Here is a 144,179-nt window from a genome sequence, read left to right on the forward strand (position 1 = left end):
TGCTACACCATGTCGATCAAAATGTTTGCCTAGCTGGTCATAATGGACAGGGTTAATACCAAAGATATGATTCAACGAAGGCATTGGAGGATTAATGAGGGGCCTAAATGTGTGCTCTGTCCAACTGGGGCACTTAAGGACAGAAACCACCTCTTTTTCCAGTATAATTTCAATGTACGTGTGTGGAATTATCTGCATATAGTTTGGAAGGATTGCAATGACATGGTGGAAATTGCTATGCATGCCCGAAAGGATTTCAATAAGCCTTTCTTCGTGGAAGTAGTCTTTCTAGCTTGGTGGAATGTTTGGAAAGTCAGGAATGACAAAGCTTTTTGGAATATTCGGCCTACTTTCAGGGCATGGAGAAATGGATTCATCAATGACATCATGCTCCTCTCCCATGAATCAAAAAAAGATATTGGGATGCCTTGCTTAAGTGGATTGCCTTCCTACCTCCTTGATGAGGTCTCTTATTTTTTCAGTTTTGTAATTTTTAGTTATAGCCCCTTATCTCTTTTGAATAGCCTTCTGTAGCTTTCTTTCTTTTTTCCTTTCTTCCTCATCTTGAGGAACCCTTTGTATATGTGTTCTTTTTTCAATAAAATGGTGTGGGATGTAAGCCCTGCAGTCTTCAAGGTCAAAAAAAGTCATGTTACAGACTCGCCTCCGCATGCGACGTCGCGTCATCGCCTGCTACGGCTCGTTCCTGGCCCAACCTTGTCGGAATGGGGGAGGGGTCCCTCCCCCTACCCCCCCCCCCAGCTCGGCCTTGCGCTAATGCAGTAGTGTGCTTGTTTGACAGGCGCAGTGCTGTTATTCTGTTCACCCCACCCACGCACCCACACCCCCCTAAGATAGATAATGGGGGCAAGTCCATACAAGGAAGATGTGTTAGTACAACTATGCCCCTCGGTGCAGTGCTGGTTTTCCCCATAAAAAGATAGATAATGGGGGCAAGTCCATATAAAGAAGATGTGTCAGTACAACTATGCCCCTTGGTGTGGTGCTGGTTTTCCCCTAAAAACGTAGATAATGGGGCAAGTCATGTTACGGACTCGCCTCTGCATGCCACGCCACGTCGTCGCCTGCTACGGCTCATTCCTGGCACGACCTCGCTGGGATGGGGGAGGGGGGACCCGACACCCCCTCCCCCCTAGCTCAGCCTCGCGCTAACGCGGAAGTGTACTCATTTTACACGCGCAGTGCGGTTATTCTGTCCCCCCCATGCACCCACACCCCCCTAAGATAGATAATGGGGGCAAGTCCATAAAAGGAAGATGTGTCAGTACAACTATGCCCCTCGGTGCGGTGCTGGTTTTTCCCTAAAAAGATAGATAATGGGTGATGAGGACATGACTACCTTGGATACGACCAAAAATATTGCATACATGCATATTTGTGAGGTGATTTCTAGTGCAAACTATTCAATAATCTATTTATGTTATCCAGAACAAAAATACTTCACACACTTTCGTGTTTGGTCTAATTGCAGGTGTATGGCACATTTGTACAATCCACATATGAAGATAAGGGAAAAGGAGAAGTTTAGGTTCTGTTCAAAAAGTCCTCTCACGTCACTTTTGGGCCAAGAGAAGATAGAGTCCAAGTCTCTCACGTTTTGGATTCAGATTCGGACTGCATAGACATACCTGACTCAAAACACCAACAACTTTTCCATACGGACTCTGAATTGGGTGATTCATTTTTTGTTCGAAAGTAAATTTCGTTATCTTTCCAACCCAATTGGATTCACCTTCAAATTCGTTCGGAGCATTGAGATATTGACGAAATAATTTGACGCTGTAGCAGAATCTGAGGCAAACAACAAGTCCAAAGGTGTTGCATCACCTCCACTTGGGCCCATGAGCCTTGTACGACGTGCGCAAGGGGAACAAGAACGGAGTTACAAGTGATGATTCCAGGACTTTAAAGCCACCATAATGAGTGCATGAAGCGTTGGACGAAATATACAAGATGTCACTTCATAAATTTTGTCCAGGGGCTATCCTAGGTGCTGCATCACCTTATTTTTGGGCCAGGCCCATGTAATTTCAAAATACTTGATTATAGGCTGTTTTTAGAGTCCGTATGTGTGGGGAAACAAGAGTTAGGGTTGGTTTCGGACCCCTCCTCCAAGGGCCACGAAATTCCCCCCTCTCTCCTCCATATATACAGCCCTTAGGGCATCGTTTAGAATTTGGGTTTTGTTTAGATTAAAAGTTCGCCATAGCTGCAACTTCACGTACTTCGTTTGTGTCCAACAACCAGACCAAGACGTCACAGAACCCCACCTTCATTAATAAAGCTTTCCTCTTTTATTCGCAATATCCCGATTGCAATCTTCGTTTCTTGATTGTTCTTCGTTTGCCTGGAGGAAACAGACCTTCGTGGTCTGGTTGATCATGCTCTGGCATGGTCAATAACCTCTCGGAGTTGGTTTAGGGATTGCTAAGGCGTGACGTCCTCGCACGTTCGTAGTCGGATCGTCAAAGTTGACTTCCTCCAAAACGAGGAACGTCAAAGTTGGAAAGTACGAACGTGCGAGGACGTCGCGCCTTAGCAATCCCTAAACCAACTCCGAGAGGTTATTGACCATGCCAGAGCATGATCAACCAGACCACGAAGGTCTGTTTCCTCCAGGCAAACAAAGAACAAGCAAGAAACTAAGATTGCAATCTGGATATTGCGAATATAAGATGAAAGCTTTATTGATCAAGGTGGGGTTCTGTGACGCCTTTGTCTAGTCGTTGAACACAAACGAAGTACGCGAAGTTGCAGTTATGGCGAACTTTAATCTAAACAAAACCCAAAGTCTAAACGACGCCCTAAGGGCTGTATATATGAAGGAAGAGGGGGAAATTTCATGGCCCTTGGAGGAGGGGTCTGAAACCAACCCTAACTCTTGTTTCCCCACACATACGGACTCTAAAAATAGCCTATACTTAAGTATTTCGAAAATACATGGGCCTGGCCCAATAATAAGGTGACACAGCACCTAGAATAGCCTCTGGATGAAATTTATGAAGTGGCATCTTGTATATTTCGTCCAAGGCTTCATGCACTCCTTATGGTGGCTTCAAAGTCCCGAAATCATCACTTGTAACTCCGTTCTTGACCCCCTTGCGCATGCCATCATCTCCATGCTTGAACTTGCTCCATGGTTCATCTTTCTTGTCCAAACTAGGCCCTTCATTTGTAAGCAAAACAAATGTATCCAATTTAGGCAGCATCATATTCTCATGAACATTAGAATCATTACCAAGAAACGAAAGTACCTGATAATTCAATTGGCGTGCGCGAGCTCTAGTAATTGGTCCAGTATGTATAGCAATGGGGGTTGTGGGTGTAACAATGGTATTGATGTCCTCATCAGTATCAGATGATGAAAAAGACAGATAATTTTGTCTGGAGTGATGCTGCTAATACAGTGTTTGAGGATTTGAAGAAGCAGTTGGCTGAGCCGCTCATGCTTGCCGCCCTATTGATAAAGAGCCTTTGTTGTTTTATGTGGCTGCTAATAGTCGGGCTGTCAGTGTAGCTATTGTGGTGTAAAGGAAGGAAGCAGGCAAGGAGTATCTGGTTCAAAGGCCGGTTTATTATATCAGTGAGGTGCTTATTGAGTCCAAGCAGAGATATCCGCACTAGCAGAAGCTTGTATATGGAGCGTTCTTGGCCAGCCGGAAGCTTAAACACTATTTTCTGGGTCATCCCATCACTATGGTTAGCTCTGCTCCTTTGGGAGATATCATCCAAAACAAGGAGGCAACTGGCCGGGTTGCTAAGTGGGCTATTGAGCTTGGACCTCACGGGTTAAAATATGTGCCTCGCACGGCCATCAAGTCTCAAGCGCTGGTGGATTTCATCAATGATTGGACAGAGCTGCAGATGCTTGAGGAAAATCCAGATAGCATGTATTGGACTATTCACTTTGATGGGTCTAGGCAATTGGAGGGCTCGGGGCTGGAGTTATTCTTGCTTCCCTTCGAGGTGATAAATTTTGTTATGTTCTCTGTTTGATGTTTCCTTGTACTAACAATGTAGCTGAGTATGAGGCCTTACTCCACGGTCTTCGGATGGCTAAGGAGATGAATTTAAGACGGGTTAGGTGCTTTGGCGACTCAGACTTGGTGGCTTAGCAAGTCTCTGGTACTTGGGATTCTAAGGATCCACTCATGGCGGCTTATCGACAAGAGGTGGACGTTATTGTTGGTCATTTCAAGGGCTATCAAGTTGAGCACGTTGATCGGAGGAAAAATGAAGCGGCGGACGCTTTAAGCCGGTTGGGTTCTCAATGTAAACCGGTGCATCCTAATCTCTTTCTTGACGTTTTGCATAACCCGTCGGTCAAGTTACCCACAGAGGAGGATTTGGCTATTCCTGATGTGACGCCCCCGATTCAATCATACACTAATCAAACACGCAAACATGTACGATCAAGATCAGGGACTCACGGGAAGATATCACAACACAACTCTACAAATAAAATAAGTCATACAAGCACCATATTACAAGCCAGGGGCCTCGAAGGCTTGAATACAAGAGCTCGATCATAGACGAGTCAGCGGAAGCAACAATATCTGAGTACAGACATAAGTTAAACAAGTTTGCCTTAAGAAGGCTAGCATAAACTGGGATACATATCGAAAGAGGCGCATGCCTCCTGCCTGGGATCCTCCTAAACTACTCCTGATCGTCGTCAGCGGGCTGCACGTAGTAGTAGGCACCTCCAGTGTAGTAGGAGTCATCGTCGACGGTGGCGTCTGGCTCCTAGGCTCCATCATCTGGTCGCAGCAATCGGGTATAGAAAGGTGGAAAATAGGGAGCAAAGCAACCATGAGTACTCATCCAAAGTACTCGCAAGCAAGGAGCTACACTACATATGTATGCATTCGTATCAAATGAAAAAGGGGTGTCATATGTGGACTGAACTGCAGAATGCCGGAATAAGAGGGGGATAGCTAGTCCTATCGAAGTCTATGCTTCTGGCCACCTCCATCTTGCAGCATGTAGGAGAGAGCAGAAGGTAAGTTCACCAAGTAGCATCGTGTGGCATAATCCTAACCGATGATCCTCCCCTCGTCGCCCTGTTAGAGAGCGATCACCGGGTTGTATCTGGCACTTGAAAGAGTGTGTTTTATTAAGTAACCGGTTCTAGTTGTTATAAGGTCAAGGTACAACTCCAAGTCGTCCTGTTACCGAAGATCACAGCTATTCGAATAGATTAACTTCCCTGCAGGGGTGCACCACATTTCCCAACACGCTCGATCCCCTTTGTCCGGACACACTTTTCTGGGTCATGCCCTGCCTCGGAAGATCAACACGTCGCAGCCCTACCTAGGCACAACAGAGAGGTCAGCACGTCGGTCTAAATCCTATGGCACAGGGGTCTGGGCCCATCACCCATTGCACACCTGCACGTTGCGTACGCGGCTGGAAGCAGACCTAGCCCCCTTAATACAAGCGCGAGCTTACGATCCAATGCGGCGCGCGGCGCTCGGTCACTGACGTCACGAAGGCTTCGGCTGATACCACGACGTCGAGTGCCCATAACTGTTCCCGCGTAGTTGGTTAGTGCGTATAGGCCAGTGGCCAGACTCAGATCAAATACCAAGATCTCGTTAAGCGTGTTATTTTGAAGTAACAGCGGACGCCGACCAGGGCCAGGCCCACCTCTCTCCTAGGTGGTCTCAACCTGCCCTGTCGCTCCGCCATAGTGTAACAGTAGGGGCCTTCGGGAACCCAGGCCCACCTCTACCGGGATGGAGCCACCTGCCCCTTTAGCCCCCAACATCGGAATGACTTGCAGGTACTCAACGAGCCGACCCAACTTTTTAGTCACCACCTGTATAGTATGTATATACCCGTGATCACCTCCCGAGTGATCATGGCCCGATAGTATAGCATGGCAGACGGACTAGAATGTAGGGCCATTGATGAAGTACTAGCAACCTATACTAAGCATGTAGGATTGCATGTAAGGTATCAACAGTTGTAGCTACAATGATAGACTATGCAACAGAATAGGATTAACGGAAAGCAGTAACATGCTACACTACTCTAATGCAAGCAGTAGAGAAGAAAAGGCGATATCTGGTGATCAAGGCGGGGCTTGCCTGGTTGCTCTGGCAAGTAGGGGTCGTCAACAACGTAGTCGATCAGGGCACCAGCAGCGGTGTCAGTCTCATAGTCTACCGGAGAGAAGAGGGGGAAGAAACAATGAATACAATGCAAACAGATGCATATTGATGCATGACATGACAAGTAACGGTGCTAGGTGTGCCCCAACGCAGTAGGAGGTGATACCGGCGAAGGGGGAAAACAACCGGGAAAGTATCCCTCATGTTTCATGTTTTCGGACAAATGAACTGGAGGGGGAAAGTTGTGTGTTCGCTAGGGATGTGTGGCGGACGAACGGGCTGCGTATTCGGATTCATCTCGTCGTTCTGAGCAATTTTCATGTACAGAGTTTTTTCATCCGAGTTACGTATTATTTTATATTATTTTTCTAAAGTTTTAACAATATTCTAGAATTATTATATTTAGCTTAAACCGAATTGACCAAGTCAATTTGACTAGTCAAAAGGATAGGTGTGGCCCACATGTCATAGACTCTAAACCTAACTTATTTTTTTAAATGGCCTACATGTCATCTACTACTAGAGTAACTTAGCACTAATAAAACTAGCTAAGGAGCAAAAATAATCCTAAAACTAATCCATCTAATTAAATTAGACCTAAACTAATTTGGGGGCAGCCCCACACACATGGCACATCGGCCACACACACTCACACGCTGCACAAATATCACACACACACACACACACCTACAGAATACACACAGAGAACACGTAGCTAGGAGTTACTTCTGTGCCCTTTTAACAAAACAAAGCATTTTGCGATTTTGATAGGATTTAATCCAGGCATCGAAAGGATTTGGTCCAGTGGGATAAAATGGAGTTTGTCATGTATACTTTCTATTCATATTAATTTTGCCCAAGTTAGTAGTTGGTTAGCCACCGTTTAGGGACTGTCTAGAGTGTTAGTCATTGTCAAACTAGAAAAGCTAACTAGTAACTACAAAATACACTAAGCAGCGGCAGTAGTAGGATATAGCAGCAGCAGCGCCATGCGTGGGAGGGGAGGAGGAGCAGGGGCACGCTGGGGCGAGTGCAGCAGCAGAGCAAGCGGGCGGACACGGGCAGGGCGCCGATGAGCGCGAGCACGTGTGGGCGAGCAGGCGAGCGCAGCGAGGCGAGGCAGAGGAGGGGTCTAGGGACGACGCAGGTCGCGGCGCTCGCGACGCGTAGGCGGGCAACCACGACGGAGCAGCGGCAGTAGAGGGAGGCTTGAGTAGACGCAGTGGCTAAGCAGAGCAGCACAAGGAGGACGAGCAGCGACAGGGGACGGCGACGCGAGTAAAGGCGCAGCGGCCGGCCAAAGCTTGGGCGTCGCAGGCGCGGGGCGCGGCTAAGGCACAACCAGGGGCACGGGCGCGTGGGCGGCGCGCGGACGGGTCGCGCATGGGGCGGCCAAGGGCGTGACGGGAGCACGGGCGGCACTGTGGGGCCGAGATGAGCGAAGCCGACAGTGGGGCCACAGTGCGGGAAAGCGCGCGGCGCTGCAAGGGCGTGGCCGAGCGAGGCAGGGACTCGCGAGCGCGACCAAAAGGTCAGCCGGAAGCACGACCACGACGAACTCGTGGTCAAGGCGGACGATGGCTTCGGCCTCGAGCAGGGAACGACTACGGTGGTGGATACGCGCGGGAGAGAGAGGGGAAGGAAGTAGATGCTCACGGTGAGCCTGTAGACGTGAAAATCTGGCCCGGGGGAGGCTCGGTGGTGTCCGGGAGCAGCAGACGATGCCAGAATTAACGGGGAGGTCCGGCAGCCGAAGAGGAAGAAGAGTTTGATCCGCTCGACTTGGCGCATTCCAGCTCGAAGTAGTGGTCGTGGAGGAGGAAGAGGAGGCTGATGGAGTCCGAGGACAGGGCTTCAGGCACCGGGGAGGACGGTGGTCGTGGAATCGACGACATGCACGGTGACGGCAGTGTCGGCTCTTCTCGGTCGAGTTCCCGAGCGAGAGGAAGAATGAGAGGGGGAGTGAGGTTCTAGGGTTCGTCTGTGGGGCGATGGGGATGGCTAAGTAGGCATCCAAGGGGGCGGATGGACGGCACTTTGCCAGGCGCGGCCACGGCGCCATGGATGGCCGCCACGCCTCTGTTCAATGAACAGAGGAAGGGGATAAGGAGGAGATGGGCTGGGCCTGCACTGTTGACTTAAGGCCCAGCCCAATAGCCAAACTTCCACTTACTTCTCATTTTATAATTTTCTGTTTTTATTTATTTTTAGCCACTGTTTTATAATTCAAAGAGTGTGCAAACGATTTTTACAAAATATAAAACTTGGTACATAAATTCTTTGGAATATTCTGAGGTTGCTCGAAAAGTTTGAGGCCAACTGGAAAAGTTTATATTTACGTTAGCATTTAATTGGACCACTTTAAATGTTGTTGGAGCATTCTATGATTAGATAGGGGCATTTTAGAAATTCTCTCAAGTGGGTTTTATTCATGAAAAATACCAATGGATTATTTTAAATAGTAAGAACATTTTAGTTCGATTGGTTGAAGAAATAATTTATTTGACTTTCTTTTTAAATTTGAAAAATGCTTTGATTTTTCTCTAGTGGTAATTTGGCTTGGATAACTTGATGGCATGGCACCATTGGTGGGAGATCACCGTAGCTTAATTATCCGGGCGTCACACCTGACCCGGAAGCTCAGTTGGTGGCGGCTCTTCATGTAATCCCAGATTGGACAGTACCTTACTTGGCTTATATGACCCGGGGCGAGTTACCTGAGGATGAAATCTTAGCCAGGCAGATAACCTGGCGGTCTAAATCAATGACAATTGTTAATGGAGAGTTACATCATCGCAGTGTCACAGGGGCGTTTCAACGTTGTGTTTCTTCAGAAGAGGGCTGTGAGATCTTACAAGAGATTCATGAAGGAGATTGTGGTCATCATGTCGGCTCAAAATCCCTCCTGGCCAAAGCTTTCCGTCATGGGTTTTATTGGTTAACAGCTCATGCTGATGTAGAGGACCTCATCAGCAGGTGTGATGGATGTCAGAAATTTGCACAACGAGCCCATGTGTCGGCTCAAGAATTGAGGATGATTCCAATTACTTGGCCGTTTGCAGTTTGGGGGCTTGATATGGTTGGACCTTTCAAAAGATCCAAGGACAAGAAGACTCACCTTTTGGTGGCGGTTGATAAGTTCACTAAATGGGTAGAGGCAGAGCCAGTCAGTAAGTGTGTTGCAGCAACGGCGGTTTAATTCATGAAAAAGGTGATCTTGCGTTTTGGCTTTCCACACAGCATTATAACAGACAATGGTACTAATCTCTCTAAGGGTGCTATGGAAGAATTTTGTCAACGTGACCATATCCGGCTCGATGTATCATTAGTGGCTCACCCCCAATCCAATGGTCAAGATGAGAGAGCAAACCAAGAGATCTTGAAAAGCATCAAACCCCGACTTATGGTTCCCCTGCAGAGGACGCCGGGTTGTTGGGTGGAGGAGTTACCTTCCGTGTTGTGGAGCATCAATACCACCCCAAATAGGTCTACGGGATATACACCTTTCTTTATGGTTTACGGAGCAGAGGCAGTTCTCCCTAGTGACATCCGTCATGACTCACCTCGTGTGGCGGCTTATGTTGAAGCTGACAATGAAAGAGCACGTCAAGAAGCACTTGACCTGTTGGATGAGGAGCGTGACATCGCAGCGGGTCTTTCGACGATTTACCAGCAGGATCTGCGCCGTTATCACAGCCGTCGGGTTAAAACCAAAACTTTCCAAGAAGGCGATCTGGTGCTCCGGCTTATCCAAGATCAGACTGATATGCACAAGTTATCCCCACCTTGGGAAGGACCCTTAGTGGTCAGCAAGAATCTAAACAACGGGTCATATTACCTTATCGATGTTCGAGACCACAAGGACTCACGCACGTCGGAAGAAGAGACCCGCCGGCCCTGGAATATTGCTCACCTTAGGCCTTACTACACTTGAGCCACCGGCTCTTCCAATGTACATATTTTGACAATGTATATATTATGATCGATATAATAAAGTCAGCATCCCTGATAAAGCAGGGCCTCTGTCATTTTCTCCTCCTTAAATAATGAGTTTTTGGTCACATGGGGGCTTCTGCTTTATATAGCAAAGTTATGATTACCCTTTGATCCGGCTTATAGACCACATAAAAAACTTGGGGGCTTACTACCCAGGTTAAAGGGACCAAAGAGAGTATGTTGCAAAAGCACAACTCAAACATAAGTACTACTTGAGCACAGATCAAAATATTGCTTGAGGGCTCTTTTGTTCTAAAGAACAAAGAGTTCATAACCTTCTGATAGGCTACAAAAGCCAGGCTTGGAAGCCAGGTGTATTCACCTAAAACCCCGGGTTATCCTGCCTGTATGCCAGATGCTTCTCCATCAAGTAATCCTGATTGACCCGTTGAACTCTTAACTGTCAATCTTTTAAACAAGACCCTGAACTCGTTAAGGTTAAAATGTCAGTTTTTCCTGAGAGGGCACGGTTTATGGAAAGCAAGGAGAAGCTCAGGCTGATAAAGCCGCCTTCCTTGAAACTTGGATAAATCGGCCTGTGATGCACGATGCTACTCTGACCCCGCGTACTCCTGATAAGTCTATATTTAAATAAGAACTGAACTTATCTGGGTTAAAATGTCGATTGGGTAATGTGAGTGCCGGCTCACGAAAAGCGCGTACCTTCCAATGGCTAATGCTAGTTTCATTGAATAAGATATTTTGGCTAGGAGGCCTATGAAAGCCTTGGATTTTCTGTTGTTTGTTGCTTTGAACGTATTTTTGAGATCTTTTCTTTTGTGACATAATAATATATGGTTGAAAACCAATAAGGCTTATAATACCTTCTCGGTCATATATGACATTAACCGGTGTTCATTAACCCGGCCTGGTTTTTGACTATAAGTCGCCAGTATGAAATAAAGATAATATCCTGTGTTTATTAACCCGGGCCGCCTTAGTTCATAAGACGGCAATCTCGGATAATTACCAATGTCCAAAGTCTTGGGTTATCGCCCTTACTGCACTGGCCTGGTAAACCAACAGGGGTGATCAAATATCACAGGTATGACATATTTTAATCGTATATGATTATTATTCAGTCTAGTCTTGATTATAAATCATGATAAGATTATATTGGGGCCTTATAACCCGTCCAGCGGTAAACCGCCAGGATATTTTTCAACTGTTGTATGCAGGAACAGATTCAAAATTGATAATATCATCAAGCACATATAGCATATCTTCGCATAGCGGATGAATAGTATCATGAACACCACAATATGCACGATGGCGTAGGAGAACAAGAAGTTTTACATCTAGCCTATTACAAGGCGCTTGGTGCCCAAAAAGATGATTGTTTTTAACATCGCAACGAGCAGATGATAAACCGGCCCCGGTTCATGAATCTTGGCTCGGCTGACTTGAAGGTTGCGATTCATCCCTTGCCGATCCGTCCTCCTCCACCGTCTAGAAGTTGGGTTTGGACCAGCCAATGCCACGTAGGGCGACAAATTCAGCCTCGTCATCAATCAGGTCAGATGGATCAATATTAGGGGCAAAAGTGTGCTTATGAATCGGCGGGATTAAGTCCATCACTTTATATGAAGGAGTCGCCATCTTCTAATTATCTGCGTCATAACCCGGCTGATACTTGGTGAGGTTGGTCTCTTCGGCACTGATTGTGGCATGAGGGCGAATCTCCTTGACACAAGCAGCAAAGTCTTGTTGATCAAAAAGAGTTCCATCTTCCTTGAGACTGGGATACCCACTGGCTACGTCTGCCGGGTCTAACTCCGGTACCCAGGCTTTGGCACGGATCAAAGTTGTCACGGCTCCGGCTCTAGCACAAGATCGCTTGATTTCTTGGAACCTAGTGGGCAAGATGGACAGCTCCTTCAAGACATCACTTAACAGATTTGGTCCTTGATTTGCTGGAGAGATAGTGGCAAGAGTCCGCTAAGCTCCAGTGTATAATTGATCAACAAGCGTGTAAACCGCCTTGAGCTTGACCAATGTGTCTCGGCTCAGATTGCTACTCCTGGGACTTGCAAAGTTTACACAATTGGTTAAGTGGCGGCTTATATTATGATGACAGATACTCACTTTGAGTAGATAACAAGGTGACTTGCCGAAGATTGCAGAAATCATCTGAGACACATGGTTCTTTAAAACAGTGAGTTTAATGGTAACCTCTTCCAGAGCCACCTCGGCTTTCTCAGCACGCTGCGTCAAGATAGTCTTCTCATTGGCCCAAGCCTCTTTCTCCGCAGTAAAGCTGGTCTTCAATTTTTCTACTTCACACACACTCAACTAGAATTTTGATTCAGCCTTTTTGGTCTCAATCTCCTGAGCCGCCAGCCGGATCTTGGCCTCAGACAATTGAGCTTCCAGTTCTGTGGTCGCAGCCTCTATACATCATAAGTTCGTTAAGTTTCATGGAAGGTTACAAAAAACAAGTCCCAAGTGCTTTGCAAGCAACAACACTTGGCACTTGGGTCTAATGTCTATCAACGAAATTTTTCAAAGGAACTGGTTCTTTCCAAAATGTCCCAAGTGCTTTGCAGGCAATAACACTTGGCACTTGGGGGCTAATGCATATTGCTTGTTTTTCTTGTTAAGGATGGGCCGGGTGTGCTATTGACAAACCCAGCCGACTCATGAGGGATATGAAGTTAAGTTTTGGTCTCTTACATAATGACTAATAGGACCGGCTCATTCATACTGATTAAGCCGGCCCTAGGGGACTATAGATGCAAAATTGTGCTATCATCAGAATCCGGTTTAAAGTTTTTTAACCGGATTTGGAGGAACTCTAGAACAAAAGCTTATAAACATCTCAAGTCTACAGATCATTCAAGTTTATCATAATCAGAAGACTTGGGGGCTGGCAGGATATATAACTTATATAAGCCGGAGAACGTACCTCATACTTTTGGTGCATCTGTTTGACCATATCAATTTCTAAATCACAGCTGGAGTGCACTTGACTGAGATAACCAGACAGCACTTCACTATTACTCAATTGAGCATAGTGGGAGACATCGAACCTCACTTTCCGTCTTTCCATGACCTCCTATTTGGCAGAGTGACTCGCTAATACAGTTGTATTCCCTGGTTTAATGAATCTGGTGCCAGTGATTAAAACATCATCGCCGTGAGTCTTTGGCGGGTTAGCTGAGCTTGACGGTTCAACAGTTGATGGATTAAGAATGGTTTTGTTAACAGACGGCTCAGGTAAATCCGGTCGAGCATTGACATCAGGATCTTCCGGTGCTTCAGAGTTTTCTGGTACAAGGGTTGGATGCACCGGTTCAGCAGCTTTCGGATCCTCGGCCAACTTTGTCACCTTTGCTTTTTTGGGCTTTGCTTGACCGCTAAAAATAATTTGGACAAGTCAGCATAATGATGAGGATATAAAGGTACAGAGGAAAGATAATTATCTTTACCCGGGGCGGTCTTGAAAGCCGGCAGTTGAGTTTGTGATAAGTCGCCAGAAGAAGAACGAGAAATCTCCTGCAAGGATGGAGTCAAAATTGAGTGATTAATAAAAGTAACTTGTTGGTAAATACAAGGGTTAAGGTTAAAAAGAACCTCATTCTCGCGTTTTCGAGGAGTGTTCGGTAAGCCGGAGGATAAATCATCATCTCCACCGGTCCGGGTCTGGCGGCGGCTCTCATGTTGTTGTCGTTTCAAAAGAAAATAAGGATCTAAATAAGCCAAGGGGTGTGAAAACCTTGCTTTCCGGGTAACCCGCCGAAGTTTCTGCCTTGGTAAAGGTTCTGGGTCAGAGGAAATAATAGTTACCTCTTCTTCGACTGCCTAGCTGGCCCCGTTGTCATCCTGGCAATAGTCAGTGTCAATAAGGTTGTTAAAAAATAGGCCAAGAGAGTCAAGGGCTACCTCCGAATCAGAGGTATCATCCAGCTTAAGTAATTCAGAGGTAGTTGGTTTCTTCTTAGACTTCCTGACAGTCTTTTTGGCGGCTCTCGCAGCAGCTTTAGTCTTTTTGGCAGCCTCATGGTCATATTTGGCCTTCCAGAAGTCAGATTTAGCATGTAGAAGGATAACATGTTGAAGTTCATGCAATGTTTAAACTGCTAAAGGAAAAAGAAGTCAAAAGATTTACCTCTGTCGACGGATTAAGCTTGCAGAAAGGGTTCAACCCCACGTGGCTGCAGTCTTCATATTTGCTATTTACAAGCTTGGTTGCCATCTCAACGATACCCTCTTCAGTCAGACATAGATTGCTATGACATAAGGGATCATATGTTCCTCCGGTGTATGTACACATTAAGCCAGGTCGGCAGCTTAAAGGTATGATCCGCCATGTGACCCAGCAGCGGATTAAGCCGACTCCGGTCAAACCATTTCCTAGCAAGGCTTGAACTCTTCTGATTGTGAGGACAAGTTTCTTGCGTTCGGCAGGTGTAAGTTTATCAGGAAGTTGGTACTTTGCATCGAGATGATCAGCACGATAACCCAGCATCGGATTTTCATCAGATGGTGAGATATCTTTGCAGTAGAACCATGTTTGATTCCAGTCCTTGGGATGGCTTGGCAGGACTACTTGAGGGAAGATGGCATCTCGTCTGCGTTGAATTGAAATCCTGCCAAGTTCCAAGCTGGGACCATTGGTGTACTCATTCTGGCGGTTCAGGTAGAAGTATTCTCTGAAAAGCTCGACGCTAGGTTCTTCTTGAAGGTATACTTCACAAAAAACATGGAAGTTACAGATGTTCGATACGGAATTGGGTCTAATATCTTGCGGATGGAGTTTGAAAAAGTGCAGGACATCCCTAAAGAATTTTGAACCGAGCGGTGAGAAGCCCCGGTTCATATGGTCAGTAAAGACAATGACTTCACCATCTTTTGGCTGAGGTCTCCCTTCAGTCGGGTCAGGAGCACGATAATGCATGACACTTTTCTCTGGTAAATATCCAACAGTGACAAAATCCTTCAAAGTGCTCTCGGTGACTGTGGAAGGAACCCAGTTGCAAGTTGTCATCGTCTTCGGCGGCAGGGTGAAAGGACAATCTAAAAGGAAATAATTTGCCAGCTCAAGTAAGTTAGTGGAATTGCAAGTTAACAATTACAATACATGTTTATAATGGCAGCTTCAGCGAGGGCTAATGATATATGAAGTAAAGATAAGTTGGCAGAGTAAGCCGCCATGACTAAGATATTCAAGAGTTGCCGAAAGCAAAATTTGCTAAGTATTGGGACAAACAGATTCCGTAGATTGAGGTTACAAATTTGGATCTACCGTTCTTCAGAAAAAAGGAAATAAATTTGTGAAAGTGGAAAAGCAGAGGTGCCCTAGTGGAGATCTGTTGCGGTGGGGATATATATTGTAGTATTAAAACAAGTACTAAAACTACTACCGCGCAAGTTTCCTATGGTTTTTGGATCTAGCCTATGGATCTAAATAAAGAGAAGGAAGGACAACGACGAACACTGATGAACACCAACGAACACCAACAAACCCTAATGACGGATCCATGACGAGGGATAGAAGGCTTGATGATGCTGTTAGGACAGCGAAGTAGCGCCACAGTTTTCTGGTCTACTCAGGGTGATGCAGTGGCCGGAGTTGAGGTCGAGGACGGAGGTCGACGGTGGCGAGGTTCTTACGGGACGACGCGTTGCAAGGAAGAAGAAAGGAGAAGGAGAAGAGTGGAAGGTGGCTCTATGGTCCTATTTATAAGGAGACAGGGAAACAGGCAGGCGCGAAAGACGAGGAGGCCAAATGATGGTTATCCAGCTAATTGGATGCCTCGGTTTTTGGAAAGACATTAAGATAAAGATCCGTTAAAGATGACGTCGTGGCGGGTTTCCGAAATTTTTGGAGACGACGTCATGACGGATTACAAGGTTTTCGCAGCGGATATGGAAGGATTTTTCTAAGTCTTGGAGATTGACATGAACAAGTTCAAATCAACCTGGGGCCTAATGTTGGGGATATAACTATTAGGTATGACCCGCCCAGGAGGGGCCGGGTCATCCCTATGACGATCCGTCTTAGTGAAAGCCCAAGATCGTATGGCGGTTCATAGATAGGCTTGGTAGAGGGCCCAGACCCGGAGGCGGCTTAAGGCCCATGATTATAAACCGCTATGTATGTAAACTTGTATTGTAAGGCATATGAGAAAGTTCACCGAGCCGGATACGTTGTATAAACCGGTCGAGACTCTGTAGGCCACAGGGCGTCAACCCGTGTATATAAGGGGACGACCCGGCAGTGGTTTAGGACAAGAAACAACAGATCGAGAGCCGGGTCAAGCGTATTCGCTCCCTGCTCATCGAAACCCTAGCAATACTAAGTACAAACTGGACTAGGCTTTTACCTTCATCATAAGGGGCCGAACCAGTATAAAATCCTCGTGTCCTTTGTCCTGATTAACCCCTTTAAGCTAACCTCAACGCGATGGCTCCATGACTAAGTCCTCACACTAGGACATCTACCGTGACAATTCCACGACATCGATCTTGTAGGCGTTGTTGTTGTAGCGTTCAAGTACCTCGTGATAGAGGCAAAGGTGTCCCATCTTTCGGTGAGATGATAGATATCGCTTTAGTGGAAGTTGACTTTGACGATCTGACTACGAACGTGCAAGGACGTCGTGCCTTAGCAATTGCTAAACCAACTCCGAGAGGTTATTGACCACGCTGAAGCACGATCAACCTGACCACGAAGGTCTATTTCCTGCAAGCAAACGAAGAACAAGCAAGAAACTAAGATTGCAATCTAGATATTGCGAATATAAGATGAAACCTTTATTGATCAAGGTGGGGTTCTGTGACGCCTTTGTCTGGTCGTTGAACACAAACGAAGTACGCAAAGTTGCAGCTATGGTGAACTTTTAATCTAAACAAAACCCGAAGTCTAAACGATGCCCTAAGGGCTGTATATATGGAGGAGAGAGGGGGAATTTCGTGGCCCTTAGAGGAGGGGTCCGAAACCAACCCTAACTCTTGTTTCCCCACACATACGGACTCTAAAAACTGCCTATAATCAAGTATTTCAAAATTACATGGGCTTGGCCCAAAAATAAGGTGACGCGGCACCTAGAATAGCCTCTAGACGAAATTTATGAACTAGCATCTTGTATATTTCGTCCAAGGCTTCATGCACTCATTATGGTGGCTTCAAAGTCATAGAATCATCACTTGTAACTCTGTTCTTGTTCCCCTTGCGCATGCCATCATCTCCATGCTTGAACTTGCTCCAGGTTCATCTTTCTTGTCCAAGCTAGGCCCTTCATTTGTAAACAAAACAAATGTATCCAATTTAGGCAGCATCATATTCTCATGAACATTAGAATCATTACCAAGAAACGAAAGTACCTGATAATTCAATTGGTGTGCGCGAGCTCTAGTAATTTGTCCAGTATGTGTAGCAGCAGGGGTTGTGGGTGTAAAAATGGTATTGATGTCCTCATCATCCTCCCCTTCTTGAAATGAAGTCGTCCTCGACGAAAGCTCATCTTCCTCACCCAAATAAGGCTTCAAATCTGCAATGTTAAAAGTGGGACTAGCCCCAAAATCTGCAAGCAGCTCAAGTTTGTATGCATTATCATTTATTTTCTCTAACACCTTAAAAGGACCATCAGCACGTGGCATTAGCTTTGATTTGCGCAAATTAGGAAATCTATCCTTACGCAAATGTAACCAAACAAGATCTCCAGGTGCAAACACAACATGTTTTTTACCCTTATCTCCAGCAAGTTTATATTTAGCATTCATACGCTCAATGTTTTCCTTAGTTAACTCATGCATTTTTAAAATCAATTCAGCATGTTCTTTGGCATCAAAATTAACTTTCTCCGAAGATGGAAGAGGCAACAAATCAATAGGTGCACGAGGTAGGAAACCATACACAATTTCAAAAGGGCACATCTTAGTAGTAGAATGCAATGAACGATTATAAGCAAATTCAATATGAGGCAAGCATTCTTCCCATATTTTCTTATTATTCTTCAAAATAGTCCTAAGCATAGTAGACAATGTTCTATTGACTACTTCAGTTTGTCCAGCAGTTTGGGGGTGACAGGTAATACTAAAAAGCAGTTTAGTCCCCAACTTAGCCCATAAGCATCTCCAAAAGTGGCTACGAAATTTAGTATCACGATCTGAAACAATAGTATTTGGCACACCATGCAAGCGAATAATTTCACGAAAGAACAAATCAGCAACATTACAACATCATCGCTTTTATGACATGGTATAAAGTGTGCCATTTTCGAGAACCTATCCACGACAAAAAATATGCTATCCCTCCCCTTCTTTGTTCGAGGTAAACCTAAAACAAAGTCCATAGATATATCCTCCCAAGGAACACTAGGTACAGGCAAAGGCATATATAAACCATGAGGATTGAGTCGTGACTTAGCTTTTTGACATGTATGCAGTGAGCAACAAAACGCTCAACATCCCATCTCATCTTTGGCCAAAAGAAATGTGTAGCAAGTACATCCTCCGTCTTCTTCACGCCAAAGTGTCCCATTAGTCCTCCTCCATGCGCCTCCTGCAACAACAAAAGACGAACGGAGCTAGCTGGAATTCATAGCTTGTTAGTACGGAACACAAATCCATCATTAACGACGAACTTATTCCACGTTCTTCCTTCTTTACAATTCTGCATTACATCTTTAAAATCAGCATCATGCACATATTGATCTTTGATGGTCTCCAAACCAAATATTTTGAAGTCAAGTTGTGAAAGCATAGTATAGCGACGAGACAATGCATCAGCAAAAACATTTTCTTAACCCTTCTTGTGTTTAATAACATAAGGGAAAGTCTTAATGAATTCAACCCATTTAGCATGTCTACGATTCAGTTTAGCTTGACTTTTAATATGTTTCAAAGATTCATGATCAGAATGTATAACAAAGTCTTTGGGCCATAAATAATGTTGCCATGTCTCTAAAGTCCGAACAAGAGCATATAATTATTTATCATAGGTAGAATAATTCAGACTAGGCCCACTCAATTTTTCAGAAAAGTATGCAATAGGTTTTCCATCTTGTAATAACACACCTCCCAATCCAATTCCACTAGCATCACATTCAAGCTCAAAAGTCTTATTAAAATCAGGAAGTTGGAGTAAAGGAGCATGTGTCAACTTATCTTTCAATACCGTGAAGGCTTCTTCCTGTGCGGTACCCCAAACAAAAGGCACATCCTTCTTTGTAAGCTCATTGAGAGGTGCAACAATGGTGCTGAAATCTCTCACAAAACGCCTATAGAATCCAGCGAGGCCAAGAAAACTCCTCACTTGTGTGACCGTTTTGGGCTGCGACCAACTCTCAATAGCTTCAATTTTGGCTTTATCAACTTCAATTCTCTATGGAGTAACAACATAGCCAAGAAAAGAAACTCGGTCGGTGCAAAAGGTGCACTTCCCAAGGTTACCAAACACATGTGCATCCCATAGGGCAATAAAACAGCATGTAAATGTTCCAAATGTTCTTCCAAAGATTTGCTATAAATCAGTATATCATCAAATAGACTATCACAAATCGTCCAATGAAAGCACGTAAAACTTCATTCATTAGTCTCATGAAAGTACTAGGTGCATTAGTTAACCCAAAAGGAATGACTAACCACTCATATAATCCAAACTTAGTTTTAAATGCTGTTTTCCATTCATCTCCCAATTTCATACGAATTTGATGGTATCCACTACGCAAATCAACTTTGGATAATATTGTAGAGCCACTCAATTCATCAAGCATATCATCTAGCCTAGGAATAGGACGATGATAACGAATAGTAATATTATTAATGCCTCTACAATCAACACACATACACGACGTACCATCCTTTTTAGGCACTAATATAATAGGAACAGCACAAGGACTAAGAGATTCGTGTATATAACCTTTGTCGAGCAGCTCCTGTACTTAACGCATAATCTCCTTCGTCTCCTCTGGATTGGTACGGTATGGTGCATGGTTGGGTAGCGATGCACCGGGAATTAAGTCAATTTGATGCTCAATCCCTCGAATAGGTGGTAATCCCGGTGGCACGTCTTGTAGAAAGACATCAGCAAACTCCTGCAAAATGTGTGTGACAGCAGGGGGCAAAGAGGAAGGCACGTCCTCGAATGAAAATAATGCCTCTTTGCACACAAAATCATAGCAAACAGATTTGCTGAAATCTAGCTCATCAATATCAGATTTTGTGGCAAGTAAACATGCACTTTTCAATTTAATTCAGAAGCAACACTAGATGGTTTATTATTAGGTCTCATTTGTTACTCAAATTCTTTTGCCACAATCTGATTTTCACTCTTATTTTTCTCTTGATTTGCTTTATTAGCTCTATTAACATCATCTTTCAAAATGAACCAGGAGTCATAGGAGGCAAAGTAATATTTTTTTCCTTATGAACAAGAGTATACTGATTGTTTCTACCATGGTGTACAGAATTTTTATCAAATTGCCATGGTCTACCAAGTAATAAGGAACATTCTTGCATGGGTACCAAATCACAATCAACATAATCAGCATATGTAGAGATACTAAAATGCACACGAAGAGTACGTGTTACCTTAACCTTGCCGCTGTTGTTGAACCATTGGATGTAGTAAGGATGTGGATGTGGTCTTGTGGTGAGAGATAGCTTCTCCACCATCTCCATGCTAGCCAAGTTGTTGCAGCTCCCTCCATCTATGATGACACGAACAGAACGTTCCTTCACAACTCCCTTTGTATGGAACAAATTATGCCTCTGATTTTGCTCAGCTTGTGTAATCTGCACACTCAAAACATGTTGAGCAACTAAACATTCATACCTGTCAGCATCTTCAGCGGCTATGCATTGCGTCTCATGATCAGAATCATCTCCACCGTGTTCCTCATGTGTAATAAGAGCCAAAGTCTCCTCATCATAGTCACTAGCGGACTCATACCCACCATCCTCAGTAGCAATCATCACACGTTGAGATTTGCATTCTCTCGCAAAATGTCCTCTTCCCTTACAACGACGACAAATAATATCACTTGTGTGCCCTGTTGATGCCATGGAAGAAGAAGAGCTCTCCGCAGGCCCGACATGTGTGCTCTTGACAGATAGTGGTGGTTGTGCCTACTTTCTTGTATCACGGCTGGAGGTGGCACCTGATGGAGGTGCTAGTGTAGTGGAAGTAGAGGATGCACGTGGTGTCCATGATGTAGATCGACCTGCAGAAAAGTTAGTTCGCGCCAATGCATGTCAATCCTGCACTTCATGTTCAGCTTTACAAGCAAGATGGAATAAACGAGTGATATTATTATACTCCTTATACTCTAGAATGGGCTGAATCTCTCTATTTAATCCACCCATAAAGCGTGCAGGCATAGCTTCATTCTCCTCAACAATACCACATCTAATCATGCCAGTTTGTAATTCCTGATAATATTCTTCTACAGAATTTTTTTCCTTGTCTTAAATGCTGCAATTTTTGAAGTAATTCACGTGATAATATTGTGGAACCCAACGAGTACGCATAGCAGTTTTCAAAGCATCCCAAGTAGCTGGAATATGATATAATCTACAATGTACAGACCACCAAACACATGCAAAGCTAGTGAAAGCACAAATAGCAGTAGGAACACGTCTCTCCTCAGGATATTGTAAATATGTAAATCGTTGTTCAGTTTCTAACTCCCTAGTAAGATATATATCAGGAACATATCTACCCTCAAATGGTGGAATATTCAATTTCAGTTTAGGGAGATGGTCATGATCTCGTACCTGAGGGGGAGCCCTACCATTGCCATTATTTGCATGTGGACTACCGGGTGGTTGCACGTAGTTCTGATTTTGATCAATCTCATCCTCGTAATCTCCCGCATAATCATCCTCCTCCGCATCAGCAGCAGGAGCCACAGAAGTATGAACAGTAGCACCAACAGTTTGGCCAGGCTCAAGAGGGACACAGCTCGCTCGGCGGAGGGATGTTCATGACGTGGAGGTAGTCATTGTTATTGTTGTTGTTGTTGTTGTCGCAGAGGTGCGGCAAGTGCAGCCGGTGGTGGTTGTGGAAGACGCGCAAGCACTTCATTAAATTTGTTATCGAGCTTTGTTTCGAACGTCTTCTCAAAGCCAGTTATATTATCCATGGCATCTTCAAAATTGTTCAGCACATCTTGCACCTGTTCAGTCATCATTTGCTGAAATTTATCATGCAACTCCTTATTCGTCATGTTCTCCCGGTTAGCCTCATCGACTTGTGATCCTGCCATGGTTAGCAGCAATAGAAACACACAAGAATATGATCCTACAGACTACTAGAAAATGGTGGTGGTGGGTGTCACAAATCCGTCAAGCGAATCACAAATTCTTACCAGTTCTTACCCAGCAGCAGGCGGTGATCGGCAACCGATGTAGTCAAAACTCTCAAAGCTTGGATAGAGCGATTACCAGGGAGAGTCAAACGCACGATGTAGATTTATGTGGAGCTAGGAAGGCTTAGAATATCGTAGCAAAAAGATTAGCAATAATCAATTCAGAGATGAAAAGTTGAATAAACGCTCAACGACGGTATTGTGCTGGTCCTAGGCTAGACCGTGCTAGAGACGCGAGCCTAGAACACTCACAAAATCACGGCGCTGCATGTAAACAAGGGAAAAGCACACTCTGCAATTTTAATTTTTTTCGCTCGGTTTTTTTGGCGCTCCTCTTTTTTTGTGCGCTCCTCTTTTTTTGCGAAAAATCACTATAATGGCGAGTGTCTCAAAACTCTTCCCGGGTCAAACTGACAGGATGGGCATGAATTTTTTTTGACTTTTTTCGAAAATCAGGGCAGCGACGACAGAAAAGTGCGACAAAAAATCACTATGATGGCACGTGGCTCAAAAGACTCGGAAAACCCTAAAAATAGGATAGGGAAAAAATATTTTTGCCTGCAAAAATTTTGGCCTAAAAACTGCCCAGGGGTCTCCAGACTCCCTTTTTTTCAAAACCTAATCAAGCAAGGAAACATGAATCGGAAATTAGACGGATCTCGAAAACAAATCTAATATTGAAGGACTCAGATTGGCGGTGGATATATGGTGGTAGGATATGGCAGCGGTGGTGGTATATGGATACGGATTGGTGGTGGTATATGGATACAGATTGGTGGTGGTATATGGATACGATTGGTGATGGTATATGGAGACGGATCGGTGGCGGATAAGCGGTGGTGGTAGATGGCAGGGGCGATGATGATGGTGCGGCGGCGGCGGCGTGACAACTTATGACCAGAACTTGAAACTCTAAAAGACTAGACTCTAAGACCAGCAACTAGACACGACGATGCAACCGCAAATTCAACAAAGCAAATTACTGAAAAGACTATGCAAAGGCTCAGACTGGTTCGGATATGATGAACTAACCCTAATTTTTTTGGCTTTTTCGTGGCCTGTAGGTATGAAGAACAGACTCAATCTAAACTATGAAAAACTACAAAATCTCACCGAGCAACCTGGAAATCTGATACTACTTGATAGAGGCAAAGGTGTACCATCTTTCTATGAGATGATGGATATCGCTTTGGTGGAAGTTGACTTTGATGATCTGACTACGAACGTGCGAGGACATTGCGCCTTAGCAATCGCTAAACCAACTCCGAGAGGTTATTGACCATGCCGGAGCACGATCAACCTGACCACGAAGGTCTATTTCCTACAAGCAAACAAAGAACAAGCAAGAAACTAAGATTGCAATCTAGATATTGCGAATATAAGATGAAACCTTTATAGATCAAGGTGGGGTTTTGTGACGCCTTTGTCTAGTCGTTGAACACAAACGAAGTACGCGAAGTTGCAGCTATGGTGAACTTTTAATCTAAACAAAATCCAAAGTCTAAACGATGCCCTAAGGGTTGTATATATGGAGGAGAGTGGGGGGAATTTCGTGGCCCTTGGAGGAGGGGTCTGAAATCAACCCTAACTCTTGTTTCCCCACACATACGGACTCTAAAAACTGCCTATAATCAGGTATTGTAAAATTACATGGGCCTGGCCCAAAAATAAGGTGACGCAGCACCTAGAATAGCCTCTAGACGAAATTTATAAACTGGCATCTTGTATATTTCGTCCAAGGCTTCATGCACTCATTATGGTGGCTTCAAAGTCCTGGAATCATCACTTGTAACTCTGTTCTTGTTTCCCTTGCGCATGCCATCATCTCCATGCTTGAACTTGCTCCAAGGTTCATCTTTCTTGTCCAAGCTAGGCCCTTCATTTCTAAGCAAAACAAATGTATCCAATTTAGGCAGCATCATATTCTCATGAACATTAGAATCGTTACCAAGAAACGAAAGTACCTGATAATTCAACTGGCGTGTGCGGGCTCTAGTAATTGGTCCAGTATGTATAGCAGCAGGGGTTGTGGGTGTAACAATGGTATTGATGTCCTCATCACCTTGAAGGGTCCATCCGCTCGTGGTAGAAGTTTTGACTTGCGTTCGTGGGGGAAGCGGTCCTTACGAAGGTGTAGCCACACAAGATCTCCAATGTTGAACACCATGGGGTGCTTGTTGATGTTGAGCTTGGTCGTGAGTCGTTGTACTTGGCGCTCAATGGTGTGCCTTCTATCTTCATGCATCTTCTTAAGATAGTTTACTCGGGCACTCGCGTCCATATTTGTGCGCTCTTGTTGTGGTAGAGGAAGAATATCCAATGGGGACAATGGGTTGAAACCGTAGATGACCTCGAAGGGGGACTTGCCGGTAGTCGAATGTCTTGATCGGTTGTCGGCGTACTTGGTGATAGGTAGGCACTCCTCCCACTTCTTGATGTTCTTCTTGATTAGCACGCGAAGTAGAGTGGAGAGTGTGCGGTTGGTCACCTCCGTTTGGTCGTCGGTTTGTGGATAGTATGCCGTGGAGAAGAGTAGCTTGATTCCGAGCTTGGCCTATATGGTTTTACAAAAGTAGCTTAGGAACTTGACATCACGGTCCGTGACTATCGTCTTTGGTACTCCACGGAGGCACAATATTTCCCTACAAAAGAGATTGGAAACATGTGAAGCATCGTCCACCTTGTTGCAAGGAATGAAATGAGCCATCTTAGAGAATCGGTCCACAACAACAAATACCGAATCCTTCCCATTTCTAGTTCTAGGCAAACCAAGCACAAAATCCATGCTAATATCTTCCCATGGTTGATACAGAATTGGAAGAGGCATATAGAGACCATGGGATTGAGCTTTAGACTTAGATTTGCGACAAGTAGAGCATCGGTTGGTGAAGCGGTTGATGTTGCGGAACATATTGGGCCAAAAATAGTTCTTGGAGAGCGTACTGAATGCCTTGTCGCATCCAAAGTGTCCCATTAGTCCTCCGCCATGAGATTCTTGCAGAAGTAGCAAACGAAGAGAAGACTCGGGGATGCAAAGTTTGTTATCTCTCATAAGATAATCAACTTTGATGTAATAGCATTCCCAAGATGTATGCGTCAAACATTTGGCATAAGGAATGGCAAAAGTAGGATCATGCGCATACAAGTCTTGTATGTGCTCAAAGCCAATGACATCCAATTCAAGTTTAGTAACAAGCATGCATATGCGAGAAAGTGCATCCGCCACAATATTTTCCTTACCTTTAATGTACTTGATGACATAAGGAAAATACTCAATGAATTCACTCCATTTGGCATGACGCTTGTTCAACTTAGTTTGACCCTTAAGGTATTTAAGTGTTTCATGGTCGGTATGGATGATAAATTCATGAGGGCGAAGATAATGTTCCCATTCATGCAAAACTTGCACTAAAGCATATAGCTCTTTGTCATAGATGGGGTAATTGAGTTGCGCTTCGGAAAGTTTCTCACTAAAGTAAGCTATGGGGAGCTTCTCTTGCGTTAACACACCTCCTATGCCATTACCACTAGCATCGCAATGAATCTCAAAGGGTTTGTCAAAGTTGGATAATGCAAGCACGAGAGCATGAGTAAGCAAATTCTTAAGCTCATTGAATGCGGTATCTTGGGATGGTCCCCAAACAAATGGTGCATTCTTCTTACTCAAAGCATGCAAAGGTGAAGCAATGGTGCTAAAGTCCTTCACAAATCTACGGTAGAAACCGGCTAAACCAAGGAAACTACGCACTTGTTGCAAGTTGGTTGGTTGTGGCCAAGTTTTAATACATTGATCTTAGATTCATCAACATGAACACCCTTAGAAGATACAACGAAACCCAAGAAAACAAGCTTGTCAACACCGAAAAGGCATTTGTCCATATTAGCAAAAAGGTGCTCTTTTCTAAGAGTTTGAAGCATGGTCCTAAGGTGTGTGACATGATCTTTGAGAGATTTGCTAAACACAAGAATATCATCAAAGTAGACCACAACAAATACACCAATATAGGGTCAAAAACAAAATGCATGAGGCACATGAAGGTACCGAGTGCTTCGGATAAACCCGTTGGCATAACAAGCCATTCATATAAGCCAAACTTGGTCTTAAATGCAGTTTTCCATTCATCGCCTTCTTGGATGTGTATTTGATAGTAGCCACTTTTAAAGTCAACTTTAGAGAAAATTGTGGCTCCGCTAAGCTCATCAAGCATATCATCTAGGCGTGGAATAGGGTAACGATAAGGCACGGTAATAGAATTGATAGGACGGCAATCAGAACACATGAGAAATGTACCATCTTTCTTGGGAACAAGGATTACCGGGACAGCACAAGGGCTCAAACTTTCTCGTACATGGTCGTTGTTGATGAGTTGTGGTACTTGCCATTGGATCTCCTTAGTTTCCTCGGGATTGACGCGGTAGGGAGCCTTGTTAGGAAGGGGAGCTCCGGGGATGAGGTCGATTCGGTGCTCGATGCCTCATAGTGGAGGTAGACCCCGAGGTAGCTCATCGGGAAAAACATCTTGGAATTCCTGCAATAGAGAAGACAACAGTAAAGGTAGATTGTGAGAGGTGTTGGCTTTTGTTGCCTCGTCCTTGCACAAAAGGACATAGTGCATGACACTTGATGGGTTCTCACACACTTCTCTTATCTCACTTTTGGTGGCAAATAGAACTAAGTTCTTCTTGTCGCTCATCGTGGAGGCACTCAATTTGGTCTTGTGGCGCTCACTCTCTTTTCGGTGGTTCGCTCTCTCACTATTCTCTCCATGATGGGTGGCTTGCTTGTCGGTGATCACTTGGCTTGGAGACATAGGGCAAAGTACGTACTCCTTTCCTTTCATCTTCAAGATATAGTGATTCGTTCGGCCATTGTGGATGACACCTCTATCAAATTGCCATGGTCGCCCGAGAAGAAGGTGGAAAACGGTCATTGGAACGACATCACACTCCAAAGTGTCTTCGTAAGCTCCGATTTTGAAGGATACTTGCACCCTATGCTCCACTTGGATGGTGCCGGAGTCGCTTAGCCATTAAACTTTGTATGGATGTGGATGCTTCATCTTGGCCAATTGGAGCTTGGAGCATAGTTCTTCACTTGCTAAGTTATGGCAACTCCCTCCATCGATGATGACCTTAACGGACCTTCCATTGATGTCGACCTTGGTATGAAAGATATGGCATCTTTGGTCTTCTTCTTGTTGATGTTCAAGAGTCAAGACCTTGGAGACAGCAAGAGCTGGGCTTGAATCTTCATCGCAAAAGACTTGATCCGCTTCATCTTTGTTCACTTGCCGGTGCATGGCCACTTGCTCAAGTGCTTCCGTTTCTCCTTCACTCATGGAGTCGTATGTACCATTGTCGTTGAGGATCATGGTGCGCTTGTTGGTACACTCAAAGGACTTGTGGCCTCGGCCTCCGCATGTGAAGCATTTGAAGGAACTTGTCTTGATGGTCTCATTGGTTGGGGTAGATGATGAAGAAGCTCTTTGCTTGAAGTTGCTTGTTGTAGGATGATGACTTGGAGTTGTCGAAGTTTTCTTGTAACTCGACTTGTCGGTGTTGCTTGTAGAAGGTTTGGTTGATGTAGAAGGTGTTGGAGTCGCTGAAGCTTGGGTGTTGAATAATCCATAGGACTTGGATGAGAACTTGGCATACTTGAAGTCATCTTGCACTTGACGTTCCGCTTTGGTAGCTTGATGCACTAGCTCGATGAGGTTCGAGTAAGGTTGGAAGTCGGCGATCTTCTTGATAGGATGATTGAGTCCATTCAAGAAACGTGTCATAGTTTGCTCATCATCTTCCGTGACATTGGCTCGTATCATCGCAATCTCCATTTCCTTGTAGTATTCTTCAACGCTCTTGGTTCCTTGCTTGAGTTGGAGTTTCTTGAAAAGGTCGTGGTTGTAGTAGGTTGGCACGAAGAGTGCTCTCATGACATCCTTCATTCGCGCCCAAGTAGTGATGGGTGGTTCACCTCTTGCCTCTCGACGCTCAATGACTTGTTCCCACCAAATGAGGACGTAGTCTTGGAACTTAAGGGATGCCATAGCGATCTTCTTCTCTTTGATGCGAAGCATCCCAAGGTCATTCCCATGGGCCTACCATCGCCTTACCAAGTGCCTAGCGGACCCATGACACGAGCACGTGCAAGAGCTCTCGAAACCGAGGTGACATCTCTCCTCTCACACTTCCACTTCGATACACATGAGACATGGCTACTACCTCAAATGGAGACATTCTGCATACTCAGGTATCTAGGAGTTGGCCAAGAAGAAGCTAAGGAGCAAGGATAAGAAGAAGAGGAAGATGGACATGAAGACGGAGAAGAAGGAGAGCTGGAGAAGAAGTCCCAGCCACCGGACGACCGGTCGGGACCGGACATCCGGAGCCTGAAGCTCCAGCCGAACACCAGCGGTCGGACGTCCGGCCCGGACCGGACGACCGGTGCCCCGGCACCCGAGCCAAATGAGAGGACGACCGGCCTCCTCCGGAAATCCACTACGCTAGCATCTGAGCTAGAATAAGCGGACGACCGGTAGCCACCGGATGTCCGGCCGCCCATGAGACACCAGACGACCGGTCCCTAACGGACGTCTGGTACCTGCATGTGTCCAGTTTCGGGCCCGAAGCCCATGTACCCCCTCCTTTCGCCCCCATTTGCACTAAGACTATAAATATACCTCCTATTCATCCTAGCTAGGGTTAGCATTGGTTTAGCTCATATTTAGAGATAGAGCATTGCTCATCCACATTGGATCTACTCCACGAGAGAGACCGCGGCCCCTCTTCAGATAAGATCCCTTTGGATTCAAGACCTCCTTGCGGAGAAGATCCCCTCGTGGATTCAAGACCTCCTCACGGAGAAGACCGGTTACCTCTTGTATCGTCCATTGTTGACTTTGGATCTTGTATCTCCCTTTGTGTTCGTGGATCTAGCGCATGTGTGATCATACTTGTTGGTTTGAGTGTTCTCTTGATTTTCCCCTTGTTTCCCTCCTCGTGTTCTTCGTGTTCATCGCGGGATCCGCTCCTTTCGTGAAAGATCGGCCGATTAGGGTTCGTACCCTACATCATCTTGGTATCATGAGCCACGTTGATCACGATTTCGAACTCTCCCCGTTGTGTTGCTAGCCTAGTTTTTGTTGATTTTGTCCCAAATTCGAAAATTCCCCACAAAAATAGCCCCACAAAGTTTTTGTGATTTTTGGTGTGTTGAAATTTTGTTGGATTTGATCCGTGGATTTGCTTTGTTTTGAGTGGATCTAGCTTTTCCCCCCATTTCCCCACCCTTTCCATCCACGAAATTGCCAGGATTCGACGATTTTAACCTCATCCACCTCGTACACGTGCAGTTAATCCCGTGCCCGAATAGTGCCCAGGCACCGGACGTCCACTCAACACCGGACGTCCGACGACCGGACGACCGCTCACCACCGGACGTCCGGAGTTACCTGACGAAACTGAATTTTTTTTAGTTTAGTCACCACCACCGCCCCACATTTCCGCATACGCACTCCTACCACTTATAAACCATCACCACTTCCACATACCATCACCTTTGCTTACCCGTTTCACACTCCGACACGTGTTGCCACTTCGAACTTTGAGAATTTGAGTTGTGGTTCCGTATCCTTTTGTGTTTCGGCTATCTAGGTACGGTTCGACATCGACATCACCGCCGCTCATCTTTGCCACGGACGCGTCATCAACAACGACCACCTCGACTACATCTTGGTATTCGTGCCACCATTTTGACACCATACCGTAAGCAAGAACGGTAACCACACCTTGGTATTGGACATATAATTCTTGCCATTACTTTGATAGCCATCATAGCCTTACTCCTTTGCGTAGCTTACCCATCGAGACTAGCTTTTGAGTATTGCCTACAACGAGACTTGTGCACATTAGTGATCATACTTCCCATAGCATACATACATCATTGTTGCATATCTTGGTATCATCTCTTGTGTCACAAGGTTGTCATCGCATACACAATTGCTATCTTGGTTCGTGAAGCATTGCATGAGAAAGGAGCTCAAACATCAAAGAGCGAAACAAGCTTTTAAGCAAAAGGGAAAGATAAGCCAAGAGCTTTTAAGCAAGAACCATAGCATCATACAACATTAAGATTGTCATATTAGATCATCTTTGATCATATCATAGAAACACCTTGCATAGAGCATACTTGGTATAGAAGTCGTTGCATTTTTGCTTAGTAGGTTGTGCACAAGTCTTTGTATCCGCCTATTGTGCAATCGTGCTAGCATCTCTCTAGTGTTGTGCAACAAGAGCATTTTTGTGGATTCCACATTTTGGCTCACCCTTAGTTGCACGACCCCACTTATCCTTTTGCATGTGTGTTTTCGTGTACATTATATTGCTTGGTCTACTTTTGCATTACAATCTTGTGAATCTTTTCCAACATTATTGAAGTCCACTTACAATTGCATCAAATTTTGTGCCACCATCCTCACTAAGCTCCACCATAAGCTTTTACTTGTGTAGGTGTGAGAAACCGACAAGAATTGGTACCAATTGTGCTATTTCCTTGTCCACATTGGAGTGATCATTGATCCACTTTCAAATTCGGTCAAGGTACATTTGGTATCTCTTTCTACCACTCACATTTTTCTCTTGGAATGATGGATAGGCCAAGTACTTCTACCAACCCACTCTTCATTGAGCACGACGACATGAACTCCTACGTCACCAAGAGCCACCTCGTTGGTGCACACCGTGCTTTGCATCAAGAGCAACAAGCAATGAGTGAACGCATCGACGACCTCGCCGCCGACTTGTGACTCTCCGAGCAACGTACAAGGGATTACTTCGACCACAAGCTCGACGATCACAAGCAAGAGAACGACGCAAGAATGGATGAGATTCGCGCTTTGTTGCTCAACCGCTCTGCTTCCACTTCGTCTTCATCAAGAAGGAGGCGCTCAAGTCGACACTCCGACTTCACCCTCTCCGGCTCAAGTACACCGACATCAAACACTCTTCGATGTGCCACGTGCAACGATCGTCACGCAAGCCTCAATCCTCTATGCGACACCAACTCTCAAGAGCACCGACAATGTCAAACCCAAGAGGCTTTTGCGCTAGCACGAGAAAGGCAACGACAATGCCAACATGAAGCGGAAGAGCGAGCGCGTCTACACCAAGAAGCACAAGATGCCGAGGCACAACGTCAAGAGCAACAATTGTGAGATGCTCAAGCACTTGAGGCGCAACAAGCCCTCCAAGATTCATGTCGCGCCATAGCCAACCGAGGCCGACAAGCTCGTGAACATGAAGAAGCACTTCGCGAAGAAGCTCACGAGCAAAGATTTCAAGCTCGCGTGCATCGTCAAGTTCCTCAAGTTCCTCCTCGAGCTCGACAAGCTCCCCCACAAGCTCGCCAAGAACATCAAGTTCATCAAGAGCATGAAGACTGTGTGAATCCTCCACGACAAGAGCAACATGAGTTCTACAACCCTCTTCTTCAAGAGCAACACGAGCTTAACAATCATCAACATCATGGACGTCATCATCCTCGAACCCAACACAATGAAGAGCAACGCTACGGTAAGCTCAAGTTCACCGTGCCCAAGTTCAATGGAAGCAACGATCCCGAAGAGTATCTTCCATGGGCATTGAAGGTCGACAAAATCTTCCGTTTGCACAACTATGATGAAGAGAAGAAGATCGCGATGGCATCCCGAGTTCCAAGACTATGTCCTCATTTGGTGGGAACAAGTTATCGAGCGCCAAGAGGCAAGAGGTGAACCACCCATCACTACTTGGGCGCAAATGAAGGATGTCATGAGAGCACGCTTTGTGCCTACCTACTACAACCGCGACCTCTTCAAGAATCTCCTACTCAAGCAAGGAACCAAGAGCGTTGAAGCGTACTACAAGGAGATGGAGATTGCCATGATAAGAGCCAATGTCACGGAAGATGATGAGCAAACTATGGCACGTTTCTTGAATGGACTCAACCATCCTATCAAGAAGATCGCCGACTTCCAACCATACTCGACCCTCATCGAGCTAGTGCATCAAGCTACAAAAGCGGAACGTCAAGTGCAAGACGATTACAAGTATGCCAAGTTCTCACCCAAGTCATACGGTTTCTCCAACACCCAAGCTTCAACGACTCCAACACCGTCTACCAAGCCTTCTACAAGCAACATCGACAAGTCGAGTTCGAAGAAAGCTTCGTCAACTCCAAATCATCCTCCTACAACAATCAACTTTAAGCCGAGAGCTTCATCATCATCAACCCCAACCGATGAGACCGTCGAGACAAGTTCCTTCAAATGCTTCACATGCGGAGGCCGAGGCCACAAGTCCTATGAATGCACCAACAAGCGGACCATGATCCTCAACGACGACGGCACCTACGACTCGATGAGTCAAGGAGAAATGGACGCTCTTGAGCAAGTCGCCATGCACCGGAAAGTGAACCATGAAGAGGAACAAGTCTTTTGTGATGAAGATTCAAGTCCCACTCTTGTTGTCTCCAAGGTCTTGACCCTCCAACGTCACCAAGACGAAGACCAAAGATGCCACATATTCCACACCAAGGCCGACATCAATGGAAGATCCGTCAAGGTCATCATTGATGGAGGGAGTTGTCATAACCTCGCAAGTGAAGGACTTTGCTCCAAGCTCCAATTGCCCAAGACGAAGCACACATCCATACAAAGTTCAATGGCTTAGTGACTCCGGCACTATCCAAGTCGAGCATCGAGTACAAGTCTCCTTCAAAATTGGCGCCTACGAAGACACTTTGGAGTGCGATGTCATTCCAATGACCGTTTCCACCTTCTCCTTGGACGCCCATGGCAATTTGATAGAGGAGTCATCCACAACGGCCGAACGAACCACTACATCTTCAAGATGAAGGGAAAGGATTATGTACTTCGTCCCATGTCTCCTAGACAAGTGGTCACTGACAAGAAAGCCACCCATCGTGGAGAGCATAGTGAGAGAGCGAGCCTCCAAAAAGAGAGTGAGCGCCACAAGCCAAAACCGAGCGCCTCCACGATGAGCGAAAAGAAGGACTTAGTACTATTTGCCACCAAAAGTGAGATAAGAGGAGTGTGTGAGAACCCATCTAGTGTGATACACTATGTCCTTTTGTGCAAGTACAATGAAACACAAGCTAACACCTCTCACACTCTACCTTTAGTGTTATCTTCTCTTTTGCAGGAATTTCACGATGTTTTCCCCGACGAGCTACCTCCGGGACTACCTCCACTACGAGGCATCGAGCACCACATCGACCTCATCTCTGGAGCACCTCTTCTAAACAAAGCTCCCTACTGCGTCAACCCCGGAGAAACCAAAGAAATACAAAGGCAAGTAAAGCATCTCATTGACCATGGACATGTGCGTGGAAGTTTGAGCCCTTGTGCTGTCCCAGTCATTCTTGTGCCAAAACGAGACAGTAGCTTTCACATGTGGTCTGATTGTAGACCTATCAATGCTATCACCGTTCGTTATAGGTACCCCATTCCATGCCTTGATGATATGCTTGATGAACTTAGTGGTGCCACTATCTTTTCAAAAATTGATCTTAAGAGTGGTTACTATCAAATCCGCATATAAGAGGGTGATGAATGGAAAATCGCTTTCGAAACCAAGTTTGGCTTGTATGAGTGGTTAGTCATGCCTATGGGTCTATCGGAAGCACCAGGTACTTTTATGCGTCTCATGAATGTAACATCCCAAAATTCTAAATTTTGGAATGTTATATTAAATAAGTAATTATGATTGTTTGTTTGTTTGTTGTGTGATTTATTGTGTGAAACTGAGTGGAAATTGAAACTTTTTGAAAGTTGAATGAGAGGGACTAAAAGGACTTTCCCAAAACTTTCATCTTGCATTTCTAATCTCCATGAATTCAAATTCATTTCATCTCCAAAACCCTAGAGTGAAGATAATATGACTTCTTCCATTTAAAGAAAAAAAAGGGATTTGAAAATGATTTGAATTCCATTTGAAATATTTCAAATTTAGAAACTTTAAGCAACTCAATGAGTTCATGAGAGAAGATAAAATGACGTCTTCAAATTTAAATAAAGAGAGTTGTAAGTTTCAAAGAAATAATTTGGAAGTCACTTTGAAGTTATTTGAAACTCATTTTCCATTTGAAGTTGTTCGAAATTCCAAACTCAAATCCATTTGGGAGTTATTTGGGTTTATTTTCAAATTATTTTTCTCCTAAAAATAAATAAATATAAATAAGGGTAAAATGATTACCTTCAATAGAAAATTATGAGAAAATAAATTTGAAATCATTTTGCTATTTTAAAATGATTTTTATTGATTTTAAATGCAACAGTAACACTGTTTGACTTTTATGATTTTTTATAGAATTTAGTTGAACTTGAAAAATAGTTCATCTTATTTGGGATATTTTTCTGAGTACTTTGGTATATATTATGCCTATGTATATTTTCTTGTTTATTACTCTTTGTGTAGTTTTTCTATCTATTAAAAAAACTTGCACCGGCCCAGCAGCGACCAGGCCGCCCGAGCGTTTTCCCTCACACGCCTGCGCCCATCTCTCTCCCGCTTGCTCTTTCCTCTGACACTGACCGATGGGGCCCGTAGCGCTATCGTCCCTAACCTCCCGCAGACTCCGCTGGATGAGCACGCGCACACCCGAACCCGCCGGCCGAAGCTCAAGGGATAGAGCTTATCACGCAGCCCCGCACGCCCTCCCCTCGCCTATAAATGCCCCCCGACTCCCCTCTGTCGATCTCACTGTCCCGCTTCTTTCCACGCCGCCCCTACCGCTCGCTATCGTCGTTCGCATCTCGCCGGAGCCGCGTCACTCCACTGAGCATTCCGTCGCCAGTAAACCACCACGGCCTCCACCTTCTTTGTCAAACGATTTCCCACGGCAAGGCGCCTCTTTTTGACACCTTATTTGACCCTAGGACTCGCCGGAGCACCCGCCCCGACGACACCCGACCTCGCCGGAGCCCGCGGAGCGCCACCGTCTTCGCCTCGCTGACCCCGATGCCACCATCCGGACGCCCAAGCCGCACCGCACCTCCATGTCTTCTTCCCCGACACCGAGGACCGCCATAGCAGCTGCCCCGCCATCACCCGACGTCGCGCCGCCGTCCTTTGCTCGTCGCCGACGTCGCCAGCCGCTGTAAGCCGCCGCACCTCCTCTTGTTCGTTAGATCAAAGATCAACGGCTTAAATTAGATTAGTTTAGTTGTTTTTTTTAGTTGAACCGGTACGCGGTTAACCGCAGTTTTTATTTTAAAAACTACCGGTCGGTTCTCGTTAGACCGTGCGCTTTTATTTAAATCAAACGTCGGTTTTTCTTTAGCTAGCCGCCGTCGTTGTTTTTTCTTATTTAGCAGATGTTCGCTGTATAGCCTTCGCGGCGGATGCTACTCAGCCACCCGCAATCCGCCACGTGGCCAGGGACTTGTTTGCGATAGTTTTCTTCTTTGTTTAGTCCCTGTAATTAGCAGATTAGTCCCTGAACTTCGAGTAGCCACAACTTTTTAACCGTAGATCCAAACTCGATGAAACCAATGGCAAATTCTTCTTCATGTTTAGATCTGTCCAGTGGTATCCTTTTTGCAAACTTTTGTGAGATTCAAATTTGAATTTATTCATATTCGAATTCGAACTTCAAATGGCCATATCTCCCAAACCGAAGCTCTGATTAAGTTGTTTCTTTTTGCATTCTGTCACTGTAGCCAAACCCTATCACCTAGACCTTTCTCAAAATATTTTCACACACCTAGGATCTGTCTATGATAGTTTCACTTATATGCCTTGTATGCACTATAGTTCACATCACAATTTTGAACCGGATGTCACATGTTGTTTTGCACTTAGTATTTTTTTATAGTTAAGTGTGTCGTGTTTTCATTTGGATTTTCTGAGTCTTTTCATGTCGCATGTTATTTGGTTCTCCGAAATGATTGCTTGTGTGAATGCAATGTTTGACTTTATAGATTTTCATCGGAGAGTGACGAATAGTTCTATTAAGTAAATTTCTGAGAGCGATATAATCTTCGTTAACTATTACCAGGCAAGTCCACATTTGACCATTCTTCCAATTACCTATGTTTTAATTATGCATTTAGTCCTTTGAGGTAGGATTGCATGGTAGGATTTATTGTTGCCAAATGGCTATACCGTTACCTAGTAGTTCATTTGAGGTAGGTCTGACCTATACATCCTTGTCACCATCGTGTAAGTTTATTTTTGCCTTGCTAAATGTAGACGTGGTTTGGGAAGCGAACATGGTGAGACATGAGTGACAAAGTAGTAATCAGGACCAAGACTTGTAAATGAACTACCTGGGCGGTATTTGGTTTGAATGGTGGCGAAGTACAGTGGGAGCATGCATGGTTAATCCATGGTGGTGCACCACTAGTGGTCAGCCGCCCAGGCTCAAAGAGATCAATCGTATTCTCATGTCTAGAAGCTTCCGTGTGCAGCCACAAGCCAATATGGGCTATGGCTTAGTTGAGTAGATAGTGCGACCTCTTCCGGGATAGGCTAGCAGATGTAGAATGAGTAGGTGTACCGTCCTATCCGTGGGTTAAGGGGGAATACTTTCGAAAGACTATGTCTCGGTCATCCTGTTCTCAAACGCCATGCAGTGCGAGAACTTCAAGGGAGGCAATCGAGTCTTGTGGGGAAAAGTGTGTAGACCTCTACAGAGTGTTAAAACCTAATCGATTAGCCGTGTCCCCGGTTACGGATAACTTGAGCATCTAGTAGTGGAAATGCTGGGAGATCTCATCACTCTTAATTAAACAGTTGGGTTTTAAATGAAACTTTGGGAATGGATTGAGTTGGGTTTGTCAACTCATCCTATGATATACTGTAGTGGTAGAATAATATCTTTTATTCTAGGGAAAAACTAGCTTTATGCAAAAACTAAACTTAGAGCTTTCCACCAGCCAAATTGCATGTACAAAGAGATTCATTATTCTTATGATGTGACTTGCCAGTACATTCAATGTAGTGACCTACAGGGCTGCAGTGTCTTATGTTGCAGGAATTTCTACGACGAGTAAGAGTTACGTTTAGGGTTACGGTCTACACTCAACTTGCCATTGGCGTTGATGGGACTCCACACCCTTATGTTTGTTTCCGCCGAGACTTATGAGGTATATATCAGTTTTACGTTATTTATACATGTGATTGCACTTCGATATATACATTGATGTACTGTGTGTGCGAGCATACCGATCCAGGGATGGCACGGATACACAGAGGCTTGACCGTTTGAGGTCGGGTCGCTACAGTGAATCATGTTTTTCGCCCTTACATTGGTGTGTTTGTTGTGGTCTACTTCGATGATATCCTTGTTTTTAGCAAGTCTCTCAAAGAGCATGTCACTCATGTCCGAACCGTTTTACAAACTCTTCAAAAAGAGCATCTCTATGCTAATATGGAGAAATGCCTTTTTGGTGTTGATAAGCTCGTTTTCTTGGGTTTTGTTGTATCTTCTAAGGGTGTTCATGTTGATGAATCCAAGATCAATGCTATTAAGACTTGGCCATAACCAACCAATTTGCAACAAGTGCGTAGCTTTCTTGGCCTTGCGGGTTTCTATTATCGCTTTGTGAAAGATTTTAGCACCATTGCTTCGCCTTTGCATGCTTTGAGCAAGAAGAATGTGCCTTTGGTTTGGGGTCCATCCCAAGATACCGCTTTCAATGAGCTTAAGAATTTTCTTACTCATGCTCCCGTGCTTGCATTACCCAACTTTGACAAACCCTTTGAGATTCATTGTGATGCTAGCGGTAATGGCATAGGAGGTGTGTTAACGCAAGAGAAGCGCCCCATAGCTTACTTTAGTGAGAAACTTTCCGGGGCGCAACTCAATTACCCCATATATGACAAAGAGCTATGTGCTTTAGTCTGCGTTTTGCATGAATGGGAACACTATCTTCGCCCTCATGAATTTATCATTCATAACGATCATGAAACGCTGAAGTATCTTAAGGGCCAAACCAAGTTAAACAAGCGTCATGCTAAATGGAGTGAATTTATCGAATCTTTTTCTTATGTCATCAAGTACATTAAAGGTAAGGAAAACATTGTGGCAGATGCCCTTTCGCGCATATGCATGCTTGTTACTCAAGTTGAATTGGATGTCATTGGTTCTGAGCATATAAAAGACTTGTATGAGCATGATCCTACTTTTGCTACTCCTTATGCCAAGTGTTTGACGCACACCTCTTGGGAACGCTATTACATCAAAGATGGATATCTTATGAGAGCTAACAAGCTTTGCATCCCCGAGTCTTCTCTTTGTTTGTTGCTTTTGCAGGAATCTCATGGAGGAGGCTTAATGGGACATTTTGGATGCGACAAGACTTTCGCCATGCTCTCCAAGAACTATTTTTGGCCCAAGATGTTTCACGACGTCAACCGCTTCACCAACCGATGCTCTACATGTTGCAAAGCTAAGTCCAAAGCTTAATCCCATGGCCTTTACATGCCTCTCCCAATTCCATATCAACCATGGGAAGACATTAGCATGGATTTCATACTTGGATTGCCTAGGACTAGAAATGGAAAGGATTTGGTATTTGTCGTTGTGGACCGTTTCTCTAAGATGGCACATTTTATTCCTTACAACAAGATAGATGATGCTTCACATGATGCTAATATATTTTGTAGGGAAATATTGCGTCTACATGGAGTGCCAAAGACTATCGTCTCGGACCGTGACATCAAATTCTTTAGCTACTTTTGGAAGATCCTATGCGCCAAGCTTGGAATCAAGCTACTCTTCTCCACGGTGTTTTATCCACAAACCGATGGCGAAACGGAGGTGACCAACCGCACACTCTCCGCTCTACTTCGAGTACTCATCAAGAAGAACATCAAGGAGTGGGAGGAGTGCCTACCTATCGCCGAGTTCACCTACAACCGAGCAACACACTCCACAACCGGCAAGTCCCCCTTCGAGGTCGTCTACGGATTCAACCCTTTGTCCCCATTGGACATTCTCCCTCTACTACTCCAAGAGCGCATCAATTTGGACGCAAGTGCATGTGTGACTCATCTCAAGAAGGTGCATGAAGATACAAGACATACTATCAAGCGCCAAGTACATTGCAACCAAGCTCAACATCAACAAGCACCCCATGGTATTCAACATTGGTGATCTCGTATGGCTACACCTTCGCAAGGGCCACTTTGCCCAAGAACGCAAGTCCAAACTTCGACCACGAGCGAATGGACCCTTCAAGGTGCTTGCACGCTACAACAACAACGTTTACAAGATCGACCTCCCGCGCGACAAGTACAACGTGAGCGACATCTTCAACTTCAAAGATCTCTCTCCCTATCATGGTGATGAAGAATTTGATCCGAGGACGGATGTTCCCCAAGGGAGGGGAGATGATGCGGATCATCCCAAGGTCATCCCCATGGGCCTACCATAGCCTCACCAAGTGCCTAGCGGACCCATGACACGAGCACGTGCAAGAGCTCTCGGAACCGAGGTGACATCTCTCCTCTCACACTTCCACTTCGATACACATGAGACATGGCTACTACCTCAAACGGAGACATTGTGCATACTCAGGTATCTAGGAGTTGGCCATGAAGAAGCTAAGGAGCAAGGAGAAGAAGAAGAGGAAGATGGACGTGAAGACGAAGAAGAAGGAGAGCTGGAGAAGAAGTCCCAGCCAGTCGGGACCGGACGTCCGAAGCCTGAAGCTCCAGCCGAACCCCAGCGAGCGGACATCCAGCCCGGACCGGAAGACCGGTGCCCCGGCACCCGAGCCAAACGAGCGGACGACCGGCGCCACCGGACGTCTGGCGACCGGACGACCGGCCTCCTCCGGAAATTCGCTATGCCAGCATCCGAGCTAGAATGAGCGGACGACCGGCAGCCACCGGATGTCCGATCGGCCATGAGACACCGGACGACCGGTCCCCAGCGGATGCCCGGTACCTGGCTGTGTCCAGTTTCGGGCCCGAAGCCCATGTACCCCCTCCTTTTGCCCCCATTTGCACTAAGACTATAAATAGATCTCCTATTCATCCTAGCTAGGGTTAGCATTGGTTTAGCTCATATTTAGAGATAGAGCATTGCTCATCCACATCGGATCTACTCCACGAGAGAGATCGCGGCCCCTCTTCGGAGAAGATCCCTTTGGATTCAAGACCTCCTTGCAGAGAAGATCCCCTCGTGGATTCAAGACCTCCTCATAGAGAAGACCGGTTACCTCTTGTATCGTCCATTGTTGACTTTGGATCTTGTATCTCCCTTTGTGTTCGTGGATCTAGTGCATGTGTGATCATACTTGTTGGTTTGAGTGTTCTCTTGATTTTCCCCTCATTTCCCTCCTCGTGTTCTTCATGTTCATCACGGGATCCGCTCCTTTCGTGAAAGATCGGCCGATTAGGGTTCCTACCCTACATCACTCTTCCTCATAGTTGTGTAAGTGGAAGATTTTGTCAACCTTCAATGCCCATGAAAGGTACTCTTTGGGATCATTGCTTCCGGAAAACTTGGGCATGGTGAACTTTAGCTTGTCGTAGCGTTGCTCTTCATTGTGTCGGGTCGAGGGTGATGACGTCCTTGACGAGGAGGATTGTCTCCCTCAACTTGCTCTTGTCGTGGATGATTTCCATTGTCTTCTTGCTCTTGTTGAACTTGAGGTTCTTGGTGAGGAGGTTGTGGAACTTGACAATGCACTCGAGCTTGATAGTTCCTCTCTTGAACTTCTTCGCCAAGCGCTTCTTGTTGCTCATGAGCTTGTCGGTTGCACGTGGCTACGGCCCGACTTGAGTCTCGGAGGGCTTGTTGCACCTCAAGTGCTTGGGCTTCTTGCAATTGTTGTTCTTGACGTTGTGCATCGGCATCTTGTGCATCTTGATGTAGTCATGCTCTCTCTTCCTCTTCTTGTTAGCGTTGGTGTTGCCGTTCTCGTGCTTGCGCAAAAGTAGCTTGATTTTGATGATGTCGTTGTTCTTGAGAGTTGTTGTCGTGTAGAGGGTTGCGGTTTGCTTGACGATCTTGGCGCGCGGTAGGTCGAAGATTATTCGATGTCGGTGTACTTGAGCCGGAGATGGTGTAGTCAGAATGTCGACTTGAGCGGCTCCGTCTTGAGGACGAAGTGGAAGAAGAGTGGTTGAGCAACAAAGCACGAATCTCGTCCATTCTTGCGTCATTCTCTTGCTTGTGGTCATCGAGCTTGTTGTCGAAATAGTCTCTTGTACGTTGCTCGGAGAGTCGCAAGTCGGCGGCGAGGTTGTCGATGTGTTCACTCATTGCTTGTTGCTGCAAAGCACGTTGTGCACCAAAAAGGTGGCTCTTTGTGACGTAGGAGGACATGTCATCGTCTTGCTCGATGAAGAGTGGGTTGGTAGAAGTACTTGGACTATCCATCATTCCAAGCAAAAATATGTGAGTGGGAGAAAGAGAAGAACTTACACCAAATGTACCTTGACCGATGTTGAAGATGGATCAATGATCACTCCAATGTGGAACAAGAAAATAGCACAATTGGTACCAATTCCTATCGGTTCTCACACCTACACAAGTAAAATCTTATGGTGGAGCTTGGTTAGGATGGTGGAACAAAATTTGATGCAATTGTTAGTGAGCGTCAATAATGTTGGAAAAGATTCACAAGTTTGCAGTGCAACAAGTAGACCAATAGCAAAATATGGTACACAAAAACACACACGCAAAGAAATAAATGGGGTCACGCAACCAAGGATGAGCCAAAATGTGGAATCCACGAAAATGCTCTTGTTGCACAACACTAGAGTGACTCTAGCACAATTGCACAATAGGTGGACAAGAAGACTTGTGCACAACCTACTAAGCAAAAATGCAACGACTTCTATCCCAAGTATGCTCTATGTATGGTATTCCGATGATATGATCCAAGATGATCTAGTATGACAATCTTAATGTTGTATGATGCTATGGTTCTTTCTTAAAAGCTCTTTGCATATCTTTCCCTTTTGCTTAAAATCTTGTTTGGCTCTTTCTCTTTTGAGCTCTTTTCTGATGCAGTGTTTCCCGAACCAAGATAGCAATTGTGTATGCGATGAAAACTTTGTGACACAAAAGATGAAACCAAGATATGGACCAATGATATGATATGTATGCAATGGGAAGTATGATCACTAATGTGCACAAGTGACGTTGTCGGCAATACTCAAAGGCTAGTCTCGATGGGTAAGATACGCAAAATTGGGCTATGTGGTTATCAATGTAATGCAAGAATGATATATCACGATACCAAGATGAGGTTACCATTCTTGCTTACAGTATGGTGTCAAAATGGTGAAGTGGTTGTTGTCATTGACGAATCCGTGGCAAAGATGAGCGGCAGTGATGTTGATGTTGAACCGTACCTAAATAGCCGAAACACAATAGGACACGGAACCGCAACTCAAATTCTCAAAGCAAAACGTGACAAAATTGTCGGAGTTGGTAGTGGTAAGCGATGGTGGTATATGTGGGAAATGGTGGTGCTATGCGGAAGTGGTGGTGTTATGTGGAAGTGGATGTGGGCACCGGAACAAAATTTTGGCGAAATTTGAACGAAAAACGGGGCGGTCGATGGAAGTGATGCTGCGAGGGGCCGGATGTCCGGGCTTGATGGCCGGATGTCCCAGGTGGCCGGATGTCCGGGCTTGATGGCCGGATGCCCCAGGTGGCCGGATGTCCGGGGGTTCGGCCGGATGTCCAGGCTCTGTATCTGTGGATGAACTTGATGAACTCCGCATGGAAGAGGCAAATCGGGGCAAAATTCGGGGGATTTTGTGGATGGAAATTGGGGAAAAGATGGGGGAAAGCTAGATCTACCTACAACACATGAAATCCGCGGATCAAATCCAACAAAATATCATCACACCAACAAATCACAAAAAAATGGGGGGGGGGCTATTTTTGTGGGGAATTTTCAAATTAGGGACAAAATCAACAAAACTAGGCTAGAAAACACAACGGGGAGGCTCCGAAATCATGATCAACCTGGCTCTAGATACCAAGATGATGTAGGGTGGAACCCTAGATGGCCGATCTTTCACGAAAGGAGCGGATCCCAATGCGGAACACGAAGAACACGAGGGGAAACACGAGAGAATCACTGAAACCAACAAGAACGATCACACATATGCTAGATCCAAGTACACATAGAGATCACACGATCCAAAGTCAACACGGGACGATACATAGGGTAACCGGTTCTTCTCCGTGAGGAGGTCTTGATGGGGGTCTTCTCCGTGAAGGAGGTCTTGAATCCTTCTCCGAAGAGGGGTTGCGGTCTCTCTCAAGGAGTAGATCCGTATGGATGAGCAAAGCTCTATCTCAAGTATGAGCTAAACCAATGCTAACCCTAGAAAGATGGAGGAGGAGGAGTATATATAGTCTAGGTGGGCAAAGGGATACACGGGCCACGGCCCTTACATTGTACACAGACAGGGGAGGCCGGATGTCCGGGCGTCGGGCCGGATGTCCGGGCTGTCGGGGCTGGCCTTAACGCTCTCTGGATGGAAGGTGCCGAATTTACGGGCTTCGGGCCAGATATCCGGGCCGGGCCGGATGTCCGGGGCCTGTAGGTACTTGGCAGCTGTGCGGCTGTTGCTCCAGGGGCCGGATGTCCGGGGTCATGGCCGGATGTCCGGGGTCATGGCCGGATGTCCGGGGCCTGGGAGTAGTTCTTGAGTCCTTCCGTTGGTTCCCTTCATCCCTGAACTTGGGGACTTATCCGTCTTCACATGCATCTTTGGGAGGGTCCTCTTGGTACCTGATCATGCACAACATTCCAGACTTGAGTAGTAGCCATGTCTCGAGTGGATCATATGTGATATCATTAAGGAAGGAAGTCACCTCGGTCTCGAGAGCTCTAGCTCTAGCTCGTGTCATAGGTCCTCTTGGCACTTTGTGAGACGATGGTAGGTCCATGGGGATGACCGTAGGATGCTCCACATCAATACTACCTAAAAAGTACTATATACACACACACACACACACTGTCTAAACGTTCTTATATACTACATACTACGCGTACATACTCTATGATTTGGTAGATACTACATACAACATAAAAATCTCAAGTGATGGTAACTACCACTGGTGGTAGATAAAATTTGTCATATATACATATATATGTGTGTGTGTGTACTAGCAAGAGGCTCATGCGTTGCACGGAACATCAAGATGCATTTATATGAGTTGTTTATCTCGTGGGAGACAAAGATGAACAATGGAAGGTCTTATTTGTAAATGTGAAGAGGGATGCGGGTATCTTTTTACAAAATTGTTATAGTTTGCTTTTTATCCCTTAGATATAGATCAGACGGCCTACATTGCAGGATGGCAGGCACACCATCATCACCAAGTTGGTTTTTTATAAGAGACGGTATGGGACACCTAGTGCCTAGGCTCCTTGCCTTTCCACCGTTTGATTGCATTTAGATGCGTGTTATTGTGATAGGTATAGAAGGTAACTGGTCAACCCATTACTAATTGCCAATTCTGAAACAGTTAAGTATGGAAACAATTATAATGTATATCATAAATGGATGTCATTAAGCACGCCATGCATGGTAGCATATCTTTAGAAGGATAAATACTATACATTAGATATATTACGAATTAGGTATATATGAATTCATCTGTTTAGTATGTACCTGTTAAATTTTTATACGTATATATCCAAAATATTTTGTACATACACATTATATTTTTGTCTATGTATATACCCAGAATATTCAGTGCGTATCAATTAGATTAGGTATGTACGGATTCATTTATTTATTACAGACTCTTTAGATATTTTTTAGTACGTATATACCCAGAATATTTAGTATGTAATGCATTAGTTTTTTGTGTATGTATATACCCAGAATATATAATACATTTTCATTAGATTTTTGTGTATGTATATACTTAGAATTAACTTACTTAGTACGTATTGATTAGATTTTTGTGTATGTATATACCCTAGAGTACTCAATATATTTTTCTTGTATGTGCATACTCATCGTATTTACATACCTTGACATTAAATTTATGAGTATATACATACATAAAATAAATACATAGGATCATGTGTGGGTATATGTAACAAACATTCCTTAAACTAACAATAATCATGAGTGGGTATCGGCATGCATCATATATTACTACAAGTAAAAAATTTAATTAGGATCGCATTTTATATTATTTGGTCACCTTAATTTGTATAGAAATATTAGCGGTTAAAAAGTCCGACCTCGTCTTAAATTTTTTTTAAAATACTACATACCTTGAAAAGTAAAACTTTAGAAAAATACATAAAAACATCCTTAATATACATACAAACCTTTGGGACCTTTCGTATTATTTATCATATATGATACCTTAAGAAATAGAATTGTATATACATACCATTTTTGTTTGGAAAATGAATCATACTAGGAAACCGGTAGTATATTATGTTTTTCGGAAAGCAATTGTTGACCATTGATACTTGTAGTGCATGCAAACAAAATTTGGATATATATATAGTAACACTAAACTAAGCGTGACTGTATAATAGCTTTTTCTACACCCCAGTAACGGTACATACAAAATATAGTAACACACTATGTAAAATATAGTAATTTCGTAAAAATGTAGTAAATTAGAAACATAGATGATAAAAAATATTTTCCGAATTACTATATTTTGTACACCATTTTACTAGATTTTGTACATAAAATTACTAGGGGATGTAGAATAAACTATTCTACACTCACGCTTATAATAGCGTTACCTTATATTTATATTTATATTTATATATATATTTATATATATAGTACCACTTTATCACCACTTGTGTTTTGTATGTTATATGTTGTACCTATCAAATTGGAGAGTATGTACGCGTAGTATGTAGTATATAACAATGTTTAGGTAGTATATATATACTACTTTTTTGGCAGTATGTATCGTATTTTGAGTATGCTCATTTTTACGTACAAATATGTACGTATTCCACAAATATAATACAAATCATGGGTTAACTTGTAATTTTTTCATGTAACTCACTTTGGAGTATCTTATATATAGTATATGAACATACTTTAAACGATAAAATATAATATATATACTACCACATGGTAATATATGAGATATGTGGGGTAACTACCCCTAGGTGGTAGGATGGACCATATTCTCCAATTATGATAACACCCCTTAAGACCATATTCTACACACAAATCTCTTATTCTGCTAACACTTACATGCTACTCAGTCCACCTACCCGGACCGCACGGTAACACGAGAAAACTGCATTAGGCCAACCCTCACACCCCACTTTCTACCCCGCAGCAACCCACCCCTTGTTGCCCACCTTCCCCACTACGACCACCTCCCGGCACCCCACCAACCCCACCACTCGGGCGCCCCACCGCTCCCCACTCCCGCGGCATGCCACCACCCTACCCCTCCGGCGCGCCACCACCTCCCAGCCCCGCGGCGCCCAACCAACCCACCCCCGCGGCGCCCCACCAATGCAACTTCGGGGCGCCTCCTCCGACCTCCCTCTATCACCCCGATGCCCACCAACTTCAGCGCGCCTCCTCCGACCTCCCTCTGTCGCCCCAATGCCCACCAACTCCGGCGCGCCTCCTCCGACAACCTTCCTCCCTTCCTAGGTCGGGCCGCAACCGGCGCTGCTGTGGTGCCCCACTCCGCCACCTAACCCCACTCCGCCCCCTGGAAACCACTTCCCTCCCTGCGCCTCCTTGTCCCAATGATGGATCCAAGCGGAGCTGGCCCTGCCGCGCCATAAGCAGACGGGATCGAGCAGCTGCTGCCGTTGACCCCTTCATCCACGGCGCCTCACGACCCTTGGGTCGCCGGGATCGAGCAGGCTGCCCCGCATATGCGCCTCTCCGCGCATCTCCTGTCGTCCAACCTCGCGCCCCGAAGGTTGGCAGCCGCCTGCAATAGCCGTGGTTTGAGGCCCCAGGAGCGCCACCTCACCTGCATCCGCCATGGCCGCCCAGAGTGCGCGAAGAAGGTCAACAACGTCGACAGCATCCCCGGAACATGAGTTGCCGCCGGTGCAGCTCACAAAAGGCCTTTTTTGCTTTTTGTTTTTGCAGATTTTGGATGCGCACTTCATCTTGTGCGGTTGCCCACTGAAGTGCGCTTCCGGTGTCTGCTCGGTTTTCTGTTTCAGACCACAAATCATTAAAGCAAATGCAGTTCGTTGGGAGTAGTTTGCGGTTCTTGCAGCTCGGGTCTGGCGGTTTGCAGCATGTGCATGCAGTGCGGCGAGTGGGTATGTGCAGTGCGGCGTGTGGATGTGTGTAGTGCTCAATAATGGTCGTGGAGCACCAGACGACGAGCACCACCTCCCCGCCACTGTGTCAAACCCCCATGTAGTGTGGCACTAGTTGTTCTTCCATAGGTCAAACAGGAGAAGAAAAGCTGGGGTCGACACTACTCTGCCGCATGCAGTGCACTTCATCTCATGAGTGGTTGCAGTCGAGAGAGCGTGTGCGTGCAGAGGAGGACATGTGCTTGTAGTTGAGAGCATATGTGCGTGCAGTGCACCCGTTTTGGTCCACTTATTCATTTTTTATGTGGTTTACAATGTAAAACAAAGAGAAAAAACAAAACCATCAAAACTTCGTTTACTTTTCATTACACTTCATCTCATCTACAGTACGAATGTCTTTAATAAAATTGTTTGAAGAAGACAAAAGAAGTAGTTCACTAAAATTGTGTGTAGCAGCTTATTACCCCTTTGTATGAAGTGCAATTTATTTCGTGTGTTTCAAAACTCACTCGACTAAAATCAACACCTGTAGTGTGTTTGGTCCTCGGATGTGGTTCACTTTTGAGAGTGATGTTGTTCACTTGCGCACAAAAATGAAAGTGCTAAAAATTTAGCGCAACAACAAAGATAGTAATGAGGTTCACTTCAATGTATGTCGCGGTTCACTTGCCTCCTCTCTGCGGTCCACTCTCGTTCACACAAAAAATGAAAGAAAAGACAACAAAAATTCGTCTGAGAAAAATTTACGTTCGACAAAAGAAATCATGAAGTTCACTTGACCATCTGATGTAGTGCGGTTTTTAGTCTAAAGAAGTGCGGTTTGTTACCTCGTTTGGGAAAATTTATGTCCCACAAAAAAGAAATCATGCAGTGCACTTGTCCGTCTGATGAAGTGCGGGTTTTAGTCTAAAGAAGTGCGGTTTGCTACCTCGTTTGGGAAAATTTACGTCCCACGAAAAAGAAATCATGGAATGCACTTGTCGGTCTGATGAAGTGCGGTTTTTGGTCTGAAAGTAGTGCGGTTTTTTGTCTGATGCAGTACATACGATGATTTTGCCTCACGAAAAAACAGAGTGTACGCATTTCGTTAAAATCAAAATTGCTCTTAAACCGTAAGGAATCAGAGAGAGTGCTCTACATGAAAAAGTTGCACCTGGTCGATATCTTTCCAATGGCGTATAATTCGAATCATTTTGACAAGCAGTTTGCAAAAATTTCGTGAAAAACGGTCGCTGCCACCCGTCGCCAGCCGCATGATTTTCAAAATCAACTAAAAACCGTAAGAAATCTCAAAAATATTCCAACATACGAAAGTTGCGCCTTGTCCGTAGCTTTCCAATGACGTATCATACACCTCGCTTTGACAAATGGTTCGAAAACTGGAGCTAAAACAGTATCGAAAATTGCAAAAAAATTGAAAAAATGCAATTCCGCGATTTGTTAAATTTAAAACTGCTCCTAAACCGTAGCGAATTAGAAAAATAATATATATGAAAAAGATGCGCCTCAACAATATCTTTTAAATGGTGTATCATTTGCTTCATTCCGATGAGCGGTTTAGAAAAAAAAGTGAAAAACGCTCGTTGCCACTCCGTGTGTGCCGCACTGTTTTCAAAATTGCTCTTAAACCGCGTGGAATATCGAAAAGTGTTCAACATGGAGAATTTGCGCCTAATCAATAGCTTCTCAACGGTGTATTACACGCCTTGTTCCGATAAACGATTAAGAAACTAGAGCGAAAAAGTACCGAAAAAACACAGTGTGCAGTTTTTTTCGACACGAAGTTCACTCGCCTAAGTACTGCAGCACACTTGGTTCAAACAATGACGTGCACTTTCGTTGAGCGTGCAGTGCGGAAGTGTTATCAGAATAGTTATTCTACTAATATTAGCAGAATAGACCGTTACAAAAAATTGCACGCTCTGTTTTTTGATACTGTTTTTGCTCCAGTTTTTTAACTGTTTATCGGAACGACGCGTGTAATATACCGTTGAGAAGCTATGGATTAAACGCAACTTCGCCATGTTGAACACTTTTCGAGATTACTCACGGTTTCAGAGCAGTTTTGAAAATTGTGCGGCACCCTACTTGTGGCAGCGAGCGTATTTCCACGTTTTTTTCTAAACCGCTTGTTGGAATGAAGCAAATGATACGCCGTTTGAAAGATATCGTCGAGACTCAACTTTTCATATGTATTACTTTCTCTAATTTTTTATGGTTTAAGAGCAGTTTCAGAATTACTAAATCGCGGAATTCTATTTTCCAAATTTTTGCAAATTTTCGGTACTGCTTTTGCTCTAGTTTTTTAACCGTTTGTCCAACGTGGCGTGTGATACGCCGTTGGAAAGCTACGGACGAGGCGCAACTTTCATATGTACAAATTTTTATGAGATTCCTTACGGTTTTGAATTAATTTTGAAAATGGTGCGGCTGATGAACCAGTGGCAGCGGCTGTTTTTTCGTGAATTTTGGAAAACCGCTTGTCGGAATGATGCAAATGATACGTCGTTGGAAAGATATCGACGAGGTGCAACTTTTTCATATAGAACACTCTCTCTATTTCCTTACGGTTAAGAGAAAGTTTGAATTTATCGAAACGCGGACACTGTTTTCCGTGACATCCAGATCGTCGTGAATACTGCATCAGACAGAAAACCGCACTACATCAGACAGTCAAGTGAACTTCATGAATTCTTTTGTCGGACGTAAACTTTCTCACCCGAGTTTATTTGTGAGTTTTTGTTGTCTTTTTCTCAACAATTTTTATGAACGAGAGTGGACCGCAGAGACGAGGCAAATGAACCGCGACGTATGTCAAAGTAAACCTCATTGCTATCTTGTTGTTTCGTTTAAAAAAATCGCACTTTCATGTTGGGCGCAAGTGAACAACATCACTCTCAAAAGTGAACCACATCCGAGGACCAAACGCACTGCATGTGTTGACGCAATCAACTAATTTTTGAGACACACGAAACAAATTGCACTTCATACATAGAGGTAATGAGCTACTACGGAAATTGGAGCAAACTACTTTTTCCAATTACCCCACAAACAAAACAAATTGCATCCGAGAATGAAGTGAACCTCCCGTGGGGATTTCTTTCTCTTTTTCTATAAGGTGAACCACTAAGGGGTTGCACTTGTTTTAGAACTTCGAAGAGGGTCCAGCGAGCTAGACAATTATGTAAAGTCATGCACCTGCACTTCTCGTTCGTTCACGGGCTGCAACTTTAGACACAGTGAGCTGCACATCTAGCCACATCTCATTCGTTCCCGAGCTGCAAAATTATGTACAGTGAGTTGCACATCTGACGGAGTATGTGAGCATCACATCTAGCCACGCATCACAGACTGCATGTATCACGTCCTTTTGGACGGCTCGGCGAAGTAAAACGCCCTATGGGTGGTTTTCTTGGGGTCACTTGAGTGACCCGTGGGGGCGAAAAGAATGGACTGCTACAAGACCAATGGTACTGTTTTTTTCATAATAGTTGTTTTATAGGCTCAACAAGGTGTGCAGTGCACTGTTTTTTCCTTTTTGGTTGTTCGTCTTCTGACCAAAACAGTAAACTAAACCGCGAGAATAACAAACAACGAAGCGCATGTCAGTTTCTTACATAGTGAACCACCAAAGTTCTCATAATGCACTGCATCTTTTTTCTCAGTTTTAAGCGAGAATAGCAAAACTACAGACGATAAAAAGATCCAAACTGCAGAGGCTTCTATTTTTTACGCCGGACTGCACAAAGGCACATCATGTGGTGCAGATCCCCTCTGCTCACCGTTGTGGCGAGCTGCAGCTACACGCCGCGACGAGAAAATGCACCTGCAAGTAAAAACTACCAATACTGCAAGTGCACCAGTACTGAACCTCATCACTCATGCCGCCGAGCTACATGTCGACAGTCGCCGAACTGCAGTGGGGGGGACGCGGCCTTGTTGGAATGCATCCGTCCAAAAGAGGAGGTCACGGGGGAGGAGTTGAGAACCCACGGCCGGAGCTGATGCTCATCGTGAGGTGCTCCCTGTGCTCAGCGGCAGAGAAGGTCGAGAGAGGAAGGCAGGTGGCCTCCTGGTGCAGCTGCGTTGTCACCGCCCGCAGAGAGTAGCAGCCCTCACCGGCAAAGTAGCAAGCGCCCGAGCCATGGGAGAGGCAGATCCAGGTTGGGAAGGAAGGCAGAGGGGGAGGAAGTGGGCACAAGGGAAGAAGAGGAGTTGGGCGCAAGGGAGGCGGTGGCCGGTGGCGTGAGAGGTGGCCGGTGGCCAGACCTGACGCGGGGGAAGGGAAGAATCCCTGGCTGGATCGGCGATGGCGCGTCGCACTGGTCCTGGCGGTTTTGAGGAGGGCTGGCCGCGGCTCGGCGACGGTAGGTGGTGGAGGGGAAGCAAGTGGTCGGGTGGGGGAGGAGGTGCCGCGGCGCTGGCCGGACAAAAGAGGAGGCGTAGCAGCCCTGGTAGAGAGTAGGAGGAGGCATGGCGGCGTCGAGTGGTAGGAAGATGAGGCGTGGCGTCCCCGACCAGAGGAAGAGGAGGTGAACGAGGGCGTGGCGGCGACGGCCTGGGGTTGTACTCCAAGGCGGCGCTGGTAGGTGGACTTGGGTCGGGCGGCGAGGCGGCGGCCTTGGGTGGATAGGGGCAGGGCGGGGCGACGACGGCTTGCAGTAGAAGGTAGAGGGAGGTGGGGGTTTGGCCCAGGGGATAGGAGGTGTTGTCGTAAGGGAGATGGGGTGGGGATTTTTGCTGCAGTACGGTTCGGAGGATAGTAGGTAGGTGTTAGCAGAATAAGACTCTTAAGGGTGTTATCATAATAGACCGAGCCTATATATAATGTTATTATTTATCATCCAGGGTGTAGAATAAGTTATTCTTCACCAGATGTAATCTTACGATCACTTCCTAAATAAATTACATTTAGAATATAAATAATTACATGCATATTGATTCAATATGTAAAATTTGGTATAAAAAAGCAAAAAAATATGTTATAAGACTAGAAAAATCACATTTTATGTATGTTTTACACTATGTTTTTACATTCGTAATTTTATGTAACATAAAATATTTTTACGGCAAGTATACATTTTCTTACATTCTCTTTTTATGTATGAAATAAGATAAAATTTACGAAACGTAAAAAATCAGTGCATTGATGTCAAAATAGAGAGGGGGTGAAGAATAACTATTCCTCGCCCAAGGTGACGAATAGCTATATATAAAGTTTATTAATAACCCTGGGTGAGGAATAAGTAATTCCACATCCGAGTCGATCGACCGAGAGATGGTCCGGCTGTAAAATTATGTTTGCCCACTTTAAAATTATGTCGATGGAAACGGTTGGGCTTTGGCTGGTCGCTAGGAGCTAGCCCACTCACCCCATACATGAACAGGTGCGAGCAGTTTTCACGGGCTCGGGCAGGTGTTCCTCTATCCCTCTCCTCTCCTCTCTGGCAATGGCGGAGGCGACGACAGCGGCGGCACCGAAGGGACCAACCGGAGGCGAGGCCTACTCCCATTTCTCGCGCGTGAAGTAGTCCACTTTGCGCCTCTAATCGGTAGCGAACCGAGGCGACATAGGCAGTGCAATGATCCGACGCGAGCTGGGCGGCGATAATGGGCCTTCTCTGGCGTCGCCCTCCATCGTTGGCTTTCTTCTCGCCGGTAAGATCTCCCTCCTCTTCCTCCTCCTCCACAAATTTCTTAATTTCTAGGGTTAGGGTTCTTGGTTTTTGGGAGCGAGGCAGAAGAAGAGAAAGAAAGGAAAAGAAACAAAAGAGAGGATCTTGCATAATGAAGAGCTGATGTACTGTTGTAGGTTGATGGTGGAGACTGGCGCTTGGAGGTGGGATCAATTCAAGGAGGAGGTGGATGTCATGCTGTAGGAGGAGAAGAAGGCTGCGGAGAAGGAACAATAGTACAGTATCTTCTTAGATCCATCCAAAGGCGATGGCCCTGTTTCTACTCTGTTATAGATAAACTATTCCTTTTTTTCTTCATTGGAGCTCCACCGTTTTGAAATAACTAGACTGTCACATAGTATTGAGAAATACCATGTTCAGCCATTTACTTAGAATGGAGTTGGGATGCTACTGTATGACAATGGTCATCCCATCATTGTAAATATGCTCTATTGTAGAAGCCACATAAAGAACTCGGAAAGGGTAAAGTACAAGTAAATGTGAAAAGCAAGCCTCGCAGCGAAAAATCAGGCCCCCAAAAGAAGCACAAAACATTCGTGCCCAAGTAACTGTAATCTTAATGCACAATGTCACCGGCTTGTTGATAGGGAGTGTAATGTCTAGTTAGTTTTTGAGTTAGTTGAGCCACTGCCATCTGGGGCAATCATATTCTGAACATATCGATATTTACACCTATCGATTAGCTAATCTTACTAAAGAAAACAAATGTGCCTTTTCTTAAACTTGAATAGTCCTGGTAAAAGTACGGATTTTCACTTGACCTGTGGCTGTCTATATGTCGAAGGCTTCTGAATTTCTCTAGGCGTAGAATTGAACAATAGTGAGACATTGTAGGCGCAGACCTGAATAATAGTGAGACATGGTATCAACTAGCGAAAAGTGCAAGATGCAGGATCAGCTTTTATTTTTCCAGTTCATGGTACATTTGTTCCTCTTTGTCACCTCTTTGAAAGCACTGCATACACCTGCAGTACAGTAAACTTTCTCAGGGTTGGTTCTCATATTTTCACACTTAGCTTAGGCTAACGCTGGATGGTTAAGCACCTATTTATTTCTAGTTTTGATCTGTTGATACATGGTGAAATGAACAGAACGATATAGCTGGGCGTGCTCCTATTTTATGTCTATGTAAAGAAGCAATGCAATCTATATCGGATGCAAGTTTGGAAATGTATTATTTGTACATGCTCCTATTTTATGTTGGCCCCACATCTCGTAACTCTCAAATTTCTTACGTCGGCTGGCGAATGTGGGCTAACTCTGAACTGCTAGATTTTTATATGTGGTTGGTTGGACACCTTATGTTGGCGGACACTAACCTTCTCCCAGCCTGTCAATATTCACGGAAGCTAAGTTTGATTTATTTCTACTGCCAAGAGGTGGACACTGATTCTCATCCAGCCCGTCAATCTTCACTAATATTTTGGTTTAACCTGCTCTCAATGCAAGAGTAATCATGTATAACAGGGAAATGCGATTTTTCCTTTAGGTTATTGCTTGTTTGTTTTTTGTAGCAGACACCAGATGGGAATGTGCTATTTTTGATGAGTAAATGTGATTCTAGCTATGCTCCATCAATTCAATTTTTTTCGTAGCCATGGATACGTAAAGAAGATCAACACCATTATTTTTGTTTGAAATTCCTATATACTGTAAGACTTTGATTTCGTGACCTATTTTCCTATCTTGTAGAGCCATCCATTCAAATATGGTTAATATCTTCTACCCTGTATTTACTGTACCACTATAATAGAGACGTGCATTTATTTTAGTCGATCAATTTTTTTGCTGTAGCAATACTTTCTGTTGTCATCCTGGTTGTGCTCCAATTCACTATTTCCATGAATTAATGTTAGGTACTCCGTCAGCATGTTCACATCATGTGCTAGCCTGCTTTTAAAGGTATTTAAGTTTTGATGCTACTGATGAGGACATGACTACCTTGGATACGACCAAAAATATTGCATACATGCATATTTGTCAGGTGATTTCTAATGCAAACTATTCAATAATCTATTTATGTTATCCAGAACAAAAATAGTTCACACACTTTTGTGTTTTGTCTAATTGCAGGTGTATGGGACATTTGTACAATCCACATATGAAGATAAGGGAAAAGGAGAAGTTTATGTTGTGTTCAAAAAGTCTTCTCACGTCACTTTTGGGCCAAGAGAAGATAGAGTCCAAGTCTTTCACGTTCTGGATTCAGATTCGGACTGCACAGACATACCTGACTCAAAACGCCAACAACTTTTTCATACGGACTCCGAATTGGGTGATTCTTTTTTAGTTGGAAATTAGATTTCGTGCTCTTTCCAACCCAATTGGATTCACCTTTAAATTCGTCGGAGCGTTGAGTTACGGACGAAACAATTTAACGTTGCAGCAAAATCCGAGTCAAACTACAAGCCCAAAGGTGTTGCATCACCTCCACTTGGGCCCATGAGCCTTGTACGACCTAGGGTTAGTTTTAGGCTGCCTTGGGACATCCTCCCACCTCCTTGGCCGCCACCCCTTGCTCCTATATAAGTAGATCCATCTAGTAGCTTTTTCCTGGGAATTTGTTAGTTAAAAGTTAGCCATTGCAACTTCGTGTACTTCGTTTGTGTCCAACGACCAGACCAAGACCGCGTACGGATCCTGATGAGGACATGACTACCTTGGATACGACCAAAAATATTGTATACATGCATATTTGTCAGATGATTTCTAATGCAAACTATTCAATAATCTATTTATGTTATCCAGAACAAAAATACTTCACACACTTTGGTGTTTTGTCTAATTGCAGGTGTATGGGACATTTGTACAATCCACATATGAAGATAAGGGAAAAGGAGAAGTTTAGGTTGTGTTCAAAAAGTCCTCTCACGTCACTTTTGGGTCAAGAGAAGATAGAGTCCAAGTCTCTCACGTTCTGGATTCAGATTCGGACTGCACAGACATACCTGACTCAAAACGCCAACAACTTTTTCATACGGACTCCAAATTGGGTGATTATTTTTTTGTTGGAAACTAGATTTCGTTATCTTTCCAACCCAATTGGATTAACCTTCAAATTCGTCCGGAGCATTGAGTTACGGACGAAACAATCTGACGTTGCAGCAGAATCCGAGTCAAACTACAAGCCCAAAGGTGTTGCATCACCTCCACTTGGGCCCATGAGCCTTGTACGACCTAGGGTTAGTTTTAGGCTGCCTTGGGACGTCCTCCCACCTCCTTGGCCGCCACCCCTTGCTCCTATATAAGTAGATCCATCTAGTAGCTTTTTTCTTGGGTTTTGTTTAGATCAAAAGTTCGCCATAGCTGCAACTTCGCGTACTTCGTTTGTGTCCAACGACCAAACCAAGACGTCATAGAACCCCACCTTGATCAATAAAGCTTTCATCTTATATTCGCAATATCCAGATTGCAATCTCAGTTTCTTGCTTGTTCTTCGTTTGCTCGCAGGAAACAGACCCTCGTGGTCAGGTTGATCGTGCTCCGGCGTGGTCAATAACCCTCGGAAGTTGGTTTAGCGATTGCTAAGGCACGACGTCTCGCACGTTCGTAGTCAGATCGTCAAAGTCGACTTCCACCAAAGCGATATCCATCATCTCATCGAAAGACGGGACACCTTTGCCTCTATCAAGTGGTATCAGTTTTCAGGTTGCTCGGTGAGAATTTCCAGTTTTCCTAGATTAGATTTATTTTCTTACCTATTGTCTAAGAAAAAGCCACAAAAAAGAGTTAGATCTATTCATCCTTGGTCCAAGCCAGTCTGAGCCTTTGCAATTTTCTTTTCATTGCTTGCATAGTTGAATCATCGGTTGCATCGCCGTGTCGAGTTGCTGGTCTTAGTGTCTAGTTCGTTTAGAGTTTCGAGTTCTGTTCACATTAGTCACGCCACCGCTGCATCATTATCTCTTCCGCTATCCACCACCCATCCATCAATTTCCACCACGTGCTACCCACCATTCATTGTCATAATAATAGTTGAGATTGTTCACATCTTCGCTTGATCCAATCTGCATCTTATCTAGTTTGTTTTGGAAAGAGGGAGAAAAAAAGAGAGAAAAAAAACGAAAGAAAAAAAAAAGAAAAAAAAGTCAGAGAAAAAAAAAGGAAAAGAAAAAAAAGTGTGAGAAAAAAAAGAGAGGAGAAAAAAAAACAAAATTCGAATCTATCTCGACTCAATCTCGTAGTTGAATTCGGATTGGAATCTGTTTTGTGCACTGTTCAGTAAAACAGGCATAACTTCCTCATATGAAGTCTGTTTTGGCTCCGCGAGTACTCAAATGAAAGCTAGCGACGAGCCGCATCTAAATAGTTGCAGAAGCTAGTTCAGTATTTGGCACCTCAACATCAGCTTCTAAATAGGTCTACTGCTATTGTGACCTTCACTTATATCTTGCTGTCCAGAGCTACTTCATATCCTTTATTGATGCTAGTTGTGCTACGACGTGACCTCATTAGTGTTCTAGGCTCGCGTCTCTAGTTTGGTCTAGCCTAGGACCAGCACAGTACCGTCGTTGAGCGTTTATTCAACATTGCATCTCTGAATTGATTATTGCTAATCGTTTGCTACCATATATAGCCAACCCAGCTCCACATATTTCTACCCCGTGTATACACACGTTCCCCTGGCAATCGCTTTACACAATCTTCGGAGTTATTTGACACCGCTGGTTGCCTATCACCACCTGCCGCATGGTAAGAACTTGTAAGATATTGATATTTGCTTTACTGTGAGCACTTTACAACCACATCCTAGTAGTTCATAGGAACATTATTCTCGAATTTTGGTTCTTGTTTCTACTAATCATGACAGGTTCTAGAGATAGAAGTTCTTGCACGACGGACACATCTTCACCATCACGAGAGTTGGGACAACACACACAAGCATATGGTCAGGTTATCTCTTTACCATCATTTGAGGGTAGATTTAATCCTGCTATTTATCTAGCTTGGGAGCTTGAAGTAGAACAAGTTTTTAGTCACCATGATTTTTCTGAACTTGAGAGAGTACGAGCTACCATTAGAGCATTCACTAGTTTTGCTTCTGTTTGGTGGAGTGTACATTGTAAGAAAAACATTGATAACCAACCCACAACTTGGAAAGTTTTGAAAGCTGTAATGAGACAACAATTTTTTCCTCCTTACTATCGTCGTGAATTGCGTCGCAAATTGGAGCAATTAAAACAAGGCAGTAACATTGTTCATGCTTACTACCAAGAGTTCAAATCTTATATGCATCATTGTGACATAGAAGAATCTGAGGATGATACAATGAATAGATTTTTTGGTGGTTTGAACCGTGATATTCAGGCAAGATTTCAGTATATTCCTCGTTGCATTACTGGTATGTATGTCCGTGCTTGTACCTTTGAGAGACAGATACAGGAGGATGCATTGGGTGACTACAACAACTACTATTCCAGTTCATGCTCACCACCGCCGGTTGGTTACTCCACTATTGCACCTACTAGAGCAGCCCCACCTCGGATTGTGAGCGCGATATCATCTCAAGAGTATGGTACATTGTCAACGTCCGTACCTACATCAGCTACATCTCTGCGAGGTAACAGTAAAGGTATTGATGATATAACTTCACATGAGAATGAAGCATGCCTAGTTAACTTGAATACATCATGTGTTGAGTTACCTATTGATTTGAGCACACCACCTATTTTAGAGACTCTTGTTACTGTCATGAGTGCATCATGTGATCAAACAACTGAAATATCAACAATTTTGAGTGCACCCATTGAATTAACTATTGATGCAAAAGAACTAATGTTTAATCATTTTGATATGGCCTCCAATCTTGGTGATGATTCTGTGTCCAATGACTTATTGCATGTTTGCTTATTTAAGCATGTTGTAGCATGTAAATTTGATGCAAGTAAGGTTTATTCACCAAAGTTGGGATGGTTTAATGATGAACATTGCGAATCTTTTGAAATGAATAAGAGCTTCACTTATATGTGCAAACTGAGTTCTAATATTTTCATGCCTTCTACTTCTTGTGATAATTTTTTGGCTTTAGTTTTTATGAACTATGAAAGTTACTCATGGATACATGTGTCATACGTCCAAAAATCAAGGGAAGTTAAACTGGATGACATATACATATACAACATGCACACCTTGTCTCTTTTGTTAGCCACATTTCAGATTAAGCAACGCCAAGGACGGCTTTGTTTTCAAAAAGGGGAGGATGATGAGGACATGACTACCTTGGATACGACCAAAAATATTGCATACATGCATATTTGTCAGATGATTTCTAATGCAAACTATTCAATAATCTATTTATGTTATCCAGAACAAAAATACTTCACACACTTTGGTGTTTTGTCTAATTGCAGGTGTATGGGACATTTGTACAATCCACATATGAAGATAAGGGAAAAGGAGAAGTTTAGGTTGTGTTCAAAAAGTCCTCTCACGTCACTTTTGGGTCAAGAGAAGATAGAGTCCAAGTCTCTCACGTTCTGGATTCAGATTCGGACTGCACAGACATACCTGACTCAAAACGCCAACAACTTTTTCATACGGACTCCGAATTGGGTGATTCTTTTTTTGTTGGAAACTAGATTTCGTTATCTTTCCAACCCAATTGGATTCACCTTCAAATTAGTCCGGAGAGTTGAGTTACGGACGAAACAATCTGACATTGCAGCAGAATCCGAGTCAAACTACAAGCCCAAAGGTGTTGCTGAAGGAAATATGCCCTAGAGGCAATAATAAAGTTATTATTTATTTCCTCATTTCATGATAAATGTTTATTATTCATGCTAGAATTGTATTAATCGGAAACATGATACATGTGTGAATACATAGACAAACATATAGTCACTAGTGTGCCTCTACTTGACTAGCTCATTAATCAAAGATGGTTATGTTTCCTAACCATTGACATGTGTTGTCATTTGATTAATGGGATCACATCATTAGGAGAATGAGGTGATTGACATGACCCATCCCGTTAGCTTAGCACTTGATCGTTTAGTATTCTGCTATTGCTTCCTTCATGACTTATACATGTTCCTGTAACTATGAGAATTGTGTAACTCCCGTTTACCGGAGGAACAATTTGGGTACTACCAAACGTCACAACGTAACTGGGTGATTATAAAGGAGTACTACAGGTGTCTCCGAAGGTACATGTTGAGTTAGCATAATTCGAGATTAGGTTTTGTCACTCCGATTGTCGAAGAGGTATCTCTGGGCCCTCTCGGCAATGCTCATCACCTAAGCCTTGCAAGCATGTAACTAATGAGTTAGTTATAAGATGAAGTATTACAGAACGAGTAAAGAGACTTGTCGATAACGAGATTGAACTAGGTATTGGATACCGACGATCGAATCTCGGACAAGTAACATACCGATGACAAAGGGAACAACGTATGTTGTTATGCGGTTTGACCCATAAAGATCTTCGTAGAATATGTAGGAATCAATATGGGCATCCAGGTCCCGCTATTGGTTATTGACCAGAGATGTGTCTCAGTCATGTCTACATCATTCTCGAACCGTAGGGTCCGCACGCTTAAGGTTTCGATGACAGTTATATTATGAGTTTATGTATTTTGATGTACCGAAGGTTGTTCGGAGTCCCGGATATGATTGCGGACATGACGAGGAGTCTCGAAATGGTCGAGACATAAAGATTGATATATTGGATGGATATATTTGGACACCGGAAAGGTTCCGGAGAAGTTTGGAGCCCCGGGAGGTTACCGGAACCCCCCGGGAGGTATATGGGCCTTATTGGGCCCATGTAGGAAGAAGAGAGAAGGAGCAAGGGAGGGGGGCGCGCCCCCCCAAGCCCAATCCGAATTGGGGAGGGGGCCGGCCCCCCCCTTTCCTTTCTCCTTCCCCCTCTTCCTATTACTACTACTAGTACTACTTCCTAATACTAGTACTCTTTCCTTCCCCCTCCAAATAAGATAAGGAAAAGAGAGGGAAACCTACTTGGAGTAGGTTTCCCCCTCCTCATGGCGCGCCCCCCCTAGGGCCGGCCACCTCCTCCCTCCCTCCTTTATATACGGGGGTAAGGGGGCACCCTAGAACACACAAGTTGATCATTGATCGTTCCTTAGCCGTGTGCGGTGCCCCCCTCCACGATATTACACCTCGGTCATATTGTAGCGGTGCTTAGGCGAAGCCCTGCAACAGGAGAACATCAAGATCGTCACCACGCCATCATGCTGACGGAACTCCCCCTCGGCGCCTCTGCTGGATCGGAGATCGAGGGTGCGTCATCGAGTTGTACGCGTGTCAAGAACTCGGAGGTGCCGGAGTAACGGTACTTGGATCGGTTGAACCGGAGGACGTACGACTACTTCCTCTACGTTGCGTCAACGCTTCCGCTTCGGTCTACGAGGGTACGTAGACAACACTCTCCCCTCGTTGCTATATCATCACCATGATCTCGCATGTGCGTAGGAAATTTTTTGAAATTACTACGTTCCCCAACAGTGGCATCCGAGCCTAGGTTTTATGCGTTGATGTTATATGCACGAGTAGAACACAAGTGAGTTGTGGACGATATAAGTCATACTGCCTACCAGCATGTCATACTTTGGTTCAGCGGTATTGTGAGATGAAGCGGCCCGGACCGACATTACGCGTACGCTTACGCGAGACTGGTTTCACCGTTACGAGCACTCGTGCTTAAAGGTGGCTGGCGGGTGTCTGTCTCTCTCACTTTAGTTGAACCGAGTGTGGCTACGCCCGGTCCTTGTGAAGGTTAAAACGGAGTCTATTTGACAAACTATCGTTGTGGTTTTGATGCGTAGGTGAGATTGGTTCTTTCTTAAGCCCGTAGCAGCCACGTAAAATTTGCAACAACAAAGTAGAGGACGTCTAACTTGTTTTTGCAGGGCATGTTGTGATGTGATATGGCCAAGACATGATGCTATATTTTATTGTATGAGATGATCATGTTTTGTAACCGAAGTTATCGGCAACTGGCAGGAGCCATATGGTTGTCGCTTTATTGTATGAAATGCAAACGCCCTGTAATTGCTTTACTTTATCTCTAAGCGGTAGCGATAGTCGTAGAAGCAATAGATGGCGTAACGACAACGATGCTACGATGGAGATCAAGCTGTCGCGCCGGTGACGATGGTGATCACGACGGTGCTTCGAAGATGGAGATCACAAGCACAAGATGATGATGGCCATATCATATCACTTATATTGATTGCATGTGATGTTTATCCTTTTTGCATCTTATCTTGCTTTGTTTGAGGTAGCATTTTAAGATGATCTCTCACTAATTATCAAGAAGTGTTCTCCCTGAGTATGCACCATTGCAAAAGTTCTTCGTGCTGAGACACCACGTGATGATCGGGTGTGATAGGCTCTACGTTCAAATACAACGAGTGCAAAACAGTTGCACACGCGGAATACTCAGGTTATACTTGACGAGCCTAGCATATACAGATATGGCCTCGGAACACGGGGACCGAAAGGTCGAGCGTGAATCATATAGTAGATATGATCAACATAGAGATGTTCACCATTGAAACTACTCCATCTCACGTGATGATCGGACATGGTTTAGTTGATTTGGATCACGTAATCACTTAGATGACTAGAGAGATGTCTGTCTAAGTGGGAGTTCTTTAGTAATATGATTAATTGAACTTAAATTTATCATGAACTTAGTACCTGATAGTATTTTTCTTGTCTATGTTTGTATGTAGATAGATGGCTCGTGCTATTATTCCGTTGAATTTTAATGCGTTCCTTGAGAAAGCAAAGTTGAAAGATGATGGTAGCAATTACACGGACTGGGTCCGTAACCTGAGGATTATCCTCATTGCTGCACAGAAGAGTTACGTCCTGGAAGCACCGCTGGGTGTCAGGCCTGCTGCTGATGCAACTGACGACGTTAAGAACGTCTGGCAGAGCAAAGCTGATGACTACTCTATAGTTCAGTGTGCCATGCTTTACGGCTTAGAACCGGGTCTTCAACGACGTTTTGAACGTCATGGGGCATATGAGATGTTCCAGGAGTTGAAGTTAATATTTCAAGCAAATGCCCGGATTGAGAGATATGAAGTCTCCAATAAGTTCTACAGCTGCAAGATGGAGGAGAATAGTTCTGTCAGTGAGCATATACTCAAAATGTCTGGGTATAATAATCACTTGATTCAACTGGGAGTTAATCTTCCGGATGATAGCGTCATTGACAGAATTCTCCAATCACTGCCACCAAGCTACAAGAGCTTTGTGATGAACTATAATATGCAAGGGATGAACAAGACTATTCCCGAGCTCTTCGCGATGCTGAAAGCCGCGGAGGTAGAAATCAAAAAGGAGCATCAAGTGTTGATGGTCAACAAGACCACTGGTTTCAAGAAAAGGGGCAAAGGGAAGAAGAAGGGGAACTTCAAAAGGAACGGCAAACAAGTTGCTGCTCAAGTGAAGAAATCCAAGTCTGGACCTAAGCCTGAAACTGAGTGCTTCTACTGCAAGCAGACTGGACACTGGAAGCGGAACTGCCCCAAGTATTTGGCGGATAAGAAGGATGGCAAAGTGAACAAAGGTATATGTGATATACATGTTATTGATGTGTACCTTACTAATGCTCGCAGTAGCACCTGGGTATTTGATACTGATTCTGTTGCTAACATTTGCAACTCGAAACAGGGACTACGGATTAAGCGAAGATTAGCTAAGAACGAGGTGACGATGCGCGTGGGGAATGGTTCCAAAGTCGATGTGATCGCAGTCGGCACGCTACCTCTACATATACCATCGGGATTAGTTTTAGACCTGAATAATTGTTATTTGGTGCCTGCGTTGAGCATGAACATTATATCTGGATCTTGTTTGATGCGAGACGGTTATTCATTTAAATCAGAGAATAATGGTTGTTCTATTTATATGAGTAATATCTTTTATGGTCATGCACCCTTGAAGAGTGGTCTATTTTTATTAAATCTCGATAGTAGTGATACACATATTCATAATGTTGAAGCCAAAAGATGCAGAGTTGATAATGATAGTGCAACATATTTGTGGCACTGCCGTTTAGGTCATATCGGTGTAAAACGCATGAAGAAACTCTATACTGATGGACTTCTGGAATCACTTGATTATGAATCACTTGGTACTTGCGAACCGTGCCTCATGGGCAAGATGACCAAAACACCGTTCTCCGGATCTATGGAGAGAGCAACAGATTTGTTGGAAATCATACATACAGATGTATGTGGTCCGATGAATGTTGAGGCTCGTGGCGGATATCGTTATTTCCTCACCTTCACAGATGATTTGAGCAGATATGGGTATATCTACTTGATGAAGCACAAGTCTGAAACATTTGAAAAGTTCAAAGAATTTCAGAGTGAAGTAGAAAACCATCGTAACAAGAAAATAAAGTTTCTACGATCTGATCGTGGAGGAGAATATTTGAGTTACGAGTTTGGTTTACATTTGAAACAATGTGGAATAGTTTCGCAACTCACGCCACCTGGAACACCACAGCGAAATGGTGTGTCCGAACGTCGTAATCGTACTTTACTTGATATGGTGCGATCTATGATGTCTCTTACCGATTTACCGCTATCGTTTTGGGGTTATGCTTTAGAGACGGCCGCATTCACGTTAAATAGGGCACCATCAAAATCCGTTGAGACGACGCCTTATGAACTGTGGTTTGGCAAGAAACCAAAGTTGTCGTTTCTCAAAGTTTGGGGCTGCGATGCTTATGTGAAGAAACTTCAACCAGATAAGCTCGAACCCAAATCGGAGAAATGTGTCTTCATAGGATACCCAAAGGAGACAATTGGGTACACCTTCTATCACAGATCTGAAGGCAAGATTTTCGTTGCTAAAATCGGATCCTTTCTAGAGAAGGAGTTTCTCTCAAAAGAAGTGAGTGGGAGGAAAGTAGAACTTGATGAGATAACTATATCTACTCCCTTATTGGAAAGTAGTTCATCACAAGAACCGGTTCCTGTGACAACTACACCAATTAGTGAGGAAGCTAATGATATTGATCATGAAACTTCAGATCAAGTTTCTACTGAACCTCGTAGGTCTACCAGAGTAAGATCCGCACCAGAGTGGTACGGAAATCCTATTCTGGAAGTCATGTTACTAGACCATGATGAACCTACGAACTATGAGGAAGCGATGATGAGCCCAGATTCCGCAAAATGGCTAGAGGCCATGAAATCTAAGATAGGATCCATGTATGAAAACAAAGTATGGACTTTGGTTGACTTGCCCGATGATCGGCAAGCCATTGAGAATAAATGGATCTTTAAGAAGAAGACTGACGCTGATGGTAATGTTACTGTCTACAAAGCTCGACTTGTTGCAAAAGGTTTTCGACAAGTTCAAGGGGTTGACTACGATGAGACTTTCTCACCCGTAGCGATGCTTAAGTCTGTCCGAATCATGTTGGCTATTGCTGCATTTCATGATTATGAAATTTGGCAAATGGATGTCAAGACTGCATTCTTGAATGGATTTCTAGAAGAAGAGTTGTATATGATGCAACCTGAAGGTTTTGTTGATCCAAAAAGTGCTGACAAAGTGTGCAAGCTCCAACGTTCCATTTATGGACTGGTGCAAGCATCTCGGAGTTGGAATAAACGTTTTGATAGTGTGATCAAAGCATATGGTTTTATGCAGACTTTTGGAGAAGCCTATATTTACAAGAAAGTGAGTGGGAGCTCTGTAGCATTTCTAGTTTTATATGTTGATGACATATTATTAATTGGAAATGATATAAGATTTCTGGATAGCATAAAGGGATACTTGAATAAAAGTTTTTCTATGAAAGACCTCGGTGAAGCTGCTTACATATTGGGCATCAAGATCTATAGAGATAGATCAAGACGCTTAATAGGACTTTCACAAAGTACATACCTTGACAAAATTTTGAAAAAGTTCAAAATGGATCAGGCAAAGAAAGGATTCTTTCCTGTGCTACAAGGTGTAAAGTTGAGTCAAACTCAATGCCCGACCACAGCAGAAGATGGAGAGAAAATGAAAGATGTTCCCTATGCTTCAGCCATAGGCTCTATCATGTATGCAATGCTGTGTACCAGACCTGACGTATGCTTAGCAATAAGCTTGGCAGGTAGGTACCAAAGTAATCCAGGAGTGGATCACTGGACAGCGGTCAAGAACATCCTGAAATACCTGAAAAGGACTAAGGATATGTTTCTCGTATATGGAGGTGACAAAGAGCTAGTCGTAAATGGTTACATCGATGCAAGCTTTGACACTGATCCGGACGATTCTAAATCGCAGACCGGATACGTGTTTTTATTAAACGGTGGAGCTGTAAGTTGGTGCAGTTCTAAACAAAGCGTCGTGGCGGGATCTACATGTGAAGCGGAGTACATAGCTGCTTCTGAAGCAGCAAATGAAGGAGTCTGGATGAAGGAGTTCATTTCCGATCTAGGTGTCATACCTAGTGCATCGGGACCAATGAAGATCTTCTGTGACAATACTGGTGCAATTGCCTTGGCAAAGGAATCCAGATTTCACAAGAGGACCAAGCACATCAAGAGACGCTTCAATTCCATTCGGGATCAAGTCCAAGTGGGAGACATAGAGATTTGCCAGATACATACGGATCTGAATGTTGCAGACCCGTTGACTAAGCCTCTCTCACGAGCAAAACATGATCAGCACCAAGACTCCATGGGTGTTAGAATCATTACTATGTAATCTAGATTATTGACTCTAGTGCAAGTGGGAGACTGAAGGAAATATGCCCTAGAGGCAATAATAAAGTTATTATTTATTTCCTCATTTCATGATAAATGTTTATTATTCATGCTAGAATTGTATTAACCGGAAACATGATACATGTGTGAATACATAGACAAACATATAGTCACTAGTGTGCCTCTACTTGACTAGCTCATTAATCAAAGATGGTTATGTTTCCTAACCATTGACATGTGTTGTCATTTGATTAATGGGATCACATCATTAGGAGAATGAGGTGATTGACATGACCCATCCCGTTAGCTTAGCACTTGATCGTTTAGTATTCTGCTATTGCTTCCTTCATGACTTATACATGTTCCTGTAACTATGAGAATTGTGTAACTCCCATTTACCGGAGGAACACTTTGGGTACTACCAAACGTCACAACGTAACTGGGTGATTATAAAGGAGTACTACAGGTGTCTCCGAAGGTACATGTTGAGTTAGCATAATTCGAGATTAGGTTTTGTCACTCCGATTGTCGGAGAGGTATCTCTGGGCCCTCTCGGCAATGCTCATCACCTAAGCCTTGCAAGCATGTAACTAATGAGTTAGTTATAAGATGAAGTATTACAGAACGAGTAAAGAGACTTGTCGATAACGAGATTGAACTAGGTATTGGATACCGACGATCGAATCTCGGACAAGTAACATACCGATGACAAAGGGAACAACGTATGTTGTTATGCGGTTTGACCGATAAAGATCTTCGTAGAATATGTAGGAATCAATATGGGCATCCAGGTCCCGCTATTGGTTATTGACCAGAGATGTGTCTCAGTCATGTCTACATCGTTCTCGAACCGTAGGGTCCGCACGCTTAAGGTTTCGATGACAGTTATATTATGAGTTTATGTATTTTGATGTACCGAAGGTTGTTCGGAGTCCCGGATATGATTGCGGACATGACGAGGAGTCTCGAAATGGCCGAGACATAAAGATTGATATATTGGACGGATATATTTGGACACCGGAAAGGTTCCGGAGAAGTTTGGAGCCCCGGGAGGTTACCGGAACCCCCCGGGAGGTATATGGGCCTTATTGGGCCCATGTAGGAAGAAGAGAGAAGGAGCAAGGGAGGGGGGCGCGCCCCCCAAGCCCAATCCGAATTGGGGAGGGGGCCGGCCCCCCCTTTCCTTTCTCCTTCCCCCTCTTCCTATTACTACTACTAGCACTACTTCCTAATACTAGTACTCTTTCCTTCCCCCTCCAAATAAGATAAGGAAAAGAGAGGGAAACCTACTTGGAGTAGGTTTCCCCCTCCTCATGGCGCGCCCCCCCTAGGGCCTGCCACCTCCTCCCTCCCTCCTTTATATACGGGGGTAAGGGGGCACCCTAGAACACACAAGTTGATCATTGATCGTTCCTTAGCCGTGTGCGGTGCCCCCCTCCACGATATTACACCTCGGTCATATTGTAGCGGTGCTTAGGCGAAGCCCTGCAACAGGAGAACATCAAGATCGTCACCACGCCATCGTGCTGACGGAACTCCCCCTCGGCGCCTCTGCTGGATCGGAGATCGAGGGTGCGTCATCGAGTTGTACGCGTGTCAAGAACTCGGAGGTGCCGGAGTGACGGTACTTGGATCGGTTGAACCGGAGGACGTACGACTACTTCCTCTACGTTGCGTCAACGCTTCCGCTTCGGTCTACGAGGGTACGTAGACAACACTCTCCCCTCGTTGCTATATCATCACCATGATCTCACATGTGCGTAGGAAATTTTTTAAAATTACTACGTGCCCCAACAGTTGCATCACCTCCACTTGGGCCATTGAGCCTTGTACGACCTAGGGTTAGTTTTAGGCTGCCTTGGGACGTCCTCCCACCTCCTTGGCCGCCACCCCTTGCTCCTATATAAGTAGATCCATCTAGTAGCTTTTTTCTTGGGTTTTGTTTAGATCAAAAGTTCGCCATAGTTGCAACTTCGCGTACTTTGTTTTTGTCCAACGACCAGACCAAGACGTCACAGAACCCCACCTTGATCAATAAAGCTTTCATCTTATATTCGCAATATCCAGATTGCAATCTCAGTTTCTTGCTTGTTCTTCGTTTGCTCGCAGGAAACAGACCCTCGTGGTCAGGTTGATCGTGCTCCGGCGTGGTCAATAACCCTCGGAAGTTGGTTTAGCGATTGCTAAGGCGCGACGTCTCGCACGTTCGTAGTTGGATCGTCAAAGTCGACTCCCACAGAAAACGATAGCCACCATCTCATCGAAACATCGGGACCCTCGCCTCTATCAGATCCCCACCATTATCAATACTTCATATATATTCACAATATTTAGATTGCTTTATGATATTCTTGCTCGTTCTTCGATTGCTTGCAGGAATAGACCTTTGTGGTCAGGCTGATCATGCTTCCAGCATCGTCAGTAACCTCAGGAGATTGGTTTAGCGATTGCTAAGGCGCAACGTCGTGCATGTTTGTAGTCGGATCGTCAAAGTCGTCTCCACCAAATCGAGAGTTATCATCTCATCGAAAGATCGGGACCCTCGCCTCTATCAGCTACGTAATTCATTCATGAGATTGTGCATGGATAACTTGTAATCTTTATCTCTTTTGTTTCATATTATCCAATTGTATCTCACACAGTTTGGTACAAGACATGATTTAGGTTGCATTGCAATTGTAGTTACAGAACTTGGCCTCTCTGTCTTGTTTCTCTGTTTACTTTCAATTCATACCTGTAGCTAGTGTGTTCATGTGATTCTCATAAATCTGGTACATCCAAACTTCCCTTGTGTTTTTTTCAGTTTAAGATAGTAAAGCCTCAGTCTATCTTCAAGTATGATGTGTTCTTGTTTGTCGGTGGTCTCTACCTATTTGTTGGTATGCTCCTCAGAACTAAAAATATTCTGTTTTTTCAGGTCTATTCAAGTGGATGACGACAACTGTATGAGGGTAGAGAGGAATGAGTTTTCTGGAACACGGCTTCGTATTTTAGTGTATGGTGGGTACAGGTATTGTTTGGTTCAAAATTTAGACCTTTTTACCAATAATTAGTAGCAAAATTTAGGATTGTTGAGAAGAGAGGTGAAGCTAAAGACTTCGGTACTATTCTTAGGATACTATATGTTGCTTCCAGGCCATGTATAAGAATTGTTCAGTTACTTGAGAGATTGTTGAACATATGAAATTGATGGAAGTCTTTGGGCACCCTCAAGTTAAGTTGCTTGAAGACCAAGTTCAAATATGTGTGAGGGCAGTGCAGTTGGGCATGCCAGTGTAGTAGATCTGTTTTGAAATAGTGCTTTCAGAAATTTTCCTGTTGCTGGTCGCCAAATGGCATTCAATTATCTCCAAATGATTTTTTCTATACTCATAGGGATAGTTTTAATTACGTGAGACATTTCCCAGAACCATTAGTTAGTTTTGTACACTGAATCTATTTATTAGATGGTTTTGTTATTCCTAGGTCCATGTTGATCGTTCTTCCATTTGTTATATAGCATTATTTTAGGGCCATCGGGCTACCATCCATTCCATGGGCTCGTGATTTTACTGTGTTCATGATGATACATCTGTCCCTTTTATGTTTGGTTCTTCAGATATTAATGTTGTCATCTCAATCAGTGTTGAGCATCGTTTATGGGCTTTTGGATTGTTATCATCACTGTAGTGCTGATGTACCTCCCAAGAAGAAATATAATGTGGTAGGCAGAGATACCTCTTATGGGATGGTTTAGATTGAGGCAAAGCAAAGCTTTCGCCTCCAAAAATTTTTACGGACTTGTCCCTGTATTACAAAAAAAAGTTTCTAGCTGATTACTGTGGAAATACCTGAGACAAATCAAACTTTTGGAATGCAGTTCTAGGATTCTGGATATTGCATTTTCAAGGTTATTTCGTACTATAAGAAAATTTTCGTTTGATCTGCACATCTCAAAGTAAAGTTAACAACGCTCCGCAATCTTTTTGTGTTTCTGGTCTAAGTCAACAAGATAATATAGTACCTCGCCCTAAAAAAAAGACGATCCATTTGACAACTGTCGTGCAAAACATTGGAGAAAAAATTGCAAACAAGAACTACACTGAAGAACAATTTATAGGAACACAGTCACATCCTACAAAAGAAGTCAGGCACGCCTCCTACTCATCCTAAAATTACAGCAACATCATTTTGGTTTTTATAGTGTTATTACTTTGTTGTGCCGTATGGATTTCTCAAATGCCTGATGTAACTTATTAGCATGCAAAATGTAATATTACGTCTGTCCCTTTTGTTTTGTAGAACGGAGACAGTTTCCTACTTCAGGCTGTAATCTTACCTCAAGTGCCTTTGTTTTCTTACGTTTTGAAGGTATGTACGTGGGAGATGGCTGTAATCTTATCTCAAGTGCTTTTGTTTTCTTACATTTTGAAAATGTGTACGTGGGAGATGGACTGGGGTGAAGAATAAGAATTCTTCACCCTGGGTGATGAATAGTGCTTTTGTCAAAATAAGTATTACTATTCATCACCCAGGATGCAGAATAAGTTATTCTTCATCCGAGATAATCTTACGATTATTTCATAATTAAATTACTTTTCGAATTCAAATAGTTATATTCCTATTGATTCACTACGTAAAATTTGACATAAGAAAATAAAAATATAGGTCATAAGACAAGAAAATTTACAGTTTATGTGTATTTTAGACTATGTTTTTACGTTTGTAATTTTACATTACATAAAATATTTTTTACAGCGATTATATATTTTTTATGGTTCTTTTTTGCGTCGGAAATAAGACAAAACTTACGGAACGTAAAATTATGGTGCATTGATGGTAAAATAGAGGGGGTGAAGAATAATTATTCCTCACCCAGGATGACGAATAGCGCGACCCTATAGTATTACTATTCATCACTCAGGATGCAGAATAAGTTATTCTTCACCCAAGATAATCTTACGATCATTTCATAATTAAATTACGTTTCGAATTCAAATAGTTATATTCCTATTGATTCACTGCGTAAAATTTAACATAAGAAAATAAAAATATAGGTCATAAGACAAGAAAATTTGCAGTTTATGTGTATTTTAGACTATGTTTTTACGTTTGTAATTTTACATAACATAAAATATTTTTTACGGTGATTATATATTTTCTTACGGTCCTTTTTTGCGTCGGAAATAAGACAAAACTTACGGAACGTAAAATTATGGTGCATTGATGGTAAAATAGAGGGGGTGAAGAATAACTATTCCTCACCCAGGATGACGAATAGCGCGACCCTATAGTATTACTATTCATCACCCAGGATGCAGAATAAGTTATTCTTCACCCGAGATAATCTTACGATCATTTTATAATTAAATTACGTTTCGAATTCAAATAGTTATATTCCTATTGATTCACTACGTAAAATTTGACATAAGAAAATAAAAATATAGGTCATAAGACAAGAAAATTTACAGTTTATGCGTATTTTAGACTATGTTTTTACGTTTGTAATTTTACATAAAAATAAAATATTTTTTACGGCGATTGTATATTTTCTCATATATATATAATTTTGACATCAATGCATCTTATTTTTACGTTTGTAAATTTTGTCTTATTTCATATATAAAAAGAGAGAGTAAGAAAATATATACTCACTGTAAAAAAAATATTATGTTACGTAAAATTACGAATGTAAAAATATAGTGTAAAACATACTTAAAATGTGATTTTTTTTTGGTATTATAACCTATATCTTTGTTTTTTAACCAAATTTTACATATTGAATCAATATACATGTAACTATTTATATTCTAAACATAGTTTATTTAGGAAGCGATCGTAAGATTACTACGGCTGTAGAATAGCTTATTCTAATAACACCCTTAAGACCTTATTCTGCTAACAAAAAGCTTATTCTTCTAACACCCTACCCGCAGCGCCCGACCCACGAAAAAAATAAAAACAGTTCAACCCCGGCAGAAACCCACCCGGCCACCCCCACTCCCCATCTCCTCGTGCTAACCCACCCACCACCTCCCTCCTGCGACTCTCTGACTCCCCCACCATCCCACCATGCCACCACCCCCTTCCCCAACCACCGCACCACCTCTCACCTGCGCCCTGCCCGGCCGGCGGCCTTCCTCACCTCGTCGGCGAGCAACCCCTCCCCTGGACACCTCCAACACGAGCTGGCGCCGGATCCAGGCCGTGGTGAGTCCCCCGCGACGTCCTGGCGTCTGATCCAGCCCCCCCCCCCCCCCCCCCCCCCCCCGCCCCCCCGACGTTGCCCGCCCGACGAAGCCAGGCCGCGGCGGCCTCCCGCTGCCACATCCAGCCCTCGCAGCCCGGGTCGACCACCACGTCGGCCTGAGATCTGGCCGCACCAGCCTCGGATCCGACCATCCTGTAGGTTCTTCAACCTGGAGTTCTACAGGATCCGACGGGGGCGCCGGAGTGTGCGATATAGTCGGGCTCCCAACGCGGTTCAGTCGAAGCGGTGCTGCAGTGCGGCTGCACCCGGAGTCTCGTGTCGCCCTGCCACCGTCTCCAGGCCGCGGCGGCCCTCCCGTGACCCCCCACTGCCTGATCCAGGCAGCGTGGCCCCCCTACAACGCCCTGCCACCAGCCGCCACGAGCCTCCTCCATCCCCTGGACCGGCCCTTCCTTTGGCATCCTCCTCAGCCAGTGTGCTGGATGGCCGGGTCATAGCCATGCTGCCTTCTTCCTCCGGCGTCGGCCTCCGTGGTGCAGCTCGGCGACCATGGACGTGCAGCTCGGAGGCATGCGTGTAGCGCTTCAATGTTCAATGCTCGTGCACTTGCAGACTTTGGCGTTCTTGCGTGCTGTTTCCAGCGCCACATCCTGCTTACCCAAAAATGCCTTCTTTTGTGTAGTTTGCTTGCTACTCCCTCCGTTCCAAAATAGATGACTCAACTTTGTACTAACTTTAATGTAAAGTTGGGTCATCTATTTTGGAACGGAGGGAGTTCGTTAGTGCGCATGAACAACTGCAGCTCACTTCTTCACGCATGGTAATTTTTTTGTTGAACTGCAGCTCACTTCGTCCCCCATCATTGGCGAAACCGTGCACTCCCCCATTCCTCCTCTCTGAACGCACGTCCGTCTCCCTGGAGCAGTCCACACAGCAAATGCGTGTGGCCGTCATCGACTCGCCATGCAGTGCACTTATGTACTATGAGGCGAGCTTCGTCGGGATTATGACAAATTTTATAGTTTGCTTCAATTCCAGTCACCTCGATGGATCACCGTGTAGTTTAGTCGATGCTCTCGTGCAGTGCAGAGCGCATCTGCTTGCAGTCCCACTGGACATGCATGTCGTCTGCCTCTCACCCCGCACATGCGTGTAGTACATTTTTTTCATGGAAAAGTTGGGCGACGCACACAACATGGAAGTGTGAAAACTTAGCGAAACAAAAAGATAGTAATGTGGTTCACTTCAATATATCTCGCGGTTCACTCGTCCTCGTCTCTACGGTCCACTCTCCGTAATAAAAAATGTTGAAAAAAGACAACAAAAACTCACAAAAACTCGTCTGGGAAAGTTCACATCCGACAAAAAGAAACCATGAAGTTCGCTCGACTGTCTGATGCAGTGCGGTTTTTGATCTGAAGCAGTGCATTCTTTTGTCTGTACAGACGAAGATTAGGGTGTCGCCAAAAACAGTGTTCATGTTTTGATATTTTAAAATTGCTATTAAACCATAAAAAATTAGAGAGAGTGTTCTACATGAAAAAGTTCGCCTCATCGATATCTTTCCAACGGCATATGATTTGAATCATTTCGACCAGTAGTTTGTAAAATATTCACGAAAAACGGCCGCTAGCTCTCGTCCTCAGCCGCACGGTTTCCAAATTTAACTTAAAAATGTAAGGAATCTCAAAAATACTTCAACATATGAAAGTTGTGCCTCGTCCGTAGGTTTATGACGGCGTGTCATACGCCTCGTTTGAGCAAACGGTTCAAAAACTGAAGCGAAAACAGTACCGAAAATTGCAAAAATTTCAAAAAAAACTGAATTCCGCAATTTAGTAAATTTAAAACTGCTCTTAAACCGTAACGAATTAGAGAAAATAATAGATATGAAAAAAATGTGCCTTGACGATATCTTTAACCGTGTATCATATGCTTCATTCCGACGAGCGGTTTAGAAAAAACGCGAAAAAACGCTCGCTGCCACTTGTCGTGCGCCGCATCATTTTCAAAACTGCTCTTAAACCGTGGGGAATTTCGAGAAGTGTTCAACATGACGAAGTTACGCCTAATCCATAGCTTTCCGACCGTATATTACACGCTTCATTTCGATAAACGGTTAAAAAACTAGAGCAAAAAAGGTATCGAAAAAACACTATGTGCAGTTTTTCCGACACGAAGTTCACTATTCTCCGCACTGGAGTACCCTTGCTACAGAAAGTACAGTGCTCTTACATTGAGTGTGCAGTGCGGAAGTGTTATCAGAATAACTATTTTGCTAATATTAACAAAATAGACGGGCTGCTAATATGAGCATGTCCGTTGCAACGGAAGAAGAAAAAATACCACACGACCCTAACTTAATAATCATAACTCAAGACCTCAATAGGTTCATGCTCTTTATTTCAACATGACATCTTATTTGTGTTGCTTATACTCCTTCCCACCCTCGCTGACGGTGGCTTCGGTGCTCACATAACCATAATGCATTTGAATGTGCTCAATCCAAATGTGTCTCTCTTGGCATAATATGAGAAATTTATTTATTTTTCATGCGAGATTTTGATGAGGCGTGAATGCATTGTTATTATTGGTTTCTTTCCTCTCCAATATGGTTTTGTTGAGGTGCTCATTTACAATCCAGATCAATGTCAATAGGAAAAAAAAGACGGATCATGCGATATTGATTAAAATCACACCACAAGTAGCATTTTAAAAATGTTTAACAAGTAAAATAACATCATATTCAGATTCTACACATTTTTCTAATCAAAATTTATATATAACATGTTAAAATTGAAGTTGGTGTTTAAAAGATATGTAGTATATTTTTTAAAAACATTAGTTTTAGATGGACCTTGGGTTGATTCACCAAAATGTCAAGGGGCTTCTCTTTAATTTCCTGTCACTGTGTACTACTGGTTAATTACCAGAGGGGGACTGCAGGTTAATTAACATCAAACGTAGGGGTTTTTAAAAAGGATGACAGACGGATAGAAGCAATAGCCACTTTATTAATAGGTAGGTATAGATTTACCAAAATGTTAATACCGTACAAACTAGAAAACCGTGAACTGAACCTTGTAAACCAAACAGACCGTATGCTTAGTAGTTAGTAATATCTGCTCGTCCAAGACTGGCAATGGCCCACGTCTATATACCAATGAGAATATAACCAACTGCATGAATCTCAGTAACATATGTAGTAACATCACACATATCTAAATGAAATAGATGATGTGGCAAGTAATAAATGAAGAAAGAGAGGAAGGTAGTAACATAGCTAGTTATTAGTACTATGAATAACATCACACATATCAATGCAAAATGTGTCTATAGCCTAATAAATGAAGTGATATATGTTATCACACATATGTTACTCCTCACTGTAGAGGTGGTAACATAGACTAGTAACATGTTTATGTTACTATTCAATGTTACCATCCATTGTGGCTAGTCTCACATGAATGTTTAAAGAGGTAGTAACATAGACTAGTAACATGTTTATGTTACTACTCAATGTTACTACTCATTGTGGCTAGTCTCACATGAATGTTTAAAGCGCAACCACGTAACAGATTCAAGTTTGAGAAAAGAATGACTACTTTAGCTTCTTTTTCCTCTCAGCCTGCAAGAGTTTAGAGCGTACCTTTCATACGTTTTAGCGAGGAAATAGACATCACAGATACACAGAACATGACAACATGTCTCATCATGGGTTGATAAAAACATGCACAATTTTGAAGAATTCAACTCACCAGGAACCACAACATCACAAACATGAAAAAAAATAACTTTGATTATATTTTGACAATTTGACTGCAATTATGAAATGGAAATCAATCAATTCCATTTGAAATGAAGAAATAAAAACCGAAGGCGGCACTGGATTTTGGAACACAGGAAAATATTACCATTACAAAAATCCTCGCAGGAAGAAACAAGTCTTTCTTTGAGATGGAGTATAATTTATTTAAGATCATTCCCTCCACCCTCGTTCATGAGTTTGCCGACTTCGACTCACATTCTAAAGATGCGGATGAAAAGGACATAAAAATGTAAGATGTCATCATCAACCAGTCAATGCAGCACTGAGCGCACTGTGAACATCCACTCCGATCTGAGCTTCCGCCTTCTCTAGGTCAGTCGAGGCTGATCCAAGCTTGGCAGTGAATTCAGCAAGACCTTTCTGGACCAAGCTTTGGTCAATCTGATCAAGGGGGACAGCCTCAACAGCCACAACATCAGCAATGGAGTTTGCATGGATGAATGCAAAGCCACTGCTCACAAAGTACTTTGTAACATCATTTCCCTCATGTACAGACATAACACCAGGCTTGAGCTCTGCAATTGTGGAAACATGGCCTGGCAAAATACCCATCAGGCCAGTTGTAGCCGGTACCATTACCATGTCAACCTGACAATAGCCAAACAATATGAATTAGTGACAAAAACACAAGACCATACCAATGATCAAGAGTAGCACTTTACACGAGCATAAGCATATAGGAAATCAATGTACACAATTTGAAAATCATTCTCCGACCTTCTCCCACCAAAAATGCAGCATCACAAAATTTACTTACCTCAAACACCAAAATTACTTATCAGACAAATAGCAACAATAAAATTGATAGCTAATAACAAAATTGGAAACCTAAAAAAAGTAAATTCAAAGACTCAGAAAAAGAATCAGATAACCAAAGACACTAGGTAACTTAAAGTAAATATTATTAACTGTAGATTAAGTTTAAGAAACGCTTGGTACATCAGACCATAAATTCACCTTCTTGCCGTCTGACAATTTAATTATTCATATCATGATTTGACACAGATTAGAGCATGTTCTACTCCTAGTTCAAGAAACCCACTCATCGCAATAAAAGATGCTACTCCCTCTGATCCCCAAAAACAGTTGCAAGTTATACTATGAGTAGTACCTGCCTCAGTTGTTTTCCCACAACATTTATACAAGATCGGGCGGAGTAGTATTTAAGCAACTCATGACATGTCTTTGATACATTAAGAATAATACAGAAACATTCATAGGTAAACTGGAAACTGTACCGGGGCATTGCTACCAGAAAAGGTCAAGAGAATATATCATGGGAGAATGTTATGATTGTTCCAGACACACAGACTGTTTGTGCAAAACAGTGCAGTAAGTGAATGAAGGTTATCTCAATCAAGAAAATTGACAACAGGTATTATGAGTTAATGTCAGAGAGGGCAAATGTTGTTAAACATTAATATTGGTCCAACTACTGTAGCAACGGTGCACCATATCATGTGATCAGAAGTTCACAACTCATAAATGTAGCCCTATTGTCCTAGATCCACTAACAAGGCTCCAAACTACAGCTAAAAAATAAGAATAATGAACCATATCACAACAAAGGAACAAACCAGAAAGCAAACAGAGCACCAAGGGGCTGTTTAGATATTGCATATGCTAACCCTGCCAATGCATGGGCGAGCCAAAATATTGGCGCTGCTTTCTGCCGCTCACACCCTGGCCGGTAGTTGGCAAAAAAATGAACTACTCCCTCCGTCCTATAATGTAAGACGTTTTTTGACACTACACTAGTCAAAAAGCGTCTTACATTATGGGACAGAGGGAGTAGAAAGCTGGAGGTAGTCAAGGCACGCCAAAGAATTGGCTTCGATCCAAACGGTTCCCATGTACCCGGTCAACGCCAATATTTTGGCTTGGCAGCCTGGGGCGCCAATCCAAACAGCCTCTAAATGCGAAATATGAAAGAAAATCCGTTTTATCGGACTAATACTTAATCTAGGCACTGGGGTAGAAGCTTGGGAGAAGAAAAACATAAGGATACCCACAAAGAGGCATGTCCAATCCTCACGGTACAAATTGAAAAAGAAGATCATAGAAGTTTACTAGGACGCCACTAAGAATTTTACGGCCTGAAGATGCTAGCAGAAATCTAAAGTGCTTACAATTAAAGCATCCACAGCCCCAAGTGAAAACTGCAGGTCCTTGTGGACGGCAATAACCATTAGGAGGACACATGTTCTACTCAGTACAGTCAATCAACATATAAGTCATATGGTGCATGGCACTCCAAAAGGTGAGGTTTGGAATGATCGGGCTTACCCACAGGGACATGAGATTAACTGATATAATCCAACAATCTCACGCAGACTACAAACTGAAGCGCACCCATGCACAGGATCAAGCGCAACAAGCGACCCAACACAACCATTCCACCTGAACAATGACATGAACAAAAGCATCCCATGACAAGACCATACAAGGAACATTCGTGGTTCCTAACCAAATCGCCCCTAGGATTCCACCATCCCGCGGGATGAACCAGATCATAAAGGCCCCTCTCCACACGCCCCTGATCTCCGACCGAAAAAGGAAAAACGGCCGCAAGATCGTGCGAACGGTCGGAACCCTAGACGCACACGCACAGATCTGAGATCGGGAGGTGGGACAACGGGGGAGGTTACGACGATATACCTCCTTGTCGGTGATCTCGGACTTGTAGGGGAGGACGAAGTTGACGGTGAGCTTGGAGGGGATGGAGGCCGGCGTGGGCGGGCGGGGCTTCATGGCCGACATGGGCGTCTGGGGGGGCTCGATGATTGTTGTCACCTTCTTCCACGCCTCCAGGAAGGCGGGGTCCTCGCCCGCCTCCGCGGGCGCCTGCGCCGTCGCGAGGGCCCTGCGGCTCATGGAGCCGCTGCCGGCAGCGGCGGCGCGGGAGGCGAGGCGGCGGGCGGCGTGGCGCAGCATTTTTTTCTCCTCCCTCGTCGGACAGGTACGGGATGGATGCGTGCGACCTGCAGATGGGTGGGTGCTGAATGAATTGGGGTTTCGGCGATTTGGAGAAGGCGACGCTAAGAGGAGTGGCGACATTGAAGGCGTTGTTGCGTTTGGGTTGGGCTGTTTGGGCTGGACCCGGCCGGGCCGGGCGCCTGGTAATTGCGTACATATATTTTGGTGACCTTCTGTTTCACGCAAATCTCAATGATTGTCTAAAAAAAACGCAAATCTCAATGAAATGCAAAATCCAATCTTTCTGAAGTCCTCGACATCCTTATTTCCAGATTGCATCATGCTTCCTCCTCTTCATCCACCATGATTCGAGACCCCGGGCCACTCACAAGAAGCAAAGGAGGGAGACACGCGATGGGGTGGAGGAAGATCACAGGAGAAAATCAGCTAGCGAGACTCTCGGCGGGTAACAACTGTCGGAGGAGATAAAAAAACCCTAGGTTTTTCGGCAGGGGAATTGGAGCTATCGTGATAGCTGACATATACCTTTTCTTATTATGCACGAAGGGCCTTACTGTTCTCTTGGCGCATGCGGAGGAGATTAGAAATATTTCAGGAGTCAAGGTTTGCAGAGAGGCCCCTACTATCACAAATCTCCTTTTTGCGGATGACTCATTGATCCTCATGAAAGCTAATCAACAAAATGCAGAGACACTTAAATCAATTTTGGACTTATATTGTGTTGCGTCTAGACAAATGTTGAGCGTTGAAAAATCTAGCATATTTTTTAGCCCAAATACGAGTGGGACATTAGAGAACAAATTTGCTCAATTTTGAATATCATGATCGAAGCTCTCAATGATAAGTATCTGGGCATGCCTGCGCATGTGGGGTTAGATAATACGGATTGTTTCCAATACCTGATTGATCGCATTGTTATGAGAATTAGCGGATGGAAAGAAAAGCTCTTATCCACTGGAGGCAAGAAAGTTCTTCTCAAGTCTGTTGTTCAAGCTATCCCAACTTATACTATGTCGGTCTTTAAAATTCCTAAAAAAAATTGTAAAGGAATAACTGACGAGATGTCGCATTTTTGGTGGGGTGATGACGACAACTAGAGAAGGATGCATTGGATGGCGTGGCGGAAATTGTGTCCCAAAAAGCCAAGGCGGAATGGGCTTTCATGACATTCATCTCTACTATTAAAGGAGGATCGAACGTCGTGATGGTTCGACCTCCTCGATGGTTCCACCTCCTCGTCCTATCGATAGGTGCAACCACGTCCTCCCGCTCCCGTAGGATTCCCACGCATAAAAAAGTCTACCGAGAAAATCCACGTTCCAAAGCAGCGAGAAACTAGAAGAGGAAAACCTGCACGTCCTCAACTTCTCCCACGACCTCAAATCCTCAATCTACAGATCTCTTTCCCCAACCTGAACCACCCCGGCACATTCACTCTCCCGCTCCTGCCTCTCCCCATCTTATTCCCAGTCCGATCTAGGGATCAGCCTGATCCCACCCATGTCCATGTCACGATCGGAGGAGCGCCCTTGTCCTTGTCCGGTGACTATATCGTCCATGTCCTTCGCTCCTTGCCGGTGGGCACCTCGAGGACGGCCCAGCGCGTGGTCTCACAGGACGACGCTGCAAGGGCATCGGCGGTGCGTGGTAACGGTGGCGCGCGCAACAGTCGATCAGCGCTACAAGGACGACGGCCTTCAATGCAGATGCCGCGGTGGCGGCCACTTCGTCACGGCTGAGTTCGACATCGACCAACCCAGACGTGAGAGCATGGGCCAATCACTATGAGGATTGCTAATGAACACTACTCGTTCCTATAGCAGTCACGGGTTGGAGATGGAGAGATGTTTGAGAAGTGTCCTCTTGCCTCCAGTTTTGTGATATGGTTCTTGGTGATTTCCATATGTGATTGGTCCTTTTGTAGTGTATCAAGATTGTTGTTTCTTCTTATTATTAGCTGTCATTTGAGATGCGAGGAAAGGAACAGTGGCGATGCACAACCACAGAGATTAGCCCAAACTCTACACAACGCCCCAAAGTATGATTGTCATCATCTTGTCAGCGGACACAGCGGCGGCTGCTCACCCATGGAATCATATGAGTGAGGTCTTTTCTCCCTTTCTGAATTCAGAAGCCTTCCACTTCTGTGTATATATGAACTTGTTCTTAATTACTTATTACTACAATATTTGAAACTTTGAATTGTAAGGTGTACGCACGGGTATTCAGCAGCTGTTCTTTGATCCATCTAATATAAAATCAGTACTTTCTATTGCCCCTCATTCCCCCCTCTTTTGATCACACAATTCCGTACAAAATATTTTTGCGTGTATCTTGCCAAACAGACACAATTCAGGAAACAGGAACTCAATACACTTGTTAATATGAGAATTAGGACTGAATATTATGTATAAAAATTCCTTGCAGAATCTCTGTTCCATTATACGCATATGTTTCTTTTACTTTTCGAGTACTTCTGCACCATCAACTATCAAGTGTGATCACTCACTTCACTAATGTAGTTGCTTGCTAATCTTGATCGCTGTTTCCAGTTTGCCCTGTCATTTGTTGATAATGCAGTCAACTTTATTTCTCTTTAAGCATCGTCGATCATTATATCCTTCTATCGTCTCAATGAACAAGAGGGCTAGGAAGCAATGAAAAGTCCCATCTTTTTGTTTGTTTATGAATGTCTGTTTTTTCTTCCTATCATTGTCATGACAATGAGAGAATAGGATGTGGTTTTGTTTTTTCCATGTTAAACACTGACCCACAGCTTAGCTAGATAGGGTCAACCTCTAAGTCTTGTTCGTAAAAAATCAGATACATATTTAAATTGAGGTGAAAACCACTATGAATTGCAGTTGTATGCAACTTTAATTTGACATTACATATGCACTATTAATTGGAGTTGTAAGTAACTTTAAATTCACATGACATATACATTTGTGGTCAAACATTTTCTTTAGGTAACACATTTATCTGTACGTGAATCCCATGTCGTATTTTGTGGCCCATGAAAAATCCAAATTACATGTGCCTTCACTTATGGTGCTCAAGATATTACTGTCATAATTATATTTTTTTCAAAGTAGTTCATTGTCGTACATACTGTTCACCAAGAGAATACAAAATTGCATAAAACATGAGCCTGTGTGGTGATCATGCCAGCCTCACAGCTTCCAGATAGGTTAACCTGAGCCCGTAGTGAGGCCATTCTACTCTACTGATTTTGTGGGGTATATTTTCTCTTCCTGGGTTTCTCTTTATGGGCAATGTATTCATCTGTGTCACTGGTATTTGTCATTTACCTATATAGCAATCTTTGATTATTTATTTGATTTTTTACCATCCTTCGTAAACTCTCTTTGAGATGTTCTTCTACTATGACAAACGTTGTGCTCGCTTTAGGATGCACGGGATTTGTGTGTTAATGTGCTACCATTGTTGACTGTGTTTTTGTGATATAAAATATGAGGAAATTCTGATAAATATTGGTGGTACAGTGCTTTCTTCTGAAACATAAAAAGATGTACTTGTCATGTTCTACAAACAAAAAAGGTTTGTTCTATTTTGCTATACAAGCACTTATGTACCTTACATATTCTTTTATTAGCCTAAAATTGTTTCATACTGATGGAAGCGATACTACTACAGATGAGTATATGCCTGTCATTTTATCAAAATTGGTGCGTTATTCGGTGCTCTTTTAATACTATGTGTTATCATCTCTTAAAAAATCCTAAATGTTGAATTTACATATGATTTTTATCTTGTCTCCGAGATAATGTGTCTGCTCAAATATTATTCAAAATTATATCCTTTCAGAGGCAAATAATCCTGGATTTAGTAAAATATTACAAAGCAATATCATTGTCATTCAGTTCACTAATTCATTCATTATGGATAGCGGTAGACGAGGGAGAGAAAATGCTCTTCTAAGATTATAAGAGAGTGTAAGCTATCCTATAGTGATGCATACGATTTGTATTGTGGAGCCGTGAGGCATACTAGCCTCCACTCGGATATAGCATTGCCTAAATTTGTTGTTCCGTGGCAACGCACGGGCATTCGGCTAGTTGTTTTAATTTGGCGATGTTGGCTAAACAAGCTTGGCGTCTCCTTAAGAACCTAGATTCTTTGTGTGCCATCATTTTGCGAGCTAAGTATTTACCTGATGGAGATTTATTGAATGCAAAGTTAAAAAAGGGATCATCCTTTACATGGCAAAGTATTATGGCGGGGGTTAATACCTTAAAACATGGCTATATTTGGCGAGTTGAAAATGGTCAGAAAATTGACATTTGGGAAGATGCTTGGATCCCTAACTGTGCTAACAGAAAAGTCATCACTCCAAAGGAGCAATATTTGTTATCAAAAGTGTCGGATTTTATTGACTCCTCTTCAAACAGGTGGGATGAGAATCTCATCAGACAGACCTTGTGGCCCGTTGATTCACAGTGGATCCTTGCTATCCCTCTGCCTCAGTTTGATATGCCAAATTTTGTTGCCTGGAGTCCTACTAAGAGTGGGCTTTTTTCTGTTCGATCTGCATATTTTTTTGAGTGGGATTATTAACATGGAAGGAAACTTCATCGTACTAATGGAATGGGTTGAATAAACTTTAATCCAATTTGGTGTAAGATTTGGAAGTTATCTTGTCCAGCGAAAGTGAAATTTTTTATTTGGCGGACGTTGCATGGTACTCTTTCATGTCGTGTTACGCTTGCTAATAGACACATGAAAATTTCACCTTTATGCCCTTTTTGTGCTTCTGGTTTAGAAGACACAAAGCATCTGTTGTTTCAGTGCCAGATGGCAAAAGTGGTCTGAAGAAGGCTTGGCTTAGACGAGATCATTGCTCAAGCTTGTGAAGTTGATCGTGCTGGAAAGGCGGTCCTCGGTTTTTTGTTGCACATGCCTGACCAAGATTTATCTATTATGGGGTCCCAGAATATTTGATTGTCATTACGTCTTGGTATTTATGGTGGGAAAGACGTAAATTAGTGCACAAAAAAAGAATTCAAGATGCAAAACAGATTTCAATGGAGATACAAGCTCTTACGGCTAATTATGTTGTTGCTTCCAATCCAAGGGCTTCTATAAAAAGAGGGGGTTGGATTCGTCCCCCAGTGTTTTTTGTAAAATTTAATGTTGATGCTTTTTTTGATCATGATCTTCTTAAAGGTACGGCTGGGACTGTCCTGGGGAACGACAAAGGGAATTTTGTTGCAGGGGTACTTGGAAAATTGATCATTGCGTCGATGCTCTAACAACGGAAGTTTGGGCTCTCAGATTCGGTCTTTCACTAGTACAACGTGCGGGTTGCAATCGCCTTGTTATTAATTCTGATAATTTGAATGTTATTGAAACGATGAATAATAATGGACGGTCAGCAGGAGCAGCACCGGCAATTTTTGATGATTGCTATTTTTTAACGTGTGATTTTTCTACCTTCAGGTTTCAACATTGTAATAGAAAAGCTAATAAGGTTACGCACAAGCTTGCTAGGTTGGCTAGATTTTCTTCTTATATTTAAAGGAGCTTCTAGAGGGTCCCACAATTCATATGACATCAAATTTTGTCGAGTCATAAAGTGAATGAATAGTTTTTTAATTAAATAAACAAAGAGTTGCCTAGCTGATTTAATTTTCTATAATCCATTTCTTCCAAGTTGGCGTAACATGGCAATCAGATTTGCGGAAGAAATATCTAAACGATAACTGGCATGATATTGTCGACCATAACTTTGATTTCTCGATAGCTGCTGGTTTTGGAAACAGAGGTCCAGATTTACTAGCCAGTAGAGCTGGAATTAGGTTACAACATCGTCTCATGTCTTCTTTTATACCAATATTTCAATGTTAAATAGACCAGACAGGGCACACAATATGGGTGGGCAGCATGATCTGGCGATTGCACTCTTACAGTAGTCTTCCGGGGCCTCTTATCTTTTCCTTCACCTCCGCATCATGGCTTGTGGTTGTGGAGCTTGAAGCCAAATACGCGAGGAACATAGCGCTGCGAGGGCTTCTGGGGCTTGAGGTGATCGTACGTCATCAGAAACAGGTGAGGAAATGTTGTCCCAAAGTAGGCTCCATCAATATCTGGACATGGTCAAGAAAACAGCAGAATATAACAACAAAATAGCAATTTTCTTCAACTATGATATCCCAGTGATGCAGATATGTAAATATTTCTTTGTAGATGACACTCTTTTTTCCCCAGGAGAAAAACACACCAATTTGAGACAGTATAAAAAGAGAGTGGTTAGGATACTGCCTTGGTATTTAGACCGTGGATAGTAGATGTCTTCGCACTTAGGACAGTATATCTTCACTGTACTAGATCGGTGAATATCCGATTGTCCAACTGGTAGACATGGTTGGCCACAGCAATAAACCCGTGGACATCGTCCAAAGTCATAGTTCTTGTATTTCTCCAGCTGCCAAAAATAAGGAATAAAAGTTACCACTTACTACAAATTAAACTTCACCGACATGAGCAAATTTCAGCCTTTCGGAAACAAATATGGGCAAGTACTAGCAAAGCAAGGTTAGCATAACAGTTACCATAGCAGCCAACCCTTTACTGGTCAGAATGTATCGCGCATGAATTAGCCCATACAACATCTCAGCAGCTGATTCCACTAGCTCATTTTGTTCTTCTGTGAAAATATCACCTACATATTCAAATAATCAAGAACATCAGCAATAGCCGTAGGCAATGTAAAAGGAAACATGCACAATACCATGCCATGGACAAGTGAGAGCCATATATTGCACGAAATCAACCAACCAAAGCCCATGCAAAGGATTGATGTTATTTAGTGTGGCAGATAAAACCTTCCATTTATGCTTACAGCAATTGATATGGCACCTTTTACTTCAGCGTTTAACTAGTAAAGAAACAAATCCAAGGGCATTGAGAAACTAAAAAAATCTGTAACACCAAAAATGTATTACCTCCGTCCCAAATTACTTGTCTTAGATTTGTCTAGATAAATCTAACACATATCTAATACAAATCTAACACGTATCTAGAGAAATCTAAGACAGCTAATTCGGGACAGAGGGAGTACTTAGAAACAGAGCCCAAGCAACCAGTAAGTGTTAACATCACTACTAATAAAGGCTTTGAGCATCCAAACTAGTGACGTTAAATGAGTCAAATAATTGTACAGGGACAACACATTTGCATCAGATCAAGTGCAGAAATGCATCTAACATTTCTTGTTAACATACACCCGTCGGGTGGTTTCATTTAAATGAGTAAATATTGAGAACAATTACCATGAGAAGACTCGATATCTAAAATGAGATCAAGAGCATAATCATAATATGGAACTTGACTGCTAAGCCCACAAAGATTGAAGTCATCTTGAATGTAATCATCATCGACTTCACAGAAGAACTCATTCCCTCTTAGGTTGCAATACCATGAAATCCATGAGGTGTCTTCTCCATCAGAGCCACTAACATCTGATGCTTCACTGTCAGATTCAGACTCCCCTGCAACGTGAAGAGCATGGAAGCATCAATGCACTTGTTTACAAACTGATTCTCTCTCAAACACACACCTAAATGCAGGTCATTATTTATTAGAAGAAAATGACAAAGGCGGCGCAGCAGTAGACCCCACCAAAGGCGGACCGACCAGAAACAAAAACCAGGCAAAGGGGGGGGGGAAAACCTGTACAAACTAGGCTACTAGAAAAAAAATAGAAAAACAGCAGCATATCTCCTAAGCTAACATAGATGACGCAAATACAACATGCATGCAGAAAATATATACATTGGAGCAACTATAAAAACATAGCTAGCAACAACTATAGCTAACTAACAATATAAAGTGCTACTGAAAGCAGAACTGGAATAACTCAACAGACCTGGAATACACCATAGCAATTAGGAGACAGGTAGATATGCTCTGCATCATACCTCTAAGTACAGTTCCAAAGACAGATATAAGCATTAAGCCAACAATTTTGCATTATGCTCTTGACTTCTAGGCTATAGCATTACTAGGACATGGTACGTGCAAAGCACGTAGAGAAAACTATTCTTATGAATTTTGTAAGAGAAAAGTGCAACGGGTTGGTTTAAGTTCCATGATTATTAGGAGCATCTTACTAAGTAATATAGCACGATTAAAAAAACAATGTTTTGGTAACTATACCGCATTATCTTTATCCAGACCACATTATCTCATCTTTCTAGAACTCTCTCGTGAATCTTCATCTTTCTATTCTTCCTATCTTATCTGGTGTCCACATGAGTTGTCTAGAAAAAGAGCTTAAAACATACTGATGTGACTTGTTCACAGTAGCTACCCGTTGCCCCGTTTGTCATTGCCTCATCAGGTTGGACGGCAGGACAATTGGATGAGGTATACTGTAGCTGCGAATCCAGGCGACTTGAACCATTGAATGGACTTTAATCTGCGACTAGCAGGCAGCAGCTCACAGATTTGCCACTTACCAACCGTCCGATGTAGCATATCTGACGGCTAATACCAAAACCTACTCGTGCACTATAAAGGAGTAAAGATATGTCTAAGGAAACAATATACTAACCCAAGAATTTGTGAGTGGAATCAAACTTAAAGATAGAGCAATAGCTTCTTCAAAGCAGAGCAGTATAAAAAAAGGGCAGCCCGGTGCACGCAGCTCCCGCTTGAGCAGGGTCCAGGCAAAGGTCCGGCCGCTTTGGGTCTATAGTACGCAGCCTTTCCCTATATTTCTGCAAGAGGCTGTTTCCAGAAACAAATTTAATTTTCCCAGATGTTTTTACACCTTAAGCCACTGATATACTGATAAGTATTTATAGTCGAGCCATGAGGGTGCATTCCGTCTAAGATGGCTATTGGAGCAATTTAAGTATAATGATTGAAAACTTATGTATTTCTGCACCCAATTTGTATGATTCATGCAGAAAACAAGCAAATGAGAAAAGCATCTAACATAGAAACTAATGAAGCCTAATGATAAGGTTTTTGTTATGACCGGGCAGACTTATGCCCGTAGGAGGCCCACTGGGCAGGTTTAGTTAGGGGCTTAGCCCGCAAGTCATCTATTTTATTTTCCATCGTAGTTATATATACTAGTTGTAAGACTCTATGACAATCAAGCAATAAGAATAAATCTATTGCCCGGCTCCTAGAGGAGCCGGACCCTAACCCTAGCCGCCTCCTGCTCCTTGCGTCGCCGCCTCCTCCCTCGCGCACGACGGGGCCTAGCCGCCGGCGGTCGCGAGCTTCGTCACGCCCAGCACCCTCCTTCCAATACAACCTATGCCCTAGACCTGGTAGGGTCCTAGCTCCTACCAATTTGGTATCAGGTAGCTTAGGTCCGATCATGTCTGCTCCACCACCCACCCCGCCGCTGCACACCTCGCTCCTGTCCACCACCGCCGCCCTCTCCACCGCGCCGCTGGCGCTTCCCACCGCCGCTGCCGACCTCCCCACCGGCCAGTCGCCGCCCCTCACCGCGCCGCCTGCTGCCGTCTACTCCCCGGCGGAGATCACCGGGGTGCTTAACGACCTCGTCACCGCCGTCCAGGGCATCCGCCTCTACCTGGCCAGGCCTTATGGGCAGCCGCCGCCCTTGCTGCTGGCCGCCGCGACCGGGCCAGCCGCCCTGCCCTGGTACGCGGCCACCACGGCACCGATCGGGCCTCTACACCACCACTGGCCCGGTCAGCCGCCGCCCACCGTCGCCCCCCACTGGTCGCAGTGGCCGGCCCCGGCGATCGCCGCGCCCCCGACGCCTTCCGGGTCCGGGGCAGCTGCCGGCCCCACCGCCGCCCGCTGACGCACCGCAATGGCCACAATGGCCGGCCCCGGCCCTCGCTGCGCCTCCCACGCCACCCGGGTTCGTGCCGCCGCAGCCGTAGCTGCCGGCCCCGCCACCGCCCAGCACGGGACCCGGGTCACCCACGCAGGCAGGCATCCCGATCCAGCATGTGCGCTTCCCGCCGTCGCCGTCCCCAATACCGGCCTGGCTGGCCGATCATCGCCGCCACCCGTCTACACATCGGCTGGAGAACCGTCGGCGCCCACTCTGCAGTTCGGCGATCCCTCCGGTTCGGCGGGGCACTCCACGGGCCACGGCCATGCTGACCGGGCGCGCCAATCCTCGCTGCTTCGCACCTTGGAGCCAGTCGGCCACGATGCTCCGACTCAGACACCGCCGCGGTTTGCCAAACTGGACTTCGCCACCTATGACGGCACGGAGGACCCCCTCAACTGGCTCAACCAGTGCGAGCAGTTCTTTCGCTGGCAGCGCACCCTCGCCTCGGAGCGTACCTGGCTCGCCTCCTACCACCTCCGCGGCGCGGCACAGACCTGGTACTACGCCCTCGAGCAGGACGAGGGCAGCATGCCTCCTTGGGAGCGCTTCCGCGAGCTCTGCCTCCTTCGCTTTGGGCCACCGATCCGCGGGAGTCGCTTGGCGGAGCTCGGCCGCCTTCCCTTCACCTACACTGTTCAGGACTTCGCCGACCATTTCCAGGCCCTGGCTTGCCACGCGTCGGGCGTGACGGTGCAGCAGCGGGCCGACCTCTTCGTCGGTGGACTTCCGGATCACATCCGCGTGGACGTGGAGCTTCGGGGACCCCAGGATCTCCAGACGGCCATGTATTACGCCCGCGCCTTCGAGTGCCGCGCCCAGGCCATGCAGCTGGCGAGCCCTGCTTGAGGAGGCCGCCAGGCCGCCAGCCAGTCCCCCGTGCCGGGCCGGCCACCCCCGGCCGCTCCGGTGACCACTGGGCAGACTTATGCTGGGCAGGTTTAGTTAGGGGCTTAGCCCACAAGTTATCTATTTTATTTTCCATCATGGTTATATATACTAGTTGTAAGACTCTATGACAATCAAGCAATAAGAATAAATCTATTGCCCGGCTCCCAGAGGAGCCGGAACCTAACCCTAACCGCCTCCTGCTCCTTGCGCCGCCGCCTCCTCCCTCGCGCACGACGGCGCCTAGCCGCCGCCGGCCGCGAGCTTCGTCACGCCAAGCACCCTCCTTCCCCTACAACCTACGCCCTAGACCTGGTAGGGTCCTAGCTCCTACCAGTTTCCCTAATCCAATGGCCTATGGGGCATTTAGTTTGGGACTTGGTGGTGGCACACATTGCTCTACACAAGCAACTCAGAGTCGAAAAGACTTCTGATGTAACAAGACAAGTCTCAAACTTGAGGATCTATTTTATTTTTCTTCTTGTTGGGAGAGATTAAATTCGGTAGGTTACTTTGCTAACATTAAAAAAAGGTGATTTGACACTGCGATAATCTAGAATTGCGCAAAGCATGCACATTTTGAGCGTCTTACATTAGTTTACAGAGGTAGTATTTGCAAATAGAATCAAAGTATTGCAGATAGTAGTTAAAATAAAACGAGTAAACATATGCTCCGTGAGCTCATATACCAACATCTCAAAACACCCAAAGAGATGATGAGGTAACAACATCACTAAACGCAGCTACACAACCCACGATCACCTTCAGAGAATCTTAGCAAAACTGAAAATTCAATATGCGTATACAACAGCAAACCAACCTTCTCAATCTGCAGGTAACACTTTTTTGGTGGTAGATGCAAATAACACATCCAAAAAGCATCTCGGAAGGACGGTCCGATGGAGCTCGCGACTCCGGAGCCCCCACCCCGCCACCACCACTTCCTCCCCTCGTCCGTACCATCCTTCGGACGCGCTGCTAGACTCCCACCTCCCCCCCCCCCCCCCCCCGAACCAAACCTCCGCCCGCCTCTTCTTCTCTGGTCCGGGCAGAGGTGCTGCTTCCTCGCCGGAGACTGCAGCGCGTTCTCTCCTCCATATCGCAGCCCCGTGCGGTGCTCGACTACAGCCACCTTGCGCTCCTGTGTGACGCTTGACTTCTGCCTCCTCGCGCCCCCATGCTTGTTCTGCTCGGACCGCCGATGGCTTGGCTGCCTCGTCCTGGGGCTCCGCCTCTCATCACGACAGCTGACTGCCTCACTCGGCCTGTCGCAGGATCTAGGGGTCATGCCCCCAAGCCGACCCGTATCACATCCTCGCGATGGAACCACGGCGCGTCTGTTGCCGCACGACGCTCCACTTCTCCCTCCTGCGCCTCACGTCCTCTCCCCTGCCTAACGTCGGCGCCGCCCGGTGCGCCAGCCCTCCCTCCGATCCATGCCACACGACAGTCCCTGCTTGCGCGCTCCCCTGTTGCAGGCGAGGCATGTGCCACCGGCATCGTCGCTAGATCTGTCATCGCCCAACGTGCCTGCCGATGCCAAGCCACCTGGCGCCTGCTCACACGATTGGAGGGCTGCGAAGGCCACCCTCGCGTTGGCCCTCGCCATCCTGGTTCGGTCGGTGGTGGACGTCTGCTCCACTCGGCCATCACCCAACCACTGCTGCATCACCCTACCTCCTACATGCTTAGGTAGTTGACCCTTGCGTTCTGTTGTAAATGGTAATTGGATTCTTTTGAGTTTTTCTGTTTCTTGCCTTGGCAGGATGTACTTGCCACTCGGTTTGGTTTTCGATCCGGTTTTCCACATAAGCTGGATCAAGGTTTTTGAACAGGTTTCCCGTATAAACCAGCTCCATTTCATTGAATAGAGATCAATATTCAGGTGGGGATCCCCCCAAACCCACCCGACATGTTAAAAAAAACATCTTGGAAGCTTATCCTAACATTCCAAAATATATAACAAATCTCTAACACCTTCACAGGTACCAAAAAGCCAGATGCCGGTGGTCCATTCCAAAAGCACACCAACACACTTGCCACTAACATTCAACGTAAACAACAACAACAACAAAATATCTGCCACAGGCGCTCAAATCCGCAAAGCAATGGCACGTCAGCAGGCAAATGAAGATGGAACCCCAATCCATAGCCAAATTTTATCCTAGTAGAACGCATGCTGCCCTTCGCAGCCCAGGAACGTAACTCCAGACCCCACGAACGCCTCGCAACACGACGGATTATCAGACCACGGAACTTCATGTGTTGGGAGAGGGGAGATCGCGTCACCTTCGGAGCAGCGGCCCTTGGGGATGGAGGACGGCACTACGACGCGGTTGTGGTTGCCTCGGGCACCCGCCGAGCCTCTCGACGTGGAGGGCGACGCGGCCGCCTTCTCCAGGTGCTTATCGAGCGCGTCGCTGATGCGCTTCCGGTCCGGCCCCGCACCTCCGGCCGCCCCCTGCTTATACATCTGTCGCGCTGACTACGACGAAGCCCCCCTCAACGCTGCTGCCGCGGCAGCGTCCTCTCACGCGGGAAGCGCCATCTGAGGTTAGGGTTCGAGCAGGGATGGGTCGAGAGCCCAGGCGAGGGGCGAGCACGGGAGGGAGGTGGCGCCAATTTCGAGGGCATGGAGGGGTGGGAGTGCAAAAGTAAAGTGAAGGATGCAACATGCAACGAGGACGAACAACGACACGATCAACCAGCCTAGGAGGCTAGTAGCCTCCCTATCGGAGTGTCGTACAGATCTTTTCGGCTGGCCGTTGTCCGTTCACAGATATGCTCGCATTTATTTTATCCTAATTATTTAGGGCAGCGATCTGCGCCAGCGCCGGTCGAGCCCCAGCCGTCCGATGCGGTTAGTGTGGATCGTCGGATCTGCACGTGAGGCTCTACCGAATAAATCGTTGCAGCAAAAAACGACATGATTGTTGCAACTGTTCTTTGACCCGCCACAACGAGGAAACAGGTATTAACGCCCCTGACGACACGACCCCACCTGCCAACAAAACACGGGCGCGGCCCAATTGCACCCGACGCAGCAACCAGCGTTTCTTCGGCCCAGAGTGGCACAACCAGCCTGGCCCGACTACGTCCACTACTTAAGGCACCAACCCCCTCCCCTCTTCGGCATCCAGTGGATCACGAACCTGACGGCGGCACGAACGCTAGTTCCTCCTGGATCGATCCATTCTTGTAATCAAGCTTGTACCAGACTATTGCCACCCAAGAGAAAGATTAGATCGATTCCTCCCTTGCTTGTCCCTAACATCTAGTATCAGACGCCAAACACCACACTCAACTTCGCCCGATCTGGCTCATCTCATTGAGACTCGAGGGATTCGCCACGGTTGCCACATCATCGAAACCATGGATCCAGCTGCAAAAGCCTACCTCGACAAGCTCACGGCGATGATGGAGGCCAACACCGCGGTCACCACCCGCCTCGACGATGACTTCACCTGGCGACCGGATCTGGAGCAACGCGTCTCTGATCTGAGCGACGCGGTCACCACTCTGCAGCAGGCGCGCCCGAACCCCACCACCGACACCAGTGAGGGCGTGCCGCCGCTACGCACCACGGCGCCACTGCCCGCGATGCCCAACAACAACCTGGGCCTGGCGGGAGGCGATGAGGACGATCCTCAAGGGTCTAAGGACCACGGCGACTTCAACTTGCAACGGGGGAGGCCGACGGTGTCGTTCCAGACGCCACCGCCACTCCCGGCCAACAGTCAGATCGAACTATTGTCTTCTCCTTTTGCGCATGCTAGTTAGATGCTTGCTGGTTTGGGACAAGCCCATCCTTCCATTTCGTTTTCTCAGTTCTCGAGCGAGAACCCGAACATGTGGAAGACGATGTGCGAGCAGTTTTTTTCCATGTTCGGCATTCACAAAACTTTCTGGGTTCCCATGGCCGCCCTCAATTTCTCAGGGGCTGCGCCCATTTGGTTACAGTCTGTCCAAAAGAAGCTCAATAGCTTCGATTGGGAATCCTTTTCTGCACTGTTAACTACACGATTCGGTCGTGATCGCCATCAGCTTCTCATCCGTCAATTTTACACTATTAAACAAACATCTACAGTGGCTGATTTTATTGAGTGTTTTGAGTTGATCATTAATCATTTAAGTTCTTATTCAGACTCGATTCACCCATTTTATTTTCTCACACGCTTTGTGGAAGGATTGCGGGTGGATATCCGTGCGGTGGTCATGGTCCAGCGGCCGCCAGACCTGGAAACGGCGTGCGCTCTGGCGCTGCTCCAGGAGGAGGTGGCCGACAACGCTGCGCACCACCCCACACCAACGCGTCCTCCCGACGAGTCGTCGCGGCTCAGTGTACTGCTACCGCTACCTTCCCCACCGGCGCGCGCGAGCCGACACCTCCAAGCTCAAGGCTCTGCGCGACTACCGAAGAGCGTGTGGCCTTTGTTTCAAATGCGGCGAGCGTTGGGGACCCGACCACGTCTGCCCCACGTCAGTCTAGCTCCACGTCGTCGAGGAACTCCTGGAGCTCTTCGGCATCGACTCGACAATAGAACCAACTCAACCAGAAGCTGCCCAAGACCGAGTGGTCATGGCCATCTCCAAACCTGCCCTGACGGGGGCATATCTAACAAGGCGTCCCAGCTTCGTGTGTGGATTCAAGGGCGTGAAGTTTTGATGCTTGTGGACTCCGGCAGCACCACGTTCTTCATCAACGAGCGACTGGCCGCGGCCATCCAGGGCGTCCAACCACTTCCACGCGCGTACCAGGTGCGCGTGGCAAACGGGGGAGCACTCACCTGCTCTGCCAGTGTGCCGCAGCGCCAATGGTGCTCCCAAGGCCACCAGTTCACAATAGACATGAAAGTGCTGGCCCTCGGAACCTACGACGCAATTCTGGGCATGGACTGGCTCGAGGAGCATAGTCCCATGACCGTCGACTGGTGCGCGAAGCTCATCGAGATTCCATCGTCCATGGGGCCAGTCCGTCTCCGCGGGCACGAGGCGACCTCTTCAACATGCTTGTCATCAACGCTCTTCAACTCCAGCAACTGTGCAACACAGGTGCCATCACTCATGTGGCGCTGATCTACGCGACAACCGGCGAGGACAGCAGCAACACCACCACTCCGCCAGACATTGCTACCTCTTGAGCATGCGTTGGTTTTCCGTTGAAGAGGAAAGGGTGATGTAGCAAAGTAGCGTAAGTATTTCCCTCAGCTTTTGAGAACCACAGTATCAATCCAGTAGGAGACTACACGCAAATCGCCTAGTACCCGCACAAAACAATCAAGAACCTTGCTACCAACGCGATAAAGGGGTTGTAAATCCCTTCAAGGCCACTTGCAAAAATGAGATCTGATAAATATAATAAGATAAATATTTTTGGTTTGAAACTAAAGATTGCAAAAAAAACGGTGACAGAAATTGGCAAGCTGACGGGAAACTAATATGATGTAAAAATAGACCCGGGGGCCATAGGTTTCACTAGTGGATTCTCTCATGATAGCATATATTACGGTGGGTGAACAAATTACTGCCGAGAAATTGATAGAAAAGCGCATAGTTATGAGAATATCTAGGCATAATCATGAACATAGGCATCACGTCCGTGTCAAGTAGACCGAAATGATTCTGCATCTACTACTATTACTCCACACATCGACCGCTATCCAGCATGCATCTAGAGTATTAAGTTCATAAGAACATAGTGACACATTAGGCAAGATGACATGATGTAGAGGGATAAACTCAAGCAATATGATATAAACCCCATCTTTTTATTCTCGATGGCAACAATACAATACGTGCCTTGTTGCCCCTGCTGTCACTGGGAAAGGACACCGCAAGATTGAACCCAAAGCTAAGCACTTCTCCCATTGCAAGAAAGATCAATCTAGTAGGCCAAACTAAACCGATAATTCGAAGAGACTTGCAAAGATATCAAATCATGCATATAAGAATTCAGAGAAGAACCAAATATTGTTCATAGATAATCTTAATCATAAACCCACAATTCATCGGATGTCGGCAAACACACCGCAAAAAGTATTACATCGAATAGATCTCCAAGAACATAGAGGAGAACTTTGTATTGAGAACCAAAGAGAGAGAGGAAGCCATCTAGCTAATAACTATGGACCCGAAGGTCTGTGGTAAACTACTCACACATCATCGGAGAGGCTAGGGTGTTGATGTAGAAGCCCTCCGTGATCGAATCCCCCTCCGGCAGATTGCCGGAAAAGGCCCCAAGATGGGATCTCATGGGTATAGAAGGTTGCGGCGGTGGAAAAGTGGTTTCGTGGCTCCCCTAGATGTTTTCAGGGTATAAGAGTATATATAGGCGAAAGAAGTAGGTCAGTGGAGCTACGAGGGGCCCACGAGGGTGAGGGGCGTGCCCTCCTGCCTCGTGGCCGCCTCATTGCTTCTCTGACTTCCACTCCAAGTCTCCTGGATTGAGTTTGTTCCAAGAAAGATCCTCGCGAAGGTTTTGCTCCGTTTGGATTCCGTTTGATATTCCTTTTCTGCGAAACACTAAAATAGGCAAAAAAAACAGCAATTTCCACCGGGCCTTCAGTTAATAGGTTAGTCCAAAAATAATATAAAAGTGCATATTAAAGCCCATTAAACATCCAAAACAGATAATATAATAGCATGGAACAATAAAAAATTATAGGTTTTCTTGGAGACGTATCAACATCCCCAAGCTTAATTCCTGCTCGTCCTCGAGTAGGTAAATGATAAAAACAGAATTTTTGATGTGGAATGCTACCTAACATAATTTTCAATGTAATTTTCTTTATTGTGGCATGAATGTTCAGATCCGGAAGATTCTAGACAAAAGTTTAATATTGACATAAAAATAATAATACTTCAAGCATACTAACAAAGCAATTATGTCTTCTCAAAATAACATAGCCAAAGAAAGCTCATCCCTACAAAATCATATAGTTTGGCCATGCTTCATTTTCATCACACAAAATGCTCTCATCATGCACAACCCCGATGACAAGCCAAGAAATTGTTTCATACTTTAGTATTCTCAACCTTTTTCAACTTTCACACAATATATGAGCGCGAGCCATGGACATAGCACTATGGGTGGAATAGAATATGATGATGGAGGTTGTGTGGAGAAGACAAAAAAGGATAAAGTCTCACACTGACGCGGCTAATCAACGGGCTATGGAGATGCCCATCAATTGATGTCAATGCAAGGAGTAGGGATTGTCGTGCAACGAATGCACTAGAGCTATAAATGTATGAAAGCTCAACAAAAGAAACTAAGTGGGTGTGCATCCAACTTGCTTGCTCGCGAAGACCTAGGGCATTTTGAGGAAGGCTATCATTGGAATATACAAGCCAAGTTCTATAATGAAAAATTCCCACTAGTATATGAAAGTGACAAAATAGAAGACTCTTTATTATGAAGATCATGGTGCTACTTTGAGGCACAAGTGTGGAAAAAGGATAGTAACATTGTCCCTTCTCTCTTTTTCTCTCATCATTTTTTGGTGGGCTTCTTTGGCCTCTTTTTTTATTTGGGCTTCTTTGGCCTCTTTTATTATTATTTTCTTTGTCCGGAATCTCATCCCGACTTATGGGGGAATCATAGTCTCCATCATCCTTCCCTCACATGGGACAATGCTCTAATAATGAAGATCATCACACTTTTATTTACTTACAACTCAAGAATTACAACTCGATACCTAGAACAAAATATGACTATGTGAATGCCTCCGACGGTGTACCGGGATATGCAATGAATCAAGAGTGTCATGTATGAAAAATAAATGGTGGCCTTGATACGTCTCCGTCGTATCTACTTTTCCAAACACTTTTGCCCTTGTTTTGGACTCTAACTTGTATCATTTGAATGGAACTAACCCGTACTGACGTTGTTTTCAGCAGAATTGCCATGATGTTGTTTTATGTGCAGAAAACAAATATTCTCGGAATGACCTGAAACTCCACGGAACATCTTAGAAAAAATAAAAAAAATCCTCGCCAAAGATGAAGACCAGGGGGCCCACACCCTGTCCACGAGGGTGGGGGGCGCCCCCCCTCTAGGGCGCGCCCCCTACCTTGTGGGCCCCCTGGATGCCCTCCGACGCCAACTCCAACTCTATATTTGCTTTCGAAGAGAAAAAAACTAGAGAGAAGAAATCATCGCGTTTTACGATACGGAGTCGCCGCCAAGCCCTAAAACCTCTTGGGAGGGCTGATCTGGAGTCCATTCGGGGCTCCGGAGAGGGGGATTCATCGTCGTCGTCGTCATCATCAACCATCCTCCATCACCAATTTCATGATGCTCACCGCCGTGCGTGAGTAATTCCATCGTAGGCTTGCTGGACGGTGATGGGTTGGATGAGATTTATCATGTAATCGAGTTAGTTTTGTTAGGGTTTGATCCCTAGTATCTGTTATGTTCTGAGATTGATGTTGCTATGACTTTGCTATGCTTAATGCTTGTCACTAGGGCCCGAGTGCCATGATTTCAGATCTGGACCTATTATGTTTTAATGAATATATGTGAGTTCTTGATCCTATCTTGCATGTCTATAGTCACCTACTATGTGTTATGATCCGGCAACCCCGAAGTGACAATAATCGGGACCACTCCCGGTGATGACCATAGTTTGAGGAGTTCATGTATTCACTATGTGCTAATGCTTTGTTCCGATTCTCTATTAAAAGGAGGCCTTGATATCCCTTAGTTTCCAATAGGACCCCGCTGCCACGGGAGGGTAGGGCAAAAGATGTCATGCAAGTTCTTTTCCATAAGCATGTATGACTATATACGGAATACATGCCTACATTACATTGATGAATTGGAGCTAGTTCTATGTCACCCTATGTTATGACTGTTACATGATGAACCGCATCCGGCGTAATTATCCATCACTGATCCGGTGCCTACGAGTTTTCCATATACTGGTTCTCGCTTATTTACTTTCCCACTGCTACTGTTACAATCACTACAAAATACCAGAAACATTACTTTTGCTGTCTTTACTTTTGTTGCCGCTACCACCACTATCATATTACTTTGCTACTAAACACTTTGCTGCCGATACTAAGTTTCCAGGTGTGGTTGAATTGACAACTCAGCTGCTAATACTTGAGAATGTTCTTTGGCCCCCCTTGTGTCGAATCAATAAATTTGGGTTGAATACTCTACCCTTGAAAGCTGTTGCGATCCCCTATACTTGTGGGTTATCAAGACCAATTTCTGGCGCCGTTGCCGGGGAGCATAGCTCTATTCTTTGAGTCACTTGGGATTTATATCTGTTGGACACTATGAAGAACTTGAAAGACGCTAAGACCACAATTTATCCCTCAACTACGAGGGGAGGTAAGGAACTGCCATCTAGCTCTGCACTTGATTCACCTTCTGTTATGAGTAGGCTAGCGACACCTAAACCTCCTTCTGCAATTCGTTCCGATATGTCGCATGTTATTGATGATGCCACTTCTGCTATGCATGATACTTATGATGAAACTGCTTCTATGTCTGATACTACTGTGCCCCTTGGTGAATTTCTTGATGAACAAATTGCTAGGGCTAGAGAAAATAAATTATTGAATCTGAATTTGATGATGATAGGGATGATGAAAATATGCCTGTTATCCCTGAGGGCTATCTTTTTGATATGGAATCTTCTGCCGCTATTTTAGCTTGCAAAGATAGATATGAGCTTAAGAGGTTACTAGTTAAATGGAACAAAGAATCACTTAGAGATAAAATGAAACCCGACCCTGCTTTTGCTACTTCACCTATTTGTGTTCCTGATAAGGATTATGAATTCTCTGTTGATCCTGATATAATTACTTTGGTTGACTCTGATCCGTTTTGTGGCTATGAATCTGAAACTGTTGTGGCACATCTTACTAAGTTAAATGATATAGCTGCCCTGTTCACTAATGATGAGAGATCGCGTTACTTCTATACACTCAAAATATTTCCGTTCTCATTAAAGGGTGATGCTAAGATATGGTTTAATTCTCTTGATCCTGGTTGTGTGCGTAGTCCCCAGGATATGATTTATTACTTCTCTGCTAAATATTTCCCTGCTCATAAGAAACAAGCTGCTTTGAGGGAAATATACAACTTCGTGCAAATTAAAGAAGAGAGTCTCCCACAAGCTTGGGGGAGGCTTCTCAAGTTACTTAATGCTTTGCCTGATCATCCTCTTAAGAAACCTGAAATACTTGATATCTTTTATAATGGACTAACCGATGCTTCCAGAGATTACCTGGATAGTTGTGCTGGTTCTCTTTTCATGGAAAGAACACCGGATGAAGCTAAAATTCTATTGAATAATATGTTGACAAATGAAAATAATTGGGCACCTCCTGAGCCAGCTCCTGCTCCAATTACTAAGTCTATTCCTAAACCAACTCCGAAGAAGAGAGGTGTTCTATTCCTCAGTCCTGAAGATATGCAAGAGGCAAAGAAACCTATGAAAGAAAAAGGTATTAAAGCTGAAGATGTTAAGAATTTACCTCCTATTGAAGAAATACATGGTCTTAATATACCGCCTGTTGAAGAAACATATGATCTCAATTATTTATTTATTGAAGAACCTGCTGATCCCGATATCCCGACACAGGTAGGAAAGGTAAATTCTCTCTATAGATATGATAAAGCTGAAGTCCCTCCTACTAAAATTGCTAGTCAGTGCTTGGATGAGTTTGATAACTTTATGTTTAAGCAAGACGACTTCAATGCTTATTTTGGTAGACAATTAAAAGGAAATGCTTATATGATTAGATGCTTGGGTGATTATATGGCTAATATTAAAGGTGAACTTAAACTTGTTAGCAAACAAGCTTCTATGATTACCACCCAAGTAGAACAAGTACTTAAGGCTCAAAAAGAAGTGCTTGATGAAATGAATAGTAAGAAAAATGATTATGATGTTAGAGCGGCTACTAGAACTGGTAGAATGACTCAGGAACCTTTGTATCCTGAAGGCCACCCTAAGAGAATTGAGCAAGATTCTCAAAGAAATAATATTGATGTTCCTAGTTCTTCTAAAAAGAAGAAAAAGAAAAATGATAGAACTGTGCAAACTTCTAGTGAACCTATTGCTGAACCACCTGATAATCCAAATGATATATCTATGTTTGATGCTGAAACACAATCTGGTAATGAACATGAACCTAGTGAAAATATTAATGATGATGTTCATGATTATGCTCAACCTAGTAATGACAATGATGTAGAAATTGAACCTGCTGTTGATCTTGATAACCCACAATCAAAGAATCAACATTATGATAAAAGAGACTTTGTTGTTAGGAAACATGGTAAAGAAAGGGAACCTTGGGTTCAGAAACCCATGCCTTTTCCTCCAAAACCATCCAAGAAAAAGGATGATGAGGATTTTGAGCGCTTTGCTGAAATGATTAGGCCTATCATTTTGCGTATGCGATTAACTAATGTGCTCAAAACAAATCCTTATGCTAAATATATGAAGGATATCATTACTAATAAAAGAAAGATACCGGAATCTGAGATTTCCACCATGCTTGCTAATTATACTTTTAAGGGTGGAATACCAAAGAAACTTGGAGATCCCGGAGTACCTACTATACCTTGCTCCATTAAAAGAAATTATATTAAAACTGCTTTATGTGATCTTGGAGCCAATGTTAGTGTTATGCCTCTCTCTTTATATCGTAGACTTGACTTGAATAAGCTGATATCTACCGAAATATCTTTGCAAATGGCTGATAAATCAACTGCTATACCTGTCGGTATCTGTGAGGATGTGCCTGTTGTGGTTGCAAACGTTACTATTTTAACGGACTTTGTTATTCTTGATATTCCCGAGGATGATAGTATGTCTATTATTCTTGGAAGACCTTTTCTTAATACTACAGGGGATGTTATTGATTGCAACAAAGGCAATGTCACTTTTCATGTTAATGGTAATGAGCATACGGTACAATTTCCGAGGAAACAACCTCAAGTTCATAGTATCAACTCCATTGGAAAAATTCCATCGATTATAATTGGAGGTTTTGAATTTCCTCTTCCTACTGTCAAAAAGAAATATGATATACTTATTATAGGGGATGTGCATATCCCCGTTGAGGTAACTTAGTGTTATTCGAAATTTCTCCGGTTTCATGATTATCGGAATGAGTTTGTTAACAAGACTTGATCAACCTTGTTAGTGGATTCTTTTTTATGAGCATGAGATGGATGAAACTAGAAGCACAACCTTCTGTACCCTCTCTATATTTTCTGTTAATTAGTAGAAATAAAGTAAAAATAGTATTTTTCTGTCTGTTTCCTAACTTATCCGTGCAATATAAAAATATCCTGAAAATAAAAATCCTCAGAATGCCATGCCAATTTAATATGATTTTTTCAGGAATATTTGAGGATTTACTGTGCAAAAATTACTGCGGGAGGAGCTGCCACTTGGCCACGAGGGTGGTGGGCGCCCCCCTCTAGGGCGCGCCCCCTGCCTTGTGGGCCCACGGTGTCCCTCCTTCATTTATCCCAGCACCCATCTTCTTCCTCTGTCTCACACAAACCCAAAAAACCAACGCAAGCACGAGTTCCAGCCACTTTTGCTGTGATTTTCGATCTCCTTGCTCAAAGCACCTCTCGCAAAACTGCTTGGGGAGATTGTTCCTTGGTATGTGACTCCTCCATTGGTCCAATTAGTTTTTGTTCTAGTGCCTTATTCTTTGCAAATTTGTGCTGCATAGGTGACCATGTTCTTGAGCTTGCATGTCAAATTTATATGGTTCCAAGTAATTCTAATGCTTGATATATGCTCTAGGCACTTGTAGGAGTAGTTGCTATCAGTTTTATTGAAGTTGGTTCACTTTTGTTTGAAGTTACTAAAAAATTCAGATTATTTCAGAAAAATAATGAGGAGACTTTTGAGGGGTTCATCGAGCCGAAGCTCAAAGGATAAACAAAATGAAGAAGCTCAGAGGCCCAAATATAATTTGCCTCGTACCGTGGAGATCCGGTCGTGTGAATGGCCTTTTGATAATTTCTTGAGAGAGGCCGAGATTTATGAGGATTTCTATTCATTGATTAAGAATGTTGGCCTCACTGACTTCGTCTGCGACCAACGTCCATAGTATCTCTTACTCACAAATACTTTTGTGCAAAACTTCTACTTTTTCCCTAAAGAGTCACCTCCTTCAGTAGAGTTTCATTTATATGACGTTGTGAAGAAAATGCCATTGTCTGAATTTTGCGCAGTCTGCAACATACCTCCTGATGGTATCTTAGAGGAACCACCTCGTAAAGAGTTGGAACCATTTATTAACCTTATCTCTATGGGAGAAACCAGGAAGGTTTCTGATGCAAGAATCACTAGCATACATTTTCCTGTGTTACGCTATTTTGCTTTATTTGCTAGTCGCTGCTTGATTGGTCATGGGAACTGTGGGAACCTTAGTGTTCCTGATATTATTATTCTGTTCCATGGTTTATACCGCGACAACACTGTCAGTATGGGCGGAATTATCACTAGGCGGTTGAGTCTGAACCGTACTAAAGGCCCCATCTTTGGAGGCATCTATGCTTCTCGCCTTGCTGCACACTTTAACATAGCTATTAGGCATTGTGAGAAAGAAGAAAAATTGCTGCCTAATGCTTATCTAGACTATAAGAGTATGATGGCCCATGATTTTCTTGTTAAGGACAGGAATGGAGAGCTCAAATATAAGTTATACTTTGATAAACATTATCATGAAACTATTATGTTGCCCGCTCCTTCTTTGTTTAATTTTGTAGGACCCTACCTCGTTACGTGGGCTGCCATCCAAGCTTACAAGAATCTTGCACCAGCCCCGGAACAGGAACCACAAGATGAGCCTCCACGACAATCTGTTTATTCTTGGGATCCAGAGATGACTGTCAGCTAGTGGCAGTCAGAGTCTTCTTCTTCATCACAGTATGATCCCAACTATTCTTCGTCGCAGTACGACCCCAGCTACACCTATGGGTATCCGCCAGGATATCCCTGGCAATAGACCAACTTAGGCCAAAAGCCTAAGCTTGGGGGAGTATGTATTTCTCACCGACATTACATTTATGTTCACACACACTCATTGCTAGATGTTCATGCTCATACTCTTTCACTGTAATATCCATGCTAGTTTATTTTCTTTTTCCTGCTTTTCTTCTTGTGTGTTTGTTAAACCTTAAGAAAAACCAGAAAAAATTAGTAGTAGTTTATTTTTCTGCTGTAGTAGTAATAAATTAAAAGAAAACCCAAAAATATTTCCCGTTCTTCTTTTGCTTGTTGGGAGCTTTCCCGTGTAAATAGTTTTATTTCTTTTCTTTTCTTTGGGGGTAAGTAGGAGAAGACCATAATTAAACTGTTGAAGTGGCTCTTATATGCATTATTGTTGATTTAACCAAGAGCCCATATTGCCTTGTCTTCTCCTATTTATTGAATGCTCGCAGATTCCAGCTTAGTCCAATGCACGTACACTCTTATTATTATTCACACCGTTCGGTCGTGCAAGTGAAAGGCAATTATGATGATATATGATGGACTGACTGAGATGAGAAAAACTGGTATGAACTTGACCTCTTTTGTTCTTGTAATATGATGAGCCCCTCGTTCTTGATTCAGCTTATTATGAATAAACATGTTTGCAATGATAATTAGAGATCGTAGTTGCTTGTGCCATGCTTGATTAGCTATGAGTTATAATGGTTTACCTTGTGTGCCAACATGCTATTGAGATGATTATGATGTGGTGTGATGGGGTGGTATCCTCCTTTGAATGATTTAAGTGACTTGACTTGGCACATGTTCACGCATGTAGTTGAAACAAATCAACATAGCCTTCACGATATTTATGTTCATGGTGGATTATATCCTACTCATGCATGCATCCAATGTTTATTAATTTTAATGCATGTACATGGCTGTTGTCGCTCTCTAGTTGGTCGCTTCCCAGTCTTTTGCTAGCCTTCACTTGTACTAAGCGGGAATACTGCTTGTGCATCCAATCCCTTAAACCCCAAAGTTATTCCAGATGAGTCCACTATACCTTCCTATATGCGGTATCTACCTGCCGTTCCAAGTAAATTTGCATGTGCCAAACTCTAAACCTTCAAATAAACATTATGTTTTGTATGCTCGAATAGCTCATGTATCAACCAAGGTTGTCCTTATCTTCCATGTTAGGCAGGTTATTCTCAAGAGGAGTGGACTCCGCTCCTCACTCACGAGAAAATGGATGGTCACCGGGATGCCCAGTCACATGCTTTATGCAAACTAAATCAAAATTAATTGCAAACAAAACTCCCCCTGGGACCTGATGTATGTTGGAGACACTCGTTGTTTCGAGCAAGTCATGGATTGATGCTTGTTGGTGGAGGGGTAGTATAAACTTTACCATTCTGTTTGGGAACCGCCTATAATGTGCTTAGCATGGAAGATATCGCCATCTCTTAGTTGTTACGTTGACAATGAAAGTATATCGCTCAAAATACAATTTATCTCTATTTCAAAACCGAGCTCTGGCACCTCTACAAATCCCTGCTTCCCTCTGCGAAGAGACTATCCATTTACTTTTATGTTGAGTCATCACCCTCTTATTAAAAAGCACTAGCTAGAGAGCACAACTGTCATTTGCATTCATCACTATTAATTTATATTGGGTGTGACTATGATTGGATCTCTTTTACCATGAATTACAATGTCTAGTCAGTCCTTGATCTTTAAAGGTGCTCTGCATTTATGTTTTGCGGTCTCAGAAAGGGCTGGCGAGATACCATCTTGTTATATCATATTATGATTGTTTTGAGAAAGTGTTGTCATCCGAGATTTATTATTATGGCTTGCTAGTTGATTATGCTATTGATATGAGTAATTATGAGACCTGTGAATTATTGCAAATGTGGTTAGTCATGATCTCTGCTGAAAACTTGAATACTGGCTTGACATAGTTACAACAACAAGAGCAAACAGAGTTTGTAAAAGTTTTTTTCTTTCTTTCAGTTTGTCAACTGAATTGCTTGAGGACAAGCAAGGGTTTAAGCTTGGGGGAGTTGATACGTCTCCGTCGTATCTACTTTTCCAAACACTTTTGCCCTTGTTTTGGACTCTAACTTGTATGATTTGAATGGAACTAACCCGGACTGACGTTGTTTTCAGCAGAATTGCCATGGTGTTGTTTTATGTGCAGAAAACAAATATTCTCGGAATGACCTGAAACTCCACGGAACATCTTAGAAAAAACAATAAAAAATCCTCGCCAAAGATGAAGACCAGGGGGCCCACACCCTGTCCACGAGGGTGGGGGGCGCCCCCCCCCTCTAGGGCGTGCCCCTACCTCGTGGGCCCCTGGATGCCCTCCGACGCCAACTCCAACTCTATATTTGCTTTCGGAGAGAAAAAAACAGAGAGAAGAAATCATCACGTTTTACGATACGGAGTCGCCGCCAAGCCCTAAAACCTCTCGGGAGGGCTGATCTGGAGTCCGTTCGGGGCTCCGGAGAGGGGGATTCGTCGCCGTCGTCATCATGAACCATCCTCCATCACCAATTTCATGATGCTCACCGCCGTGCATGAGTAATTCCACCGTAGGCTTGCTAGACGGTGATGGGTTGGATGAGATTTATCATGTAATCGAGTTAGTTTTGTTAGGGTTTGATCCCTAGTATCTGTTATGTTCTGAGATTGATGTTGCTATGACTTTGCTATGCTTAATGCTTGTCACTAGGGCCCGAGTGCCATGATTTCAGATCTGAACCTATTATGTTTTCATGAATATATGTGAGTTCTTGATCCTATCTTGCAAGTCTATAGTCACCTACTATGTGTTATGATCCGGCAACCCCGAAGTGACAATAATCGGGACCACTCCTGGTGATGACCATAGTTTGAGGAGTTCATGTATTCACTATGTGCTAATGCTTTGTTCCGGTTCTCTATTAAAAGGAGGCCTTAATATCCCTTAGTTTCCAATAGGACCCCGCTGCCACGGGAGGGTAGGGCAAAAGATGTCATGCAAGTTCTTTTCCATAAGCACGTATGACTATATATGGAATACATGCCTACATTACATTGATGAATTGGAGCTAGTTCCGTGTCACCCTATGTTATGACTGTTACATGATGAACCACATCCAGCGTAATTATCCATCACTGATCCGGTGCCTACGAGTTTTCCATATACTGGTTCTTGCTTATTTACTTTCCCGTTGCTACTGTTACAATCACTACAAAATACCAAAAACATTACTTTTGCTGTCTTTACTTTTGTTGCCGCTACCACCACTATCATATTACTTTGCTACTAAACACTTTGCTGCAGATACTAAGTTTCCAGGTGTGGTTGAATTGACAACTCAGCTGCTAATACTTGAGAATATTCTTTGCCCCCCCTTGTGTCGAATCAATAAATTTGGGTTGAATACTCTACCCTCGAAAGCTGTTGCGATCCCCTATACTTGTGGGTTATCAGGCCTTGCCACAAATACGATGTCAACTACATGAATATGCAAGGCAATATGATAATGATGGAGCGTGTCATAATAAACGAAACGGTGGAAAGTTGCATGGCAATATATCTCAGAATGGCTATGAAAATGCCATAATAGGTAGGTATGGTGGCTGTTTTGAGGAACATATAAGGAGGCTTATGTGTGATAGAGCGCATCATATCACGGGGTTTGGATGCACCGACGAAGTTTGCACCAACTCTCGAGGTGAGAAAGTGCAATGCACGGTACCGAAGGGGCTAGCAATGATGGAAGGGTGATCTTTATATCTCAAAAAAATTATCAAGTATCCAACTTCTCATAGTATTTAATGCACTCTATATGAAAGTTTTTATTATACCCATCTTGGATGCCTATCATATTAGGACTAATTTTATAGCCAAAGCAAATTACATGCTGTTCTAAAAGAGACTCAAAATAATATAAGAGAAGCATGAGAGATCAATAATTTATATAAAATAAAACCACCACCATGCTCTAAAAGATATAAGTGAAGCACTAGAGCAAAATTATCTAGCTCAAAAGATATAAGTGAAGCACATAGAGTATCCTAATAAATTCTGATTCATGTGTGTCTCTCCAAAAGGTGTGTACAGCAAGGATGATTGTGGTAAACGAAAAAGCAAAGACTCAAATCATACAAGACGCTCCAAGCAAAACACATATCATGAGGTGAATAAAAATATAGCCTCAAGTAAAGTTACCGATAGACGAAGACGAAAGAGGGGATGCCTTCCGGGCATCCCCAAGCTTAGGCTTTTGGTTATCCTTGAATTTTACCTTGGGGTGCCTTGGGCATCCCCAAGCTTAGGCTCTTGCCACTCCCTGTTCAAAAATCCATAAAATCTTTACCCAAAAACTTGAAAACTTCACAACACAAAACTCAACAGAAAATCTCATGAGCTCCGTTAGTATAAGAAAACAAACTGCCACTTTAATGTACTGTAATTAACTTATTATTTATTTATATTGGTGTTAAACCTACTGTATTCCAACTTCTCTATGGTTCATACCCCCCGATACTAGCCATAGATTCATCAAAATAAGCAAACAACACACGAAAAACAGAACCTGTCAAAACAGAACAGTCTGTAGCAATCTGGATGTTTCGAATACTTCTGTAACTCCAAAAATTCTGAAAAATTAGGATGACCTAAATAATTTGTATATTGATCCACTGCAGTTATAATTGGTATTTTATCGCTCTCTGATAAAAAATGAAAATTATTCTCGTTAGTGCATACTTTCTATTTTTTTCAGCAGATCAAACAACAATCACCCAAGAAGATCCTAAAGGCTTTACTTGGCACAAACACTAATTTAAACATAAAAACACAATCATAACAGAGGCTAGATAAATTATTTATTACTAAACAGGAACAAAAATTAAAGAACAAAAAATAAAATTGGGTTGCCTCCCAACAAGCGCTATCGTTTAACGCCCCTAGCTAGGCAAAGAGATTTCAATGTTGCTCACATGAAAAACAAGAATTGAAGCACAAAGAGAGCAACATAAAACACGTGACAAACACATCTAAGTCTAACATACTTCCTATGCATAGGCATATTATAGGCAAACAAATTACCAAGGCAAGCAAAAACTAGCATATGCAAGGAAGCGGAAAGAAATAATAACAATCTCAACATAATGAGAGGTAATTTAGTAACATGAAAATTTCTACAATCATATTTTCCTCTCTCATAATAATTACATGTGGTATCATAAGCAAAATCAACAAAATAGCTATCACATAAAATATTTCCGACACGATCCACATGCATGCAAAGTTGACACTCTTCCAAAATAGTGGGATTAACATTAACTAAAGTCATGACCTCTCCAAACCCACTTTTATCAAAAACTTCATAAGATTGAACATTCTCCAAATATTTGGGATCTAAAGTTGACACTCTTCCAATCCTACTTTCAACATTATTGTAAACATTATTATCGGTCTCATATTCATCATGGGGCTTAAATAAATTTTCAAGATCATAAGAAGAATCACCCCAATCATGATCATTGCAACAAATAGTAGTAATAACAAAACTAGCATCCCCAAGCATTAAGAGAATTTATAATAACATCATTACAATTATGCTTTTCATTGAAAGAACTATCAAGTATGAGTGCAATAGCAACGATCTCATGTTTAACATAAGGAACTATAGCAAACTCATCTTCATAAATATTGGCATCATGGCCACAAGAATAGCAAGCATCATGTTCATCAAGGGATATTTCAATCAAATCATCGGAATCAAAATTATCTATAGATTCATGCATATCATTATTTTCTTCCCAAGCAACGGTCATTCTTTCAATAAATTCTTTGACATAGACATTATGAGCATAGTTTTCATAGAAATATTTAAGTATGTCAAAATTTTCAAATTCGTAGAGAGTAATATCATACTTTTCAATCAAAGAAGCAACTTCATAAGCACCCTTAAAAGCAACAAATTCTTCATTTTGTTCGATATCGTAGTAACTATAAACACCCTTTGCATAAGAAGATAAGATTTCATTATCATTAAACTCACATAGGTAGGGGAGGTGTTTTTAGGGTTCTTAGAGAAACAAGTAAAACCATAAATTTCACAAAGATTCCAAGCATAACACAACAATCTGTTTATTTGATCCCATAAGAGTCTCCCTTTTTCAGACAAATGGTGACGCACAAAATGAGCATGCTCATCTAAAGATTTCCCATCATCTAGGCTAGTTGGGGTTTCAACACGAGCGCATAAGGATCGAAGATGGTCCAAGTAGAACACTTTAAGTGGATCCATATCAATAGATTTTTAGCAAGCAAAGATGCAAGCAAATAGAAGGCACATGGAAACACAAACAAAGATACATACGGGAAGAAGGCGAAGAAAAGGCAAATGTTTTCGAAAATCGTTTTAGAAGTGGGGGAAAGGAAAACGAGAGGCGAATGGAAAATAATGTAATGCGAGGGAGAAGAGTTTGTGATGGGTACTTGGTATGTCTTGACTTGAGCGTAGATCTCCCCGGCAATGGCGCCAGAAATCCTTCTTGCTACCTCTTGAGCATGCGTTGGTTTTCCCTTGAAGAGGAAAGGGTGATGCAGCAAAGTAGCGTAAGTATTTCCCTTAGTTTTTGAGAACCAAGGTATCAATCCAGAAGGAGACTGCACGCAAATCGCCTAGTACCTGGACAAACAATCAAGAACATTGCAACCAACACGATAAAGGGAGTGTCAATCCCTTCACGGCCACTTGCAAAAGTGAGATCTGATAAAGATTATAAGATAAATATTTTTGGTATTTTTGTTGTATAGATTGAAAGTAAAGATTGTAAAATAAACGGCGACAGAAATTGGCAAGCTGGCGGGAAACTAATATGATGTAAAAATAGACCTGGGGGGCATAGGTTTCACTAGTGTCTTCTCTCATGATATCATATATTATGGTGGGTGAACAAATTACTGCCGAGCAATTGATAGAAAAGCGCATAGTTATGAGAATATCTAGGCATGATCATGAACATAGGCATCACGTCCGTGTCAAGTAGACCGAAATGATTCTGCATCTAGTACTATTACTCCACACATGGACCGCTATCCAACATGAATCTAGAGTATTAAGTTCATAAGAACAGAGTAACACATTAGGCAAGATGACATGATGTAGAGGGATAAACTCAAGCAATATGATATAAACCCCATCTTTTTATCCTCGATGGCAACAATACAATACGTGCCTTGCTGCCCCTGCTGTCATTGGGAAAGGACGCCGCAAGATTGAACCCAAAGCTAAGCACTTCTCCCATTGCAAGAAAGATCAATCTAGTAGGCCAAACTAAACCGATAATTCAAATAGACTTGGCAAAGATATCAAATCATGCATATAAGAATTCAGAGAAGAACCAAATATTGTTCATAGATAATCTTGATCATAAACCCACAATTCATCGGATCTCGGCAAACACACCGCAAAAAGTATTACATCGAATAGATCTCCAAGAACATTGAGGAGAACTTTGTATTTAGAACCAAAAAGAGAGAAGAAGCCATCTAGCTAATAACTATGGACCCGAAGGTCTGTGGTAAACTACTCACACATCATCGGAGAGGCCAGGGTGTTGATGTAGAAGCCCTCCATGACCGAATCCCCCTCCGGCAGATCGCTGGAAAAGGCCCCAAGATGGGATCTCACGGGTACAGAAGGTTGCGGTTGTGGAAAAGTGGTTTCACGGCTCCCCTAGATGTTTTTAGGGTATAAGAGTATATATAGGTGAAAGAAGTAGGTCGGTGGAGCTACGAGGGGCCCATGAGGGTGGTGGCGCGCCTACCCCCTGGGCGCGCCCTCCTGCCATGTGGCCGCCTCGTTGCGTCTCTCACTTCCAGTCCAAGTCTCCTTTATTGCGTTTGTTCCAAGAAAGATCCTTGCGAAGGTTTCGTTCCGTTTGGATTCCGTTTGATATTCCTTTTCTGCGAAACACTGAAATAGGCAGAAAATAGCAATTTGCACTGGGCCTTCGGTTAATAGGTTAGTCCAAAAATAATATAAAAGTGCATATTAAAGCCCATTAAACATCCAAAACAGATAATATAATAGCATGGAACAATAAAAAATTATAGATACATTGGAGACATATCAGACATCCTGTTCTTGAAGAATTCGGAGATGTGTTCAAGGAACCAGAGGGCCTGCCACCTTGCCGTGACTGCGACAACAAGATACCACTCATACCAGGAGCTCAGCCTGTGAACATCAGACCCTACCGGCACAAACTAGAGCACAAGAAGGAGATCGATGCACAAGTCAAAGAACTCCTCCACAAGGGTATTATCCAAAAAAGCAGCAGCCCTTTTGTTCCTCGGCCATCCTCGTCAAGAAGAAAGACGGGACGTGGAGGCTCTGTATTGATTACAGACACCTTAATGCCCTCACCTACATCGCCAAGTACCCCGTGCCGATCATCGAGGAGTTGCTGGACAAGTTGCACGGGGCAGCCTGGTTCTCCAAGCTGGATCTTCGCTCTGGCTACCACCAAATTCGCTTGGCAGAAGGTGAAGAGTACAAGACGGCCTTCCAGACGCACTCAGGCCACTATGAATTCCTGGTGGTCTCCTTCAGTCTAGCGAGCGGACCGACCACATTCAATGGTGCCCTGACGACCACTCTCAAACCAGTCGACCGCAAGTGCGTGCTCCTCTTCTTCGATGTTTAGCAAGACACTACAAGACCACATCAGCCATCTCCGTCAAGTTTTGCAACTGTTGCGCCACGATAAATGGCGTGTGAAGATGTCCAAGTACTAGTTTGGCCAACACATCCTATCTTACCTGGGCCACATCATTAGCAGCCAAGGGGTATCCACAGAACCAACCAAGATACACACAGTGGCCAACTGGTCGACACCAACTGATGTCAAGACCGTACGCAGCTTCTTGGGGCTCACCGGGTACTACAGAAGATTCGTTAGAAACTTTGGCATACTAGCTCGCCCCCTGTTCAATCTCCTAAAGAAAGGGGCACCGTTTGTATGGACACCTGCAACGGATACAACATTCCAACTTCTCAAACAGCACCTGATTGAAGCCCTGGTTCTCGCCCTGCCCAACTTCTCCAAACCGTTTGTGATCGAGACCGATGCCTGTGACAAGGGGATCCGCGCGATACTGCAGCAAGATGGCCACCCAGTTGCATACGTGAGCAAGCGTTGAGCCCCCGCTACCAAGGCCTATCGACATATGAGAAGGAGTACTTGGCAGTCATCATGGCCGTGGATCAAATGGCGTCCCTACCTCCAACATGCTGAGTTCACCATCCTCACGGACCAACACAGCTTAACACAGCTGACGGGACAGAGGCTTTCAACTCCTTGGCAGCAACGGGCCTTCACTAAACTGTTGGGACTTCGATACATCATCAACTACAAGAAATGGGCAGAGAACACTGCAGCAGACGCCTTGTCAAGAGCCAACACAACAGAGGTGCTACACACTCTTAGTGTGTGTCAACCGGCTTGGCTCGAAGACATCGTCAACATCTACAACACCAACCCGCAGGCGCAACGCCTCCTCGAGCAACTTGTTGTCCGGCAAGACCCAAAAGGACGATTCTAACTCCAGAACAGGCTCCTCCATTTCCGCAGCCGCATCTGGCTGGGTGGAACCGCAACTATGCAATAGCACATCATCGCTGCCTTCCACGATAGCCCGATGGGAGGTCCTTCCGGCTTCCCAGTGACATATCGCCGTATTCGCAGGCTATTTGCTTGGCCCAAGATGAAAGCGCATGTCCAGCAGTACGTGCGATGCTGCCAAGTCTGCCAACAGGCCAAGCCGAACCGAACAGCTTCACCGAGCCTGTTAATGCCTCTGCCCATACCAAAGGAGTCATGGGATCTAATTACCATGGATTTTGTGGACGGGCTACCTCAATCGGGCCAATACAACTGTCTGCTCGTGGTTGTCGACAAAAGAACTCGGTTTGCTCACTTCCTACCTCTAGCCTACCCATACATAGCATCTAAAGTGGCCCTCCTCTATATGCAACAACTATACGAGCTCCATGGATTCCCAGGAGCAATCATGTCTCACTATGACCCAGTTTTCACCAGCCATTTCTAGCAGGAGTTGTTCAAATATGCAGGCACAGAGCTGAGAATAAGCATGACGAACCATCCACAGACCAACGGCCAAACAGAAAGGGTGAATCAATGAATCGAGACTTACTTGCGTTGCTTTGTGCAGGCATGCCCGAAACGATGGAGCTTTTGGGTACCCCTGGCGCATTTATGGTACAATTCTTCACACCATTCAGGCATTGGGATGACACCCTTCAAGGCCATGCTCGGAAGAGAGCCGAGACATTGGGGATAATGGCATCAACATCTTCTTCGGTGCCGACACTGCAAACTTGGCTCGAAGAACGAGCAGTCATGCAAGACCTCATACAACAACAACTCCACCGAGCGCGTCAGATCATGCAAGATCAGGCGAACAAGAAGCGTTCCTTTCGGCAATTCCAAGTCAGCAACCAAGTCTTCCTCAAGCTCCAGCCGTATATACAAACATCGGTGGCTCCACGTGCCAACCACAAGCTCAGCTACAAGTTCTATGCACCGTTCAAGATCGTCGCCAAGATCAATGATGTCGCCTACAACCTCCAACTACCTCCTCAAGCAATGGTGCATTCGGTCTTCCACGTCTCCCAACTTCAACACGCACCGCTCCCCGGCACAATGGCATCTCCAGCACTGCCTTCAGGCAGGGGCGACACGGCGATTCCGATCAAGGTGCTGCAATCAGGATGGCGCAAGAAGAACGACGTCATGATCGAGCAGGTCCAAGTGCAATGGTCGGCAGGTGCAGTGATCGACACCAACTGGGAGGACAGAACAGCGCTCCAAGCTTGCTTTCCCCAGGTGGAGGCTTGGGGACAAGCCTCGTCTCAACGAGGAGGGGATGTTAATGCCCCTGACAACATGACCCCACCTATCAACGAAACGCGGGCGCGGCCCAACCGCGCCCGACGCAGCAACCAACGCTTCTTCGGCCCAGAGTGGCACAACCAGCCCGGCCCGACTACGTCCACTACTTAAGGCACCAACCCCCTCCCCTCTTAGGCATCCAGTGGATCACGAACCCGGCGGCGGCACGAACCCTAGTGAAGGAAATATGCCCTAGAGGCAATAATAAAGTTGTTATTTATATTTCCTTATATCATGATAAATGTTTATTATTCATGCTAGAATTGCATTAATCGAAAACTTAGTACATGTGTGAATACATAGACAAAATGAGTGTCACTAGTATGCCTCTACTTGACTAGCTCATTATTCAAAGATAGTTAAGTTTCCTAGCCATGGACAAGAGTTGTCATTTGATGAACGGGATCACATCATTAGAGAACGATGTGATTGACTTTACCCATCTGTTAGCTTAGCACTATGATAGTTTAGTTTATTGCTATTGCTTTCTCCATGACTTATACATGTTCCTGTGACTATGAGATTATGCAACTCCCGAATACCGGAGGAACACTTAGTGTGCTATCAAACATCACAACGTAACTGGGTGACTATAAAGATGCTCTATAGGTGTCTCCGATGGCGTTTGTGGAGTTGGCACAGATCGAGATTAGGATTTGTCACTCTGATTGTCGAAGAGGTATCTCTGGGCCCTTTCGGTAATGCACATCACTATAAGCCTTGCAAGCAATGTGACTAATGAGTTAGTTGCGGTATGTTGCATTACAGAACGAGTAAAGAGAATTGCCGGTAACGAGATTGAACTAGGTATTGAGATATCGACGATCGAATCTCGGGCAAGTAACATACCGATGACAAAGGGAACAACGTATGTTGTCATGCGATTTGACCGATAAAGATCTTCGTAGAATATGTAGGAACCAATATGATCATCTAGGTTCCGCTATTGGTTATTGACCAGAAGTGAGTCTCGGTCATGTCTACATAGTTATCGAACCCGTAGGGTCCGCACGCTTAATGTTCGATGACGATCGGTATTATGAGCTTATGTGTTTTGCTGTACCGAAGGTAGTTTGGAGTCCCGGATGTGATCACGGACATGACGAGGAGTCTCAAAATGCTCGAGACATGAAGATTGATATATTGGAAGGTTATGTTTGGACACCGGAATGGTTTCGGATGAGTTCGGGCATATACCGGAGTATCGTACCAGAACCCCCCGGGGAGTTAATGGGCCTTGATGGGCCATGAGGAAGAGAGGAGGAGGCGGCCAAGTGGTGGGGCGCCCCCCCTAAGGCCCAATCCGAATTGGGGAGGGGGCCGGCCCCCTTTTCTTTCCTCTCCCTCTTCCCTTCCTCCCCCTCCTAGTTGGACTAGGAAAGGGGGGAAACCTACTCCTAGTAGGAGTAGGAATCCCCCCTTGGGGCGCGCCATAGAGGCCGGCCCTCCCCTCCTCCACTCCTTTATATACGGGGGAGGGGGACCCCATAGACACACAAGTTGATTGTTTAGCCGTGTGCGGTGCCCCCTCCACAGATTTCCACCTCGGTCATATCGTTGTAGAGCTTAGGCGAAGCCCTGCGTCGGTAACTTCATCATCACCGTCATCACGCCGTCGTGCTGATGAAACTCTCCCTCGACCTCAGCTGGATCTAGACTTCGTGGGACGTCACAGAGCTGTACGTGTGCAAATCGCAGTGGTGTCGTACTTTCGGTGCTAGGACCGGTCAGATCGTGAAGACGTACGACTACATCAACCACGTTGTCATAACGCTTTCGCTTACGGTCTACGAGGGTACGTGGACAACACTCTCCCCTCTCGTTGCTATGCATCACCTAGATGGATCTTTCATGTGCATAGAATTTTTTTTGAAATTACTACGTTCCCCAACAGTGGCATCCGAGCCAGATCTATGCGTAGATGTTATATGCATGACTTGAACACAAAGGAGTTGTGGGCATGGGTATATACATATTGCTTGCCGTCACTAGTTGATTCTTGATTCAGTGGTATTGTTGGATGAAGCGGCTCAGACCGACATTACGCGTACGCTTAAGCGAGACTGGTTCTACCGACGTGCTTTGCACACAAGTGAATATCAAGGTATAAGTGTTCTCCCTGAGTATGCACCATTGCGACAGTTCTTCGTGTTGAGACACCACATGATGATCGGGTGTGATAAGCTCCACGTTCACATACAATGGGTGCAAGCCAGTTTTGCATAAGCAGAATACTCAGGTTGAACTTGATGAGCCTAGCATATGCAGATATGGCCTCGGAACACTGAGACCGAAAGGTCGAGCGTGAATCATATAGTAGATATGATCAACATAGTGATGTTCACCATTGAAAACTACTCCATTTCATGTGATAGTTGATATGGATCACGTGATCACTTAGATGATTAGAGGGATGTCTATCTAAGTGGGAGTTCTTAAGTAATATGATTAATTGAACTTTAATTTATCATGAACTTAGTCCTGATAGTTTTTGCATATCTATGTTGTAGATCAATAGCCCACGTATAGCTCCCCGTTTTATTTATGATATGTTCCTAGAGAAAACTATGTTGAAAGATGTTAGTAGCAATGATGCGGACTAGCTCCGTGATCTGAGGATTATCCTCATTGCCGCGTAGAAGAATTATATCCTTGACGCACCGCTAGGTGACAGACTTTTTGTAGGAGCAGATGCAGACGTTATGAACGTTTGACAAGCTCGGTATGATGACTACTTGATAGTTTAGTGTGCCATACTTTACGGCTTAGAACCGGGACTTCAAAAATGTTTTGAACACCACATAGCATATATGATGTTCCAAGAGCTGAAATTGGTATTTCAGACTCATGCCCGAGTCAAGAGGTATGAGATCTCTGACAAGTACTTTGCCTAGAAGATGGAGGAGAATAGATCAGTTAGTGAGCATGTGCTCAGAATGTCTGAGTACTACAATCACTTGAATCAAGTGGGAGTTAATCTTCTAGATAAGATAGTGATTGACAGAGTTCTCTAGTCACCATCACCAAGTTACTAGAACTTCGTGATGAACTATAATATGCAAGGGATAACAGAAACGATTCCCAAGCTCTTCGTGATGCTGAAATTGGCGACGGTAAAAATCAAGAAAAAGCATCAAGTGTTGATGTGTAACACCCTCGATGCGACTATAGATCCCACGTGTCGAGGCACGACTTAGAGACATAATCGCATTGAAGGCATATGTCGCAAGTTAGGCAATCTTCACAACATCCCATGTAATATAAATAATAAAGGGGAGATAACATAGTTGGCTTACACTCGCCACGTCAATCAAGTACATAAATAACATTACATCATCCAAACACTCATGGCCTGACTACGGCGCCAAAATAAAAGAGAACCCAACATGCGACACGGTCCCAATCACCCCCAACTGGGCACCACTACCGATCATCGGGAAAGGAAGCGTAGTATCGTTGAGAGTCTTCGTCGAACTCCCACTTGAGCTCGTACGCGTCTCCCGGAGCGGAATCATCAGGCCCTGCATCTGGTGTAATAGTAATCTGTGAGCCACAGGGACTCAGCAATCTCGCACCCTCGCGATCAAAACTATTTGAGCTAATAGGTAAGGCAAGGTAAAATATGAGTGGAGCTGCAGCAAGCGACTAGCAAGTATGGTGGCTAACTTATTCGCAAAGGAGAGCGAGAAGAGGAGGCAAAGCACGAGCGAGAAACTAGAGAACAACCTGCGCAAACATTACTCCAACACCGTGTCCACTTCCCGGACTCCACCGAGGAGAGGCCATCACGGCAACACACTCAGTTGATTCATTTTATTTAAATTAAGGTTCAAGTTATCTACAACCGGACATTAACAAATTCCCATCTGCCCATAACCGCGGGCACGGCTTTCGAAAGTTCAATCCCTGCAGGGGAGTCCCAACTTAGCCCATGACAAGCTCTCACGGTCAACGAAGGAATAGACCTCCTCCCAAGACGTTCCGATCAGACTCGGTATCTCGGTAACTCAAGACACTTCGACAGTTTAAAACAAGACCAGCAACACCGCCCGAATGTGCCGACAAATCCCGATAGGAGCTGCACATATCTCTTTCTCAGGGCACACTCAGATGAGCAAGACGTCGGGTAGGCCAGCCCAGAGTTGCCCCTGGTAGCCCCGGACATCGCTCGGTTGGACCAACACTCAGAGGAGCACTGGCCCGGGAGGGGGGGGGGTTAAAATAAGATGACCCTTGAGTCTGCGGAACCCAAGGGAAAGAAAAGGCTAGGTGGCAAATGGTAAGACCAATGTTGGGCATTGCTGGAAAAGCTTTAATCAAGGCAAACTATCAAGGGGTTCCCATTATAACCCAACCGCGTAAGGAACGCAAAATCTGGGAACATAACACCGATATGACGGAAACTAGGGCGGCAAGAGTGGAACAAAACACTAGGCGAGAGGCCGAGCCTTCCACCCTTTACCAAGTATATAGATGCATTAAGATAACATGGCAATATAATGATATCCCAACAAGTAAACAAAAGATGTTCCAACAAGGAACGGCCTCCGATCTTCACCTGCAACTAGCAACGCTATAAGAGGGGCTGAGCAAAGCGGTAACATAGCCAACCAACGGTTTGCTAGGACAATGGTGGGTCAGAGATTTGACATGGCAATTTGGGAGGCTTGCAAGCAAGTGGTAGGCATCGTAGCAATGGCATAGCAAAAGAGCGAGCAAACTAGCATAGCAAAGATAGTAGTGATTTCGAGGGTAGGATCATCTTGCCTGCACAGTTGTTAGAGTTGACTAGATCCTCAAAAGCAAACTCAACGGGCTCCTCGTTAGAGAACTCGTCTCCCGTCTCTACCCAAACAAGACAAACAAGCAACAAGGATACAATCAACCACGTGCAAACTCAAACAACACAATGCAAAGATGATATGCTATGTGGGATGCGATGCGGGATGCAAAATGCAAGATATGACAGGAAATGCATGAAGCTGGCCTCAACTTGGAAATCCAAGTGTGCCACTGGAAAGATGAGATGAAATCGCTTGAAAACGATATAAAGAACGCCGGAATCAGAGTTACGGTTTGGAAATGGCAAGCGATGCAAATATGACACTGGTCTGCGATTTACAGCAAGTAGGCATCTAAATGCAATGAAATGAACATGCTACAACAATCAAACATGACAACAAAATACATGGCAGGGATGCACACAAGATGCTTAACAAAAGTCTAGCACTAAGCTACAGCCAATTCATCCATTAGGAGGTTTAAACAAGCATGGCAAAAATGCAAATGGTAAAACAGATCTCAGACTTAGTGAAATTAACACTTGTCTGGAATTTCAGATCATATAGCCCTCTTCGGAGCAACAAAACAACATGCTACAGGACCTGAACATGACAAAGAAAGACATGGCATGGAGCTACTCAATAATCTTAACAAAAGTACCTTAGTGACCTTGAGCCAAAAGGGATCACAAAATATACTAACGAGCACACGAACATAGCAAAAATATAATCAGTTTTCAGACGGTGAAAACTGGGACATGCTGAAACATAACTCACGAAGGCATGTTTACGAGCTCGATGCACTCACCACGGGGCAAGTAATGGCAAGACAAGCATACATCTCTTAAGAAGGCACAAAATACAAGCTATACATGGCAAGAACAATAGCATAGCATGCACGGATCAACTACAATAACATCGGCAAAATCGCAAACAAGTTGACGATCTGCCCAGATTCACAATGAAGCAAAAGTAGAGCTCGATTGACTCAAGCTAGGGTGCTCCATAATTGCAAACAAAGACATGGATGGATAGAGCACTACAATATTAACAAAACTCCCTTACTGATCATCCTCAAAAGAGGCACGGATCACTAGGAAACAACAAGAACATATGGCATCATGAACTAAACAATCCCAGGACTTTGTGAAATTACTAAGTCCCTGAAAACAGAATTAGCAAGTGCACCACTTTGCAAGCTTGCACAAGTCACCAAACACATCCTAAAAATACATGGGTCGCACCTCTGGATAGATGACAAAACCCTTAACAAAACATATGAAGAACTCACGGGCATATCATGCACACATTAATCATGGAAAAAATGACAAAAGTGCTAAACGGAGTAACATATCTGACAATTAACTCAAGTAGCCCTCTTCTAACAGCATTTCGGGCATCGAGATGAACTCAAATGAAAATGATGCAATGGAATGAAATGATGTACTCTCTCAGATGAACATTTTGATATGCTATATGCCCAAATCGGAGCTAAGGATGCAAAGTTACAGGGCCGCGAACATGAGCATATGGATCAAGAAATCTGGGACTTAGCGAAAAAAAAACGACCTAGGGTTAGGATTTCAGATCTGAGATCTGGGCAATGATTACGAAGTTCACTGGGGATCCCACCGGAGGTGACCCGGAGCTCGCCGGAGTGGGTTCGCCGGCCAGGGAAGAGGGGAGCCGAGGCCGGGGCGGCTCCGGTCGGCGCGGTGGCGGCGGCGGGCGGAGGCTGCGGCACGTGGAGGCGGCGGCGGCGGCGCGGCGCGGAGGCGGTGTCGCGTGGAGGCGGCTTCACCGGGCGGCGGGGCGAGGCGAGATGGGCCCCGGGGGCCGGCCACAGGCCTCCCGGGCCTGGCGGCGGGGTGGAACGATGGAGGAGGCGGGCCAATGGTGGCGTGCCACGTGGCGGCCGCGGGCGGACCGGACGTGTCCGTCGGTGGCGGATGTGTCCGACGGCGGTGGATCTGGAATTTAGGGTTAGGGACGAGGGGAGACCCGGGATTTGGAATGGGGGGGGGGTGTTTAAATAGGCATAGAGGGAGCTAGGAGAGTCCAAATGAGGTGCGGTTTTCGGCCACGCGATCGTGATCAAACGCTCTAGGACATGGAGCAGAGTTTGGTGGGTTTTGGGCCAAAATGGAGGGGTGTTGGGCTGCAACACACACGATGCCTTTTCGGTCCCTCGGTTAACCGTTGGAGTATCAAACGAAGTCCAAATGATACGAAACTTGACAGGCGGTCTACCGGTAGTAAACCAAGGCCGCTTGGCAAGTCTCGGTCCAATCCGGAAATGTTTAATCCCCGCACACAAAAGAAAGATAGAAATGACCACGGGAGGAGAACAAAGCGCCGGAATGCAAAACGGACAACGGGGAAAATGCTCGAATGCATGAGACGAACACGTATGCAAATGCAATGCACATGATGACATGATACGAGATGCATGACAACGACAACAACACACGGAGACAAAGACCCGAACCCGAGATAATAAATATAACTTAACGCCGGAAACGGCAAGAGTTGGAGTACAAATAGGGAAAGTTACATCCGGGGTGTTACATGATGGTTGACAAGACCACTAGTTTCAAGTAAAAGGGCAAGGGAAAGAAAGGGAAATTCAAGAAGAATGGCAAGCAAGTTGCCACTCCCGTGAAGAAGCCCAAAGCTAGACCTAAGCTTGAAACTAAGTGCTTCTGCAAAGGGAATGGTCACTAGAAGCGGAACTACCCCAAATACTTGGCGGATAAGAAGGATGGCAAAGTGAACAAAAGTATATTTGATATACATGTTATTGATGTGTACTTTACTAGTGTTCATAGTAACCCCAGGGTATTTGATACCGGTTTAGTTGCTAATATTAGTAACTCGAAACAGGAGTTGCAAAATGAACAGAGACTAGTTAAGGGCAATGTGACGATGTGTGTTGGAAATGATTCCAAGGTTGATAAGATCACCATCACACACTCCTTTTACCTTCGGGATTAGTGTTGAACCTAAAATAAATGTTATTTGGTGTTTGCGTTGAGCATGAATATGATTGGATCATGTTTATAGCAATATGGTTATTCATTTAAGTCAAAGAATAATTGTTGTTCTGTTTACATGAATAAAACCTTCTATGGTCATACACTTAATATAAATGGTTTATTGAATCTCGATCGTAGTGATACACATATTCATAATTGATGCCAAAAGATGCAAGGTTAATAATGATAGTGCAACTTATTTGTGGCACTGCTGTTTACGTCATATTGGTGTAAAAGCACATGAAGAAACTCCATGCCGATGGGCTTTTGGAATCACTTGATTACGAATCACTTGATGCTTGCGAACCATGGGCAAGATGACTAAGACTCCGTTCTCCGGAACAATGGAGCGAGCCACTGACTTATTGGAAATAATACATATCGATGTATACGGTCCGATGAATGTTGAGGCTCACGGCGGGTATTGTTATTTTCCGACCTTCACAGATTATTTGAGAAGATATGGGTATATCTACTTAATGAAACATAAGTCTGAAACATTTGAAAAGTTTAAAGAATTTTAGAGTGAAGTGGAAAATCATCGTAACAAGAAAATAAAGTTTCTATGATCTGATCGCGAATGCAAATATTTGAGTTACGAGTTTGGTCTTCATTTGAAACAATGCGGAATAGTTTCGCACCTCACGCCACCTGGAACACCACAGTGTAATGGTGTGTCCGAACGTCATAACCGTACTTTATTAGATATGGTGCGATCTATGATGTCTCTTACCGCTTTATCACTATCGTTTTGGGGTTATGCATTAGAGACAGCTGCATTGACGTTAAATAGGGCACCATCTAAATCTGTTGAGACGACACCATATGAACTGTGGTTTGGCAAGAAACCCAAGTTGTCATTTCTTAAAGTTTGGGGCTGCGATGCTTATGTGAAAAAGCTTCAACCTGATAAGCTCGAACCCAAATCGGAGAAATGCGTCTTCATAGGATGCCCAAAGGAAACTGTTGGGTACACCTTCTATCATAGATCCGAAGGCAATATATTCATTGCTAAGAATGGATCATTTCTAGAGAAGTAGTTTCTCTCGAAAGAAGTGAGTGGGTGGAATGTAGAACTTGATGAGGTAATTGTACCTTCTCCCGAATTGGAAAGTAGTTCATCACAGAAATCAGTTCTAGTGATTTCTACGCCAATTAGTGAGGAAGCTAATGATGATGATCATGAAACTTTAGATCAAGTTACTACCGAACCTCGTAGGTCAACCAGAGTATGGTCTGCACCAGAGTGGTATGGTAATCCTTTCTGGAAGTCATGTTACTAGACCATGACGAACCTATGAACTATGAGGAAGCGATGATGATCCCAGATTCCGCAAAATGGCTTGAGGCCATGAAATCTGAGATGGGATCCATGTATGAGAACAAAGTGTGGACTTTGATTGACTTGCCCGATGATCGGTGAGCCATTCAGAATAAATGGATCTTCAAGAGGAAGACAGATTGTAACACCCACGATGCGGCTATATCTCCCACGTGTCGGAGCATGACTTAGAGGCATAACCGCATTGTAGGCATGTCGCAAGAAGGGTAATCTTTACACATCCCATGTACTGAATAAGAAAGAGGCACAGAGTTGGCTTACAATCGCCACTTCACACAATACATAAATATATCATTACATCATCCAGATACAATCAAGGTCCGACTACGGAACCAAAATAAAAGAAGACTACCCCTAATGCAAACGATCCCCGATCACCCCGATTGGACTCCACTACTGATCAACTGGAAACGAAACAACACAACAAACACGATCTTCATCGAACTCCTCCTTGAGCTCGGTTGCGTCACCTGCATGGTATCATCGGCACCTGCAACTGGTTTTGGAAGTAATCTGTGAGTCACGGGGACTCAGCAATCTCACACCCTCGCGATCAAGACTATTTAAGCTTATGGGTAGGGAAAAGGTAGTGAGGTGGAGCTGCAGCAAGCACTAGCATATATGGTGGCTAACTTATGCAAATGAGAGCGAGAAGAGAAACAAAGCACAGTTGTGAACTAGAAGTGATCAAGAAGTGATCCTGAAACTACTTATGTTCAAGCATAACTCCAACGCCGTGTTCACTTCCCGGACTCCGCTGGAAAGAGACCATCACGGCTACACACGCGGTTGATGCATTATAATTAAGTTAAGTGTCAAGTTCTCTACAACCGGACATTAACAAATTCCCATCTGCCCATAACCGCGGGCACGGCTTTCGAAAGTTCAAAACCCTGTAGGGGTGCCCCAACTTAGCCCATCACAAGCTCTCACGGTCAACGAAGGATATTCCTTCTCCCAGGACGACCCGATCAGACTTGGAATCCTAGTTACAAGACATCTCGACAATGGTAAAACAAGACCAGCAAAGCCGCCCGATGCTCCCACATCCTGATAGGAGCTGCACATATCTCTTCTCAGGGCAACACCGGATGAGACATCCTACGAGTAAAACCAACCCTCAAGTTTCCCCGAGGTGGCCCCGCAGTCTACTCAGTTCGGACCAACACTTAGAGAAGCACTGGCCCGGGGGGGGGGGGTTAAAATGAATATGACCCTTGAGTCTGTAGAACCCAAGGGAAGGTGATAGGTTGTTAGTGCAAATGGTAAAAGCAAGGTTGGGCCTTGCTGGAGGAGTTTTATTCAAAGAGAACTGTCAAGGGGTTACCATTATAACCCAACCGCGTAAGGAACACAAAATCAAGGAACATAACACCGGTATGACGGAAACTAGGGCGGCAAGAGTGGAACAAAACACCAGGCATAAGGCCGAGCCTTCCACCCTTTACCAAGTATATAGATGCATTAATTAAATAAGAGATATTGTGATATCCCAACAATAATCATGTTCCAACAAGGAACAAACTCCAATCTTCACCTGCAACTAGCAACGCTATAAGAGGGGCTGAGCAAAGCGGTAACATAGCCAAACAACAGTTTGCTAGGACAAGGTGGATTAGAGGTTTGACATGGCAATATGGGAGGCATGATATAGCAAGTGGTATGTATCGCAGGATAGGCATAGCAATAGAGCGAGCAACTAGCAAGCAAAGATAGAAGTGATTTCGAGGGTATGGTCATCTTGCCTAAAATCCCGCAAGGAAGAAGAACGAGTCCAAGAAGAAGACAAACGAACGTAGTCAAACGAATCCTCACAAACGCGACGTTATCGGAACCAACTCGAAGAAGCACACTGGAAAGAAGCAAACAACATGGTAAACAACCATCACATAAGCATGGCATGATGCACAATCAAGTATGATGCATGTCCGATTTAAATATGCATGGCATGGCAAAGTGCAGAAACAAAACTACAAGTTAAGTGGAGCTCAATATGTAACAAGTTGCATATTGAAGAAACACCACATTTAATTATTTAGTTCTCTCCCGTTTAGGTACTCAATAATTTTAAATGTTGATTAACATGGCTAGAGGTGAAGCAAATGAAAACTACACAATCTAAGCAATTTAAATGGGGCCGAAAACAACAACAACAACAACAATTCCGGTAAAACCCCATATGCATTTAGCAAATTAATGCAAACAACAATTTTAAATATTCTTGACGTTGTTACCATGATGCGGATGACTTGAGCAAGTTTTATGCACTTTTTATTAAAAGTTAACATGAGCATATTATGAAGCATTTATCACCGTGGTGGAAAGAAAAGGGTGCCACGGCGATGAATCCGAAAATGATGTCACGGCACCATATCGATTCCGGTAGCTTATGGAGATACCGGTGCAAAGGAAGGGTGGCGGGAGCGTGCAAAAGATGGTGGGGTGATCCCGGTAACCAGGTCCCCATGAGTTAGCGGCAGAAGAGGAGGACCGAGCAAGTGACAACTCGGACACGGTGCAAACATAGGGTGCAACTCATACATCACACTACATTCGTTCACGGGCGTCGTCTCGGGGTTATACCTTCCAAGGGTGCATTCTCGGAGCGGTTCGGGTACATCGAGGGAAACAGTTGTTCTCGTGACGATGGTGAAAGTAGCGGTTCTCGCGGGTCGTAGAGGAAGTAGTTGTACATGTCCGTGGATGTTCGGGTCACAACGAGGAACTTGACGTTCGCAGGGTCTTCGATGGTCGACGGAAGTGGTACTCGGTCGCTTCGAAGAGGTACTTCGTGACATGCACGGGATGGTAGTTGTATACGGTCATCGTGGGAAGTAGTTGTATACGGTCATCGTGGGAAGTAGTTGTACATGGTTGCGTCGGTAACCAAACTTGGCGATCCGACGGGTATTGACGGTCTTGTTCTTGCGACGGTAGTCGTTCATGTTCATAGCTGTTCAGGGTCGTCGGTAGTGGAACATGACACATCGCTGTGTGTAGTCGTACTCGGTGTCCTCGGGGCATCGGCTGTAGTCATGGTGCTTGGGTCTTCGAACTTGCCGGCCTTGACAACTCGAAGAGGTACTTGGCATTTTCTGAGATGGTCTTGGCATAACCGTGCGTAGAGGTACTTTGCAGATCCGTGGCACTTGCAGGCTTGGTCTCACTGAAAAGGGCTCTTGGCGATTCTAGGTCTTGCAGTGTAGTCGACCTTCGATGGAGGCAGCAGCCGGGTTTGACGGTGGAGCTCGGGAGCAACCTCAACACAGAAGACTACAGGAGCTCAAGGCCGCAGGGTCACATGCAGGAAGCGGAGCGGGGTCGAGCGACGCTGGAAATGAACCCGAAAAAGGAGAAGGGAGGGGCAGAACTCGTCGGGGCGATGTGCGGGTGCGGAGGCGGCCATGGCCGGCGAAACAACGAGGGGAAGGCGGAAGGTGGCGAAGCAGGGAACATGGTGCGGCGACGGTAGAGGCACGACGCTGGTCGTGGTCGCCAGCGCGACGACGTCCATGGCGGCAGCGGGATCCGGACAGGAGGAAGGAGAGCGCGCTGGACGAGGGGTCACGGGACTGGAAATCTCCAGCGGCGGTGGTCTGCAAGGTCGCCAGCGTGGGCGTCATGCAAAGAGAAGGGAGCCGCTGGCGGGTTCGAGAGGAGGGGATCGAGGCCACGCCTCCGCCTCTCGTGCGGGAGGCAGCGGGGCGCAGAACGAGAGGGAGAGAGAACGAGTGGAGGGGGGAGGAGGCGCGGGCGTGAGAAGAGAGGGTGAGGGCTCGGGGCTCCTCCCTGGCGCGTGAGGAAGAGAACGAGAGGAGGGAGAGATGGATCGAGCCGCGGCTCTCCTGGTGGCGTAGCGAGGGGAAACGGGAGAGATCGAACGGGGGGAGAGGGAGCGAGGGTTAGGGTTAGAGGGTTAGGTGGGCCGGCTGGGCCTTGGCCAAAAGGCTGCAGGGGTAGGATGGGCTGGCGAAGAGGAAAATGGCCCTAGGCCTGGTCGGCTGGGAAGCAGGCTGCAGGCTCTCTCTCACTCTCTTAAATTCTCTTTTCTTTTTCTTCAGACAGAAAAAAATAAAGAGAAATGCACAGGGTGAAAGGATAGGTGTATGAGAGATATGAGAATATCCTCAAGACCCTGGAATTATACCCTATTTTAATAAATTGCTTTGGGTATTTTTAAAGGCAGAAAATTAAACCAAGTTTGAATCAACTTCAAACTTGATGCAATTTTGAACCCAACCAGAACAACGTCAAAAGAGATGAAATTTGGCAGAGAGGTTGAGGGCATGGTCGAGAATTTAAAGGAAAAAAATGAACATTAATAGAGAAGGGGAAAGTGGCACTTGCAAAAGAAAGGAAATAGAAGGAAAGGAGAAGGAGATGATGCATGGGACAAAGGCATTGGGAATTATTTTGCAAGTGTGTCAAGGTAATTCCACACGAATGGAATATTTTTATATAGCTCCCTAATATCGGGAGGATATGTTATAAAGAGAATCACCATGTGAATTCCCTCGGTTTAAATGGATCAAAGATCCATGCCATTTATTTAGTTGAGTTAAGAAAGGGAAATGACATGATGGCATGATGACATGATGCAAAGATGAATGCAACAGATAAAACAAATCACAGAACGAATCTCGGAAACCCTGGAAGGCATCTGAAGCTCCGGTCTTGGGGCGTCACACGGACACTGATAGTAGTGTTACTAGCTACAAAGCTCGAATTGTCGCAAAAGGTTTTCGACAAGTTCAAGGTGTTGACTACGATGAGATTTTCTCACTTGTATCGATGCTTAAAAGTCTGTCCGAATCATGTTAGCAGTTGCCACATTTTATGAAATCTGGCAAATGGATATCAAAACTACATTCCTTAATTGATTTATTAAAAAGAGTTGTATATGATACAACCAGAAGGTTTTGTCGACCCTAAAGGTGTTAACAAAGTGTGCAAATTCCAGCGATCCATCTATGGACTGTTGTAAGCATCTCGGAGTTGGAATATATGCTTTGATGAGTTGATCAAAGCATATAGTTTTATACATACTTTTGATGAAGCCTGTATTTACAAGAAAGTGAGTGGGAGCACTATAGCCTTTCTGATAAGTATATGTGAATGACATATTGTTGATTGGAAATGATGTAGAATTTTCTGGAAAGCATAAAGGATTGTTTGAAAGGAGTTTTCAAAAGAAAGACCTCTGTAAACCTACTTACATATTGAGCATCAAGATCTATAAACATAGATAAGACGCTTGATAAGACTTTCGATGAGTACATACCTTGATAAGATTTTGAAGGAGTTCAAAATGGATCAGTCAAAGAAGGAGTTCTTGCCCGAGTTGTAAGGTGTGAAATTGAGTAAAGACTCAAAACCCGACCACAACAGAAAATAGAATGAGAATGAAAAGTCATTCCCTATGCCTCAGTCATAGGTTCTATAAAGTATGCTATGCTGTGTACCAGACCTATTGTATACCTTAGCATGATTTTGGCAAGGGAGTACAATAGTGGTCTAGGAGTAGATCACTCGACAGCGGGCCAAATTATCCTTAGAGGACTAAGGAAATATTTCGCGATTATGGAGGTGGTAAAAGAGTTCGTTGTAAAGAGTTACGTTGATGCAAGCTTTTTACACCGATCTAGATGACTCTAAGTCTCGATCTATATACATATTGAAAGTGGGAGCAATTAGCTAGAGTAGCTCCATGCAGAGTATTGTAGACATAGAAATTTGCAAAATACATACAGATCTGAATGTTGGAGACCCGTAGACTAAACTTCTCTCACAAGCAAAACATGATCACTCTTTGGGTGTTAATCACATAGCGATGTGAACTAGATTATTGATTCTAGTAAAACCTTTGGGTATTAGTCACATGAAGATGTGAACTAATCACATAGAGATGTGAACTATTGGTGTGAAATCACATGACGATGTTAACTAGATTATTGACTCTAGTGCAAGTGGGAGACTGAAGGAAATATTCCCTAGAGGCAATAATAAAGTTGCTATTTACATTTCCTTATATCATGATAAATGTTTATTATTCATGCTAGAATTGCATTAATCGAAAACTTAGTACATGTGTGAATGCATAGACAAAATGAGTGTCACTAGTATGCCTCTACTTGACTAGTTCGTTAATCAAAGATGGTTAAGTTTCCTAGCCATGGATAAGAGTTGTCATTCGATGAACGGGATCACATCATTAGAGAATGATGTGATTGACTTGACCCATCTGTTAGCTTAGCACTATGATCGTTTAGTTTATTGCTATTGCTTTCTCCATGACTTATACATGTTCTTATGACTATGAGATTATGCAACTCCCGAATACCGGAGGAACACTTAGTGTGCTATCAAGCGTCACAATGTAACTGGTGACTATAAAGATGCTCTACAGGTGTCTCCGATGGTGTTTGTTGAGTTGGCATAGATCGAGATTAGGATTTGTCACTCCGATTGACGGAGAGGTATCTCTGGGCCCTCTCGGTAATGCACATCACTATAAGCCTTGCAAGCAATGTGACTAATGAGTTAGTTGCAGGATGTTGCATTACGGAACGAGTAAAGGATGCTCTACAGGTGTCTCCGATGGTGTTTGTTGAGTTGGCATAGATAGAGATTAGGATTTGTCACTCCGATTGCCGGAGAGGTATCTCTGGGCCCTCTCGATAATGCACATCACTATAAGCCTTGCAAGCAATGTGACTAATGAGTTAGTTGCGGGATGTTGCATCACGGAATGAGTAAAGAGACTTACCGATAACGAGATTGAACTAGGTATTGAGATACCGATGATCGAATCTCGGGCAAGTAACATACCGATGACAAAGAGAACAATGTATGTTGTTATGCGGTTTGACCGATAAAGATCTTCGTAGAATATGTAGGAACCAATATGAGCATCCAGGTTCCGATATTGGTTATTTACCGAAAGTGAGTCTCGTTCATGTCTACATAGTTCTCGAACCCATAGGGTCCGCACGCTTAACGTTCGATGATGATCGGTGTTATGAGTTTATGTGTTTTGATGTACCAAAGGTAGTTCAGAGTCCCGGATGTGATCACGGACATGACGAGGAGTCCAGAAATGTTCAAGACATGAATATTGATATATAGGAAGGTTTTGTTTGGACACCGGAATGGTTTCGGATGAGTTCGGGCTTATTCCGAAGTACCGGGGGGGGGGAGGGTTACCGGAACCCCCCAGGGAGTTAATGGGCCTTGATGGGCCATGAGGAAGAGAGGAGGAGGCGGCCAAGTGGTGGGACGCGCCCCCAAGGCCCAATCCGAATTGGGGAGGGGGGCCAGCCCCCCTTTCCTTCCTCTCCCTCTTCCCTTCCTTCCCCCTCCTAGTTGGACTATGAAAGAGGGGGGGCCTACTCCTAGTAGGAGTAGGAATCCCCCCTTGGGGCGTGCTATAGAGGCTGGCCCTCCCCCTCCTCCACTCCTTTATATACGGGGGAGGGGGGCACCCCATAGACACACAAGTTGATTGTTTAGCCGTGTGCAGTGCCCCTCCACAGATTTCCACCTCGGTCATATCGTTGTACAGCTTAGGCGAAGCGCTGCATCGGTAACTTCATCATCACCGTCATCACGCCGTCGTGCTGATGAAACTCTCCCTCGACCTTAGCTGGATCTAGAGTTCATGGGACGTCACCGAGCCGAACGTGTGCAAATCACGGAGGTGACGTACCTTCGGTGCTAGGATCGGTTGGATCGTAAAGACGTACAACTACATCAACCGCATTGTCATAACTCTTCTGCTTACGGTCTACAAGGGTACGTGGACAACACTCTCCCCTCTCGTTGCTATGCATCACCTAGATGGATCTTGTGTGTGCGTAGGATTTTTTTTTGAAATTACTGGGTTCCCCAACACCTAGTTCCTCCTAGATCGATCCATTCTTGTAATCAAGCTTGTACCAGACTATTGCTACCCAAGAGAAAGATTAGATCGATTCCTCCCTTGCTTGTTCCTAACAACAGGGGAGCTGGACCCCCCTGCGTCTGCCTGTCCCGGACCCGTGGTGGCGGCCGGATCCGCCAGTTTTTTGTTCCCCGCGACTGAATCACCATGAGGAGGGGCTCCCCCACCTTATCAAGTGCCCTGGATTTGCTTCAAGCATGTCTTACATCCGTAATGACCTCCTTGCCGCCATGGATTTGGGCTCGAGCTCAGCTGCCGTTCATGGCCGAAGTCCCGTGAGGCGGTAAGACCCTGGTGGTAGTGGACCGGTGCTGCAATGGTACTACAACCCTGGTGTGGTCTTCTAGGATACAACATGACATGGCCGGGATGAAATTGATCTAGTATGAATTCCAATTGCAAACCCTAGATCCTTTCGTTCACAAAAAAATGTTGCAACCTTTGATTTCAATTGATGAGCATGAGATTAAAAAGAGATGTTGTCAAAATACTTGTGTTTGATTTTTCTGAAATATTTCTGAGATGTTATCAATTAATGCTAGTAAAATGTTTATTCCTCCTGATGTTTGCTAGTAAAATGTTACAAGTGTGTGTTGCACTTGCTACATGCTACTTCATGTATGTTACATGCTATATCCTAAATGCTGTATGCAGGAATTGTTTTGGAATTGTGATTGACATGCTACGTCCACTATTTTTGTTCACGCTTTTTGCATGGTTTTTCACGCAGCAAAACAAAAATTGACTTGGGCACTGATTTTGTTGCAGAATGGTGCTGTGGAGCCATCGATTTTCCTTCATGATGATCTGCAAAATGTTGCACACCAAGAAGAAGAGGATGGCATTGATCTGAATGATACTCTGGGAACTGATAGTGACAATTCCTTGCAACTGAACATGGATGGTGCAACTCCAAATCATGGAAATGCCCATGTTGCCAGTGACAATGCCAATGGAAATGCTGCAACTCTTGTTGATGAACCAGATGAAGATATATCATCACAGCCAATTGTACCTTCTGTTGGAATGGTTTTTGACAATGTTGAAGAAGCTCAGTGTGTTTACAATGAATATGCCTCGAAGATGGACTTTGGAACTCGCATTGTGACATCAAAGCATAGTAGGAAAAAAAGCTCGGAGCAGAAGCACATTCTAATCTATAGAGTTTTTGAGTGCATACACTCACAGAAAGATCCTTCAAAGAATGTCGGTGGTAGCATTTCTGATGGCACTGCAACAAATCAATGCGATGATGTTGATATGAGCTATGCTAGTAATAAAAAAATCACCAAGCAAACAAGCTGGCATCTATATGGATGTGAGCGACAAGAGGCGAAGAAATAGGTTGGAGCGGTACGATTGCAAGGCTCATATGGGTGTTAGCCTCAAAGACGGTAGCTGGGGTGTGACATTTTTTTAGGCCGATCACACACACCAGCTGATGTTACATAGGGGGCGTCGGAGATTTTGCTGCTCTCACAGAAAGATCCCAGATGCAGACATCCAGTACATCACTTCGCTACACTATCACAACATATCAACAACTAATATGATGGACTTGCTTGGAGATGCATGGTGCTGCGATCCAAGGAGTTTGCCGTATGTGAAGACTGATGTGACAAATGCAAGAGCAAAGCTGCAAAGGGGCCTGTTAGAGCGTGATTTGAAGCTGACAATCGAGTACTTTGAGAGAAGACAAGTGGTGAATCCCAACTTCTTTTTCTCGAAGCTAGAAGAAGATGGAGCTGTTAGGGCACTTTTCTGGGTTGATGGGAGAACAAGGGCCATGTATCCAAAGCACAAAGATTGTGTGTTTTTCGACACCACATTCTGCACAAATCGCTACAACTTGCCCTTTGCTCCGAGTGTTGGCATTACCAACCACACACGCACACACACACACACACACACACACACACACACACACTGTTTTCTTGGGGTGTGCTTTGCTGCCTGATGAGACCATTGAAACTTTCAAGTGGGTCTTCTAGCAATGGATGTTGGCAATGAATAAGGAGCATCCGTTGAACATTATGACTGATCGAGATCAGGCAATGGCTACAACCATCTCAATGGTATTCCCAGATTCAACACACAAATGTTACAAGTGGCACGTCTTCTGGGTTGCAAGGACAAAACTAGGGAAGATGATGGGGTGGATGAGCCTTTTGCTGAAGCATTCTATGGTTGCATCAATGGTTCTGATACCATTGAGGAGTTTCAAGAACAGTGGAAGCAGATGGTCGAGTTTTTTTGACCCGAAAACCGTAGAACTAGTTCTACGGTATAAATATATTAAAAATAAAATATGTTACAATTTACATGGTGCCCCAAGGGGTCTAGCCAATGCCAACTATGGTCGAGTGATTTGGTGTGGCTGATAAGAAACACCTCACAGACATGTGGAACAACAGGGAGATGTGGGCTCCTGTGTACTTTAGGAATAAGTTCTTCCCATTCACAGAACAACCGGGCGGTTCGAGGGTCTGAATTCCTACTTCAAGACTTTAAATCATCATGGAGACTCAGTTTGGACATTTGTGCAATAGTTTGAGCTTTGCCAAGAGCTAATGCTTGATCGTGAGGACAATGCTGGCTTCATCAATGAAGCGATGAGGCCACCACTCCGGGGCAAGTAAGTCCAAAGTCATGTAGCATTTTGTTTAGTTTTCCAGTACAGTTTGGTTGCAGCATTTCTTTGAAACGTATGTAGCAATTCTTATTCATGTTGGAAGCTTTTTTGTTTGCAGATAGAACATTGAAAAGCAGGCTGCAGATTTCTATACTATAGAGGTATTTTCCAAGTTTCAAAAACTATTGGCTAAATCAACACGCTTTGGTCTGCAATATCAGGTGCAAGGGGATGTCATCTGGTTTCACCTTGTTGCAAATGACGATGTCAACCCTAAAGTGTACACGGTGTGTGTTGCCCCTGAAGATCAAACATACATGTGCAGCTACAACATGTTTGAGATGTTTGGGCTGATCTACCCACATATCATCCGTGTCATGGTGCACCTGAACATGCAAACAGTAACTGCGACGTACATGCTTCCAAGATGGTCTAAGAAAGCAACTGACCTTGTGCCTGAACCGGGCGACGGGCATAGAGCTATGCACTTTCGTGTCCCCACGACAAACACCCTAAGGTTTAACTCTCTCTGCCGAAGTTTAGGAAACTCGCTTCCGATGCATGCTTCAATGATGAAGCTTATAGTTTTGTCTCTGGGATAATTGAGCAAGGCAGTGTTGGGGTTGTTGCAATAAAAGCTAGAGCAACTGATGGGGTTGCGGGAGACGAAGGTCATGCAGCAAATGAACAAGTCTCAGGGGGTTCAAGTACAGGGCAGCGGGATCCACCCCCTGTAGGACTGTGGAACCCACCAAAGTCAGCAAAGAAGGGGAGGCCAAAGGAAAAAGAGAAGCGAAGGAAGCCACTAATTGAGCTTCGAGAAGATGAAATGAAGAAGAAAGCAAAGAAGGACGCAACGAAAACGAAGAAAGCTCCAAAGCCAAGGGGAAAGAAGACTCCATGCAAATATTGTGAAGATGAGGATCACAACGTGAAGAACTGCCAACTCCTTGCTGCTTTTCTTGCTGTGAGTGCGAGCGCGAAAGCTCCGGGTGTCGAAACAATCCTTACCCTTTAGGATGTTTCATGAGGGAAAATATGATGAATTGCCTTGTAACACCCCATGACTTCTATGCATATGCAAGAATTATGATAAAAAATGTTTACAAAAAAGTTGTGTTGACTAGTTGTAAATGTTTGTTTAGTGGTATTGCAACATATTACTACATGCGGGGTTTGAAAAAGCAGAATTTTGCTTTTTACGAGAGTTGATTTAAAAAGTTTCTTATTGTTATATGTTTGTGAGAGCTTACTTTTTGTAGTATGATGGTGCCAAAATTTGTAGAAGAATGTGGTTTTTTTCTTAATTTTTTAAAGAAGTACTCAATGGTTGTTGTAACCACAGCTTGATCCATTTAAAAAAACATGATTTAAGCTTTTGAAAAGCATAGTTGCAGCTTCTTAGAAACATGGTTGAAGCTTTTGAAAAACATGGTTGAAGCTTCTTGAAAACATGGTTGTAGATTCTTAGAAACATGGTTGAAGGTTTTGAAAAACATGGTTGAAGCTTCTTGAAAACATGGTTGCAGCTTTTAGGAAACATGGTTGAAGCTTTTTGAAAACATGGTTGAAGCTTCTTGAAAACATGGTTGCAGCTTCTAGGAAACATGGTTGAAGCTTTTTGAAAACATGGTTGAAGCTTCTTGAAAACATGGTTGAAGCAGAATAACAAGCTGGGAAAGGAAAAGCCTTGAATGATTTAAAGTGCTGATTTGGCTATGCAACAAAATTTGGCTATACATGTTTCCATTTTATGTGTCCTTGTAGCAATTCAATTGCAAAAGAATGTAGCACTATAGTAATGTTTGGTAGTTGTTTTTTTTGAAAATAACTTTTGAAGCTTTTTTACATTATGCTTCCAGCAAAAATATTGCAGGGATGCAGCTAATTTGCATGTAAAAGGTATATTTTGGCTCTGCAAAAAATCTGATAGAAGGTTGTAGCTATTTTCTCTGAGCTTCTAGCAATTAAAGTGTGACAATGTAGCATTCACATATTATTTTCAGAAAAATGTTTTGAGGGAAAAATGCACAGAGATTCCCTTGAAACTTTGATGGATGAAGTTTGGCATATTTTCATATTTCAGAACCAGCAAAACAAAAAACAATTGTCCTTGCATAATCATATTGGCAAACAGAAGAACACATCCATTAAACAAAAGAAGTGCTTCATCCAAAGATCAAGTTATGAACCCAACACAAATAAAAATATCATCCGGTTTACATACCAAAAGAACACATCTGTTTACCGGAGGTATCATTGGTTTACATACGAACACACACTACTCTAATCCTATCAAAATGCTACCACCTCAGACATGATCTAGACCTAACAAAGAAAAGAGCTTGTTCGTCTTGAACCTTCCAGAAAATGAAGCCACCAACTCTTCCTTGAATGCCCGATCCTTTGGGGCATTGTTCATTGGGTGAATGAAGAGGTTGTGCACCAAATCCATGCGGTATCGCGCGATGTCTTCCTGTAAAAATGAATGAAAAAAGAAGCAAGTATGTTACCAGTTATTCTTGTGCTGCATAAGTATTGAAAACAAAGAAAGTAGATTGTAGCAAAATGACAAGACAAAAAATTAAAAGTGTGCACCTACTTGAATGCTCTCACTGCCTTCCCATCATAGTTCTCCACATATTTGAGCCCCAAGAAGCCACAATCACACCTGTGAGATAAAAAAAGTTCTCCATCATAGTTCCCATGCATAGTGGAAACAACAAATTGTTGAAATGGAACACATGATTAAAGAAAAATAAAAAAAAATCACAGGTTATTTTGCTTTGGGTAATCCTCTAGGTCAACACGGGCAAAGGATCCAACATTGACATTGAATTCGCTGCACTCTTGTGTGAGAGTTGCAAAGTTTGTGATCTACCACCGAAAACACACACAAAAGTTTGAAAATAAAATGAGGTGTGTAAAGATGACAACAGGGCATTTACCTAGATGAATCAAAGGGAAAAACAGAAATTAAATAAAGAGGATGAGCCTACCAGGTTATTGGCTTGCTTATTCAAAGGAGATTGTTTTCCTTTTGAATGGATTGAGTCAAATACAATCCACTGCTTGTCAAGCAAGTTTGCGCAAACAACTATCCAATGGAGATCATGAACAATTGTGAAAAAACTAGAAAAACAAAAGAGAGGCAAAAGGTACTCAAAACATATAAAAATGTTACAGCTGCGTCGCATCGTTGTATACATATTTGAAAGTATTTGTGGTGTGAAACAAAAGAAGGCTCTCGGGAAACTTACGAGGTCAAAATTTTGAGGCTTGAACTTTGTGACTGCCCTTTCAAGCTCGGGCATGAGAACTGATGGTTGGAAGGTTGATGGGTCTTGTTTTAGTAGGATCTACTTGAAAGAAACAACAAAATGGTTAGTGTGTGTTGCAACAAAAATGTGAAGAAAAAAGGAGTGAAGCATTGCTTGTTTTTACAAAAATTTACCCCCACGTGGACTGAGAACATGTATTTCTTCACGGCCCTATTGCTTCCTGCATGAGATGTGAGGTTGTTCATCTCGATACATAGTGACATAACCTCATCATTCATATCCCCGCGAGGCTTGAAGCATACAAGGAATTTCTTGTATCCAATGAAAAATCCAGCTATCTTGACAAAAGGTGTCCTGTTACCATAGTTGCAGCCGAATGAATCATTTGTTTCGAGCACAAAAATAAAAAATAGAAAGCAAAACAGATAGGGCTTAGGTAGCTCACGCTTGTTCATTGGGTAGTGATATTCTCAATGGTTTCCCATGCTTTACATACTTCTCATACATAGCTGCAACTTCATCGGCCTCTTGCTTCTTTGCCTTGGTATTTTTTATGGCCGGAACTTTAGCCATCCTCTTCTTCCTAGTGTTCTTGTCATGTGTGCTAGGGCCACTGCTTGCATAAATAATTTGGTCTTCTGTAGCGGCCATTGTAGGAGCTGTAGCAAAAAAATGGATGAGTTTGCAGGGGATTGTACAAAAAGAATTTGCTGCAATCACACAAATGCGAAAAAATGACATGGAGAAAAACAAAAAGAAATGATGCGGGTGGAAGGAAGCATACTTGGGCTGTCATCGTCATCTGAAACATGAAACACAGGGATGTTTGCATAGATGGGGCTGACTGTGCTCTTCTTGATTGTAGGCTCATCCATGCAATGCATCAACTCATAGTCTTCGGAGCCCTTTGGGGACAACTCACATGATGGCTCATCGTCCCAAATGCCGACTGTCGCACCCCTGGGTGCATCATAGAAGAGTGGTGGGCTATGAGGTGAGACATTGCCTTCCATCTTGAAACTCACTCTTTGTTGCTCATGAGTCTCAGCAGTCTCTATTGCAACTTGTTGGTTCTTTTCCAGCTCTCCATTGACTTCGTCCTTGTTCATACTAGGTGTTGTGGCTTCAGCTTGAGCTTGAGCATCAATGCCGGAATTTGCAGCTTCAACATCATTCTCTTTTTTGTGACATTCATCCATGCTAGGTGCTTCAAAGGAAAAGTTGGGCTCATTGGTAAGTGTGATGGCGTCTCCAACATCACAAAGGAGAGTGGCCATACGGTTGCACTGCAATCCCTTTAAACACTATCGAACTTGCCTACTACATCATCCACCTCCGCTGCAAAAATACCCTTGTGCTTGTCGTACAACACTTGGAACTGAGTTGCTGCCTACAGGAAGGCAAATGTTGAACATTTTAGTCATTTGTATCATCAAGATTTTGAAATGTTTGGATGTAAAAAAACACAAATGTGGGTGTAGCACATTAGATGTATGGATGAAGCGACAAAACAAGTAGGTATGCTGCTGTATCACTATGTATCAAATAAACAGTGTGATTGAAGCAATTTACTGTCATGGATGAAGCAAAAACAAATGATCTATACCTCTAGGTAGAAAATTATTGATATGGATGCAGCAAAATTATGATATGGATGAAGCAAAAACAGAATGTAGACTAGACATATGAATGTAGCAAAAAAACTAGTAGGTGTGAACTTAAACCACCTATGAAGCAAAAACAGAACATGGTTGTAGCACATCTGAATGGAGTATGGAGCAAAAAAGTATACACTTGCAAATGGGTATAAAAAATAATGCGAAGCCAAAGGTAAAAAAGATAGATGAAAATGAATACAAAAAAAGAGATAATGTAGATGGGGAAAAAGTACCCTTAGATCTTGCATGCTAGGGAATGATTGGTGCAGCCAATCATTGAGCGATGATGATAGGTGTGGTTCAACATCAACATTTGGTTGAGCCTCATTTGATTGAGAGTCCTTTGCTTGAATTTCAGCACCTTGAATTTGGCTTCCTTGGCCACTAGCTACTTCAGCATCAACTCCCTGCCCACTGGCTGCTACAGCACCAACTTCCTGTCCCATGAGTTGTGCTGCATAGGGGGTGTTGCACAAACTCTAGATCTAGGAAAACAAAACATGAGTGGCAGAAATAAGAAGGTTGCCATAACCTAAATGGAAAAGCAAAGATTGCTACATGCAAATTCAGTGAGCAAAAAAATAGGGGGGGTGTTAAGACTCCATTGGCAAAGGAAATATATAGACAGGATGTAGCAAAATTACTTGGGTGTGTTTCCCCGTAGAAAGGTTGGACAAGAGTGAGCTTGTTCTTGTCAACTTTATCCAACCAATCAAAATCGTTTTGACAAACAAAATGTATCCTCGGCACGAAATAATCAATGACCTGCTCGTTTGGGAGGCCGACCGGGATATCAATATGATCCATGTATATGATCTGCATAGAATGGAAAAAGACATTAGCTAACAAAAACATAAATGCGAGCTATAGAAATGTATAAAAGGTTTCATGCCACTAGTACGCATCGGTGCTATACAAACGGGTTTTTAACCCCTTCTCGTGATGACATTTGGAACCGTCGCCAAGTGCATGTGGGCGATAGGGGAGTCCTTCCCACACGACCCAGAAATCGTCGGGGATAGGCCCTCGTGGGACACAGGCTGGGGCCGCGTGCGATCGGGCGAGGCATCGAAACCCAATCATTTCCGTAGGCATGTACATCCCACACGGTGAATCCCAGAAAAACATTTCTGTAGGTATGTACATCCCACACGGTGAATCCCAGAAAAACATTTCCGTAGGTATGTACATCCCACACGGTGAATCCCAGAAAAACATTTCCGTAGGTATGTACATCCCACACGGTGAATCCCGATTTTTTTTTCCATAGGTATGTACATCCCACACGGTGCAGGGAAAACGTTTCCGTTCGTATGTACATCCTACACAGTTTTATGTGTAGGCTCGTGTGTGAAAGGTGTAACTATCACACACGCTCTGCCTTGGTTAACTGTTTGCTTTTATCAACTACATCACACATGATTTGATGAAGAAAACTGTGTGGCATTGGGCTATCCATCACAAGCGCTTTTACTGCTAGAACCATTTGCAAAGTTCCATGACACATTTAGCATTTTTATTAAATTTACAATTAATAATTCTAGTATTATGCAAATTCACATTTCATACCGAACAGCTGTTTGCCAATTTCATATCAGGCACATAAATATATTATAACATCACAGTACGATAGCTACATGAAAACAACATAGTACAACATATAGCTAGTTCAACTTCATAAGAACAATATTAGGACAATATATTCATTTCCCTGCTCGAGATCATCCAGGCTCGTTTTATCCACCTCTGCTTTCAGTTCAATAAGAACCTGTTTTGCATGGGGCCAACTAGGAAAGTGCCTCCTCCTTCACCAACACCATCTTAGCAAAGCCCGATTAAAAAAATCTGAGCTCATTCTCCACCTTCAACTTTTTATCCCGCATCTTCAAATATTCTTCAGCGTTGCCAATAGTTTCTCTAAGCCTACGTCTGTTCTCTTCCTCATACATGCGCCAGAGCTTCGATAGGCACATCTTTAAAGACTGTGGCCACTCTTGATCAACCCACTCCAAGTAAGAACACTTCCGTTCATCCCATAATATTTAAAACTAGATCAGTAACAATTGTAGGGGAAATGGGTTTACAGTAACATAGAAAATCACCAATGCTTATTTTGAAAAACTGAAGAAACATGTTAATTATGACATATCTTCTGAAAAAGATCAATGTGCAAATGAATTAATTGCTACTGAGACAACAACCAAATTCTGGAACATCAGAAGCTATAATTAACTACAACAACGCTACAAGTTCTTACTCATGTACAATAAATAACAAATTGAACATTTTATGAGGAAGGTAAATATAACTGCAACAACATAGCAACGGTGTTTGGATGACAGCAAATTGATACTAACAGGTGTGTACATGCACAAATTTAGTAACATAGAACTAATAGCACTAAGGTCGTCCACTATGTATGCCAAAACTGCGGTAAAGACAACTGTTGCTACATCTCGCACCGGTGCCCTGCACTAGCGAGCCGATGGAGCAAAAAAAATCAGGGACCCGGACTCTGGAGCATGTAGTTGCTCCGATGCCCAGTTCCTTCATGCCATAAAGATTTAGTATTTTACTGCTTGGCTGCTCGGATGTGTGGACCAAAGTTGGCTGCACAAACTGCTGAAGTGGTGCCAAATAATTTTCTAATGGCACCACTGAGGAGATGACAACAATTTAAGATACTAGGTACAAACTGTGACACTGTCTTAGGATGCGTTTGGTTGAAGGTGTGGTATGAATGGGTTGGGATGGTGACAGTGTCTGAATCACATCTAACACATGATTTGTAACAATGAAAGAGGGTCTAACCTTCTCTGCACATGCCAGAAACTTCCTCCGACTGTCCATAGATTCAAATGCAACTAGCTTCACGATGGAGATTGATGGTGACAATGAGTAGATAGATCTTCAGCCACCCCGCTCCATTCGTTGCCATTGATGGTCCTAGGGAGCTACAAGAGGAAGAAATGACTCAAATTGATCGCCGGGTAAAAACCCTTCATTCCAAATCATAGCCTGAGAGAGAGAAGAGAGGCATACCCGGGTGGTGAAGGAGTTGTCACCGGAGGAGGAACCGCTGAAGAGGTCTTTGAAGAAGACCATGGCGACCCCGATGGTAGGATGCGAGACGGCGAGAGCGAGGAAGCAACTATAGCTTAGGAATGAAGGAAGGAGGAAACAGGGGAATGTGACTTGTGGTCGGGGAGAAAAGGGGGTGGGGAAGGGGGGAGGGGGCGGGGGTAGATATTTTGGTGGTAGGCCAAAATTTTGGAAATGTGGAGGGAAACTTTATGCGCGGTGCCGCCGGACCATTCACTTTGAATGATTGTGTGCATCGCAAACGATTCTTCTGCTTTACGCGCATGGGATGAGTTTGATAATTCAAATTTTGGCAGAAGTTTCCCCGGGTGCGTCATTGCATAATTTAACATCGCTTGCTAATTTGGGCACACAAAAGAGCGTACAACAGACAGACCACACTAACTGAATTGGGCAATTTTAGTAATTAAACAGAGCCAGTTGACCTAAACATTGCTCTAACAAAAGACCATCATGAAAACAAAGCCTAAGTACGCATAATTTTAACAAATTCGCCGCCGCGCCGGCCTATGCATCGCCTATGTGAGATGAGAGGTCGATGACTTGTCCTGGCGACGTGCTGCTGTTGGTGGACTCCGCGCCCCCTGCTGAAGTCGACCACATCCTCGGCGCCGCCCTCAAGGTTGTAGTACTCGTAATAGTGGCTGCGCC

The 144,179-nt window shown here is 44.1% G+C and overlaps 2 protein-coding genes and 2 long non-coding RNA genes across 6 annotated transcripts; 2 read left to right on the forward strand and 2 right to left on the reverse strand.

Annotated features, from left to right (window-relative positions):
- Positions 1-53,083: 53,083 nt before the first annotated feature.
- LOC123185272 (uncharacterized) lies at positions 53,084-70,088 on the forward strand. Of its 2 annotated transcripts, none has more exons than XR_006493279.1 (3): positions 53,084-53,382; positions 53,537-55,322; positions 70,026-70,088. It is a non-coding gene; the product is annotated as an uncharacterized lncRNA (long non-coding RNA). The 2 variants fall into 2 exon arrangements; XR_006493278.1 differs by lacking the exon at positions 70,026-70,088 and adding an exon at positions 55,494-55,553 and having other exon boundaries at positions 53,537-55,404.
- A 2,994-nt stretch (positions 70,089-73,082) lies between these two features.
- Positions 73,083-74,549, forward strand: LOC123188651 (uncharacterized). The gene is made up of 2 exons (XR_006494990.1): positions 73,083-73,297; positions 74,142-74,549. It is a non-coding gene; the product is annotated as an uncharacterized lncRNA (long non-coding RNA).
- Positions 74,550-77,079: 2,530 nt separating this feature from the next.
- Positions 77,080-80,153, reverse strand: LOC123188650 (ATP synthase subunit delta', mitochondrial). The gene is made up of 2 exons (XM_044600863.1): positions 79,786-80,153; positions 77,080-77,715 (listed from the first exon to the last, which is right to left on the reverse strand). Exons 1-2 carry the CDS (start codon positions 80,059-80,061, stop codon positions 77,371-77,373), a joined length of 621 nt encoding a protein of 206 aa, XP_044456798.1. The 5' UTR covers positions 80,062-80,153; the 3' UTR covers positions 77,080-77,370.
- Positions 80,154-85,796: 5,643 nt separating this feature from the next.
- On the reverse strand, positions 85,797-93,464 carry LOC123188649 (putative casein kinase II subunit beta-4). Of its 2 annotated transcripts, none has more exons than XM_044600862.1 (5): positions 93,089-93,464; positions 87,357-87,575; positions 86,637-86,746; positions 86,347-86,509; positions 85,797-86,171 (listed from the first exon to the last, which is right to left on the reverse strand). In XM_044600862.1, exons 1-5 carry the CDS (start codon positions 93,270-93,272, stop codon positions 86,035-86,037), a joined length of 813 nt encoding a protein of 270 aa, XP_044456797.1. In that variant the 5' UTR covers positions 93,273-93,464; the 3' UTR covers positions 85,797-86,034. The 2 variants fall into 2 exon arrangements, with proteins under 2 accessions (XP_044456797.1, XP_044456796.1); XM_044600861.1 differs by having other exon boundaries at positions 86,344-86,509; positions 93,089-93,462.
- Between the last annotated feature and the right edge of the window lie 50,715 nt (positions 93,465-144,179).

This window comes from Triticum aestivum, chromosome 2A (assembly GCF_018294505.1).
Source record: "Triticum aestivum cultivar Chinese Spring chromosome 2A, IWGSC CS RefSeq v2.1, whole genome shotgun sequence".
NCBI lineage: Eukaryota > Viridiplantae > Streptophyta > Magnoliopsida > Poales > Poaceae > Triticum > Triticum aestivum.

Bases quoted from the DNA above. Each gene is read 5' to 3' on its own strand.
- LOC123188649 (XM_044600861.1), bottom strand. From the start codon at position 93,272: ATGTATAAGCAGGGGGCGGCCGGAGGTGCGGGGCCGGACCGGAAGCGC. The intron at 87,576-93,088 runs GTGACGCGATCT...TTCACGTTGCAG, and splicing joins CAAGGGCCGCTGCTCCGAAG to GGGAGTCTGAATCTGACAGT. The intron at 86,172-86,343 runs GTATCCTAACCA...GACCATGTCCAG, and splicing joins ACGGTCTAAATACCAAGGCA to ATATTGATGGAGCCTACTTT.
- LOC123188650 (XM_044600863.1), bottom strand. From the start codon at position 80,061: ATGCTGCGCCACGCCGCCCGCCGCCTCGCCTCCCGCGCCGCCGCTGCC. The intron at 77,716-79,785 runs GTATATCGTCGT...GGCTATTGTCAG, and splicing joins CCGAGATCACCGACAAGGAG to GTTGACATGGTAATGGTACC.